The sequence below is a fragment of the Eucyclogobius newberryi genome, unplaced genomic scaffold (genome assembly GCF_026437365.1).
Source record: "Eucyclogobius newberryi isolate DKJ021-1_F unplaced genomic scaffold, fEucNew1.0.hap1 SCAF_14, whole genome shotgun sequence".
Classification (NCBI taxonomy): Eukaryota; Metazoa; Chordata; class Actinopteri; order Gobiiformes; family Gobiidae; genus Eucyclogobius; species Eucyclogobius newberryi.
The window spans coordinates 25,930,176-26,074,354 of NW_027315768.1; the positions used below are offsets into that span (position 1 = coordinate 25,930,176).

A 144,179-nucleotide genomic window follows, 5' to 3' on the forward strand; every position below is an offset into this window, starting at 1 on the left:
TACCTCATTACGATAGCTTTCACTGTCTCATTACTGGTATTACTTTTGACATTTGTAATACTTGTACTTTTTGCAGTATTTACAAAAGTATAAGTATTTTGACACTTTTCCACCTTCGGTAAGTTTCAACTCCTTGACGCTTTCACCGATTTCAACAAGTGATACCTCATTACGATTGCTTTCACAGTCTTACGTTTGCTATTACTTTTGACATTTGTACTACCTGTACTTTTTACAGTATTTACAAAAGTACTCATTGTAATAAATGTGGCATTGAACACAAGTCATGTTTTCAACAAATATTAACACTTCCACACTTCCAAACACTTTCAACACATCCAGAATTCAACACATTAGTATTTAAACACATGTAGTACTTTTACACACATGTAGTACTTTTACACACATGCAGTACTTTTACAAAAAAAGTAATTTTACATAAAAAAAATACTTTTACACCAAAAATACTTTTAACACAAAAAATACTTTTAACACAATTAAACAACTTCAAACAACTTCACACTTCAACAAATTTGTACTTACACACATGTACACTTTCAGCAAGAATGCAGACACTCAAGCAATGGCTTCAGCCATTGCAAAATCTAGTTATTATTATTATTATTATTATTATATTTTCCAGTTTTTTCCTGACCTTCGGCGCCTTTCAACTCCCTAACGCTTTCACCGATTTCAACAAGTGATACCTCATTATGATCGTGTTCACTGTCTCATTATTGCTATTACTTTTGACATTTGTACTACTTGCACTTTTTGCAGTATTTGTAAAAGTATAATATTTAACCCTTTCACGTCCAAAACCTTTGGTGCGTTTCAACTCCTTAACGCTTTCACCGATTTCAACAAGTGATACCTCATTACGATCGCTTTCACTGTCTCATTACTGCTATTACTTTTGACATTTGTAATACTTGTACTTTTTGCAGTATTTACAAAAGTATAAGTATTTTGACACTTTTCCACCTTCGGTAAGTTTCAACTCCTTGACGCTTTCACCGATTTCAACAAGTGATACCTCATTACGATCGCTTTCACAGTCTTACGTGTGCTATTACTTTTGACATTTGTACTACCTGTACTTTTTACAGTATTTACAAAAGTACTTTAACCCATTGTAATAAATGTGGCATTGAACACAATTCATGTTTTCAACAAATATTAACCCTTCCACACTTCCAAACACTTTCAACACATTCAGAATTCAACACATTAGTATTTAAACACATGTAGTACTTGTACACACATGTAGTACTTGTACACACATGCAGTACTTGTACACACATGCAGTACTTTTACAAAAAAAGTACTTTTACATAAAAAAAATACTTTTACACCAAAAATACTTTTAACACAAAAAATACTTTTAACACAAAAAATACTTTTTCACAAAAAGTACTTTTACACAAAAAAGTACTTTTACACAAAAAAGTACTTTTACAAAAAAAGCACTTTTAACACAAAAAATACTTTTAACACAAAAAATACTTTTAACACAAAAAGTACTTTTAACACAAAAAAATACTTTTAACACAAAAAATACTTTTAACACAAAAAGTACTTTTAACACAAAAAGTACTTTTAACACAAAAAGTACTTTTAACACAAAAAGTACTTTTAACACAAAAAGTACTTTTAACACAAAAAATACTTTTAACACAAAAAAAACTTTTAACACAAAAAACACTTTTAACACAAAAAACACTTTTAAAACAAAAAATACTTTTAACAGAAAAAGTACTTTTAACACAAAAAGTACTTTTAACACAAAAAAAACTTTTAACACAAAAAATACCTTTAACACAATTAAACAACTTCAAACAACTTCACACTTCAACAAATTTGTACTTACACACATGTACACTTTCAGCAAGAATGCAGACACTCAAGCAATGGCTTCAGCCATTGCAAAATCTAGTTATATTTTCCTTTAGGCGCGTTTCAACTCCTTAACGCTTTAACCGATTTCAACAAGTTATACCTTATTACGATCGCTTTCGCAGTATTACGTGTGCTATTACTTTTGACATTGGTACTACTTGTACTTTTTGCAGTATTTGCAAAAGTATAATATTTAACCCTTTCCAGTCAAAACCTTTGGCGCGTTTCAACTCCTTAACGCTTTCACCGATTTCAACAAGTGATACCTCATTACGATCGCTTTCACTGTCTCATTACTGGTATTACTTTTGACATTTGTAATACTTGTACTTTTTGCAGTATTTACAAAAGTATAAGTATTTTGACACTTTTCCACCTTCGGTAAGTTTCAACTCCTTGACGCTTTCACCGATTTCAACAAGTGATACCTCATTACGATCGCTTTCACAGTCTTACGTTTGCTATTACTTTTGACATTTGTACTACCTGTACTTTTTTACAGTATTTACAAAAGTATTCATTGTAATAAATGTGGCATTGAACACAAGTCATGTTTTCAACAAATATTAACACTTCCACACTTCCAAACACTTTCAACACATCCAGAATTCACCACATTAGTATTTAAACACATGTGGTACTTTTACACACATGTAGTACTTTTACACACATGCAGTACTTTTACAAAAAAAGTACTTTTACATAAAAAAATACTTTTACACCAAAAATACTTTTAACACAAAAAATACTTTTAACACAAAAAATACTTTTTCACAAAAAGTACTTTTACACAAAAAAGTACTTTTACACAAAAAAAGTACTTATACAAAAAAAGCACTTTTAACACAAAAAATACTTTGAACACAAAAAATACTTTTAACACAAAAAATACTTTTAACACAAAAAATACTTTTAACACAAAAAGTACTTTTAACACAAAAAATACTTTTTCACAAAAAGTACTTTTACAAAAAAAGCACTTTGAACACAAAAAATACTTTGAACACAAAAAATACTTTTAACACAAAAAGTACTTTTAACACAAAAAATACTTTTAACACAAAAAATACTTTTAACACAAAAAATACTTTTAACACAAAAAGTACTTTTAACACAAAAAATACTTTTAACACAAAAAGTACTTTTAACACAAAAAGTACTTTTAACACAAAAAATACTTTTAACACAAAAAATACTTTTAACACAAAAAAAAACTTTTAACACAAAAAATACTTTTAACACAAAAAATACTTTTAACACAAAAAATACTTTTAACACAAAAAACACTTTTAACACAAAAAATACTTTTAACAGAAAAAGTACTTTTAACACAAAAAGTACTTTTAACACAAAAAATACTTTTAACACAAAAAATACTTTTAACACAAAAAGTACTTTTACATAAAAAAAATACTTTTACACCAAAAATACTTTTAACACAAAAAATACTTTTAACACAAAAAATACTTTTTCACAAAAAGTACTTTTACACAAAAAAGTACTTTTACACAAAAAAGTACTTTTACACAAAAAAGTACTTTTACAAAAAAAGCACTTTTAACACAAAAAATACTTTTAACACAAAAAGTACTTTTAACACAAAAAATACTTTTAACACAAAAAACACTTTTAACACAAAAAACACTTTTAACACAAAAAGTACTTTTAACACAAAAAGTACTTTTAACACAAAAAGTACTTTTAACACAAAAAGTACTTTTACACAAAAAAGTACTTTTACACAAAAAAGTACTTTTACAAAAAAAGCACTTTTAACACAAAAAGTACTTTTACATAAAAAAATACTTTTACACCAAAAATACTTTTAACACAAAAAATACCTTTAACACAAAAAATACTTTTTCACAAAAAGTACTTTTACAAAAAAAGCACTTTTAACACAAAAAATACTTTGAACACAAAACATACTTTTAACACAAAAAATACTTTTAACACAAAAAATACTTTTAACACAAAAAGTACTTTTAACACAAAAAATACTTTTAACACAAAAAGTACTTTTAACACAAAAAATACTTTTAACACAAAAAATACTTTTAACACAAAAAATACTTTTAACACAAAAAGTACTTTTAACACAAAAAATACTTTTAACACAAAAAGTACTTTTAACACAAAAAGTACTTTTAACACAAAAAGTACTTTTAACACAAAAAAAACTTTTAACACAAGAAATACCTTTAACACAATTAAACAACTTCAAACAACTTCACACTTCAACGAATTTGTACTTACACACATGTACACTTTCAGCAAGAATGCAGACACTCAAGCAATGGCTTCAGCCATTGCAAAATCTAGTTATATTTTCCATTCGGCGCGTTTCAACTCCTTAACGCTTTAACCGATTTCAACAAGTTATACCTTATTACGATCGCTTTTGCAGTATTACGTGTGCTATTACTTTTGACATTGGTACTACTTGTACTTTTTGCAGTATTTGCAAAAGTATAATATTTAACCCTTTCCAGTCAAAACCTTTGGCGCGTTTCAACTCCTTAACGCTTTCACCGATTTCAACAAGTGATACCTCATTACGATAGCTTTCACTGTCTCATTACTGGTATTACTTTTGACATTTGTAATACTTGTACTTTTTGCAGTATTTACAAAAGTATAAGTATTTTGACACTTTTCCACCTTCGGTAAGTTTCAACTCCTTGACGCTTTCACCGATTTCAACAAGTGATACCTCATTACGATCGCTTTCACAGTCTTACGTTTGCTATTACTTTTGACATTTGTACTACCTGTACTTTTTACAGTATTTACAAAAGTACTCATTGTAATAAATGTGGCATTGAACACAAGTCATGTTTTCAACAAATATTAACACTTCCACACTTCCAAACACTCTCAACACATCCAGAATTCAACACATTAGTATTTAAACACATGTGGTACTTTTACACACATGTAGTACTTTTACACACATGCAGTACTTTTACAAAAAAAGTACTTTTACATAAAAAATACTTTTACACCAAAAATACTTTTAACACAAAAAATACTTTTAACACAAAAAATACTTTTTCACAAAAAGTACTTTTACACAAAAAAAGTACTTTTACACAAAAAAAGTACTTTTACAAAAAAAGCACTTTTAACACAAAAAATACTTTGAACACAAAAAATACTTTTTCACAAAAAGTACTTTTACACAAAAAAAGTACTTTTACAAAAAAAGCACTTTTAACACAAAAAATACTTTGAACACAAAAAATACTTTTAACACAAAAAATACTTTTAACACAAAAAATACTTTTAACACAAAAAGTACTTTTAACACAAAAAAAACCTTTAACACAATTAAACAACTTCAAACAACTTCACACTTCAACAAATTTGTACTTACACACATGTACACTTTCAGCAAGAATGCAGACACTCAAGCAATGGCTTCAGCCATTGCAAAATCTAGTTATTATTATTTTTATTATTATTATATTTTCCAGTTTTTTCCTGACCTTCGGCGCCTTTCAACTCCCTAACGCTTTCACCGATTTCAACAAGTGATACCTCATTATGATCGTGTTCACTGTCTCATTATTGCTATTACTTTTGACATTTGTACTACTTGCACTTTTTGCAGTATTTGTAAAAGTATAATATTTAACCCTTTCACGTCCAAAACCTTTGGTGCGTTTCAACTCCTTAATGCTTTCACCGATTTCAACAAGTGATACCTCATTACGATCGCTTTCACTGTCTCATTACTGCTATTACTTTTGACATTTGTAATACTTGTACTTTTTGCAGTATTTACAAAAGTATAAGTATTTTGACACTTTTCCACCTTCGGTAAGTTTCAACTCCTTGACGCTTTCACCGATTTCAACAAGTGATACCTCATTACGATCGCTTTCACAGTCTTACGTTTGCTATTACTTTTGACATTTGTACTACCTGTACTTTTTACAGTATTTACAAAAGTACTCATTGTAATAAATGTGGCATTGAACACAAGTCATGTTTTCAACAAATATTAACACTTCCACACTTCCAAACACTTTCAACACATTCAGAATTCAACACATTAGTATTTAAACACATGTAGTACTTGTACACACATGTAGTACTTGTACACACATGCAGTACTTGTACACACATGCAGTACTTTTACAAAAAAAGTACTTTTACATAAAAAAATACTTTTACACCAAAAATACTTTTAACACAAAAAATACTTTTAACACAAAAAATACTTTTTCACAAAAAGTACTTTTACACAAAAAAGTACTTTTACACAAAAAAGTACTTTTACAAAAAAAGCACTTTTAACACAAAAAATGCACTTTTAACACAAAAAATACTTTTAACACAAAAAATACTTTTAACACAAAAAGTACTTTTAACACAAAAAATACTTTTAACACAAAAAACACTTTTAACACAAAAAGTACTTTTAACACAAAAAGTACTTTTAACACAAAAAGTACTTTTACACAAAAAAGTACTTTTACACAAAAAAGTACTTTTACAAAAAAAGCACTTTTAACACAAAAAGTACTTTTACATAAAAAAATACTTTTACACCAAAAATACTTTTAACACAAAAAATACCTTTAACACAAAAAATACTTTTTCACAAAAAGTACTTTTACAAAAAAAGCACTTTGAACACAAAAAATACTTTGAACACAAAAAATACTTTTAACACAAAAAGTACTTTTAACACAAAAAATACTTTTAACACAAAAAATACTTTTAACACAAAAAATACTTTTAACACAAAAAGTACTTTTAACACAAAAAATACTTTTAACACAAAAAGTACTTTTAACACAAAAAGTACTTTTAACACAAAAAATACTTTTAACACAAAAAATACTTTTAACACAAAAAAAAACTTTTAACACAAAAAATACTTTTAACACAAAAAATACTTTTAACACAAAAAATACTTTTAACACAAAAAACACTTTTAACACAAAAAATACTTTTAACAGAAAAAGTACTTTTAACACAAAAAGTACTTTTAACACAAAAAATACTTTTAACACAAAAAATACTTTTAACACAAAAAGTACTTTTAACACAAAAAAAACTTTTAACACAAGAAATACCTTTAACACAATTAAACAACTTCAAACAACTTCACACTTCAACGAATTTGTACTTACACACATGTACACTTTCAGCAAGAATGCAGACACTCAAGCAATGGCTTCAGCCATTGCAAAATCTAGTTATATTTTCCATTCGGCGCGTTTCAACTCCTTAACGCTTTAACCGATTTCAACAAGTTATACCTTATTACGATCGCTTTCGCAGTATTACGTGTGCTATTACTTTTGACATTGGTACTACTTGTACTTTTTGCAGTATTTGCAAAAGTATAATATTTAACCCTTTCCAGTCAAAACCTTTGGCGCGTTTCAACTCCTTAACGCTTTCACCGATTTCAACAAGTGATACCTCATTACGATAGCTTTCACTGTCTCATTACTGGTATTACTTTTGACATTTGTAATACTTGTACTTTTTGCAGTATTTACAAAAGTATAAGTATTTTGACACTTTTCCACCTTCGGTAAGTTTCAACTCCTTGACGCTTTCACCGATTTCAACAAGTGATACCTCATTACGATCGCTTTCACAGTCTTACGTTTGCTATTACTTTTGACATTTGTACTACCTGTACTTTTTACAGTATTTACAAAAGTACTCATTGTAATAAATGTGGCATTGAACACAAGTCATGTTTTCAACAAATATTAACACTTCCACACTTCCAAACACTCTCAACACATCCAGAATTCAACACATTAGTATTTAAACACATGTGGTACTTTTACACACATGTAGTACTTTTACACACATGCAGTACTTTTACAAAAAAAGTACTTTTACATAAAAAAAATACTTTTACACCAAAAATACTTTTAACACAAAAAATACTTTTAACACAAAAAATACTTTTTCACAAAAAGTACTTTTACACAAAAAAAGTACTTTTACACAAAAAAAGTACTTTTACAAAAAAAGCACTTTTAACACAAAAAATACTTTGAACACAAAAAATACTTTTAACACAAAAAATACTTTTAACACAAAAAGTACTTTTAACACAAAAAAAACCTTTAACACAATTAAACAACTTCAAACAACTTCACACTTCAACAAATTTGTACTTACACACATGTACACTTTCAGCAAGAATGCAGACACTCAAGCAATGGCTTCAGCCATTGCAAAATCTAGTTATTATTATTATTATTATTATTATTATATTTTCCAGTTTTTTCCTGACCTTCGGCGCCTTTCAACTCCCTAACGCTTTCACCGATTTCAACAAGTGATACCTCATTATGATCGTGTTCACTGTCTCATTATTGCTATTACTTTTGACATTTGTACTACTTGCACTTTTTGCAGTATTTGTAAAAGTATAATATTTAACCCTTTCACGTCCAAAACCTTTGGTGCGTTTCAACTCCTTAACGCTTTCACCGATTTCAACAAGTGATACCTCATTACGATCGCTTTCACTGTCTCATTACTGCTATTACTTTTGACATTTGTAATACTTGTACTTTTTGCAGTATTTACAAAAGTATAAGTATTTTGACACTTTTCCACCTTCGGTAAGTTTCAACTCCTTGACGCTTTCACCGATTTCAACAAGTGATACCTCATTACGATCGCTTTCACAGTCTTACGTTTGCTATTACTTTTGACATTTGTACTACCTGTACTTTTTACAGTATTTACAAAAGTACTCATTGTAATAAATGTGGCATTGAACACAAGTCATGTTTTCAACAAATATTAACACTTCCACACTTCCAAACACTTTCAACACATTCAGAATTCAACACATTAGTATTTAAACACATGTAGTACTTGTACACACATGTAGTACTTGTACACACATGCAGTACTTGTACACACATGCAGTACTTTTACAAAAAAAGTACTTTTACATAAAAAATACTTTTACACCAAAAATACTTTTAACACAAAAAATACTTTTAACACAAAAAATACTTTTAACACAAAAAGTACTTTTAACACAAAAAGTACTTTTAACACAAAAAGTACTTTTAACACAAAAAGTACTTTTAACACAAAAAATACTTTTAACACAAAAAATACTTTTAACACAAAAAAAACTTTTAACACAAAAAATACTTTTAACACAAAAAATACTTTTAACACAAAAAACACTTTTAACACAAAAAATACTTTTAACAGAAAAAGTACTTTTAACACAAAAAGTACTTTTAACACAAAAAATACTTTTAACACAAAAAATACTTTTAACACAAAAAAAACTTTTAACACAAAAAATACCTTTAACACAATTAAACAACTTCAAACAACTTCACACTTCAACAAATTTGTACTTACACACATGTACACTTTCAGCAAGAATGCAGACACTCAAGCAATGGCTTCAGCCATTGCAAAATCTAGTTATATTTTCCATTCGGCGCGTTTCAACTCCTTAACGCTTTAACCGATTTCAACAAGTTATACCTTATTACGATCGCTTTCGCAGTATTACGTGTGCTATTACTTTTGACATTGGTACTACTTGTACTTTTTGCAGTATTTGCAAAAGTATAATATTTAACCCTTTCCAGTCAAAACCTTTGGCGCGTTTCAACTCCTTAACGCTTTCACCGATTTCAACAAGTGATACCTCATTACGATCGCTTTCACTGTCTCATTACTGGTATTACTTTTGACATTTGTAATACTTGTACTTTTTGCAGTATTTACAAAAGTATAAGTATTTTGACACTTTTCCACCTTCGGTAAGTTTCAACTCCTTGACGCTTTCACCGATTTCAACAAGTGATACCTCATTACGATCGCTTTCACAGTCTTACGTTTGCTATTACTTTTGACATTTGTACTACCTGTACTTTTTACAGTATTTACAAAAGTACTCATTGTAATAAATGTGGCATTGAACACAAGTCATGTTTTCAACAAATATTAACACTTCCACACTTCCAAACACTTTCAACACATCCAGAATTCAACACATTAGTATTTAAACACATGTGGTACTTTTACAGACATGTAGTACTTTTACACACATGCAGTACTTTTACAAAAAAAGTACTTTTACATAAAAAAATACTTTTACACCAAAAATACTTTTAACACAAAAAATACTTTTTCACAAAAAGTACTTTTACACAAAAAAGTACTTTTACAAAAAAAGCACTTTTAACACAAAAAATACTTTGAACACAAAAAATACTTTTAACACAAAAAAAACTTTTAACACAAAAAATACTTTTAACACAAAAAGTACTTTTAACACAAAAAGTACTTTTAACACAAAAAATACTTTTAACACAAAAAGTACTTTTAACACAAAAAATACTTTTAACACAAAAAGTACTTTTAACACAAAAAATACTTTCAACACAAAAAGTACTTTTAACACAAAAAGTACTTTTAACACAAAAAATACTTTTAACACAAAAAATACTTTTAACACAAAAAAAAACTTTTAACACAAAAAATACTTTTTAACACAAAAAGTACTTTTAACACAAAAAGTACTTTTAACACAAAAAATACTTTTAACACAAAAAATACTTTTAACACAAAAAATACCTTTAACACAATTAAACAACTTCAAACAACTTCACACTTCAACGAATTTGTACTTACACACATGTACACTTTCAGCAAGAATGCAGACACTCAAGCAATGGCTTCAGCCATTGCAAAATCTAGTTATATTTTCCATTCGGCGCGTTTCAACTCCTTAACGCTTTAACCGATTTCAACAAGTTATACCTTATTACGATCGCTTTCGCAGTATTACGTGTGCTATTACTTTTGACATTGGTACTACTTGTACTTTTTGCAGTATTTGCAAAAGTATAATATTTAACCCTTTCCAGTCAAAACCTTTGGCGCGTTTCAACTCCTTAACGCTTTCACCGATTTCAACAAGTGATACCTCATTACGATCGCTTTCACTGTCTCATTACTGGTATTACTTTTGACATTTGTAATACTTGTACTTTTTGCAGTATTTACAAAAGTATAAGTATTTTGACACTTTTCCACCTTCGGTAAGTTTCAACTCCTTGACGCTTTCACCGATTTCAACAAGTGATACCTCATTACGATCGCTTTCACAGTCTTACGTTTGCTATTACTTTTGACATTTGTACTACCTGTACTTTTTACAGTATTTACAAAAGTACTCATTGTAATAAATGTGGCATTGAACACAAGTCATGTTTTCAACAAATATTAACACTTCCACACTTCCAAACACTCTCAACACATCCAGAATTCAACACATTAGTATTTAAACACATGTGGTACTTTTACACACATGTAGTACTTTTACACACATGCAGTACTTTTACAAAAAAAGTACTTTTACATAAAAAAATACTTTTACACCAAAAATACTTTTAACACAAAAAATACTTTTAACACAAAAAATACTTTTTCACAAAAAGTACTTTTACACAAAAAAGTACTTTTACACAAAAAAGTACTTTTACAAAAAAAGCACTTTGAACACAAAAAATACTTTGAACACAAAAAATACTTTTAACACAAAAAATACTTTTAACACAAAAAATACTTTTAACACAAAAAGTACTTTTAACACAAAAAATACTTTTAACACAAAAAGTACTTTTACAAAAAAAGCACTTTTAACACAAAAAATACTTTGAACACAAAAAGTACTTTTAACACAAAAAATACTTTTAACACAAAAAATACTTTTAACACAAAAAGTACTTTTAACACAAAAAATACTTTTAACACAAAAAATACTTTTTCACAAAAAGTACTTTTACACAAAAAAGTACTTTTACACAAAAAAAGTACTTTTACAAAAAAAGCACTTTTAACACAAAAAATACTTTGAACACAAAAAATACTTTTAACACAAAAAATACTTTTAACACAAAAAGTACTTTTAACACAAAAAGTACTTTTAACACAAAAAATACTTTTAACACAAAAAGTACTTTTAACACAAAAAATACTTTTAACACAAAAAATACTTTTAACACAAAAAATACTTAACACAAAAAGTACTTTTAACACAAAAAATACTTTTAACACAAAAAGTACTTTTAACACAAAAAGTACTTTTAACACAAAAAGTACTTTTAACACAAAAAATACTTTTAACACAAAAAATACTTTTAACACAAAAAAAAACTTTTAACACAAAAAAATACTTTTAACACAAAAAATACTTTTAACACAAAAAATACTTTTAACACAAAAAACACTTTTAACACAAAAAATACTTTTAACACAAAAAATACTTTTAACACAAAAAATACTTTTAACACAAAAAGTACTTTTAACACAAAAAAAACTTTTAACACAAAAAATACCTTTAACACAATTAAACAACTTCAAACAACTTCACACTTCAACGAATTTGTACTTACACACATGTACACTTTCAGCAAGAATGCAGACACTCAAGCAATGGCTTCAGCCATTGCAAAATCTAGTTATATTTTCCATTCGGCGCGTTTCAACTCCTTAACGCTTTAACCGATTTCAACAAGTTATACCTTATTACGATCGCTTTCGCAGTATTACGTGTGCTATTCCTTTTGACATTGGTACTACTTGTACTTTTTGCAGTATTTGCAAAAGTATAATATTTAACCCTTTCCAGTCAAAACCTTTGGCGCGTTTCAACTCCTTAACGCTTTCACCGATTTCAACAAGTGATACCTCATTACGATCGCTTTCACAGTCTCATTACTGGTATTACTTTTGACATTTGTAATACTTGTACTTTTTGCAGTATTTACAAAAGTATAAGTATTTTGACACTTTTCCACCTTCGGTAAGTTTCAACTCCTTGACGCTTTCACCGATTTCAACAAGTGATACCTCATTACGATCGCTTTCACAGTCTTACGTTTGCTATTACTTTTGACATTTGTACTACCTGTACTTTTTACAGTATTTACAAAAGTATTCATTGTAATAAATTTGGCATTGAACACAAGTCATGTTTTCAACAAATATTAACACTTCCACACTTCCAAACACTTTCAACACATCCAGAATTCAACACATTAGTATTTAAACACATGTGGTACTTTTACACACATGTAGTACTTTTACACACATGCAGTACTTTTACAAAAAAGTACTTTTACATAAAAAAATACTTTTACACCAAAAATACTTTTAACACAAAAAATACCTTTAACACAAAAAATACTTTTTCACAAAAAGTACTTTTACACAAAAAAGTACTTTTACACAAAAAAAGTACTTTTACAAAAAAAGCACTTTTAACACAAAAAATACTTTGAACACAAAAAATACTTTTAACACAAAAAATACTTTTAACACAAAAAATACTTTTAACACAAAAAGTACTTTTAACACAAAAAGTACTTTTAACACAAAAAATACTTTTAACACAAAAAGTACTTTTAACACAAAAAATACTTTTAACACAAAAAATACTTTTAACACAAAAAGTACTTTTAACACAAAAAATACTTTTAACACAAAAAGTACTTTTAACACAAAAAGTACTTTTAACACAAAAAATACTTTTAACACAAAAAATACTTTTAACACAAAAAATACTTTTAACACAAAAAATACTTTTAACACAAAAAACACTTAACACAAAAAATACTTTTAACAGAAAAAGTACTTTTAACACAAAAAGTACTTTTAACACAAAAAATACTTTTAACACAAAAAATACTTTTAACACAAAAAGTACTTTTAACACAAAAAAAACTTTTAACACAAAAAATACCTTTAACACAATTAAACAACTTCAAACAACTTCACACTTCAACGAATTTGTACTTACACACATGTACACTTTCAGCAAGAATGCAGACACTCAAGCAATGGCTTCAGCCGTTGCAAAATCTAGTTATATTTTCCATTCGGCGCGTTTCAACTCCTTAACGCTTTAACCGATTTCAACAAGTTATACCTTATTACGATCGCTTTCGCAGTATTACGTGTGCTATTACTTTTGACATTGGTACTACTTGTACTTTTTGCAGTATTTGCAAAAGTATAATATTTAACCCTTTCCAGTCAAAACCTTTGGCGCGTTTCAACTCCTTAACGCTTTCACCGATTTCAACAAGTGATACCTCATTACGATCGCTTTCACTGTCTCATTACTGCTATTACTTTTGACATTTGTAATACTTGTACTTTTTGCAGTATTTACAAAAGTATAAGTATTTTGACACTTTTCCACCTTCGGTAAGTTTCAACTCCTTGACGCTTTCACCGATTTCAACAAGTGATACCTCATTACGATCGCTTTCACAGTCTTACGTTTGCTATTACTTTTGACATTTGTACTACCTGTACTTTTTACAGTATTTACAAAAGTACTCATTGTAATAAATGTGGCATTGAACACAAGTCATGTTTTCAACAAATATTAACACTTCCACACTTCCAAACACTCTCAACACATCCAGAATTCAACACATTAGTATTTAAACACATGTGGTACTTTTACACACATGTAGTACTTTTACACACATGCAGTACTTTTACAAAAAAAGTACTTTTACATAAAAAAAATACTTTTACACCAAAAATACTTTTAACACAAAAAATACTTTTAACACAAAAAATACTTTTTCACAAAAAGTACTTTTACACAAAAAAAGTACTTTTACACAAAAAAAGTACTTTTACAAAAAAAGCACTTTTAACACAAAAAATACTTTGAACACAAAAAATACTTTTAACACAAAAAATACTTTTAACACAAAAAGTACTTTTAACACAAAAAAAACCTTTAACACAATTAAACAACTTCAAACAACTTCACACTTCAACAAATTTGTACTTACACACATGTACACTTTCAGCAAGAATGCAGACACTCAAGCAATGGCTTCAGCCATTGCAAAATCTAGTTATTATTATTATTATTATTATTATTATATTTTCCAGTTTTTTCCTGACCTTCGGCGCCTTTCAACTCCCTAACGCTTTCACCGATTTCAACAAGTGATACCTCATTATGATCGTGTTCACTGTCTCATTATTGCTATTACTTTTGACATTTGTACTACTTGCACTTTTTGCAGTATTTGTAAAAGTATAATATTTAACCCTTTCACGTCCAAAACCTTTGGTGCGTTTCAACTCCTTAACGCTTTCACCGATTTCAACAAGTGATACCTCATTACGATCGCTTTCACTGTCTCATTACTGCTATTACTTTTGACATTTGTAATACTTGTACTTTTTGCAGTATTTACAAAAGTATAAGTATTTTGACACTTTTCCACCTTCGGTAAGTTTCAACTCCTTGACGCTTTCACCGATTTCAACAAGTGATACCTCATTACGATCGCTTTCACAGTCTTACGTTTGCTATTACTTTTGACATTTGTACTACCTGTACTTTTTACAGTATTTACAAAAGTACTCATTGTAATAAATGTGGCATTGAACACAAGTCATGTTTTCAACAAATATTAACACTTCCACACTTCCAAACACTTTCAACACATTCAGAATTCAACACATTAGTATTTAAACACATGTAGTACTTGTACACACATGTAGTACTTGTACACACATGCAGTACTTGTACACACATGCAGTACTTTTACAAAAAAAGTACTTTTACATAAAAAATACTTTTACACCAAAAATACTTTTAACACAAAAAATACTTTTAACACAAAAAATACTTTTAACACAAAAAGTACTTTTAACACAAAAAGTACTTTTAACACAAAAAGTACTTTTAACACAAAAAGTACTTTTAACACAAAAAATACTTTTAACACAAAAAATACTTTTAACACAAAAAAAACTTTTAACACAAAAAATACTTTTAACACAAAAAATACTTTTAACACAAAAAACACTTTTAACACAAAAAATACTTTTAACAGAAAAAGTACTTTTAACACAAAAAGTACTTTTAACACAAAAAATACTTTTAACACAAAAAATACTTTTAACACAAAAAAAACTTTTAACACAAAAAATACCTTTAACACAATTAAACAACTTCAAACAACTTCACACTTCAACAAATTTGTACTTACACACATGTACACTTTCAGCAAGAATGCAGACACTCAAGCAATGGCTTCAGCCATTGCAAAATCTAGTTATATTTTCCATTCGGCGCGTTTCAACTCCTTAACGCTTTAACCGATTTCAACAAGTTATACCTTATTACGATCGCTTTCGCAGTATTACGTGTGCTATTACTTTTGACATTGGTACTACTTGTACTTTTTGCAGTATTTGCAAAAGTATAATATTTAACCCTTTCCAGTCAAAACCTTTGGCGCGTTTCAACTCCTTAACGCTTTCACCGATTTCAACAAGTGATACCTCATTACGATCGCTTTCACTGTCTCATTACTGGTATTACTTTTGACATTTGTAATACTTGTACTTTTTGCAGTATTTACAAAAGTATAAGTATTTTGACACTTTTCCACCTTCGGTAAGTTTCAACTCCTTGACGCTTTCACCGATTTCAACAAGTGATACCTCATTACGATCGCTTTCACAGTCTTACGTTTGCTATTACTTTTGACATTTGTACTACCTGTACTTTTTACAGTATTTACAAAAGTACTCATTGTAATAAATGTGGCATTGAACACAAGTCATGTTTTCAACAAATATTAACACTTCCACACTTCCAAACACTTTCAACACATCCAGAATTCAACACATTAGTATTTAAACACATGTGGTACTTTTACAGACATGTAGTACTTTTACACACATGCAGTACTTTTACAAAAAAAGTACTTTTACATAAAAAAATACTTTTACACCAAAAATACTTTTAACACAAAAAATACTTTTTCACAAAAAGTACTTTTACACAAAAAAGTACTTTTACAAAAAAAGCACTTTTAACACAAAAAATACTTTGAACACAAAAAATACTTTTAACACAAAAAAAACTTTTAACACAAAAAATACTTTTAACACAAAAAGTACTTTTAACACAAAAAGTACTTTTAACACAAAAAATACTTTTAACACAAAAAGTACTTTTAACACAAAAAATACTTTTAACACAAAAAGTACTTTTAACACAAAAAATACTTTCAACACAAAAAGTACTTTTAACACAAAAAGTACTTTTAACACAAAAAATACTTTTAACACAAAAAATACTTTTAACACAAAAAAAAACTTTTAACACAAAAAATACTTTTTAACACAAAAAGTACTTTTAACACAAAAAGTACTTTTAACACAAAAAATACTTTTAACACAAAAAATACTTTTAACACAAAAAATACCTTTAACACAATTAAACAACTTCAAACAACTTCACACTTCAACGAATTTGTACTTACACACATGTACACTTTCAGCAAGAATGCAGACACTCAAGCAATGGCTTCAGCCATTGCAAAATCTAGTTATATTTTCCATTCGGCGCGTTTCAACTCCTTAACGCTTTAACCGATTTCAACAAGTTATACCTTATTACGATCGCTTTCGCAGTATTACGTGTGCTATTACTTTTGACATTGGTACTACTTGTACTTTTTGCAGTATTTGCAAAAGTATAATATTTAACCCTTTCCAGTCAAAACCTTTGGCGCGTTTCAACTCCTTAACGCTTTCACCGATTTCAACAAGTGATACCTCATTACGATCGCTTTCACTGTCTCATTACTGGTATTACTTTTGACATTTGTAATACTTGTACTTTTTGCAGTATTTACAAAAGTATAAGTATTTTGACACTTTTCCACCTTCGGTAAGTTTCAACTCCTTGACGCTTTCACCGATTTCAACAAGTGATACCTCATTACGATCGCTTTCACAGTCTTACGTTTGCTATTACTTTTGACATTTGTACTACCTGTACTTTTTACAGTATTTACAAAAGTACTCATTGTAATAAATGTGGCATTGAACACAAGTCATGTTTTCAACAAATATTAACACTTCCACACTTCCAAACACTCTCAACACATCCAGAATTCAACACATTAGTATTTAAACACATGTGGTACTTTTACACACATGTAGTACTTTTACACACATGCAGTACTTTTACAAAAAAAGTACTTTTACATAAAAAAATACTTTTACACCAAAAATACTTTTAACACAAAAAATACTTTTAACACAAAAAATACTTTTTCACAAAAAGTACTTTTACACAAAAAAGTACTTTTACACAAAAAAGTACTTTTACAAAAAAAGCACTTTGAACACAAAAAATACTTTGAACACAAAAAATACTTTTAACACAAAAAATACTTTTAACACAAAAAATACTTTTAACACAAAAAGTACTTTTACAAAAAAAGCACTTTTAACACAAAAAATACTTTGAACACAAAAAGTACTTTTAACACAAAAAATACTTTTAACACAAAAAATACTTTTAACACAAAAAGTACTTTTAACACAAAAAATACTTTTAACACAAAAAATACTTTTTCACAAAAAGTACTTTTACACAAAAAAGTACTTTTACACAAAAAAAGTACTTTTACAAAAAAAGCACTTTTAACACAAAAAATACTTTGAACACAAAAAATACTTTTAACACAAAAAATACTTTTAACACAAAAAGTACTTTTAACACAAAAAGTACTTTTAACACAAAAAATACTTTTAACACAAAAAGTACTTTTAACACAAAAAATACTTTTAACACAAAAAATACTTTTAACACAAAAAATACTTTTAACACAAAAAGTACTTTTAACACAAAAAATACTTTTAACACAAAAAGTACTTTTAACACAAAAAGTACTTTTAACACAAAAAGTACTTTTAACACAAAAAATACTTTTAACACAAAAAATACTTTTAACACAAAAAAAAACTTTTAACACAAAAAAATACTTTTAACACAAAAAATACTTTTAACACAAAAAATACTTTTAACACAAAAAACACTTTTAACACAAAAAATACTTTTAACACAAAAAATACTTTTAACACAAAAAATACTTTTAACACAAAAAGTACTTTTAACACAAAAAAAACTTTTAACACAAAAAATACCTTTAACACAATTAAACAACTTCAAACAACTTCACACTTCAACGAATTTGTACTTACACACATGTACACTTTCAGCAAGAATGCAGACACTCAAGCAATGGCTTCAGCCATTGCAAAATCTAGTTATATTTTCCATTCGGCGCGTTTCAACTCCTTAACGCTTTAACCGATTTCAACAAGTTATACCTTATTACGATCGCTTTCGCAGTATTACGTGTGCTATTACTTTTGACATTGGTACTACTTGTACTTTTTGCAGTATTTGCAAAAGTATAATATTTAACCCTTTCCAGTCAAAACCTTTGGCGCGTTTCAACTCCTTAACGCTTTCACCGATTTCAACAAGTGATACCTCATTACGATCGCTTTCACAGTCTCATTACTGGTATTACTTTTGACATTTGTAATACTTGTACTTTTTGCAGTATTTACAAAAGTATAAGTATTTTGACACTTTTCCACCTTCGGTAAGTTTCAACTCCTTGACGCTTTCACCGATTTCAACAAGTGATACCTCATTACGATCGCTTTCACAGTCTTACGTTTGCTATTACTTTTGACATTTGTACTACCTGTACTTTTTACAGTATTTACAAAAGTATTCATTGTAATAAATTTGGCATTGAACACAAGTCATGTTTTCAACAAATATTAACACTTCCACACTTCCAAACACTTTCAACACATCCAGAATTCAACACATTAGTATTTAAACACATGTGGTACTTTTACACACATGTAGTACTTTTACACACATGCAGTACTTTTACAAAAAAAGTACTTTTACATAAAAAAATACTTTTACACCAAAAATACTTTTAACACAAAAAATACCTTTAACACAAAAAATACTTTTTCACAAAAAGTACTTTTACACAAAAAAGTACTTTTACACAAAAAAAGTACTTTTACAAAAAAAGCACTTTTAACACAAAAAATACTTTGAACACAAAAAATACTTTTAACACAAAAAATACTTTTAACACAAAAAATACTTTTAACACAAAAAGTACTTTTAACACAAAAAGTACTTTTAACACAAAAAATACTTTTAACACAAAAAGTACTTTTAACACAAAAAATACTTTTAACACAAAAAATACTTTTAACACAAAAAGTACTTTTAACACAAAAAATACTTTTAACACAAAAAGTACTTTTAACACAAAAAGTACTTTTAACACAAAAAATACTTTTAACACAAAAAATACTTTTAACACAAAAAATACTTTTAACACAAAAAATACTTTTAACACAAAAAACACTTAACACAAAAAATACTTTTAACAGAAAAAGTACTTTTAACACAAAAAGTACTTTTAACACAAAAAATACTTTTAACACAAAAAATACTTTTAACACAAAAAGTACTTTTAACACAAAAAAAACTTTTAACACAAAAAATACCTTTAACACAATTAAACAACTTCAAACAACTTCACACTTCAACGAATTTGTACTTACACACATGTACACTTTCAGCAAGAATGCAGACACTCAAGCAATGGCTTCAGCCGTTGCAAAATCTAGTTATATTTTCCATTCGGCGCGTTTCAACTCCTTAACGCTTTAACCGATTTCAACAAGTTATACCTTATTACGATCGCTTTCGCAGTATTACGTGTGCTATTACTTTTGACATTGGTACTACTTGTACTTTTTGCAGTATTTGCAAAAGTATAATATTTAACCCTTTCCAGTCAAAACCTTTGGCGCGTTTCAACTCCTTAACGCTTTCACCGATTTCAACAAGTGATACCTCATTACGATCGCTTTCACTGTCTCATTACTGCTATTACTTTTGACATTTGTAATACTTGTACTTTTTGCAGTATTTACAAAAGTATAAGTATTTTGACACTTTTCCACCTTCGGTAAGTTTCAACTCCTTGACGCTTTCACCGATTTCAACAAGTGATACCTCATTACGATCGCTTTCACAGTCTTACGTTTGCTATTACTTTTGACATTTGTACTACCTGTACTTTTTACAGTATTTACAAAAGTACTCATTGTAATAAATGTGGCATTGAACACAAGTCATGTTTTCAACAAATATTAACACTTCCACACTTCCAAACACTCTCAACACATCCAGAATTCAACACATTAGTATTTAAACACATGTGGTACTTTTACACACATGTAGTACTTTTACACACATGCAGTACTTTTACAAAAAAAGTACTTTTACATAAAAAAATACTTTTACACCAAAAATACTTTTAACACAAAAAATACTTTTAACACAAAAAATACTTTTTCACAAAAAGTACTTTTACACAAAAAAGTACTTTTACACAAAAAAGTACTTTTACAAAAAAAGCACTTTGAACACAAAAAATACTTTGAACACAAAAAATACTTTTAACACAAAAAATACTTTTAACACAAAAAGTACTTTTAACACAAAAAATACTTTTAACACAAAAAATACTTTTAACACAAAAAAGTACTTTTACAAAAAAAGCACTTTTAACACAAAAAATACTTTGAACACAAAAAATACTTTTAACACAAAAAATACTTTTAACACAAAAAATACTTTTAACACAAAATGTACTTTTAACACAAAAAATACTTTTAACACAAAAAGTACTTTTAACACAAAAAGTACTTTTAACACAAAAATACTTTTAACACAAAAAATACTTTTAACACAAAAAGTACTTTTAACACAAAAAATACTTTTAACACAAAAAATACTTTTTCACAAAAAGTACTTTTACACAAAAAAGTACTTTTACACAAAAAAAGTACTTTTACAAAAAAAGCACTTTTAACACAAAAAATACTTTGAACACAAAAAATACTTTTAACACAAAAAAAACTTTTAACACAAAAAATACTTTTAACACAAAAAGTACTTTTAACACAAAAAGTACTTTTAACACAAAAAGTACTTTTAACACAAAAAAATACTTTTAACACAAAGTACTTTTAACACAAAAAATACTTTTAACACAAAAAATACTTTTAACACAAAAAATACTTTTAACACAAAAAGTACTTTTAACACAAAAAATACTTTTAACACAAAAAGTACTTTTAACACAAAAAGTACTTTTAACACAAAAAATACTTTTAACACAAAAAATACTTTTAACACAAAAAAAAACTTTTAACACAAAAAATACTTTTAACACAAAAAATACTTTTAACACAAAAAATACTTTTTCACAAAAAGTACTTTTACACAAAAAAGTACTTTTACACAAAAAAAGTACTTTTACAAAAAAAGCACTTTGAACACAAAAAATACTTTGAACACAAAAAATACCTTTAACACAATTAAACAACTTCAAACAACTTCACACTTCAACAAATTTGTACTTACACACATGTATACTTTCAGCAAGAATGCAGACACTCAAGCAATGGCTTCAGCCATTGCAAAATCTAGTTGTTGGATGTAATGTTTTCTGAAATGTTTTCTGAATTTAGTGATGAGGCAATACTTTTATCCTTTGATGATATGAACAAAATCAATGTAGGCATTAATGCAGTGTCACGATATCATCAGATCAACAGATTCTTCTTGGTTTCTGACACTCCTAAAAGTCTAGATCATGATTTTTCATCTGGTTACATGGTGCTGGAGCGGGGAAGGCCTAGTAGGATAGATAAACAAGTGCTGCGGTCATCTAGACTAAGTACTCCATTATGTGGTGAAGTTCCAAAAAGTACATGTAACAAACATTCGAGATCTTTGTCACCTATGCCAGCAAATCAAATGAGGGAGAGTTTGGCCTCTTTTGTAAGGGACAGTGGAGGTAGACTTCATTTTAGATGCCCAAAGACAGGGACACGTTATATCTATGTCCGGGCTGTCAGGTACCACCAGTCGACTGCTTGTTATTTATCTTCATATCTATTTATCTATCTTAGTACCAAATACAAGAATAAAAAGGCATTGGGCATCATTGCTGATGGGGGCCTTGATTGGTCTGTCAGGTCACTCCATAACATCTACATCTATGGCAGACTGTGGAGATTTAAAGTTAGACTATCTAGGGATTTCCCAGCATGCACCAGGAAACTCGAAGGAGAACCCCGTTGAGCATGCTTGGGCCCCTAGATCCAAGGATTTGACATCTGTTATTTTGCCTAGACGCCTAGATATAGATGTAGTAAGCCATATTGAGGCCTTGTACATGTTTGCACCACCAGCCACTGTGTGGCGCTGAAGCTTGTTGGGTCTCTGGGTGTGGGCAGGTGTGCCTGTTTAAGGCACACCTTAAACAGGTGTGGAGGCAGACAGTTTTTGACCGTGGTTAATGTGCAGGTGTATGAAAATGGCAACAGGTGCTAATAAAAGGATTCTTCACCGGACACAGGAGTATTGGGCTCTTTATCCTCGCGTCCAAACACCTCTCAATCTGTTAGCCTATTAGCTGGTGGCACAGGGCCGCTGGCCATTACAGATGTAGAGGATGTGGAGGAACTTGACAGACTTTCCTTTGATAATTCTGTTGAGTGAACCTGTAATTATTGGACTGATAGAAAATTTGATGGGTTCCCTGTGAAACCAGTGCCAGTTCTTGCTGAGGAAATACCCCAGCCATACAACGATTTCTCTGATGTGAAGTCATTCTTTGCAAAAGTGAAGGTGACAGACCATCCTCTGAAAGAAGAGATGAAGTTCTTGCTGAAACACTGTGTTAGGCAATGTCATGGGATTGAATTGATCAAATGTGTCTCAAAGAATTGTGATCATTTTAAAAAATAATCCAATACAAACTGAGAGGTTCAAGGATAATTTAAACCAACCTCTTAGGCTAAACCAAAGACTTGGTTCACATGCTCCTTATCCAGTTTGGGACAGATCTAATCCAGGACATTATTCTACTTACATTTCCATGGGACTTCACTCTAAAATCGGCAATGTCAAACATGATGACAGTAACTGTCCTTCAATAGCAGAACATTTTGAGAAATGTGGCTTTGGTTGTCAGTATGTGTATCTGTACCATGCAGATAGAGAAACATGTCAAAATTTGTCATTATCAGGAAAACAGATATAATATACGAAATGAACAGCAGAGAAAGAGGAGAAAAACTCCAATGAAAAAGTCTATAACATAGACTTCATACTTGAGAGTTTATTTGAGAGCGAGTTTCAAGTGATGACTGTTAAGTTGTTATGTTTTGTTTCTTTTTCAAATAAATTTCATGTGATCCCAGAAATTTTAGTTTTTTAGTCTTTTGAGGGAGCGGCCACAGGCTCGCTCCGAGCCACAAACTTCGCCAACGGCCACGCACGCTCCAAGCACGAACTTTGCCAATGGCCATGCACGCTCCGAGCACGAACTTCACCAACGGCCACGCACGCTCCAAGCTAGAACTTCGCCAATGGCCATGCTCGCTCCGAGCACGAACTTCGCCAACGGCCATGCTCGCTCCGAGCACGAAGTTCGCCAAAGGCCACACACGCTCCGAGCACGAACTTTGCCAAAGGCCACAAACACTCCGAGCACAAACTTCGCCAATGGCCACACATGCGCAAAGCACGAACTTCGCCAACGGCCACGCACGCTCCAAGATCGAACTTGGCCAACGGCCATGCTCGCTCCGAGCACGAACTTCGCCAATGGCCACACACGCGCAAAGCACGAACTTCGCCAACGGCCACAAACGCTCCGAGCACGAACTTCGTCAACGGCCATGTTCCCTCCGAGGTTCGTCTGTGTGCCTCCATCAAGTGAGGGTTTGGAGACCCGAGTTCAGGGACGGAGCTTTGCTTATCGGCCAAGAGCGGGCTCCTCGCTGCAACTGTGTCTACCTCATCACCATAACCAGAAGTCATAAATTAGATTTCTTTCATAAAAAAAATATACGTTATGCTTAGTTGACGTCAATTGCTCGCATTTTAGACCCCTGCTCAAGAGACAATGTTGGCCAGCTCTTTGCATGGATCGCCAATGCATGCCCTTGCTAACCCCTACCACAGAGATCAGCAGATGGCATTATCTTTGGCACAAAACAGCCATCCAGGACTGGACAGGCGATAAGGAGCACCACTTTCGCTGTGTCCTGATATCACACTTCAACAGCCCACTGTAAATCAGCTTTCTCTTTCTGCTCTAGTTCATTGCAGGTCCACCGACATGGCCCAGCCCGTTGTCACCCGGGGCAGCCCATGTCAGCCAACAGAATAATGGTGCCAGCCTCCGAGCCACGCGCCAGCCCCCGTACGGTGCCACAGCCTCTTTTTGTGCAGAGCTATTAGCGATTGCCATTGCTGCGGCGTGCGTTGTGCTGACATGATCCCAGCAAAGGAGCAAAAACTTATCCTCAAAACTTACACAAAACATGAGTTTAGATGTCTTGATGCAAGTTTGTGAGGCCTGAAGTGTTGTTGAGGGTGCACTTTAAACCACTAATGTTTATTGCAGTGCTCTACGTCCATGGGTGTTTCTAACAAACAACCTCTGTGGGCACGAACAGGGGGATCGAAATTTTTGGTCAAATTTGCTACAATAAGGCCTTTAAAATGCACTAAAACCGAAAGCATTGTTTTTTTTTTTGTTAGTAAATTGCCCTGCCTCTATCACATGATGGACAATGTTCTGCAAACACTGAGAGTATAAAAGCACAATCACAGGTGAAGAGACCAGACTTGTGTGATGATCTCAAGTGATGGATAATGGATAATGCCTTAACCATGACTGTCTTTACTCTGTCAGGGTTAAATGGTACAGAGAAGTTCAGGATTCCTCCGTTTGTTGCAACTCTTTTGTGTTACTGTTTCATCTGGGTGGCAAATCTGATTATTATAGTGACTATTATTATGGATAATAATCTCCATGAGCCTATGTATATTTTTTTATGTAACCTGTGCATTAATGGACTGTTTGGCACTGCAGGTTTTTTCCCTTCCCAAGTTCCTCAGTGACCTCCTTTCCACCGCTCATGTTATTTCATATGCTGGTTGTATGTTGCAGGGATTTGTGCTCCATGCCTCTATCGGTGCCGATTTGTCTCTTCTTTTGCTTATGACTTTTGATCGATATGTGGGAATATGTCAACCTCTGGTGTATCACGCTCTAATGACGAGACAAAGAATTTCAGTTTTGGTCTTTTTTGCTTGGCTCCTTCCACTAAAGTTAGTTGCTATAGGTTCAATTACAACATCTACAATAAGACTATGTGGCTCACATGTTCCCAAGATCTACTGTATTAGTTATTTAGTTAACAGACTTGCTTGTACTCCATCTCTAGCAGCAGTAGTAATCCCAGCTTTTAATTACTCATTTTACGCCTGCCATTTTGTTGCTATTATTTGGTCCTATGTTCACATCATAAAGACATGTGTAAGATCAAAAGAGAACCAAGTTAAATTTATGAAGACATGTTTACCACACATTTTATGCCTCATGATTTTTGCTACTTCTGTGCTGTTCGACATGATGTACATTAGATTTGGCTCTAATTCAGTGTCAGAGAGTCTGAAGAATTTTATGGCAATTGAATTTATGGTTGTCCCCCCAATCCTTAATCCTGTAATATATGGTCTAAAGTTGACAAAAATTAGAAACAGATTACTACAAACGTTTAGCCTTAAACCTGACTGAATTAATCATTTTTTTCCGGCTGTACTAAACGTTTGTAAAGAATGTGTGTGTGATTTTGTTTCTGTTTGCATGTCACTAAGTTTAACACTCTTATACTCTTGAGAAGTAGGTCGATCTATGCAAAATGTTCATGTGCACCAACAAGTGAACAACACACCCGTTCTCTCGAGGTGGCTTGAAAACGGCTTTCTTGTCTGTATATATCTTATTTGCTGTTGTCAGGTCTATGCAAACACAACTATAAAAAGGACCTAAAGTGGCACCAGTGGCAAGAGATGAAAATGAACAACCACTGGCTAAAGAGCCCATAAAAGATCCCTGAAAAAATAAATAAACTGCACTACATATGTATATCTGTACAATTATAAATTTGAGTACATATCAAGCCTATTTTTTACTTTATTTTAACTTATTTTTTATATCTGGTAGCTTATTGTTGTGACTTATTCATTGTTAATTGTTTTTTTTTGTTTTGTGTTGCATTGAATCACCAAGACAAGTTACTATGTTTGTGAATTTTGTTCATGGCAAAAAATTCTGATTCTGATTTCTGATTCTTCATATAGACCTTCCTAAAGTGCCTATGACAGGTCGGACCAATCATTAAACTAAAATGGAGTTAAGATAAATATATTTTGAATTTTGCTTAAAATCTTATCACAGAATAGCACATTTTGTAGGTGTATGATTTCACAAGGAAATGACACAGGCCAAAACACACATATATGTATATATATATATATATATATATACATATATGTATATATATGTATATATATATATATATATATATATATATATATATATATATATATATATATATATGTATATATATATATATATATATATATATATATATATATATATATATATATATATATGTTATATACCTATTGAATTATTACATATTATTTAAATTTGCTGTGCATAAACTGGCATCTAAACAGTGAATTTTTATTAAGTATGATATCAATGTCAATGGAAAGAAAACCCCTTAAGGAAAAATATATTTTTGAAAAATATAATAAATATCATACTGATTATAGTCCCAGGCAACTAATAATATCAATATATCATTAAAGAAACACTTCATTGAGAAAAAATAACTGAGAATTTGTCGGCAGTTCAAAAACCCAAATTTGAATGAAACACTCCCAAGGGACAAATACTGAAATTATTCATGCCTTGAGACAAATAATGTAGAAGGTGGATTGAACAGATTTTCTGTCTGTATAAAACCTTACCAAAAACTATGTATTGTTTTGATTATAGTTACCAACACCCAGATTTTCACATTAATCAAAGTATATCATTATTATGATATTATGTGCAATGTATAATGTGTTCCGTAGCAATAAATACATTAATAAAATAAAATTGTTTAAATCAAGAAAGACATACAAGTATTGTGTAATTAAGAGTGCATCACATTATTATTGAGGTCTTATGGGATTCATTTGTTATTCCCACATTCCCCCAACATATTGAATTTGGTGTGAAGGAATTAATAAGCATTTAATATTGTAATGCATTAATATACCTTTCATTGTTATTGCAGACTGGACACACACACACGCTGCACATTCTTTGCTCTGCTTGGTCTGTCTCTGCTCCCCCAGCTTCTCTGTCTGGGTCAAGGGTCGCATCTCACAACCATATTAGGATGTCCTGGAAGGTACAGCCTGGTACCAAGAGGTGCCAGAAAAGATCCATCTTCTTATGAATATTCATATTCTTTGTCCTGTGTGTGAGAAGCCCCCAGATGAGGAGCACAGATGTCTGATGGGAACTTGACGGACATGACATGCGTTTTAATCTGTTAGTTTTGTAATCGTAGGGAATAAATACTTTTATTATAACGACCAGAATCTTGTCTTGTTATTCTCAGTAATTAGAACCAACAGGTGCGAGAATGTTCCACATTATCGCGTTAAAATTATTTCCATGGAGACAAATGTGGTGCCACCTGATCGGTGGAAAGGTGTGCCTGCATTTTTGACAGTGGCGTGCAGTCAGAGCAATCAAAGTAATCAGTGATTGGCCAATAATATCTCAAATTACCACGTGCCATAACTGTATATAAATTGTTCCAAAATATATCCAAATAAGCCAGTTTTCCCCTCACTTCTGCTGCTGAAGCTTGGATGAAGTCACGGTGTCTTTTAGCGACCTCTACAGGCCCCTGGGCATTACTATTGTTCTGCTTTTACCATGGCGCAATCTGTGGCCGTGTTCAGACGCTCGTTCAGGCTCCGCTCTTTAACATCAGCTTTTAGAACCAGAGAGGACAGCAGCTTGTTTTAGACGTCTGCACGTGCGCTCTGAGGACCACACAGCCTCAAATACATGGCTCTAAGCTCAAACCACGCTGAATAAACCTGTGTTTGAATCTTGGATGTTTGCAGGTTCTGCTCTTAGAAACAAAGCAACAACATCGCCAAGTTTCAACAAACAGACTTAAAAATCTTTGAGAGACAAATCTTTGTTTGTAGCTAAGGCTCTATTCATATTTATAATGATTAGACATTAGTTAGAAATACAGGCAGTCATAGAGCACATAGAGTGTAATAAATTAAAGGTACAATGGACGATTTTCCGGCGATTTGAGAACACAGGCGGAAGTGCGCATGCGCACTCCCCGTGCGGACTGATACAACACACACGTGCGTTTGTTTATTAGCGCGACGGATCGCATCTCTCGTCTCCCATCGATTTCCGTCTTCTAATCAGTGGCGGCTGTTTTATTTAAATGTCCAAAATATAATTTTCTAACATTGACTGTATGGATACATATTTTAAATACACATTTACAACTGAATTAATTAAGTAAACACACTTTATTTCCACTTTTGTTAATGATAAGTTAGAAGTTAAGCGATACTTAGTGCTTAGCGTTAGCCTTATGCAAATAATAAACTAAAAAAAACTGCGTGTTTGTTGTCATGGTAACGTAGCACCGCGTAGCACGGGGTTTGACAGATCACATATCTCGGCTTGGATTGATACGAAATCAGCCGCTTTCAACACGAATAAAGCCAGCAAACAGTTGAGCAGCTCATTTTGAGTCGTTTTGGACGTACCTTTTGTAACAGACGTCTGTAGATGCAGTTTTAAGACGTAAACACGGAAAACACGGCGTGTGTGGCACTTCCGCGTAGGCGCGTGCACATCCCTCAGTCTCAAGAGAAAAAAGCGTAGGTCCGTGGCGTTGATTGCGATTTGATTGGCTAAAAATCCCCATTGATTTTCTATGGGACTCTGGGGCGCTATTCAAACCGCCCCACGGGAACGTAGAAAAGTGACGCAGGCTGCGCCAGGCCGCAGACCACGCGCCGCGCAAACAAAGTATACATCTATATCTATTTATAGATATATATATGGATATATATTATTATTTTACACATTTACACTAATAAGAATATAAGATATTTTTGAATAAATTATATTGTTTTTAGACACAAAAGAAATTGATGTAGTTGGCAGATTGAGAGGGGGGGCAGCGCCCCAGCACCCTTAATGGACCAGCCGCTGCTGCTTCTAATGAGTCAGCTCGAACAGTCTTTCGCCGTCTTCATTTTGTCCCGTACACTGAGGGAACTATATTATGATAGATCAATGCGCTTAGACACGCGGAAACGTGGGGACGAACCGCACGCGGCTGCAGGTGAGCGGTAGGTGCGTTTTATGATTGATACGTGGCAGGACTAATCGGCAATCCACGCCACGAGGAAATAAAAATAACTATTTAAACCAGTCAAAATTTTCAATCCAATCCAACTTTATTTGTATAGCACATTTTACCAACACAAAGTCTCCAAAGTGCTGCACAGAGTACAAAACAAGGACAAGTAAAATATGTTAAAAAATAAACAAATAAAAGCATTAAAAAATAAATAAATACATACAAACAAATAAAAACTAATTAAAAACAACATAAAATATATAAAATAATAAAAGGCAGCCAGAGGACCACACAATTTTCATGTCGGGTTAAATGCCAGTGAATAAAAAGTGCGTTTTTAAACGAGACTTAAAAGCATCAACTGAAGGTGCAGTCTTTAAGTTTGGGGCCAGCTACAGAAAAGGCCCGGTTTCCCCGGCTTTTGAGTCACGAAGTTGGAACTGGCCCTCAGACCTCGCAAGCGCGCAGCAGGAGGTTACCCCCCACGAGTCCGAAGGTTCGCTAGTCCGAAGGTTCACAAGTCCGAAGGTTTTAAAGGTTCACTAGTCCGAAGGTTTGCTAGTCCGAAGGTTCACTGGTCCGAAGGTTCACTGGTCCGAAGGTTCACTAGTCCGAAAGTTCCTCTTAGGCTAAAGTGAAGGTGCAGACGGCATCGGGATGTAGTCGGTCTGTAAAATGCGCACGAAGCACGAAGACACGCACTGGGGCTCGTCACGTTTAATGTACCAGCTGCTCACAGGTGGCACCGCAAGTTGTACTGTGTATATAAAAATAACAAGTGAAAATCTCGAATCCTCCGCTTTATACCCTCATTTGATCATAAGAAAAATGCGTGAACAGAATCCTCTGTTCTATGTCTTCATTTGATCATAAGAAATATGCATGATCAGAATCCTCCACTCTATGCCTTGATTTGATTATAAGTATAGAAATACGCGTGATCCGATCACCGTAGGATTGGTAGTCAAAAAGGAAATTCAGCTCGCCAAGACGGGAGTGTCTACAGAGCCGCGGCGCGCTCATTCATTAATAATACGATAAGGAGCTCAGGCTATGCACAGAAACAAGTCAGTTATGGAAAATACGTGAGTTTAATCATAAAAAGTGCATCAACACTAGAAAAGTCTTAAAAGCCAGTGTGTAGGGCAAAGGGAGGCGAGGAGAGCCCGCTGTGCGCACACACCTTTGGTGAGGAGAGCCGCGAGTAGAGCCCGCTGCGCGGACTCACACCTTCGGACTAGCGAACCTTCGGACCAGTAAACCTTCGGACTTGTGAACCTTAAAATTTCGGGGATATTTCGGACCCGTGAACCTTCGGACTAGTGAACCTTCGGACTAGTGAACCTTAAAATTTCTGAATTTTCGAACTAGTGAACCTTCGGACCAGTGAACCTTCGGACTCGTGGGCAGCTACCCAGCAGGAATGTAGGGAACAATGAGGGCCGAAATAACATTGATGCCCGCGCGCGCATCGCTCCGTACCGCCGGTCCGTGCAATGCAGTCTCCGTTGCAATGCAGTCCAGGGAATCATAAGCTCTGGAGAAAGTCTGGAGAAATGAATAATGTCTCCAAAAAGAACACGTAGCTGCTGCTGAATAAGCGGAGCACGAAAACTACCCATTTTTAACAGCTTAATGTGTACTTTTAAGGTAACGAATACTGTTCTCTGAAGCACGGAACTTCAACTTTCACATAATGCAAAAAAACGAAAATCACAAATTTGGGGGAAAAAAGCTAAAACCCTGTTTTTCTCTGTTTGGTCCGGGCCAACTTGTGGCGGTTTTTCGGGTGGCGAGTCACATATATACGCGGGGGGCCAGTCCGTGAAAGGCTAAAAACAAAAAATAACATTTTAAAATCAACTCTAAAATGAATGGGAAGCCAGTGTAGATGGGTAAAATGGTTGTAATATGTTGTCTACGACGTGTGCCGGCTAAAAGACGTGCTGCGGAATTTTGAACTAACTGTAGGCGTGACAAGTTAGCTTAGCCGATACCAGTGTACAGTGCATTACAGAAGTCAAGACGTGTAGATATAAAAGCACGGATCACCTGCTCCAGGTCACTAAAAGATAAAACCGATTTGAGTCTAGATAAAAGATTTAACTAGACTAAATTTAACCACGGCATTTATCTCAGGTATGGAGGTTTAGGATAGACCTTTGCCCTTCATGTGGGAGGCTGGGGTTCTAATTCTCACTTTGCATATTAGATTTTTAAGGTCACTGCACACTACTGATTTTTGAGCAAGACAAACACATGCTGTGGAACATCTCAAGTAAGCATCTCCATGGAGACAAGCAGAACAGTCATGCAGAGCCCTTTTACCTCTTAAAGCTTTTAAATAGCTGCTTTAAAAATCCAAATTCTCCTTTATTCCATATTGCCAAACATACAGGCAAATGGATAATTAGCCATTAGTGATTTTCTGGGAATTTTAAGTTTTTTCTAGTTAAAAAAGGCTGTATTAAAGAATAAATCAACATTTTACATTTGTGGTAGTAGGGCATGACTTATTCATTTTAGGCATCTTCTATTTTTTTATATTTCCAATTGCATAAGCCCCAGGTGTTTTGACTTGACCCTGATTAGTATAAGTATGAGGGAGACAGAGGAGCTCTAGTAAAGATGGAAGCACAGAACAGAGGCAAGAATGGATAATGTTTCAACTGTGACACTTTTCACTCTGTCTGGACTGAATGAGACAATGACTAACAGATTGACTATTTTTTCTCTCACTTTGGTGTATTATTGCCTTATTCTCTTTTTCAATATTTCTCTCATTGTTATAATTGTTTTAGATTCAAATCTTCATGAGCCTATGTATATTTTACTGTGTAGTTTCTGTATTAATGCATTGTACGGGACAGCTGGTTTCTACCCTAAATTTCTTTTCGATTTGCAAACTGAAACTCCAGAGATATCATACGATGCATGTCTTATGCAAGCTTTTGTCATGTACTCTTTTGCCTGCAGTGACTTGTCTATTTTAGCAGTTATGGCGTATGACAGGTATCTGGCCATATGTCGGCCTTTGCACTACCATTCAATCATGACTAAGAAGAAACTCTCACATTTGGTCTGTTTCTCTTGGCTAACACCATGCTGTATTTTAGCAATCAATATTGGTTTTACATCTCAACTGACATTATGTAGCTCAAATATTCAAAGGCTGTTATGTGCAAATTGGATCATTGTTAAACTGAGTTGTAAGACCAATACTGATGTGCACAATGTTTTTGCATATGCAACAATAATAATTTACCTTTGTCATGGTTTTTTCATAGTTTGGACTTACATGCACATGGTAAAAACATGTGTGCGGTCAAAGGACGATAGAGTGAAGTTTTGGCAGACCTGTGTGCCACATTTAGCTTCCCTACTCACGTTTGTCTTTACAATATTCTTTGATGTGATGCATATGAGATTTGGGTCAGATAATCTCTCACAACACTTTCAAAACTTTATTGCAATAGAGTTTCTGCTTTTCCCTCCATTCTTTAATCCTTTAATATATGGGTTCAAACTGACTAAAATCAGACACAGAATAGAGGGGTTGGTCTATGTTAAAACAAGTAAAATAAATATAAAATAGGGTCTCTGTAAATTACAAATTTTGAAGTGAGAACACTCTTAATGCAAGTGATGGATATGTTACAATACAAAAAACAGTACAATCAAACAATAGTAATGTGCCCAGAGAATTGATGATTAGCACACTATTAATGTTTACCTTTGTTTATCCTTGTGGATTTATCCTCTTTCTGTAATAATTTCAAATGGTTTTAACAGATCAATGTGTTTCCTGTCATGTCAATCTTAATGATGTTGAGCGAGCAAGTTGCAGAGCGGTTAGAGCTCTAACCTCCCAATAATTCTTGCCACTGTCCAAAGACATGCATGTGTCAGGTAAATTGGCAACTGTATATTGGCCCTAGTGAATTAATGTGAGAGTGAATGGTTCATCTGTGTTTCTGTCTCTGTGTAAACCCTGCGACGAGCTAGCCCCTGTCCAGAGTAGGGTTGCCAACCGTCCCGGATTGCCCGGGACGTCCCTGTGACGGAGCCAGTCCGTCTTTAACTGGTGTCGGCGCTTATTTGCTGAGCAACCGCGCGGCCCGTCATGCCCGCGCGCACTTTCCAACACACACTCATTTATTCCCCGCTCCCCGCGTTTCCCTCTCTTTCATTCATTCGCATCAGAACACGCATCTTTTCCCCGCACTCCTCCGTCACTAATCCGCCAAGGGTGCCGCTTGCGCACGTTAGGTTCATTCTAAGCATACACACGCCAGTTTTTACCTGTTTTGTCACGAAGCCGCGCTCCGCTGATGCGTCGCGTTGGGTCGAAACCGAGCCAGGACTTCCTGGAAGTTTAAATGGGCGCTGTTCGCGCCGTGGTGCTGACCATGTGACACCGGGTATTTTATGTGTTTATATTGCTTTATTTTGAACATGTGTATATAATTAATGATGTCTTACGTTGTAGGAAGAGGCCACAACAGTTTATTGTCAGTTTATTTGGGATTTGAATTATCCAGTTATTTTGCTCAGTGGGAGGGGCCAGTGGGGAATAAAGGCGAGCCGCTCTTGGCTGGGTTGGCACTAGGTCATATAGGGAATTGGAAAGGAGGAAGTGACGACAATTCCCGTGACGACATGGCGAGGACGACATGGCAGGAGCCGGGCGGAAGTAAACAGGTGGTCGACCGTAGTAAACATGGCGAACGGTCCCGCTAATTCTGCTGATCCATCAATAATTTTCACTCTTGGGTCCAAACCTGAAGTTTACGATGCATTTGATGTGTACAAGGACCAAACAATGAGTTCCTGGTGGTGTTGTCTTACTGAGAAACAATTTAAATGGGCGTGCATTGAATGTAAAACAAAGAATTGTGAAAATGTAAATCACATGGGTCTGGGTTTAACCCTAACCCTAACCTTAACCTTAACCCCTAACCCCTAACCCCTAACCCTTAACCCTAACCTTAACCCTTAACCCTTAACCTAACCCTAAGTTTTAGGTTTACTTCGTTTGGTTAAAACTAGTTTATACCATGACTTTGTATTAGCAAAAGTGTAGCTAACTCATCCCAAAACAAACTAGACAGCAAAAGTTTTTTTAAACTTGAGATAATAAAGCTCCGTACAGAAATCGAACCCTCGAACGCTTTGCGCAAAGCCGTATCTCTAACCATTGGGCCCGCAAATCAGCTAAACCAGAGTTGTGAGACAGTAAATTTATTTCTTTCACCACCAGGTGTACCAAAACCGTGTAGCAAAATGGTGAACCGCAAGTGATTTGGGCCGCGCGAGGGCCGCCATCTTGGATTTCGTCACTTCCTTTCCAATTCCCTATATGACCTAGTTCCAACCCTCTTTGGCTGGGGGCGAGTCTGTCTCCGACAACAGAGAAGGTAACAGTGTGAGAGAGAGAGAGAGTCAAAGAAAGAGAGCGAGTTAAAGTTGAACTCAAAGTTGAAACTCTGTAAATATATGGATTTTGGATTTTTGGACCTATTTTGCTCACTGTATATATTTTTGCACTGTCACTATTTTTGCACTTTTGCACGGTTTTGGCACAATAAATCCACCTGAGCACTTGACAGCTCCAGTCCCATATTCCAATCACAGCCTCGCCGGCCAATAATTGGCTACTGCAAACGCGCTACGCATATTTACCACGCGCCTCTCGAATCTCCACTTCCTGGAATTACCGTGACAGACGCGCGTCTTAGCCAATCAGCGCGCAGCAGTCAAACAGTGGCTGTTGCACGCTGATCAGAGGTTCGATTGAACTGAAATACCTGGCCTGTCCTCGTTCTCTGACTGCCACCGCCAGATCAAGATCAAGTATTATTCATATCCAGAGAGGGAAACTGAAGGTAAAGCGCGTTTAAACCGAGGCGCACGGATATTGGAGTTTGGCGTGAGGAGAAAAACCCAGCTGCTGCTGCTCATGAACAGGTGCACGGACAGGTGCGCGGACAGGTGAGGAGAACTTGAGCTGATGTTGAACAAGCATCATTCTTGTGAATGATGCTGATGTGTTCTGAGAAGAGGGTTGAGTAGGAGAAGCAAGAAATATCCATGGAAGAAGTAACTTAGATGGTGAGTCTTCTTTTGACTTTCTTTGTTAATTTAAAATTCTTATTTATGCCCCACTCATAACCTCATAGATTAGGGGCAGTATTTCTCAAACTGAGAATGATTTGTTTGTCATTTACAGCAGGGTAAGAGGAGGTCCATGAAACAGACAGATACACAGACAACTGAGGATAACAACAAAAACACAGTCAAGAGACAATACAGTGTAAGAAACAACAGAAACAGGTCAGGAGAGCAACACTAATACAATTTATGTAGGAGAGAAAAACTGAAGACCGATGGATAATAACAAAAAGTTCTACACCCATTAAATGACATGTTTTAAAAGCTTAAATGTCTGAGTTATAATAAAATGTTAATATATAACTTGCATAAATGTATTTTTCCCCCCTTCAATATGATATGGCCTCCCATGTACTGCTCAGAACTGGGATTAGTTTGACAATGGTTGGTTTAGGCCTAAAGCTTTTCAGTGTCTGCAGCATATGGTTATAGTCTAATGCTAACATGACATTTGAGAGAATCTTGTAATAATTGTCTTCACTATTCCCATGAACAATACATCCAAGCAAGTACAGTAGTGGTTTGCCAAAATTACACTGAAATTAGTAGGTTTATGGTATGACTAATAAAACCTTGCAATTTCCATTATTGTTGGTCAGCTGTTGGCGCGCGCGCGCACGTGCGCACCTGGAAGAAAGTGTTCCTCTTTTGGGGTTGAGATAGTTGGCAACCCTGAGTGTACCTAAGGCCCAAAGTCACTGGGATAGGCTCCAGTCACACACGACCAAGCACTAGAAAATTAATGAATTAATGTTGTACATCACTGTTGTTTTGTTATGTTCTAGTTTTAATTTGAAAGGAATAAATCCAAATTAAACGTCATAAATATTTAAATGAGGCTACCCCAAATAATTTTTTTGCTGTAACCCGAGCCAACATTTTTCAAGTGGGTCGGACGGTAGGCAAATTCTTATTTTTTTTACTTTGAAGGTAAAAAAGAAATCAAAATTTTGCAATTTTTTGACTCGGAGTGACCACCAGGGGTCAGGCTTCAACAGTCAATGACGGAAAACATCTCAATCAACCCGATCAGGAGACTTAATCTCACGATTTTAAGATATTCCAATCGACCTTTTGTACGCCGCTATCCTTTATTGTGGTAGCGAAGGCGAGCGGGGGAACATGCGGGGAACACGGAAGCCGCCATGTTTGTTGTAATGACGCTGCTGGGCGTGTTTCAATCCCAGAATGCATTGCGTAAGACACCCTGGCACGTACTATGGCCACTTCAGTGGCGCCGACAGAGGCCAACCAAATTGTTAAAGGCAATCTAATGTACGTAATGCGCGTTCTGTTTTGTTACAGACGCATGTGGAAGACTGAATATGAAGTCGCTCATGAGTTGCACAGTGCGCTATCAGTACTTTGGGATGAAAGATAGGTTTACCAGCGTGATAATAATATATATTAAATATCGCTGAGTCGGCGAAATAATTGAAAAATAAAAGATTTTTACGTTTTTTTTCAACAAATGCTGATAATTTGTTTTCAGTCGGGGGGCGGTCGGGTTACGGCAAACAGACATATTATTTTGCTCAGCCTGATATACATATTTATAAAAGTTTGAAGTTATTGTCTTTGTCTTACAGAAACAAAGACAAGTCAGGAGTCACCTCCAGTCTCTGTCACTCTAAACCCTACAAACAAGGCCTGAAATAAGAGTAATTGGAGGTTTTCAAGATTGCAGCTTAGCCTAGACAGCTCCATCAGGCTGGAGTTGAATCTAAGTGAATTTATCCGTCTAAATAGCCCGTTAACTTGGGGAGACTTGTATCGGTGTGGGAGCAGACAAAAGTGTGCTTTGAAAACTCATACTCTGAAAATGAAAGGTGGAACATGCAGGATGTCAGGTAATGTTACAGCTAAGCTACTAGACCCTGCTGTGACCCCGCGTGCTCGATTGCCCGCAGACGGAGGTCAGGCTCCCTGAACATCTAAAACTTAAAAAAAAGTTTGGAGAACCCAAGATCTATTATACTGAAGTTCCATAACTTCAGTATAATTAAGTATTAATTAACTACTCTGCTAAGAAGTAGTCAAGAAACGCAAAAGAGAGAAGTAAGAACTATGCTCTTTATCCCACAACACTGAGGCTCAACATGGATGGTAAAATAAAATTTAAAAAACACCATTTGAAGACAAGATGTCAGACCCCTGAACAGTCTGCTTTCCTTCCCCTCATTTCCTTTTTTCAACTCAAGGGACCTGGACTTTATTAGACCCATGTGAGTATTTGCCCAATATTGTAGGCTAATGTGTTTCTTCTGTTTGTAAATACCCAGGTGATAATGGAGGTAATTTGTTTTTTTTAAATGGTTTTCGATGCATGTTCCCTTTTTTTCTGGCAAGAGCTCTCATATAAATGTTACTGTTATTTTGTTTTTGTGTGTTGGGCTCGACCAGAGAACTTTATAACAAGAGCTGATTAGCGAGAATATTTTTATATGGTAAATAAAATGGCATTTGATAGTTATATTGAACCAGTTATAATCAGTGGTGGGCCTTCTCTGCTGTCATAAACATAATTGGAATATAATTTTAAAAAATATATATTTTCCCACAAATATTTAGTAAATTATTCCCCAGAGTAAGAGTTATACTCTTAATTTCATGGCTTTCCTCTTGGTTGCACTGCTTCCAGCCCCAGGTTGAGATTTGGAGGGCTGGTCTTTATGTTAGATCTCACATTCCATCAATCATATTCAGCCTTACCGCATCGGTAAGGTCTGTTCCAGGGTACTGGAGAGGAGAATCTGACCAATAGTCGAACATCGGATTCAGGAGGAGCAGAGTGGTTTTCGTCCTGGTTGTGGAACACTGGACCAGCTCTATACTCTCTATCGGGTGCTCGAGGGTTCATGGGAGTTTGCCAAACCAGTCCACATGTGCTTTTTGGATCTGGAGAAGGCTTTCGACCGTGTCCCTCAGGGTGTCCTTTGAGGGGTGTTCCGGGAGTACGGTCCGGGGCCCTTTGCTCATTGCTGTCTAGTCCCGACAACAGTCGCCCTCAGAGGTGACTGTTGTTGTGATTTTGGGCCTTACAAAAATGAATTGAATTGAAGTATGACCGGAGCAGGAGCTGTGTTCGCATTGCCGGCAGTAAGTCAGACCTGTTCCCAGTGCATGTTGGACGCCGCCAGGGCTGCCCTTTGTCACTGGTTCTGTTCATAGCTTTTATGGACAGAATTTCTAGGCGCAGTCAGGGGTCGTAAAGTGTCCGGTTTGGGGACCACAGGATCTCATCTCTGCTGTTTGCAGACAATGTTGTCCTGATGGCTCCATCAAACCCGGACCTTGCACTGGGACGGTTTGCAGCTGAGTGTGAAGCAGCTGGGATGAGAATCAGCACCTCCAAATCCGAGGCCATGGTTCTCGACCGGAAAAAGGTGGCTTGCCCTCTTCAGGTGGGTGGGGTGTCCTTGCCCCAAGTGGAGGAGTTCAAGTATCTCGGGGTCTTGTTCACGTGTGAGGGAAGGATGGCGCGTGAGATCGACAGGCGGATTGGTGCAGCGGCTGCAGTGATGCAGTCGCTGCATCGGACCGTTGTGGTAAAGAGGGAGCTGAGCCGAAAGGCAAAGCTCTCAATTTACCGCTCAATCTACGTTCCTACCCTCACCTATGGTCAAGAGCTTTGGGTAATGACCGAAAGGACAAGATCGCAGATACAAGCGGTCGAAATGAGTTTCCTCCGCCGTGTGGCTGGGCACTCCCTTAGAGATAGGGTGAGGAGCTCGGCCACACGGGGGGAGCTCGGAGTAGAGCCACTGCTCTTCCACGTCGAGAGGAGCCAGCTGAGGTGGCTCGGGCATCTGTTCCGAATGCCTCCAGGGCGCCTCCTTGGGGAGGTGTTCCGGGCATGTCCCACCGGAAAGAGGCCCCAGCGAAGACCCAGGACACGCTGGAGGGACTATGTCTCTCGGCTGGCCTGGGAACGCCTCAGGATCCCCCCGGAGGAGTTGGAGGAAGTGTCTGGGGAGGAGGAAGTCTGGGAGTCCGTGCTTAGACTGCTGCCCCCGCGACCCGGCCCCGGATAAAGCGGAAGAAGATGGATGGATGGATGGATATTAACCCCCTTTGTGATGAACAAATCCAGAGTGTGCCCTTTGCTGTGAGTGGGGACACTCACGTGCTGCGTAAGACCAAAGGTTTCAAGAACCGTACCAAGCTCTTTAGTGTTTCTGTTACAGATATTGTCCATGTGTACATTTAGATCACCTGTTATAATTATGATAATCTCACACGAAATAATGTCACATTCATGTGGATATAACTGATGTAAATAGTGTTTATTTTACCATTATTATTAGTATTATTTTGTCTTACGCTAGCTGTTTTTATTATCTTTATTTTCCCCCTCCATTCCTTATTAAGAAATGTGAGGTTCTGTCTATAGGAGTTTTTGTTTATAGTTTTGTTTATAAGAGATTTTCTATTAAGAGTGTTTTTTAAACTTCCTATAAGTTATCTGTCCTTTTCCTCTGTATCTACCTGCGTTGCAACAATGAAATTTCCCCATGTGTGGATAATAAAGGAATATCATCAAAGTCTGTGCATGCAACAGAAAAAATCTCAGTAAAATCATCAATAATAAGTTGGCAGTGCTGGGGAGGCTTGTATAAAACAATGAAGAGACTGGATGGAGACTGTTTTCGCTCCATTTTAAACTACATTTACATATTACATACTGAAATGATGAAAATACCCCAAAATACAACCTGTGGGTGATTATTTAATCTCAAAAAATTGTTTTTACGTATTTCAGATTCAAACTTGAAGTGGAGGTGGTGGAGCACATCCTATAAGAACTAGATTACCTGTGTTTTCGTCAAGCCATGTTTCTGTTAAAAACATAAAATCAAGATTATGAGAAGAAATACAATTATTGATTAGAAATGATTTGTTACATAAAGACCTGACATTTAGCACACTTCTGAAGAACAACACATCGTCTTCCCACGTGGAACATTAATTAAATGTCTCTGATTTACGGTTTCACTGATGGAATGTTTATATTTGTGATTTGTCACTGTTATAATTGGCATAATAGGGAAAACCATGTCCAGTGTTTCCGACTGCCAGAGGGCGCTAGAGCCGCTCCGAACGTTTTCTTGCGTTTGTCCATTTTGAGATATTGTTTGCTGTGACCTAGAGGGGGCATTAGTGTGTTGACAGTTGTGTGTTGAATGGTCTGAAGAAGGCGGGGTTGTGAGGGGCGTGAAGGAAGTAAACAGTCACTCACGTGTGGGAACGCCCACCAGTTAGTGGACAGCGTAGATGTCCACTACAACTGCATGTTGTTTGAGAGTAGACAGGTTCCAAGTCTATTCGGGTGCAGGCCATCCACACAATAGTGAGAGGGACGATCCCAAAACAAGATAAAATTGTCCATAAAATTTATGAAGTGGAACCTAGTATGTTCTTCTGACCCAACAGGCAAATTGAGGGGGTCCAGAAAGGAATTTATATCAACATCTTTGTCATCTGGAATTTTTGAAAAAAGTTTTTGATTAAAGGATTCAAATGCTGATTGAATTTGTCTTGTTTGGTTAAGATTACAACACTTTGCCCGTCCCATATTTAAAAATGTTTTCTTTCAGCTTGTCGTTTTTTAAGTTTCCAAGATAGTCATTTTGACAATTTTGATCCACTCTCATAATGGCTTTGTTTGGTAAAGAGCATTTTCTTAACTAACTATTAAGATTATCAATTTCTCCTCTTATCTTTTTAATTTCTTGTTGCAATTTAGGACACCCCTTTTGGCACAGCATTCTTCCAACAATTTATGTTTTTCTTACATATCATTTTTCTCCCTTTGTTTATTTTTTCCAAGGCTATGGTTATAATTTGTCCTCTCTAGACTGCTTTGGAAGCATCCCAAAGGATGAAAGGAGAAATTTCCCCTGTGTAACTTTCCAGCAAATAAGTCTTAATGTTGTTGGACATTTCCCGGAGCCCATCGCCTCTGTTTTTGGACTTTGTAAAGTTAGTAAACCAAAGCCATGGTCCGCCATTAAACTCCATAACACCATGAGAAAAGCAACACCGAACAACTCTTCCACTGCGCACGTGCGCTGGACGCCTCGGACGCGCGTCTGCTGGTGAGTGTATTTTTTCACTAGCAGGGACCACGTCACAATGGAGTATGAAAGAATATTAATTGATAATAACGACGATGGAGCTCGACGATGGAGCTCGGCGATGGAGCTCGGCGATGGAGCTCGGCGATGGAGCTCGGCGATGGAGCTCGGCGATGGAGATTGACGAAGTAGCGACGATCGAGCCACGATCAAGCTACGATGTAGAGATGATGCAGCGACGATCGAGCATGAGAGTTGGCTGGGTAGAGACTCAGGATGGGGGCTCTGTCTCGGGTAATCAGCCCAGCCGATTCAGAACCCCCCCCTTCTGTAGATGGTGATGTGTTAAGGTGAAGATGATAGAGACATGGGATGGGAGGGTGGGATCGAGTGAGCTGAGACGACAAGATATGCTGTGAATAGGCCTTATAAATAGGGCTTTTGGGTAATTAGAGGTGTGGTTAGAGAGTGGGGCATGTTTACTAGTGGAGTGGAGGTTGAGGCGTGGTCCCGCTCCTGAACCTCAGTTAGCGATTAACATCTCCAACTCCATTTCATTAGCAGGGACCACGCCACAATGGAATATGAAAGAATATTTATTGATAATAACGACGATGGAGCTCGACGATGGAGCTCGACGATGGAGCTCGACGGTGGAGCTCGACGGTGGAGCTCGACGATGAAGCTCGACGATGGAGCTCGGCGATGGAGCTCGGCGATGGAGATCGACGATGGAGCGACGATCGAGCTACAATGTAGCGACAATGCAGCGACGATCGAGCACGAGAGTTGGCTAGGTAGAGGATGGGGGCTCTATCTCGGGTGATCAGCCCAGCCAATTCAGAACCCCCAAAAAATTATGTAAAAATGAAGGAGATGATCTGGATCTCGACGGGAGGCCTGGCTGAAAATTATGTTAACCGAGTGGCGCGAGAGAAGAGGAGCTGGATAGTCGAGGGCTCTCTGGAGTGTAGCCTGATCTAAAAGCGGTCTGTCCATTACTGAAGACAAGAATAAGTTGTGACGGAGCTGCCTAAATCAGCCCCGGCAATGACGGTATGCACAACCGCGCGCGCGCGTGGTGTTCCACCACTGTAGTTCTTCCAGGACTGGCACGGAACAGCGAGGACACTTCTTTGAAGGTCTGGAGTAGCTGTGTGGCTTGCTCAGGAGGAAGATGAACCAGCACAGGGGTAGCAGTGTTGGTCAGTCCCTCCAGTCCCATGTCCGGCTCTTCCCCGTCCTCGTCATCATCCACTTTCCTGACCAACAGGACTTTTGTTGGAGCTTGGACGTCTGCCTGGACTTCTTTTTCTCTGGATGCAGGACCTCGTAGGTGACTGGCCCCATCTTCCGGGTGACAGTGTACGGGCCCTGCCATTTTGCTAAAAGTTTATGGGTGGAGGATGGCAGAAGAAGCAGCACCTTCTGACCAGGCTGGAACTCACGACTGCGGGCTTGGCGGTCGTGCCAGGTCTTCTGGGCTTTTTGAGCACCTTGCAAGTTCTTCTCTGCCTCCTTTAAGTACTTTGACAGTCTCTCTCGCATTTCAAGTACAAACTTGACAATGCTCCGGTCACTTTGTCGTGCTGGTGGGCCCTCCCATTGTTTTCGTAGAAGGTCCAATGGCCCCTGAACATCCCTGCCATATAACAGTTCAAATGGAGAAAATCCAGTTGACGCCTGTGGGACCTCTCGATAGGCAAACAAAACAAAGGGTAGCCAACAGTCCCAGTCTTTGCCGGTATCATCCACGAACTTCTGGAGCATCCGCTTCAGTGTCTGGTTAAACCTCTCAACCAGTCCATCCGTCTGTGGGTGGTACGGGGTGGTTTTGATTGATGAAATGCCCAGTTGCTGCTGGAAAAGGTGCATTAAACGAGATGTGAAGTTGGTGCCTTGGTCCTTGAGATTTTCATCAGGTAATCCAACTCTGGAGAACAGTTGAACAAGCGCTCGAAGGACAGCAGGCGCAGTGATGGTTCTCAGCAGAAAAGCCTCTGGAAATCTGGTGGCATAATCCGAGATGACCAGGATGTACTGATGTCCACTGCTGCTCTTCACCAGGGGCCCCACAATGTCCATCACAATCCTTCGGAAGGGAGTGGAGATAACTGGAAGAGGCTGCAAAAAGGCACGGTCAGACTTGACATGCCAGACATGTTTTCTGACAGGTCGGACACGTAGCGCAATATTTGTGAATGTCAGCATACATGGACGGCCAATAAAATCTAGAACTGACGCGCAAGAATGTTTTGTGGCGACCGAGGTGACCTGACCATGGCACTGTGCGTGCTAAATGCATGACAAGGGTCCTACAGCTAAAGGGAACAACAAGACGTTTACATTCATCACTAACAATAAACAACACCCCATTGTCAATAATAAACTTCTCTTGACCCAGACAACCTTTGGTTTCTTTTCCCACCTTACCAAAAAGACTTTTCAAAGTAATATCATTGCTTTGCAACAAAGAAACATTTTCAGGTACATCCCACACAAAAGAATCACAATTTTCAGGATTTAAAGACCACATTTGTTTTTCAAAGCGTCGCTGACGCCGGGATTTCCTTGGCCCTTTGGTGCCTCCCTCACACAGACTACTGTCCAAGTCTGGCAGAGGTCGGACACCGGCTTTCACTTGTGCCCGCGCAAGAACAGGACACGACACATTTCCACAGTCATTATTCCCCCCAGAGTCAACATTCCCAGACAACAGGTCCATCAGAAAAGGTAGGTCCCAACCGAGAATAGCATCCACGGGTAGGTTTTCTACTACTCCCACAGTCACCAGATAGGGCTGGTCTGCAACCGTTATGGTAACCTCCACAGTAGGATAAAGGTGGCCATCCCCGTGCAACCACAAAATGTCCACTGTCTTGCCATAGTTTATGCTGCTAACTGGCACTGAGCTACGTTTGATAAGGGATGTGAAACTACCAGTGTCCAGTAAAGCAGAAACCTCTTGGCCATTAATTAGCACATTTTTACAGCGTTTAATAGTACTTTCTGTCTCATGAGTGCCCTCTGCCTCTGGTCTTGGAGGATAGCACGCTCCGCTAACTTTACCTTTACGGACTGGGCAAACTGAGGCTTTGTGCCCAGGTTGTTGGCAGGAAAAACAAATAAACTCCTTACCAGGTCCTCGTTGGTTTGGGGCAGAATTCATGGTACCTGACAGGTCTTGGTTGGTCTCACGTCTGGCAGGCCTTGGTAGAAAAGGTTGAGCTGGTGCGCGCTGGGATGCTGTGTTTAACCGGGCAGAAGATACTCCTTTCCGAGCGTTGAGATACTGCACGGCCAACTTAGCAGCGGTAAATCCATCGGCTGGCTCATGTTCCTTCACCCAGGTCCTCACTTCAAAGGGAAACACCCGCAGAAGCTGCTCCATGATGATCGTTTCACCAATTTCCTCCTTGGAGCGTTCATCCGGTCTTATCCAGCGGCGATAGAGTCCTCGGAGGCGATGATAGGTCTCCGTAGGGCTTTCATCATGCGGCAGAGTGCTGGAGCGAAACTGCTGTCGTAAGTTTCGGGGTGAAATGTTAAATTTTGCAAGCAGAGCTGCCTTCAGGTCCATGTAACAGTGGGCTCTGTCTTCATCCATAGCAGAGTAGGCCTCCAGTCCCTTTCCAGTCAATAAGGGTACAAGACGACACGCCCACTCGTCCTCTGGCCACCTCCAGGTTCTAGCTGTCCGCTCAAAACGTAGCAGATAATTTTCCATGTCCTCACCACTCTGAAACTGTGGTATTTTCGGCTCATTGTAATGTCTCCATTCTGGTCTCGGCCTGTCCTCAGCTTCCGGTACATGGCGCTGCGGCTCAGCATCATCATCGATCTCCATGCGGCTTCCATAGAACACCGATCTCTGGCCACCAGGGGTTGGCGACTCATGATGTGCAGGCAGGTTTGGCGCTGGATGAGGTCTTCGAAGAAGGGCCTGCGAAGGGGATGCAGGTTGAGCCCCGCGCTCCACAACAGTAGGAAAAGAGGCTCTCAGTCCCCAGAGTTCGGCCAGCAAAACCTCTTCGCGGCGTTGCTGTCCCGCTAGAAAATCTCTCATCAGCGTCACCATGTCCTGACCTGGTTCAGATGATGGCCCGGGCTTCTGCTCCCACTCTTCATCCTCATCTGTCTCTCATGCTGGGTCTGGAGCTCCTGCCCCCTCTGGCTGTCGATCACGGCCTTGTGATCACAAACTTGTGCGCTTTGGTTGGCGAGAAACTTTCTTCAGACTTGCCATATCCCACTTCTGACACCAAATGTAGCGGGGCTCTCTCTCAAAACAATGGCAAAGTCAGATTTCAAGTGCTCAGGTGGATTTATTGTGCCAAAACCAAAGTGAAAAAATAGCGACACAGTTCAAAAATATATACAGTGAGCAAAAAAGGTCCAAAAATCATATATTTACAGAGTTCCAACTATGAGTTCAACTTTAACTCGCTCTCTTTAACTCGCTCTTTCTCTCTCTCTCTCTTTGACTCTCTCTGCGCACACTGTTACCTGCTCTGTTGTCGGAGACAGACTCACCCCTAGCCAAGAGCGGCTCGCCTTTATTCCCCACTTGCCCCTCCCACTGAGCAAAATAACTAGATAATTCAAATCCCAAATAAACTGACAGTAAACTGTTGTGGCCTCTTCCTACAACTTAAGACATCATTAATTATATACACATGTCCAAAATAAAGCAATATAAACACATGAAATACCCGGTGTCAGCACCACGGCGCGAACAGCGCCCATTTAAACTTCCAGGAAGTCCTGGCTCGTTTCGACCCAACGCGACGCATTGGCGGAGCGCGGCAAAACAGGTAACAATTGGCGTGTGTATGCTTAGACTTAACCTAACGCGCGCAAGTGTGCACCCTTGGCGGATTAGTGACGGAGGAGTGCGGGGAAAGATGCGTGTGTAGCGTCTGATGCAAATGAATGAAACGGAGGGAAACGCGGGGAGAGGGGAATGATGAGTGTGTGTTGGAAAGTGCGCGCGGGCATGACGGGCCGCGCGGTTGCTCAGCAAATAAGCGCCGACACCAGTTAAAGACGGACTGGCTCCGTCACAGACCGCCCATTCGGCGAAGGAATGGTGGGGTAATATTTGGTGTTATTTGGGGTGTATTTTCATGTATTCAGTTGGGGGAAATTGTGTGTAATTTATGAATGTATTGTGATTGGCTCATGTATGTCCATGGGAGGGGCAGAGGGGTATTTGAGCGGGGCGGTTTTGGACTGCCGGGGAGTTGGAGTGTGGCTGCAGAGCTGGCAGCACCTGAGCACCTGAAGCAGTTTGAGTTTTTGAAGTCTGGACAAGCATATATATGCTTGGTCCTATTTTTTTGTTTGGTTGGGACATTGTAAACAGCACAGGGGATTTTTTGTTTTGTTGATTATGCTTCTTGATTAGTTTGTGCACTGGAATAAATGGCAAAAACTGAACTTTGACTCTGTCATAGTTTTTTTTTTTTTAAACGAGCCCACCACATAAGTACTGGTGCATTTGAATGGTGTTTTAGCATTTGTGGGTCATCGATGAAGTACGTGGGTGCGAAAAGGTGCGAGTGCGATAGATTGAAGTTTGGATGAGCAATCGTTAAAACTGGATTAAATGGTGTAGTCACCTTGCTACGGAGCGGAGAAAGGTGGGGAGAACAATTGCATGTATGTAGGAGTTGACGAGCTGGGGATAGTAGTAAGGTCAATGTGAGTGATGAATGAAGGAACTTAAACCGAGCTGAATGAGATTTTTTAGAATGAGTGAAATAAGAGATAGATGAAAGGGTAGTGTGATTATAAAGTGTTTCCTGAAAATCAAAGGGGAATTGGCGATCATCAAAGTTTGGTGTGGAGCGTCGAATTTTTTAGATGGTTAATCGTGTGTAGGTGTTTGTCGATTATGGTGATTTGAGTATAAGCAATGCAGGTGACGGATTGATAGAGGGGAGTAGACAGTTTAGAGACAGTTTATGAGCTGTGGCGTAATAGAATATCCCTTACTGATCTACTAAAACTAGTTGTCGAATGAGTGCCTTCTGACTGGTCGAACCCCCCCCAAAAAAATGTCCTGAACGATAGTGGGGTATAAACCGAACAGGCGTGGAGGAAATGAGCTGCCTTCCCTTGGGGCTTGAGGAGAAGAGTCATCCTAGTGCGGAGTCCGATGGTCGCCTGAAAGGGACTGGAAGCGGATCCTTGATCTGGAATTAAGGGCTCGTCCTGTAGGATGATGGAGTGCACTGAGTGGTCTTCGATGCATCGAGATGCATGATGGGTTGAGGTGCGTGCCAAGATATCCCTCTTCTGAGAAAGAGGGAATGTGAGATGACTGAGCATCCCGGTGCCCGGTGACTGCTCCGGGGAGAGACGGCGTCCCGGTGTCCGCTGAGACCCTGGTGAGGACGTGGAAGAGGCGTCGAATGGATGAATGGGTGATTGAGGGAGGGATGCGCGGTTGAGGAGGGATGGGAGGGAGGGGTGGGAGAGAGGGGTGGGATGAGTGGGGGCCTGAGGCTGCTTGGAGCTAGCGTGGCTGGCGCCGTGGTTTGGAGTTTGTGTGGTTGCCGTGAGCGTAGCTGCCGACGGGGCTCAGCGAAGATGGCTGTAGTTGTAGTTGTAGTTGTAGCTGTCAGCTGTGAGCTGTGGGTTGGTTGAGAGCTGTAGCTGTGAGTAGTAGCTGAGAGCTGTAGCTGTGAGTAGTAGCTGAGAGCTGTAGCTGTGAGCTCTGAGTTGAGCTGTGAGCTGTAGCTGTGAGTTGAGCTGTGAGTTGAGCTGTAACTGAGTAACTGAGTAGTAGTTGTGAGTTGAGCTGTGAGCTGTAACTGAGTAACTGAGTAGTAGTTGTGAGTTGAGTTGTGAGCTGTAACTGAGTAACTGTTAGTGCTTGCTGTGAGCTGGAGTTGTGAGTTGAGTTGTGAGCTGTAACTGAGTAACTGTTAATACTTGCTGTGAGCTGAGTTGTGAGCTGGAGCTGTGAGTTGAGCTGTGAGCTGTAGCTGTGAGTTGAGCTGTGAGTTGAATTGTAACTGAGTAACTGAGTAGTAGTTGTGAGTTGAGCTGTGAGTTGTAACTGAATAACTGGGAGTTGAGCTGTGAGTTGAGCTGTAACTGAGTAACTGAATAAAAGGTGTGAGTTGTAGATGTAGCAATTGAATGGCAGTTGAATGTGGCAGTAGTACAGTGGAGGGAAGGAGAAATACGTGTGGAGGGAGTTGAGTGCAGCTGGCTCCCACCACCAGGAGGAGCTGAGAGGACGAGCTGCGGCCGTGGGGTGATGGTGACGTTGTCAGCTGCGTGCTGGAACCAGGAAGTGCGGACGCTGCCGAAAAGTTTAGTTTTTATCGTAGGTCTAGAACATGGTCTGGAACGTACGGGAGCGCATCTGATGTGACCTGAGGCCAAGAAGCAAGAGGCGGGTCCGTTGGGTCCCGTTGCTGGAGTAGGTCGTTGTGCGTGTGGACGTCTCAGAGGTAGGGTCCGCGGGAGAGCGCGTGCAGAGGAAGTGGTGTTGGAGGTATGGATCACGCCTGCCGTGAGTGTGCGCGGCGGAGAACGGACCTGCGTTGGCAGTTTCTCTGGTTAACGTGCTACTGGAGACGTAACTGACTGAAGTTCGACTGGGAACAGGTCAGAATCTGATAGAAAGCGGCTGATGATTTGATCAAGGGAACGCACTGGCTGACGTTCTCTCTGTCGAGAGAGCTGAGACGACAAGATATGCTGTGAATAGGCCTTATAAATTGGGCTTGGCCTTATAAATAGGGTGTGGTTAGAGAGTGGGCCGTGTTTACTAGTGGAGTGGAGATTGAGGCGTGGTCCCGCTCCTGAACCTCAGTTAGCGATTAACATCTCCAAATCCATTTGAATGCGCGTCCGGGGCGTCTGCCCCAAAATATACAGGCGTCCAACTTCTGGTGTGAACTAGGCATTAGCGTGTCTCTGGAATGTCTTTGTTCCGTAGCTTAGCTAAGCATCGCTAGGCCAGAGATGAGCCCTCATCTACCGAGATCTGATCTCATGGACCTCCTCTGATGGAACTTCCGATGGAACTAAGTTTGTCTTCTTTCTCCCTCTGACTTGCGCCTGCTGGGGTTGGGTTTTGGCACCATTGTTAAACCAATCAGCACACATGTCAGAGCATGATCACAGAAGAGGATTTAGAGTAATGCAGCCATTGTTCAGAATTAACATTAGGCCACATCGTTAGGACGGTAAAATTATTCACAAGGCAAGTTATCAAACCGTTAAATGAACATGCAGAACACAATAACATCATGCACAGTAAAGTCATCTTGTGAACAAAGTCTGTAACTAGATGATTGTTAAATAAAACCGCATTGTCTTTTTAGCGTTTTAGCTTTTGTCTTTGTCTTTTTGAGTTAATTTTAAACCAAAAGCAGTCCAAAAGTAGTAATTTAATCCAAAAACAGTCAGGAGCAGAGTTCAAGAGTGTTGTTCTGTGCTCCTGCATTGACCATAAATCTCCACATGGGGGTTGTACGTGGTACCACTTTAGCCCGCACAAGGCAACATTCAGAGGTCATCTGAAGGTACCACAGCCTTAAAGCATTTGGGTTTGAATAACAATTTCTACATTTCTACAGGCATCAACAGGCATCTAAAATTCAGTAAAACCAAAAAAGCTCCTCCCGCTACTTTGGTCCAGTTTTGAACAAATCCTTGCAGTCACATTTGAATTAATATCCACAAATATTAAGTTAGTAAGCTTATCCTATCCATTGTTAAAAAAAAGTTTAAAAAACGTTATGGTCATAGGGGGCGGTCCAGACCAAAAATTCCTGGGCAGATTCTTTCTCCCAGTCCAGCCCTGCCTTTATCATAGCATAAAAGCACAATCACAGGTGCAGAGACCAGACTTGTGTGATAATCTCGATTGTCATATGATGGATAATGCCTCAACCATGACTGTCTTTACTCTGTCAGGGTTAAATGGGTTAGAAAAGTATAGGATTCCTCTGTTTGTTGCAACTCTTTTGTGTTACTGTTTCATCTGGGTGGCAAATGTGATTATTATAGTGACTATTATTATGGATAAGAACCTCCACGAGCCTATGTATATTTTTGTATGTAACCTGTGCATTAATGGACTGTTTGGCACTGCAGGTTTTTTCCCAAAGTTCCTCAGTGACCTCCTTTCCACCGCTCATGTTATTTCATATGCTGGTTGTATGTTGCAGGGATTTGTGCTCCATGCCTATATCGGTGCTGATTTGTCAATTCTTTTGCTTATGGCTTTTGATCGATATGTGGCAATATGTCGACCTCTGGTGTATCACGCTCTAATGACGAGACAAAGAATTTCAGTATTGATCTTTTTTGCTTGGCTCCTTCCACTAAAGTTAATTGCCATAAGTTCAATTACAACATCTACAATAAGACTATGTGGCTCACATATTCCCAAGATCTACTGTATTAGTTATTTAGTTAACAGACTTGCTTGTACTCCATCTCTAGCAGCAGGAGTAATCCCAGCTTTTAATTACACATTTTACGCCTGCCATTTTGTTGCTATTATTTGGTCCTATGTTCACATCATAAAGACATGTGTAAGATCAAAAGAGAACCAAGTTAAATTTATGAAGACAAGGCATAAAATGTGTGGTAAACCACACATTTTATGCCTCATGATTTTTGCTACTTCTGTGCTGTTTGACTTGATGTACATTAGATTTGGCTCTAATTCAGTGTCAGAGAGTCTGAAGAATTTTATGGCTATTGAATTTATGGTTGTCCCCCCAATCCTTAATCCTGTAATATATGGTCTAAAGTTGACAAAAATTAGAAACAGATTACTACAAACGTTTAGCCTTAAACCTGACTGAATATTTTTGTGTGTGATTTTGTTTCTGTTTGCATGTCACAAAGTTTAACACTCTTATACTTTACACTGAGAAGTAGGTCAATCTATGCAAAATGTTCATGTGCACCAACAAGTGAACAACACACCCGTTCTCTCTAGGTGGCTCGAAAATGGCTTTCTTTTCTGTATATATCTTATTTGCTGTCGGCAGGTCCATGCAACAGAACTATAAAAACAAACACTTCTTGCAGCATATTGATATATTTTGTTAACTTCTGGGAAACAAATATGATACATGAGCTCACTGCAGAGAGGGACCTATGACAACCACTGGCTAAAGATTCCATGTAGGGCTCTTTTATAGTGTTTTACAATACAACGAGGACCTTGACAGTCTTATTATTATTTTGTTTATTTGTTATTGATAATAAAGATATTCAACTTCCCAACGGCTCACGTTTGGGCATTTATTAATATTTAAAGCAATCAGATCACTGATTATAAATTACTACAACTGAGGAACTATTTAAGATCGCTTTATATAAGCAATGGATCCTGTAGTTGTTTGGTCATTAATATTAATTTGTTACCACATTTCATCTAATTAATTGTTTCCAAAAAAAAAAAAAATGTTAATTTTATTATAGTCCCTGTGATGGTTTAATATGTATTTTTGTGGTATTAAAACAACATAAAACAAAACGGGCAGGACCTGAGAGAAACAAAATAAGTAAAAAATAAAATCAGAAAATAAGGAAGGATGAACTTGAGTGGGCCTTGTACTATGTACATATTATAAATGTTTTCTGTAATAACAACATTTAAGTTGCATTTATTTTGTTGCATATTAAGGAAAAATTTGGATGATAAATTAAAAAGGTCCAATACAGTCAAAATCTTTAAAATTATACATCCATTATATTTGAAAACTTAAAGCTTTGAAATGATCCATATTCTTACAAAGTACTGAAGATTCTTGACTTTTGGTTGCTCTAATTGTAGATGAAATATAACATCAAACCCAAATATGTATCAAAGGTTCATATCACAACAAGGTCAAACGGAGTGCTTTGTGTGTTTCTTGTATGTAATGAACAAATAAATATTTTTTTTTTAACTTTTCAAACTGTTCAAATAAATAAAGTATCTCATTACATTAGTCTTTATGTTTCTTGAACATGGCCAGCAAGTCAGGGTGACATTAAAAAGTCCAAAACAAAGACTGCATCTAGCCTGGCGACAGTTGAGCTGCTTTGCAGATTAGAAAAAGGGATTCCAAGAAGGCCGTGTACTGTGCAGCGAGGGGATATTCCATGACTGGAGATCCGGATCTATGAGCACTGGCCCCTGTGTCCAGAGGACAGCCCCATGTCGCTCTTTCGGGCTGTGTCCGGCCACCAGACACTTGCTATCAAGTACCCTACCTCGGGTCTAGAGAGGGAGCCCCGGTAAAGCCAATCCTGGCTCGTCATAAAGGGCTTCTGAACTACTTCTGGTCTGCCCTGTCACCTCGCACCTGCTTGCCTCGGGTGAATATACCCTGCTGACAGCATGATGATTCAGGCGCTCAAACTCATCCAACACATTAAGGTGGCGGTTCTTAATCCAGCCCTAATTACCAAACTAGTTAGTTACTTCTTTGTCCCCTGCAGGATTTTTTTCTTCACAGTTATATTTTTCACAAGGGAACGTCATTTCACAGAAAATACAAACATCACTGACATTTTTACATATTAACATTTACAGTTTGTTCAGAGTGTTAATGGCGTTAGGAAATCTTGCTCTGTTGCATCTAAGAGTCCTGTATCAGCGTCCCGAGGGCAGCAGAGTGAAAAAACGGCGCAGTGGAATGGGGTCCTGTGTTATTGTCTGTGCGATGCGTGTTATGGCTTATAGTTGTGAGCGATTGGGAGACGGTGGGCTGTACCTACTTTGTACAATCTTTGTTGCTGCAAAGGTGCAACATCCAGTACGACTGAACATTTCTCTACTCAAAGTAGTGTAAAATTGCACAAGTGACAATCCCATTTTACCATTCCTTGGTATCCAGAAACGACCTCCATAGTTTAAAAGGGAATTTTCTATTTGAATTTTTGGGGGGTATGTTTGACTCTAATTACTCTTTTCAAAACATACAAACAACTCTTTTGAAACGGTACTGATTTAACATATCCTTAAAATCCTTGACATTCATTCATTTTCTACCGCTTGTTCCGTTTCGGGGTCGCAGGTGACTGGAGCCTATCCCAGTGACTTTGGGCCTTAGGCGGGGTACACCCTGGACAATGGCCAACTCATCGCAGGGCCAACACATTACAGACAAACATTCACTCTCACATTCATTCACTAACCAATTTTTGAGTTGCCAATTTTGCCTAACACATGCATGTCTTTCATACCTTAAACCCCCTTGCTTATATCAAGAAGGCCCAGCAGAGGATGTACTTCATGCGGCAGCTGAAGAAAGCCAAGCTGCCAGCGGAGATGATGGTGCAGTTCTACACGGCCATCACTGAGTCCATCCTCACCTCTTCCATCACAGAGTGGTACGCTGGAGCCACAGCCAGGGACAAACGGAGACTACAGTGCATTGTGTGTTCTGCTGGGAATGTGATCTCGGCTGCAGACTTCCATCTCTGCAGGACCTGTATGTCTGCAGGGCTCTGGGACGAGCAGGTCTGATCACAGCCGACCCTTCTCACCCTGGACACGGACTATTTGAGCCACTCCCCTCAGGCAGGAGGCTACTGTCCATCCGGACCAGAACCTCCCGCCACAAGAACAGCTTCTTTCCCTCTGCCGTTGGACTCATGAACACTTCTAACTTCACGTCAACGTAAATTTAATTACAATTTAATCAACTACTCACTGCACTGTTCATATATAAATTGAAGGTCTACTACACCAATTTACATTCATATTTAATTCATGTAATTCTGTCTCATAAACTCTGGCTCCATTCCAGCGGTCTCCAAGTACTAACCAGGTCCTGACCTGCTTAGCTTCTGAAAGCTGATGAGATCGGACATTGGTATGGCCAATTGTGAAAATATGAACCATTGATATGATTCATTTTCAACTTGATTATTGGTACAGTATGTCATTACTCTGAAATGACAGAAGGCTTGTTTTTCCAAATACTCATCTTTCACCTTAGGGCTTTTGCACTTGAATTCCCAGATGTTTTGCTGCTTTTGTATAAAAGAGCATTGGACGGAGCAATGCAGAGGGATATAGGGAGCATAGAATGTAGATCTGTGTGTAACCTCAAGCTCCATTTGCTGCAAAGGAGAGAAGACCTCTGATTTTTAGAAACCTTAAAAGGGCTCAAATGATGGATAACATATCAACTGTAAAGGTTTTTACTCTGTCTGCAGTGAACGAGACCGCAACATACAAACTTGCAATCTTTTCTCTCACTTTGGTGTATTATTGCCTTATTCTCTTTTTCAATATTTCTCTCATTGTTATAATTGTTGTAGATTCAAATCTTCATGAGCCTATGTATATTTTACTTTGTAGTTTCTGTATAAGTGCATTGTACGGGACAACTGGTTTCTACCCTAAATTTCTTATCGATTTACAAACTGACACTCCAGAGATATCATACGATGCATGTCTTATGCAAGCGTTTGTCATGTACTCTTTTGCCTGCAGTGACTTGTCTATTTTAGCAGTTATGGCGTATGACAGGTATCTGGCCATATGTCGGCCTTTGCACTACAATGCAATCATGACTAAGAAGAAACTCTCACAGTTGGTGTTTTTCTCTTGGATTATGCCATTGTCTATTTTTTCTATTAGCATTATACGGACGTCTAAACTTCGACTGTGTGACTCCAAGATTCAAAAGATATTTTGTGTTAACTGGATTGTTGTCAAACTTGCCTGTCCGGAAAATGAAACAATTTCGAATAATATAATTTCATATGCTACAATTATCATATATGTGTCCCATGGCTTCTTCATCATATGGACTTACATGCACATGGTGAGGACCTGTGTGAGGTCTAAGGACGATCGAAGGAAGTTCATGCAGACGTGTATGCCACATGTTATTTCTTTAACAACATTCCTCTTTGCCATTGTTTATGATCTGATGTACATGAGATTTGGTTCTTCTAAGGTTCCCCAAAGTCTTCAAAACTTCATTGCAATTGAATTTCTTGTCATTCCTCCATTCATTAATCCTTTAATTTATGGACTTAATTTGAATAAAATACGCAAACGAATAATCAATTTACTGACATGTACTGTGAAATAACGTGCAGGCTTTAAACTTCATAATGTCTTTTTTCTTTATAAAAAATACATTATTGTATGAATGCATGTTTCAGAAAGGTCACAATTAAGCAACAGTCAAATCAAGAATTTTAAAAAAGAAAGACAAATAAAGGTTTTTATACTAAAAGTGTGCTTTTCTGTGCTGACAATATGTGAATTTAGTTTGAGCTGTTGTTAGTCTTTGAAACCAAACAGCATCATTCTATTTGAACTGGATATTGTAACTTTGTATCGTTTTTATCAAAAATGTCTTAGTATTTAAGCACACTACAACCTTTTCTATATAGACAGTGTAAATGTTTTGGTCTTGGTATTTTGCGATCAAATTTGAAATACGACTTAACATTTGATCTTCAAAACTGAATTGAGATTTAAAACATGGTTTGAATTCCTACACGATTAGTCCTTACAATTATCTGGGTATTTGGATAGACACAATACTCTCTTTTAAAGTGGAATACATTACCAAGAAACTAACGGGCAAAATTGGCTAATTGTATACACACATCTTGTTTTCCCTTTCATAGCAGGATGTGTATTGTACAATCTTTGATTATGTATTTGATTATTCCACTACTTTGAAGCCTCTTTGATTTTGTTTACCACAGGGCCTTGATAACTGGTGGCAGGTTCTCACTAATCATTGTATTTTATCCTGGTATTTAAAAAATTGGTTGGCCCTTTCTTTCGGCTCCATGCTTCTGTTGCAGGGATTCGTGCTCCATGCTTCCATTGCAGGGATTCGTGCTCCATGCTTCTGTTGCAGGGATTCGTGCTCCATGCTTCTGCTGCAGGGATTCGTGCTCCATGCTTCTGCTGCAGGGATTCGTGCTCCATGCTTCTGCTGCAGGGATTCGTGCTCCATGCTTCTGCTGCAGGGATTCGTGCTCCATGCTTCTGTTGCAGGGATTCGTGCTCCATGCTTCTGTTGCAGGGATTTGTGCTCCATGCTTCTGCTGCAGGGATTCGTGCTCCATGCTTCTGCTGCAGGGATTCGTGCTCCATGCTTCTGCTGCAGGGATTCGTGCTCCATGCTTCTGCTGCAGGGATTCGTGCTCCATGCTTCTGTTGCAGGGATTCGTGCTCCATGCTTCTGCTGCAGGGATTCGTGCTCCATGCTTCTGTTGCAGGGATTCGTGCTCCATGCTTCTGCTGCAGGGATTCGTGCTCCATGCTTCTGTTGCAGGGATTCGTGCTCCATACTTCCATTGCAGGGATTCGTGCTCCATGCTTCTGCTGCAGGGATTCGTGCTCCATGCTTCTGCTGCAGGGATTCGTGCTCCATGCTTCTGCTGCAGGGATTCGTGCTCCATGCTTCTGCTGCAGGGATTCGTGCTCCATGCTTCCATTGCAGGGATTCGTGCTCCATGCTTCTGCTGCAGGGATTCGTGCTCCATGCTTCTGTTGCAGGGATTCGTGCTCCATGCTTCTGCTGCAGGGATTCGTGCTCCATGCTTCTGCTGCAGGGATTCGTGCTCCATGCTTCTGCTGCAGGGATTCGTGCTCCATGCTTCTGCTGCAGGGATTCGTGCTCCATGCTTCTGCTGCAGGGATTCGTGCTCCATGCTTCTGCTGCAGGGATTCGTGCTCCATGCTTCTGCTGCAGGGATTCGTGCTCCATGCTTCTGCTGCAGGGATTCGTGCTCCATGCTTCTGCTGCAGGGATTCGTGCTCCATGCTTCTGCTGCAGGGATTCGTGCTCCATGCTTCTGTTGCAGGGATTCGTGCTCCATGCTTCTGTTGCTGCTGACTTCTCTTTTCTTGTACTAATGTCCTTTGACAGCTATGTTGCTATTTGCCGCCCTCTAGTGTACAGTTTTGTAACGACAAGACAAAGAGTCGGTCTGTTGCTCTGTGCTTGGCTTATTCCACTGATCATAATGATAACACAAACTCTACTGCATGAATTATTTAGTAAACCAACTTACTCGTACTGCATCTCCAGCCAATTTTACTATACCATCTTTTACATGTACTTTTGCGATGCGACGTGCGATGATGTAAACAATGTACACCTATGATATTGTATTCTGTTTCTTCAATGTGATTTTAATTGCATATGATATTTATTTAGAGGCATGCTCACTTTAGGTTCATCTTATCCTTATTCTCACTCACTGCCATCAAAGAAGCCCTGAAAACTCACCTTTTCAGAACAACCTTCAAATTCACATTTAAATCTAACTCTTCCCTAGCACTCACAAACCCTTTGTATTCACATGTATTCATTTCCAGGCGGCTGCACGGCTTAAGAACAGACTTTTCAAACATCAAAGTGAAGTCGGGATGGACCACCCAAACGCATTCAATCAGAGCACTGCTTTTGGTTCTTACTTCCTGGTTGACAACCAATAAAATACTTTATTATTAACTGTAGACAGCGTGCAGTGGTCTCATTTTGTCACAAAGTGCTGCTTTTCCAACAAATTCCCCCCACAAAAAGGTCAGGTCTTTATTGACCATTATAGGCCACAATAACAGAATCAGAATCAGAATCAGAATAGGGTTTATTACTACCATTTGTCGATAAACAAAATTTACAGACATAGGAACTTGTCCTGGTGATTCGGTGCAACACAAACAACAAAACATTGAACAATGAATACTGAACGGCATGATCTGTACATAATAAAATATAGAGTATAAAGTTATGTAGTAGTGCAATAGGAAGTGGTGGTATGTACATAATAAAAACTAAAGTTAAGTAGTGCAACAGGAAGTGACAGTGCAGTGAGTGCAAGGGGCTTAGGTAGTGTTCATGATTTCAACGGCAGAGGGAAAGAAACTGTTCTTGTAACGGGAGGTTCTGGTCTGAATAGACCGTAGCCTCCTGCCTGAGGGGAGTGGCCTCCTGCCTGAGGGGCGTGGCTCAAGTAGTCCGTGTCCAGGGTGAGAAGGGTCGCTGTGATCCGACCTGTTCGTCCCAAAGTCCTGAAGACGTACAGGTCCTGCAGAGATGGAAGTTTGCAGCCGATCACCTTCTCAGCAGAGGCACAATGCGCTGTAGTCTCTGTTTGTCCCTGGCTGTGGCTCCAGCGTACCACACGGTGATGGAGGAGGTGAGGATGGACTCAATGATGGCCGTGTAGAACTGTGGGTTGGCAGAGGTGGCTGCAGTGGGGGAGGGGGTGTCAAATCTGCAGTAGAAAGAGTTGAGTTGTTGGGCCAGTTTTCCATCGTCAACAGGGGGGGGGACAGAATGAAATATTGAAAAAAATCCACAACAGGCAAAGTTTGTCAAAGTCTAAAAAGGATCTATAGCAATGCTTTCTGGTGGTACGTGAATTCCTCTGCATATTATGTCTGCTCAATTTTATCCACATTTCTTACCTTTTTTGGTTTAGTCCAGGGCTTTTCAACATAAGGCCCAGGGGCCAAATCAGGCCCTCCAAGGGACCCATCGTCCCATCGTCCAGGTATAAAGAAATAATAATGAAATCTTTATTGGTTTAATTCTTGGTTAGCACTTGTTTATCCCTGGCTTGGTCTTGATTTAGCCTGTGTTTAATTATGCTTTAGACTTTTTTTGATTCTGGGCTAGTCCTGGCTCAGCCCTGGCTGGTACTAGTCTAGTCCTAGTTTAACTCAGTCCTGGATGGGCAATTTTGCAAAGTGATGTTGGTGTTATTTCTCACAAAATTCAAATCAATCAATTATTGATACAACGTTGGGGATATTTTGTGCGACCAAAAATGTTGTTACAGTCGAGGCCTGTTGCACACCTCCGGCCCAGAGGCCTTGGCCCACCCAAAAATATGGCCCTTAGGTTGAATTTCCCTGGTTTAGTCCTTTGTTTAGAACTACAATAAAACTAGTCTATTCTAGACCTTGAACCTTTTTTTTCTCAGCAGACAATATGTTTTTCTACATCTTATTTTTGTTTTTTATTTTTATTTGTTTGCTTCACATGAAAAATTGGCTAGTGACACAGACATTTTATTTAATCTAAAAATAAAGATCACTACAGTCGCCAAACAAATCTGACTCACATTACGAAAATTATTTTGGCTCGTGTGGATATGATCACGGAAGGAGATGGACGACCAATCAAATAGATACACAAATAAAATATAAAACACTGATCGGCTAAAGAGGCAAACAACAGCTGTCAATGTTCATGTCAAGCTGCTGTCAGATGCCTTATGCTCCTACATTAGTAATAACACTCCATTGTATCACTCTTTGCCTGCCTTCCTCGCTCTGTCTCTGTCTCCATGCGGGATCCGGCAGACTCCCAGCAGAGTCCCGGCCGCAGCCCCAGCAGCAGAGCTCAGATTCAGCCTGAGTCCTCCCACTGTCCTGGAGCCTCCAAGCGCAGCACCCAGAGCGGCTCCCAGTGCAGCTCCTCCAGCCAGCAGCCACACAGAGGAGGAAGTGAGGCGAGAGAGAGGCTCACGCTGGGAAATACAGAACAGCAAACACATTGAAGCTTCTGTTGTGCTGTTCATTTTTACATTTACTTGTGGGTAAATTAATCTCTGTATGAAGGACTCCATATGAAACTAGTCATGTCATCCCTGGTCCTTCAAAATCAAGACGTTACAGCTTCCATCCAGAAGTTATTCACGGATGAATGAAGGATTACACTGATTAGAATTGAGGGAATAAACCTGTGGAGTTGTACAAGAACTGGAGAAAAGTGACAGAAAGGGCAGTATACTTGGTTCCTCAGACCAGTACATTCCTTATTTTTCTACCACACTGAAAAAAGATTATTCCTGAGCGTGTAGAAAGCATCAGGCCAATTAATGACCTGGGAAAGTTCACTTCTTGTTGAGTATGGAATTAATGCATCAAATGGAATGACACAAAGTGCAAATCTAAAATCCAAATACAACATGAAAAGATGGTGATGAAAATAGATCAAATGAACAATATCTTACCCTTTTTTGGATGCTTTGTTCCGCTGTAATGGGATTAATTGAAAACGTAAGAAAAACAAAAGATACACAACCAATAAATGTGTCTTCGCCTTCAGAAAACCATTCGACTCACAATGTTTGCTCTTCTGCTCCTCTTCCTCATTTTCCAGCCTGAAAAGCATATCCAAAGTGCTCGCGTCCGCTGACATTTTCCTCTGAAGGTCCAACTTCTTCTTAAAATGCTTTTGGACCTCTGTCACCACTGACTGCAGCATCATCTTGGAGCATTCATGTTCTGTCTTCAGTTGTTTCTTCTCCTCTTGGAGCTTCGTCACCTTCATCTCCATCTTATCACGCACTTTAATCGTCTCATTCAGCTTTTCGTGAAACCTTTCTGCCTCTATGTTGTGATGAACCGCCATCTTCTCGTCTTTTTCCACGAGACACTTTTGAAGTTGGTTGTTGTCCTTCTCTGCATTTTCTAACCTCCAAACTGTCATGTTCAGGTCATGATTCATTTCATCAACCAGATTCTTATGAGTGCAAATAATATCATCTTTCTGCGCAAGTGTTTCCAGCAAGTTTTTAGCCAAACAATCTTTCTCTTCCATCATTTTCCTCAGTTCCTGAATCTCTGCCATTGTCTTGTTCAGCTGAATTTCAGTTTTCTTCTCATCTCCATCTAACCTTCGGCATCTCTCCTGAGCTTGCACATAGCACTGTAGCAAAAAGTGACTGTCATTAAATACGTCTAGTTCCTCGATCTTCTCAAGAAGGTCTCGCACTTGACTGCGATCGTTCGTGTCCACATTATTTAGCGCGTGATACCTGTTTCTGCATTTGTCCACTATACATTGCAGAGCAGGCCACCTCTGTATGTGCTCCTCAACCGCGGTGCCTCCTAGTTTATCTTTGTAAGTGAACAGCACTATAACCTTTGACCACACGGAGGCGCCCAACAAGCTCATGTGCTCCTCCACTTTGAGACCATCGGTTTCGGTGAAGGTCTCATCACAGCGTAAGACCAAAAGTACTGCGTTAGGCACTGCGGTATTTGAGCTTTGTATAATCTGTTGTATTGTTTCAAATGGAGTATCGTGACTGTAGTATCTGCCGTGCCAGCCCGGAGTGTCCATCACCGTGACCACCTTCTTCTTCTTCTCTTTGGCTCTGAGGGGGTTTGAGGGACGTTTTATGCAAGTCTTCGGAACGGAGGATTGTGCGGACCGTTGAGCTCTTCCCAGAATGCTTTGGTCCAACAATCAGAATATGAGGCTCTGAAGCGGGTCCATGCGGTGCTAAAGTCAAACATAAAAAGGCAAATTAAATACTGACATGAATCAAAAAGTTGGGAACGTTCTGGTAGTACTACTATAATACAATATAACGTGAAAATGCTAAAATTGTGTTTCTCTTATGTAAGTTGGTAAATAAGGATGGATCAGAATAAAAAACTTCAGTCTTTTGTCCCTGAGGGGACTCATCTCAAACTGCCCTGACACACGAGCTGCCGACTCTATCTGACAAATCCTCCTGCTAAGCTGCACTGAGATCTTAGACTGAGACACTGAGGCGACTGGGGAAATATTTCTGCAAATGAACTTACATTCCTATCTGTATCAGGAATAAACTGGGATCAAACCAGGACCAAACCAGGACTAAACCAGGACCAAACCAGAAGCAAACCAGTACCAGACCAGGACCAAACCAGGACAAGCATGAATTAACCTTTGCTCCTGGTTCAAAGCAAACCAAAACAACAATGAAGTCGTCTGAATGATGTCAATAAATTGCTGGTCTGAATTAAGAAAAGCTGAAGTATTAGAAACTATTTACCATCTAAAAATATTACCAAAATCAAAATTATAGTGTCTAAACCAGATTTAGAGAGACTTATCCATGCATTTGTCTCAAGTAGATTAGACTACTGTAACGGCCGCTCACTGGTCTCTCCAAACGAGTTGTAAAACAGCTGCAGTACATCCAGAACGCTGCTGCTCGGGTCCTGACCAGAACCAGGAAGTATGATCACATTAGTCCTGTTCTCAGGTCTCTGCACTGGCTCCTGTGGCTCAGAGAATAGACTTTAAAGCAGCTCTGCTTGTGTACAAGTCTCTCCATGGCCTAGCACCAAAGTACATCTCGGACATGTTAATGCCATATGAACCATCTCGGACTCTGAGGACCTCAGGGACCGGCCTCCTGCTGGTGCCAGAGTCAGGACTAAACATGGACCGGCCTCCTGCTGGTGCCAGAGTCAGGACTAAACATGGATCGGCCTCCTGCTGGTGCCAGAGTCAGGACTAAACATGGACCAGCCTCCTGCTGGTGCCAGAGTCAGGACTAAACATGGACCGGCCTCCTGCTGGTGCCAGAGTCAGGACTAAACATGGACCGGCCTCCTGCTGGTGCCAGAGTCAGGACTAAACATGGACCGGCCTCCTGCTGGTGCCAGAGTCAGGACTAAACATGGACCGGCCTCCTGCTGGTGCCAGAGTCAGGACTAAACATGGACCGGCCTCCTGCTGGTGCCAGAGTCAGGACTAAACATGGACCGGCCTCCTGCTGGTGCCAGAGTCAGGACTAAACATGGACCGGCCTCCTGCTGGTGCCAGAGTCAGGACTAAACATGGACCGGCCTCCTGCTGGTGCCAGAGTCAGGACTAAACATGGACCGGCCTCCTGCTGGTGCCAGAGTCAGGACTAAACATGGACCGGCCTCCTGCTGGTGCCAGAGTCAGGACTAAACATGGACCGGCCTCCTGCTGGTGCCCAGAGTCAGGACTAAACATGGACCGGCCTCCTGCTGGTGCCAGAGTCAGGACTAAACATGGATCGGCCTCCTGCTGGTGCCAGAGTCAGGACTAAACATGGACCAGCCTCCTGCTGGTGCCAGAGTCAGGACTAAACATGGACCGGCCTCCTGCTGGTGCCAGAGTCAGGACTAAACATGGACCGGCCTCCTGCTGGTGCCAGAGTCAGGACTAAACATGGACCGGCCTCCTGCTGGTGCCAGAGTCAGGACTAAACATGGACCGGCCTCCTGCTGGTGCCAGAGTCAGGACTAAACATGGACCGGCCTCCTGCTGGTGCCAGAGTCAGGACTAAACATGGACCGGCCTCCTGCTGGTGCCAGAGTCAGGACTAAACATGGACCGGCCTCCTGCTGGTGCCAGAGTCAGGACTAAACATGGACCGGCCTCCTGCTGGTGCCAGAGTCAGGACTAAACATGGACCGGCCTCCTGCTGGTGCCCAGAGTCAGGACTAAACATGGACCGGCCTCCTGCTGGTGCCAGAGTCAGGACTAAACATGGGGAATCTGTGTTTCAGTTTTATGCAGTCAAAATCTGGAACAGTCTTCCTGAAGATGTGAGACAGGCTTCTACTCTAACTTTGTTCAAATCTAAGCTAAAAACTGTTTTGTTTAGCTGCGCATATGACTGAAAGGATTTTTTCTTTGCACTCTTCTCTTTTATTTCTTAAACTGTTTTATGATTTCTGTCATGTCTTTGTGATTTGAATGCATTTTTTTCTCCTGTTGTGTGAAGCACTTTGAATTGCCTTGTGTATGAAATGTGCTCTACAAATAAACTTGCCTATTTCTTCAACTACTACTGCTGATGCAACAATATTCTACATTTCCATCAAAGAGTAGAAGTTCTATCACTAGTAATACTGACCGGTGAGGGATCTCAGCACACGTCTTGATGCCTGCACCTCGCTCGGCCTTCGCTTGACTTTCCTCTCCATCTCGTCTCTGTTCTCCTCTATAAAAAATCCGTTTGAAACCCAAACATCCGTCAGTGTTTTGTTCTCTTCCACCATCGCATCAATCTTCTCCAGAAGTCCTTCCACTTGACTCTCGTGTCCATAAACACTCGTGTCTAAAAGATGGTGTCTACGTCCACATCTGTCCATCAGTGGTCCGAGAAACTTCCTTTGTGCCACGTAATCTTCAATGGGAATCCCTTTTAATCGTTCGGGTTTGGTGAATACGACAATGGTGTTTTTCCATATGCGATCGCTCAGCAGTGCCAGAGGTCCTTCCACCGTCCACTCTTTGCCTTTGCTTGGACCAAGAGGCACCACCATGAGAAAAGCATGGGGCCCGGGCTGGCACATAGACAAGCATTCGGCTATATTGTCATTGATCGAACCCGGGTCTCGCACGTTGTATTGGATCCATCGGTCGGGAGTGTTGACCGCGATGACCCTTCGTCCGGTCGGGCCGAGGGTCTGTCTCCTGACGCACATCTTCACGTCTCGTCCGGTGTCGAACGTGCGCTGTTGTAGCAGGGCGTTTCCAGTCAAGCTCTTCTCCAGCCAGCCACGGCCAAAGAGGACAAGACGCAACTCCTGCACAGAATGGAGATTAATCTGGGTCAAAATGGAAGCGATTTACTGAGCACAACAACAGAACTGAGTTAAAGAGAAGTTTGGTTAATCATTTTTTTACTGGACACATCTCTGGCAGAAATTGTGTTGTATTGCAGTGGAAATTATGTTGCGTCATCTTATTTTATAGATACAATAAAACTCTGCCTTGATGGAATCTTTCACCTAGTTGGAAAACAAACCCATGTCGTGACTCATAATCTTATTTACTTAAAATACTGTCAAATTAATGAGTTTTGAATTGTATTTTTTCATTAAATTAAATTCTTGTAAAGAAAAACACACAATAAATAAAGGTGAATCAGAAAAACAGAATGAATAACTAAGATAGTGCTGACATGACAAAACAAACATGGAGCTCTAAAAATAACACAACCAATCGACTAAAATATCTTTTTACAAACCTTTCTGTTGTTGTGATCTACGAGTGTCCATAATGTCCTCCATGTTTTACTGTTTAGTTCCACAGCACATGGATTAATAAACCAGCTCCACACTTGACTTCGCCATGGTTGGTTTGTGTTCAAGTTGTTCTTCAGCCTTTGACACAAGTTCAAAGTTCATTACGAACAGCCAGTCATGCTGCTTTGCTGAACGCATCAGTTTTATCTATTACACTGAACAATGACATTAGATTACACACATAATTCACTCAGTATCTTGTAAGAGTGCTACTTCAAAGTTCACTTTCAACTAAAAGGACTCTAGTGGTCACATGTAATACCATTACCAGCCACAGAGTCTTGAGTTTCATCACTAATGTGTGAAATCAATGACAGGGCCAAGCAAGCACAAAGCACCATCATGCTTATGGTGTGTAGTGTTCAATCTATTCAACTGGTACAATAACATCTTTATGGATTCATTGTTCATTGTTTTGTTGTCTGTGTTGCATCGAATCACCAGAACAAGTTCCTATGTTTGTGAATTTTGTTCATTGACAATTGCAATAAACCTTATTCTGATGAAACTATGTCTATAATGTTGGGTTTGATTGTTTTTTAATAATCCCTGGATATGTGTCTGAAAAGCATATTCAGTGGAAACTAAGGTTTATTTTTGTGCAAACATTTTAAAACAGCAAAACCCCAGAGCAGGTTCAAAAGTCAAATGTGTCTGAGTCACGTGAGGTTAGCCAGTGCAAATGAAAAACTCAACTCAGTTTCTTTTTGCTCAGAAAGTCTTTATTGAGATCCAAATTGGTGGAATGCCACAGGTTGTTGCATTTGTCCATCCAGAGGAGCGTCCCTGAGTCAGAACGAGCTCGATTCAGTGACTGTGCCTGACACACACCATGCAAAAGGGTTCCGTCTACAGCAGTGGTTCTTAACCTTTTTGGAGGTACGGAACCCCACCAGTTTCATAAGCGTATTCAACAAACCCTTAATTGAAAAACTTCAAATTGAAAACATTTGAATATATATATATATATATATATATATATATATATATATATATATATTTTACTGGTGCACAAAATGAACCGTGCATCATCACGAAAGTCGACTCCAAATTCCCTGCAGCACAGAAAGGCCAAGCAGGGCATGTCATCACGAAGCATGAGTCGGATGTGTGTCTTGACCTCCACCGAACCCCTGGGGTTCGATCGAACCCAGGTTAAGAACCACTGGTCTACAGTAACTACTCAATAATAATACAAACTCATTTAGAAAGGCCTGGAAAGCTTAAGGTTTAGATGCAGAAATAATGACCTCGCTGATATTTACAGCAAAACACCTGAAATATCCCAAAACCACTGTTCTACTGTAGCATTGACATGGAAAAAGGTGCATATCAATAAACACAGTGGAAACGTTATTAAGTTTAATCCTTGTATTAACTTATTTCTTCTTCTTATTCCATTAGGGCTCAAACGACTAGATTCTTTTTTTGTTTTTGTATTGTAATATCTTTTCAATGATCATAAAAACATGTGGGACTCATTCTTAGTGCAGTGACACACATTTTAAACGATGCATTCATTGACCTTTCCACGCGTTTGCTGATGTGCTCCTGGTTCACGGCGCCGCATTTGGTTGCAGCCTGAATTGAAAAAAGTGACCATCATATTATTTACATTATGTGCATTTGTATAGAATCTCCGTAAATACACACGTACTGTGCAGCAAATGATTCACAAAAAGGCCCGGGTGACCGAAATAAAAGGTATGGGCCGCATGTCAATCAATATGTTCATTTTGAAGGAATCAGAACACCAATCAATATGTATTTACTGTAAACCAAAGCAAAGCATCAACTTTATTTGTACCAATTTGAATTTTCAGTGTTTATAAAATGTGCAAAAAAATTAAAAGGTGATAATGAACAGTTTAAATATCTGTAAACATTCACAATTTATGCTCTTGTATTGGAAGTTCTGATTTTTTGTATTTGATTTCCACAATTAACTTTACATTCGGCGGCGTGCTTAAATATTTAAAATCAAAACTACCTCTAAATGAGATGAAGATGGTGTATGAAAATGGTCACGGCTGCTACGTTCACTACGATGTTCTCACGGAGCAAATAAACCAACAAAAGGAGTGTCTTTGTCATTAAATCTTTAATATCAAGTGTCAACTGCAGAAAACAATCAAAATAGCCTTGGAAAAGAAAAGCTGACACATAAGAACAACATAGTGCTAATTTAATCCATTGTTTTTAATCAATACTTGGGAGACAACAAGTTTTCCATCCACAATTTGCACTTTAACTCAATGATCAGTATTCAAATATATTAGTTTTTAATTTCACAGCCTTTGTTCTGCCTCAGAGGACTATGGGTCATGATAAAACGGTGAGCTTTTTTTAAATTATCATTTTAGAACAGAACATCGCAATTCATTCATTCGGTTATTTCAACACAAGAGCTGAACGGGGGGAATTTATCCAAAAAGAAGACAAATTGGCTACAAAATAATGAACCTTTCCTTGACCAAAGCAGGGCTCAGATCGCATCTAAAACGTCACATGAAATCAAAGCAGCGCTGACTATTAAGGCTTGTAATAAATCCAACTCTACAGTAAATGATTCTAATCCCTGGAAATCCCAATTCTAGTGACCATAAAAAGGAGTTTACGCAAGATTTTGGCGCACTAGGCTCGCTTCTGTTTGGTGATTTTGTGTTTAATCATTAGTTAGTGTAAGTTAACCACTGTCTTGTCAGTTTGAGGCTCCACGCAACAACCGTGCTACTTGAAACTAATGGATTTCCAGCTTTCCACAAAAGTAGTTGAACATGTGTGTAGATTAAAACAATCTGAGGAGAAGAGACAATTGTATGCTGTAAAAATGAAGCCATTTGAACTATAATAAAAAATATACATGAATGTGATTAAAGGGATGAAATATTCCCCATCTGAGCAAGCTTGAGTTAAGGCAAAGTTTAACAAAGACTACGGCAGCCTAAAGTGTACTTTGAATGACGTGCATTACACACATGCTTTGTTCCCACCAGACAGACTTGATACGGGAACAAAATACAATGTAAGTGGTCATGGGTGATCGTGTTGTAAAACATAGTTGAGTTTGCATGCGGCGTCAGATGAATAAAAACGGGAGAATTGCTGGTAATGAGACCTGTAACACAGCAGGCAGCCCTTATTGTGACAGAACAGACTCCAGTCTCTCTACAGCCGTTTCCATGGGGATTACTTCACTCAAATCACCAGGCATCACTTTTAGTACTCTGACTCCCTCTAGTGGCGTCAAACTGTTTTTAGAAAAAACAAGACTTTTCAACTCAAAGAAGAGCAATCTCAAATTAAACTGTAAACACCCATTATTAGGAGTGAATATAATAAACAGTCAAAACATCTCTTTTTTCTATAAACAGAGTCAAGATGACTCAATTGAATCTTTTTCCACACTGGAACACTTCATTAGTTCATTGTTGACAAATGAACTAAAGTGTTTGTGAATTGTCATTTTATTAGAGTTGTCGTTAATTTCAATGTATTAATAATTACAGCTTTCCAAAGCTACAAATTCCAAATATTGTTAACATATTAAATTTAGTGCCTGTTGTTGTCAATAGTATAATCAATCACAATCAATCTCTCAGGAATAAAGACAGTTTGTCATATTTTGCTTTTGTTGCTTCAGAATCTGCCTTTAAAGAATGTTTTGACAAAATACTTCAGCCCTTTTTGTGTGAATTGAACCCTCACATTAGTGAAGAGAGACTGGGGCCTCGAGGCACCGGTTCCAATTACAAGTCCCACTTGTAAGAAGAAAAGAGGGACGTACCGTGCGTTTAAGATTACAACATGGATAACCTCTGGACGGGAAGTTAGAAATCTCGAAATATGTGTTGTGTGTCTACAGAATGAGCCACTTTTGCATTTGTTAATGGAAGTGGAGGTGGTTAAGAGGGCGAAGCGGGCCATGGCTTTCCGAGTGTCTGACGGGATGAGGTGGCGGTGGAACGGTGGGTTTCTAGCTGGATTTTGGACGCACATATCTGCATCTCTCGCTACGTCTAAGGCCTGTGTTTTTCAACCCAGGCCTTCTCAATCCAGTGTTGGTCTTAGTTAAGTTAGCTGGCTCTCCTCCCGGCGTAGACTGACTGGCGTTACAGTATCCGAGGAGATCCGAGTCGTGTCGATCGCGTCGCTCCGCGGACGCAACCGCGGACGCAACCGCGGACGCAACCGGCGCTTCAGTTTTGTTTCTTGGCCTCCTGATCGCCGTAACTCGAGCCGGTTTTATTCACCTCCGTGACCCCGATGAGACGGCGGATGGCGATAGAAGCTGCAAACACACACACAGACGAGGTTCAGTGACATCATAATGAGCGTTGCGAGTGTAAAAGGTCTCGAGTTGCACTGGTGGAGTTCACGTACCGATGACGAGGAAGATGATGAAGCCAATTATGAGCAGTGGGGACCCGCTCACGACCACTCCATACGCAAAGTTGATGAGCGGGGAAAGCAGCAGTGTCGCCCAAAACAGGAAATTTAATAACGTCCACGGTCTGCGAGGCGGGATTACTGTGGGGCCGGGGAACTTGCCTTCTTTGTTGTAGTTTTCTTGTAAGGCATCCTGCAGGGGACAAAACATAATGAATTTTCCGAACTTTTAGCTCCGCAAGCAACTAAAAGTCCTTATAAGGGGCTTTTTAATCTTAACTTGACGCGTTTGTTACGGCTACAATAGTTTGTGCTGATGGTTTGAGTTTGAACGTCGCCGGGTGCTTTACCTTTTCCTGGTAGAGCTTGTGAAGCCAGCTGGCGCACTCCTGCTCATCCTCGGGGATCTCCTCCACCGGAAAACGCCTGGCAGGAGCAAAATCACAATAGCAATGAAAATAACAAAAGGCAGCGCTTAACTCAAAGCACTCAAGGCTTCCATCAAAGCATTGTCACCATTTGCAAACGGTAACGACAAAGAGTTTCAAAACCAAGTGTGAACTAAATGAATAACAATAATATTTGGCTATTGAGTCAGTATAATAAAGCTTTAACTTTTGATGCTCCATGAATATTAATAACTAATATTCATGGAGCCATGTCTCCACTATAAAGACATTAATATGGGCATTTTTTGTGAGGATGTATTATAATGGTAAATGTTGACTTAATAACAGTTTGTAATAGTCTTTATTGATGGTCATGTCGTTTTATGCTACTATGTTAAAAGACAAATTTTATGCATTATTTCTATAGTTATCAGCCATTAAACTTTCTCATATTTCAGAACTAAAAAACTAATTGTTTATAACAAACAACATGAACATCAGTATCTCTGCCGTTTCCCACAGCACTAACAGTGTTGGCGTCATCTACTGGGTGCAGAGGGAATTACACTGGTTGATAAAAAACAGCTGGAAAGTTCTCTCTAAGGAGCCATGCATTTGTACTGATCGTGATTAGACAGGAGACATGCACAGCACGAGACTGGAAATGATTTATGGACTTAAAAAACAGCAGAGAAGATTCTCAGAGCCATGTCACAGATCAGGGAAATTCAGAACAGTGTTTTTGACGCTCTTTTGACGGGGAAAGGACTTTCTCTAATCATTGAACAAAGTTTGCAATTGAACAAAGTTTGCAACCTTAAGGTGCAACATAAAACCGTGTGGTACGCTGTGTTGGAGGAGGTGAGGATGGACTTGATGATCATCTCCACTGGCAGCTTGGCTTTCTTCAGCTGCTGCAGGAAGTACATCCTCTGCTGATCCTTCTTGATGATGGAGCTGATGGTGAGCTCTCACTTGAGGTCCTGGGTGATAGTGGTGCAGAGAAAGCGGCGCACGCACTGCGTCTGATCCGTCAGGAAGTCAGTGATCCACCTGCAGGTGGAGTCAGGCACATTGAGCTGGGAGAGCTTGTCCTGGAGCAGAGCGGGGAGGAAGGTGTTGATGCAGAGCTGAAGTCCACAAACATGATCCTGGCATAGGTTCCCGGGGAGTCCAGGTGCTGCAGGGTGAAGTGGAGAGCCAGGTTGATGGTGTCGTCCACAGACCTGTTGGCTTTGTAGGCGAACTACATGGGGTCCAGCAGGGGGGAGGAGACTTGAGGTGGGGGAGGACCAGGCGCTCAAATGACTTCATGACTACAGACGTCAGTGCCAGAGGCCTGTGGTCATTAAGTCCAGTGATCCAGGACTTCTTGGAGACAGGCACGATAATATTACATCAAATACTACCATACCGGGGCTATAAATGCATAATAAAAAGTTTGTCTTCTTTCCACACCTTTTAGAGAAATGTGCTTTTCTGTCGTTCATGGCTGCACAGAAATGATCCTGTAACATTTTCCTTGCCACAAATTCTAAATACAGCGACCTTTCAAAGACATGCCAAGTAAACAAATAAAACAAACTGCTTTTCCACAACCACAAACAGGCAAAACAATTATAACGCCAGCTTAAACACAACCTCACAGACAGGAGCAAATGTGGAGGGATTTTGACAAAGAAAAGACGTAAATTAGCTGCTGAATTGGCTTACCGTGCTTTTCTGTGCAGCTAAAAGTATCATTGTCAAAAGTATCGACACCAGATACTAATTTGAACAAGTATCGATACTGAAAAACCACTAGTTATAAAACCACTTGGTAGCCTAATATCTAAGAAACAATGTTAATTGTGTGGTATTGGCTCCTTGGTAAAAAAAAAAAGGAAAAAAAGAAAATCAGCTAAAAGTGAGTTGATCTTAACGGTGTAGCTTTATATTGCAGACCTGCCTCTCCACTAGATGGCAGTCTATAACCAATGTACTACATCTCCAAAGCCTCCAAACAAACACTAAACTAAACCATTTCCCATCAACATTATACTGCAAGTGATTGGGCTGAAATATGGTCTGAATTAAGAAGAATGACTTGGTGCGCGTTAAAACAGACAAAAGGCAGCTCTTATCTGCGAGCCGCCTCCTTCTGCTAAATGGTTAAACCAAGGACCAATCCAAAAGACTGGGACAGAGGCCAAAGCACTCAGAGCTGTCAGGTGCTGCCTTCATCGTTCTGGGACAGAGCTCCAGCTGGTCGGGGGCCATAAGGCGAGTGCTACATCCATCATTTTGCCCTCGACGAGGCTCAAGAGCAGCTGGATCACAGGGAAAACGCTTTATCATCAGAAACGGGCGTGTCCCCCTCACTCACCTCACGCTCAGGTCGGCTTTGTACTTCTTGCCGTGGACGATGCCCAGTAGAGTCGGGGTTTGCTTGTCTTTAAAGTTGAGGGTTACGTCATAAACGGCGGCAACTGCGGAAAAGAAAAGAAAACGAATTGTGGCAGGGGCAGAAGAGACTAAAACCACTCAAATCTCTATGTAACCAGGCAGTAAATGTGTAAAGAAACCATTGAAAAGACACAACCAAGGTCAAATTGTCCTTACAACCTTACAAAATAAACAGAATGTTATTGTGTATTTGGATTAAGCCTTGTAACCACAGGGTCCAATCAATTAAAAACTATTCACCGTTTTGCGATACAAGTGACGACAGCGTTCCAATTTTGACTTAATTTGATGTATTTGTACCCGTTTACAACAATCAAGTAGCAGTTTGTGGAGAGAAAGTTGAAAAATCCAGTTATTCTTGGATAAAATGTTTATAATTTGTAGCCAACTTTCAAATATATTTATCTTTATCTGATTTCAGTTCAGTTCAAACCATCAGAGGCTCTTTAAACCACAGCCTGCACCAACATAATATGAAATGGTGAATGTGTCAAATGTTTCCTTTCTCTGCAGTGTGTATAAAAATAAGCAGCCTACAATATCGATATTGTGTCACAACATTTAGTAGAAAATTATATTGATATTTTGGCACAGACCAAATTTTGTATGCGCGATTCTTGATGTATAAAATTCTAAACAGTTTCCTCATCCAAAGACATTTAAGAATGACACAAGCTTTACTGGCTGGAACTCTCCGCTGACCTGAGGGATTTCTCTTGTAAAACTAGAAAACTCTGTAGAGAGTCAGCAGCACCGTCAGCACTGATGTGGGCCAGAACTGGTCTTTTACTACTGTAATGTAAAATACTGAGTGTGACACGTGATATTTTCAAACAAAAGACTGGAGGCTGCGTGGTTTTATTGTAAATGGATGTATATTTGGACGTTTGTTCAGTGCGAGTGGAAACAGGCGTTAGCCAAATCTAATGCCGGGTGTCAAAGTCATTATGGGCTCAGGCTCGAGCCAAATAGAACATAAAACTATAGTAAAAAAACTGAAGGTAAACTTATTAAAAATGAGTTTTAAAATGTCCAGGCGGAATACATATAAAAGTCCTATTCATTTTTCATTATATTTTTGGGGTAATTATGACTTGTGGGTTTGGAGCACAAACTGACACTGATGCTTCCCAGAATGTTTGATTAGACTGGAAGTAAGAGGGTTGTAGCTTTATTTTTATGTACAGCATATTAAGCAGCTTGAGAGTTCCCCTTTATTTATTATATTTTGTCCACTAATTTATAAAGAAACAGTCCAACTTAACTTAACGTGTTGGGCGGGTCAGAGTAAAAGGTCTGGGGGTCTCATGCTCTAATGCATCTCTTCTTTAATGAGTTTACACACAAAAAACAACTAAAGTCAGTGAAAATACATGTCTCTACGTCGATTTGAACAGAGTTTTAATGCCGTTTTATGCAAATCAAGGTTGAATTGACTATTTCTATGAATTATGAATGTAATCATTTAACATTTTACAAGCTTTTGCTGCAGTTGTTTAGGAACGGTGTGTCTAATCTCATTTGGAATTTGATTACGTATTTGATCATAGAGAGCGTCACATCGAGGGCTGTCACAGATTATTATCTAGTGGTCGATTTGTCAGCGATTAGTGTTTTGATTAGTCGACTAGTTAAATGGTTATTTCTATTGTACCTTGGTTGATAATATATTTAAAAGGTACGTTTAAATATGCTGACTAAAGCCTTCTAGATAGAGAATGAATATGATATGAATGAATAATGCGTATTATTTATGAAAATCAGAAGCAGTTCATTCTTTTCTGACATTTTGATTTAATAATGCCACGGACTTTGTAATTAACTATATTTTAGATTGTGTTTTAGAGTCTGTATTGTCCAGATAACGATGACGACAATGATCAAACTATGATCATTGTCAATATTCGACTAGCCACGAGTTCTTTATTCATTGCTGCAGCCCTAAGATTGTATATCAATATGAGAATGTGAAAGAAACAATGCATGAATAAGTCAGACATTACATATGGGTGGTGCGCAGGCTCTTACCCGTCCCCTTGAGACACTGCAGCGTGGTGGTGAAGCCTTTGGTGCGGGGCAGGAGGTGATATTTGAGCTTGGGGAGGCCTTTGCTCTCCGCCACCTGCATGCTGATCTGGTGCTTCTTCTCCGTGAAGCGGGTCCCTTCACAATACAAGAGGAACTGCAAAGACGAGAGCGCCGAGTCAACAGAGGCAAACAAACAAACAAGCAAACAAACAAACACGGACGAGCGAGTTTGAGTCTTCGGTTACAGAGCGAGCACAAAAAGGCCCTTTATGTAGGACGTTATTACAGACTATTACAGTGTTATAACAAGTGCTGCATTGTAATGGAGCATTTACTGGGGAGCATTTGACCCGCTTTCAGGATGAGGATAAAATAGATGCCGAGACACAAATAATACTGTAAATATCTTTATTGTCTCTCATTTGTTGGATTTTCTTTAATATTCCAAAACGGAATGCCCTGGTTAAAACTCAAAATAAAGCAGAATTCATCGACTGGTTTTATTACTTCTTAAAGTGGGCGACGTTACGAAATCAAATGTTGGTGAAAAAACACCACAATTAAACGTTAATTCACAATTACAGAAAAACAACAGTAATAACTCGATGTTCTTCTTGTTACATGTTACTATTCCTCAGGTTTGTGACCAGCTTTATGAAATCGAATGACAAATGTAATAATGTTAAGATACAAAAACAGCCACATTAAGAAGTACTTTACATGTATCTTTGGACAACAGATTGAATAAAAAACTACATTTTGCTTCTAAAATTGTCATCAATCTTTTTTTTTTTCGACATCCCCAATTATAACTAGGGTTAAACAGAGCTGTAATTATGATCTTTTTTAGCCGATATGTTGGGATTTTGATCATTTTCAGCCAATTATATCATTTGAATTTCCTGCAAAACCATCCACGAAGCAGTTTTCAAATCAAGTTTTCTGCACATTCTTTAGGCAGCAGCCGGTCGATTCAGACAAAATAAAACCCTGTGGTGAAAATTTAAGGAGTCGATAAAATAATGTAAACGTAAAAAAACCCGATATATTAATCTGTCTCTTATCAAGAATGACGTGCCTTTCAGAACGAGCTGGTTTAAAGACAGGGTCGTCAGGTTTTACAGTTTGTTGTGGATATGGCGTTACTCGATTCCCCTTTGACAGCGAGTAACCCGGTCCAGGTTGATGTTTGACTTTCAGAGTAATTAGATCAAACCCTAATCTCGCTAATCTCCTGGGAACTATTGTTGCACCTTCCGCAAAAAAAAACAAGTTTGTGAAGACCACGACGGCACCGTAAAGATAAAAACAACAAAACATGGAACAAAGAAATAAATAAACGGAAGAACAACAAACAGGTTTCTTTGTGGGACGTGTGCTGCACAGCTGTGACCTTTGAACCTGAAGTGTGTAAAGCCGACAAAAAAATAGCTTTAGAAAAACCGGTCAAAGGACAAACAGTTCAAAGAAACCAGGGAAGCGTCCAGTAACGTTGAAACTCCTTTTAGCTTAACTTTGGACAACGCTTTTGAACTTTGATCCAGTAATTGTAGCAACTTTATCTCTTTTAGCTGTGTCAAAATGTTTCTTTGGTACTTTGAATTGCCTCGTGTATGAAATGTGCTCTACAAACACACTTACCTTGCCTTACTTTTAGTGTTTTATAGCTTTGTTTAGTATTTTACAGAGCACTGTTATCACAAATGGCAAACAAACTAAAAAGACTAAGAGTAATGGTCAGAAAAATAAAGAAATGTGTGGAATAGTGCTTTTAATTAACACAGAATGAATGCAGATTTCTGGGCAAATTGTGTAAAGGCAAAACATTTATTTCTATGTGAATCAACAATTGTATTTGAGTGACATTTTAAGATGCAAAAACATAATGAACATGATATTAGGAGATTCCCTGCTGTGGTTTGGTATGTGTTAAACTTGACTTCAAAAGGATTTAAAATGCACAGAGCTGTACATTCACAGTTCAAAGTGCATTGGTAAAACAAGCGGGACACTTACCCACATGGGTTCTGGGTAGTCCTGCAGTCTGTTCAGTCCACTAAAGACCGTCTTTTTGTCTTCCTCCCACCTTCTTTTGCAAAACACTATTTCTAAGAAGTACCACGTCCAGCCAATCAGAGGGACCTTCAGTAGCTCGTGTTTAGCTAGCACTTTTGAACTCTGAAAAACAAACAAATGCATTAAATAAATATGATCAAATGCATTTAAAAAAAAAAGGGATATACCGCTGCTTTACTGACCCCTAAGACTCCGTATCTTTCACACATGGTCCAGCCACACAGAAAGTCAATCTCGTAGTTGTGGTTGAGGATGACAATGACGTGCTCTTTGCCAAATTTGTCCACCGTAGCCTGGTCCATGTAGAGGGTGCATTCTGTGCCTGACCACCACTCAAGCAGCATCACCAGCTCTGCAGACAAACGCCACGCACATGAACTCAACCTGTCACCACTCGAACCCTTTCATCAGCAGCAAATGCAAAGAGGACATTTCCTTACAGAGACAAGGATTCCTTATGGTGTTAGAAATGAGCCCACTTTAAATGTATATGATCAGCAATACGTTAGGTTTGGACAGTCCTAAATGTCAGACTATGTGAGGGTAAAGCCTGTGGTCTGCACGTCAAGGCTGTGCAATTATGATAACAATTAACACCAGGCCAAGTTACAGGTCAGATCTGTGGAGGGGCGAGTGCGCTCACATTGAGAATGTCATGTATTATAATTTAATAAATGTAAGATGAATGCCATAGAGTCGAACAGTCCAAGGGTAAGCAATAACTCTAACAAGTAACCCTAAAGCAAGGCGGGTGTGGCATGTTTTTTGTGCAAGTTACAGGTTTTTTACATTTGGATTTAATAATATCTTTGTGATAAAAGGTTATGATATTTTTGTTCATCTATAGAGTCTGTAAAGTCCAAATAATGATTACAAATACCAATAGATGATCAAGATTTCTATAGTTAATCCCGATACATTAGCGGCTTGACCGTTGCAGCGCTACGATTACCACTGCGGTTATGACACTGCTGGTGGCGACCATGACGGAGCTTTGCTGTACTCACGGCTCCACAGCGAGTAGGCGAGCCGGCAGTTGATCCGGCGGTACAGCTGTCGGTTGATGGGCCACAGGACACAGGTGCAGAGCTGGATGAAGTTTATGATGAGGCCGCTCACCACGAACACGAAGCCCATGAGCAGCTGCAGGATGAACAGGCTCTTGAGGTAGGCAAGCAGAGCCATGGCTGCGGAGCCCAGAGCGACGCAGGGCCCTCTACAGGCGACCTCCAACCTGCGACGGGCAGACAGACAGACAGACAGACAGAGAGGTCAAGGAGAGGACGGGATGGAAAAGTTGGGATTTTAATGCATTTTTTCACTTTCTGTAAAGCAAAAAAATATAAACTTGCCACTTTTTACCTTGTATGTCGGGTTTAAAACAATATTGCAGTTAGATTTGCAATATTTGTTTCAAATTAGAGGTATCAAGATTATGTAGTTAATTAATTATTGTCATATAGTTTAAGATGTAATCGAAGGAACTGGGCAAAAGTTAAATTTAAATTATTTAAACTCAACTCGCATTAACTTTATCATTCAGAAAGTTTGATTTTATAAAGCTGGTGGTCACGTTCTTGATCAGGATTGAATGTCGTGGTATCAATAATCATCAATAATCATGAATAAATGAAAAATGTTGATGTTTTTTCTCACATTAAATCGCAAAACTAAAATGTGACGCAGTGACGTCATTAATAACACACATATATACACATACACATTCATTTGCACATTAATGATCATCTGAGAGTAGACTTAAATGTAAATATGAACTTCATAACATGTTTTTAGATGTCAACAGAATTACAGAGAAAGAATATACAAGGACAGCTTGCAGAGGAAATTGTGAATCGCATTTTTTGCCAATTGTGACCATTCAACTTCCCATTTTGATTTGATTGTTATTCATTATTATTATTGTCCTTGTGCATTACACTTCAAAGCACCAAACTGCGATGCCTCAACTCTACAAAAACACTTCCCTTCACGCAATCAGAAAATTATTTAAATGTTACAAATGAAAAAGGTTTTAAAGTACTTTATTGCATTGTAAAACGAGGAAAATATACCCATCTGAAGACCAGACAGACACCAATACTTGCACATTTCTTTCACAACAGCAAGTAGAGAACATGAACAGACAGATTTAAAAGAATTGCATGGCATAAAAAGAGAAACATTACGTACCACGGTGGGAATCTTTTACAATCCGCGTTTACACGGTCCGTCGGACAGTACTACGGTCCTGAAACAGAGACGAGGCAAAGAGGGGACGTTAGCCGAGTCTTCTCCCGACACTACATACATAAAACACAACATAAAAGGCAGTGACAGAACAATCAAAATTGAATCAAGCGCGGTCTGCAAAGTGTGCGTTTTTCTAGTGGAGTTCGCTTCTGTTGGCGCTTGTGAAGGTCTAAGCCAGAATACATGCAACAAACCGGTACAACCTGAATAAAAAAGGATCAAATATGAAGCAACTGTGTAACAAACGATGTACTGTACACAGAATAGAACAGATACTACACATGCTTTGAGAACACTACTTTCTTTCACTGTTGTCTATAAAGAGTGGCACGATGTTTCTATTGTTACTTTTGCATTGTTTAACCCCGCACTAAAAAAAGAAGCGTCAAAGGTGACTCCGATTGGGTCAGGTCTCTCAATCTGTTCTGTTCCATTAAATAGTAATTATGGTCGGTGGTCAGTGTTAAAATCTCTAAAAACCACACCGGATTTAAAATGTTTTAGGAGAATTGTTGCCAACTAATAAACTGAAAAATATATATACATTTATACGTTTCTTGATAATACAAATGTATCACTCCACAAAAAAGGTTACAACATATTTAACAAAACCTCTCCAACCAACACCAATTATTATTCTTTTTTTCTTTTTCATGTCTGTTTCCAATCAAGGAAATTTGTGTTGACATTCAAGTCTAGCACAGAACTGGACCATCAAATTAATCACAAATGAGCGGAAATATCACTTTAGAAGATTATTTGTTTCACCCAGTAGCCCATTTTTTGGTCATTTCCAACAGTTGAAATCATAGACAATATAAGCTTTCTTATTTTGCATCTTCAAAGCAATAATTGCACTTGTATACAGTATATCTTTATATACATTTCCCACATCTGTATCCACATTTAGCAGCAAACACAAAGACGGCTGGTAGAAAGACTCTTAAACACCAACAGATGCACATAATATCTTTGCAAAATCCACGGCAAATATTTCCTATTGTATGAAATATTCCAAACCGTTCTCAATCTCACGCTAACGGCCGCTGTTGCATTTGTAGTGCACCAACCAACTATATTTAAAGCCTTTCAAATCCAACCTTAAGGAATTAGCCACACTCTTCAATCGAGCCAATAAACAGCAATAAAAATAGAAAGTAATGAAATAAATCTCGTAAAATAAACAAAATCTTACACAAGGCTCCAGCTGCCCAGAGTCTTGTTAAAAATGGCAGTGTTGTAAAGTTCCACGTGTTCGAGTCCAAACATCCAGCCAGCTTTGCTGTGGGTGAAACATGTGAACTTTGCTCAGAGCTGGAAAGGCGCCACGCTAAAGATAAAACTGTAGCGGGCCACAGCGTGAAGGGCGGGACTCGACCCTTATCAACCGACAAGTGGGTGCATCTGTGGAGCCCTTTCTGAATATATGGACTAGAGATGGACTAGAGATGATCACATTAAAATAGTTCCATGGTTGATTATTTACACACCATAAAACCTTGAAGATTAAACAAATCGGTTTTATCAAATAGTAATTCTCCTTAACTTCATCCACAGACGTCGCCGTAGGGACACCTACGATAACTCCTCTGACCGTGTTTCTTTCAGCATCAGACACAAGAATGTCCTTTCCACCCAGACGTTTAGTTCCAATCGCCTCCCGTTGCTGAGCCGCGTCCTTGCACACGACCAGCAGCGAGCCATCTCTAAGGACACTCGCACTCTTGATCACTCCCACAGCTACAGTTAGGCTCTTTGACAATGCCACTGAATTCCACTCCTTAAAGGATGCACTATCCTGTGCAAGCTTTATGATCACCTTACAGTCTCTGCTCTCACCCCGGATATCAATAGCTTCAGCCTCATCCTGCTGCTCATTCCCAGAACCCTCGGACGAGCTAAGGGACTTTTTACGTTTCCGGGCACGTGCAGGCAGAAAAGGCTGCTCCTCCACGCCGTCCAGAACGTCTTCCATCCCCGATCCACTCTCCTCCGCCATCTCCCGTCTCTCCAGACCGGGTGTTGAGCAAGGTCTCCTCACAGTTTTAGTCCAGGGCTTGTTCTTCCTCAGACTGGTGTCAGGCTGTGGTTGCTTACTTCTACCGCCAGACTTTATTCTTGAGCAAGGTCTCTATTCATGAAGGCTTTATTCTTCAGGCTTTATTCTTTAGGCTCATACCACTGTAGTCACGAACAACAACAACAACAACATCGTCTTCAAAGCCCATGGGATCAAAGTGGAAAGAATCAAATGTACACGCATTCTATTCCCCACATGCTTTATATCTTCAAATGAGCGGTCAGTAGCAGTAAAGCAGTTTAAAGAATGTAGTCTTTAGATTTCACTCTTTAGACTTTGGTGTTTTATGGCGGTTGGTATCCAAGACTAAAGAAGAGCAAAACTCATAACCTCATTACTGCGCTCTTTCTATCCTTTTTTAGGGTGTAGCCCCTACTACAGTAGGTTGTGGTAAATGCACCTTTTCAGTTGGCTAGCAACCTCCATTAAAAGTAACAACAAAAACAATAATTGCAGAGCAAGTTCAAAAGTTAGATTGAAAAAGGGGAAAGAGACAAGTGCAAAGGGAACCAGAACAGAAACATGTGCAACAGGACAGAGGAGAGACGGAGGAGGAGAGACGATGGCGGAGAGCTGTGCGAAGGGCACAGAGGCAGACGTGTGAGAGGGGCACAGAGGCAGACGTGTGAGAGGGGCACAGAGGCAGACGTGTGAGAGGGGCACAGAGGCAGACGTGTGAGAGGGGCACAGAGGCAGACGTGTGAGAGGGGCACAGAGGCAGACGTGTGAGAGGGGCACAGAGGCAGACGTGTGAGAGGGGCACAGAGGCAGACGTGTGAGAGGGGCACAGAGGCAGACGTGTGAGAGGGGCACAGAGGCAGACGTGTGAGAGGGGCACAGAGGCAGACGTGTGAGAGGGGCACAGAGGCAGACGTGTGAGAGGGGCACAGAGGCAGACGTGTGAGAGGGGCACAGAGGCAGACGTGTGAGAGGGGCACAGAGGCAGACGTGTGAGAGGGGCACAGAGGCAGACGTGTGAGAGGGGCACAGAGGCAGACGTGTGAGAGGGGCACAGAGGCAGACACAGAGGCAGACACAGAGGCAGACACAGAGGCAGACGTGTGAGAGGGGCACAGAGGCAGACGTGTGAGAGGGGCACAGAGGCAGACGTGTGAGAGGGGCACAGAGGCAGACGTGTGAGAGGGGCACAGAGGCAGACGTGTGAGAGGGGCACAGAGGCAGACGTGTGAGAGGGGCACAGAGGCAGACACAGAGGCAGACACAGAGGCAGACACAGAGGCAGACACAGAGGCAGACGTGTGAGAGGGGCACAGAGGCAGACGTGTGAGAGGGGCACAGAGGCAGACGTGTGAGAGGGGCACAGAGGCAGACGTGTGAGAGGGGCACAGAGGCAGACGTGTGAGAGGGGCACAGAGGCAGACGTGTGAGAGGGGCACAGAGGCAGACGTGTGAGAGGGGCACAGAGGCAGACGTGTGAGAGGGGCACAGAGGCAGACGTGTGAGAGGGGCACAGAGGCAGACGTGTGAGAGGGGCACAGAGGCAGACGTGTGAGAGGGGCACAGAGGCAGACGTGTGAGAGGGGCACAGAGGCAGACGTGTGAGAGGGGCACAGAGGCAGACGTGTGAGAGGGGCACAGAGGCAGACGTGTGAGAGGGGCACAGAGGCAGACGTGTGAGAGGGGCACAGAGGCAGACGTGTGAGAGGGGCACAGATGAACCCCGTGTTGGCACTGGGGGGTTTTCTGTTGCTCAAAACACGTTTGTCACGTATAATGTGCGCACATTTCTCCAACTGTCTCACATTTCTTTGAGAAGCTCTGGTATAGATGTGATGTGTGAGCAATTGATTCGTAAAACCTACATTCATCATATTTTAAATTTACAACTGGATAAGTAAATGCCACAGTGAAAACTACACCTTTTAGGACGAGAGATCAATCCAGGTCTGAACAATATAAGAATGAAGTATTAATTAAATCTGAACTTACATAATCCATTGAGCACAACATTTTGAAAACCAGTGTATAATAATGTAAAAAATGCATAAAAGTTACAAGATAATTACAACAGGATACAATCAATCGATTTGAGTAAATACAGTTTTTCATATTGACTTGAAGATACGGAACAATCACTTTTGTTGTACCAAAGCAAACAGCTGATTTCTGCTGCGGGGCTGAACTTTGTGCCCATTTTCCCATGGTTCCTGCCCTCTCCCCTGCAGTCAGACTCAAAATAACCATGAATTCACACTCACTGTTGGTCCAAATGATCGGTTTGACAACAGCTTTCTCGGGGAGAATACATTTTTATTCATGAAGATAAGCACAACACACTGCAAGACACCATCAGCAGTTCATTTCTAGATGTAGTTTAAAATACAATTTCCTTGACCAAAAGTAAAAGCTGTTAAAACCCAATGTTTATATAAATTAGTGGCTTTATCTTTTGCATAGAAGAAATTAGATTAATAAAGCATTAAGATAATATTTCCCACACTCTGCAGGAACAGGCTTTTTAAAAACAAACGTATTGCTTGTATTCAATCTTTAAATGTATTTTGTTTAACAGTGTGGTTACTTATAAGTTTATGATAGTACAAACGTTGCTCAGCATTAATAGTTTCCTCTATTAATGGGAAACACTGATAAAGAATTGGGTTAGTTTCTTTAGAGTAGCCCAATAAATACAAACAGAGCTGGTGTTTTATGACACTATGCACCGGGGTCAAGATAGATATCCATGTCCCTGTTGAACCAAGGCCCGACCCGTGACCGGCCTGGGAGAAAATTAGGAACAGCGGGTTAAAGCTGCTTAGAGTGGGACAGCTGCTTCTGCCGCGTCACCTGCAAAACTCCTTTTCTTACTTAGAAACCATCTTACGAGCCTCAACAGTTGTCCAGCAAGAACTTTAGGCAAAAACACACAAAGGGTTTTTATTTCATTTTTTTTACGGGAGTGTCTACAGAGCGTGCGGCCCAAACTGCTAGGCTATTTTGTGCCGCGGCTTCTGAAACTGCTGGGCTATTTGACTGCGCCGGGTTAGGGTAAGGGTAAGGGTTAGGGTTAGGGTCAGGGTCAGGGTCAGGGTTAAGGTTAGCCATGAGGCTATATGGCCGTGCCGCGGCTCCTGAAACTGCTGGGCTATTTGGCCGTGGCTCTGTAGCCACGGCCTTTTTCTACATTTAACCATAGTGTTTGTAGGACAGCGCAGGACGGTGTAGGACAGCGCAGGATGATGTAGGACGGTGTAGGACAGCGCAGGATGATGTAGGACGGTGTAGGACAGCGCAGGATGACGTAGGACGGTGTAGAACGAGGTGAAGCATGCAAGGGCCTTCATCGTCGCTTGCTTTGTGGGCAATAAAAAAAACGGGATTATTGCGATCCAATTGTGCTTGGCGGCCGATTTGTAGACGGAGGATGTAGACGGAGATCGCGGCTAATTGCTACTGCTAACACCTAGCGCAGCTTCAACACTGGAGACTCTACAGCGGCTTAAAAGACTAATAAAGACAGAGAGGACTAGAACTAAAGACATCTGGAAAATATCTGTACAAACATTTTAAAAAGCCATCATTCAATATTTTGTCAAGCTTGTTAGTGATTATATTGTCAATTGTATCTTCACTGAACCTTGGATGATGAGAGGAAATGGGACATAAAAACAGCTAAACTTTAACAGGCTTTCCCCTTCTCGTACCAAACTTACCAGTAGACGTAGTACGACATCGCCATCACCACCAGCGCTCCACAAATGCCAGTGAAGATCATAACCGCGCTCTGGTTCAACATCTTGGCTTTCGTCCCGTTCCCGAATCGCGACGAGAATATTTTTGAAAACGGATGATAAATAACCAAATAAATAAATAAAAAGTCCAGAGACGGCGCGGTTGGTCACTGAGCGTCCTGCCTCATAGCGACGCTAATCCCAGGAAAGCGATGGGGCGGATTACCATGACAGCTACTTCTCAGCTCCTTCTCAGGATCCTGCCGACTCGGCGCAAACGGACCTCCATTATGCTTTTGCCGTGTAATTGTAATGCACAGATACAAACAATGAACCCCTAACAACGGCCAAAAGTGCGTCTGTGACTGAGGAAGTTTGCAGAAACGGGCGAATTAGCTCAAAAGCGCAGGAGACACATGGGAGTATGGTCTTAGATGCATCCCTTCTCTCCCTGTAATCCAGTAGATCAGATTAGGTCTTATTAGCCGGCTATGGGCACCCTGGATATGTCACATTGCATTACCGTTTACAAAAGGAGACGCCGGGGCTTGTATCGACCGCGACCAGGTTAACGCGATTGCGTTTGTTGCACCGGACAAATCAGATCGAAAGCGATAAAACGAGCGTGTGTTTAATCAGCAAATGGAATAAACTACAACAATTCAGAGTCTGTCAAGAACCTTAACGTGTTACGCAACTATATTTTTTGGTTATATCACATTCCACAATCGTGTTACAGCAACTCTCACCTACACAACGGTCGAGCAAACTTATTCATTACGAAGGTCTAATCCCCGAGAGTATTTCTTACTTTATTAATACAATTACAACGTTTACTTTGTTCACTGTTGTCAAAAGTAATTAGTGCCGAGCTTTGAAATCAATAAACAATCTCATGGATGAAGTTACACTGTTTTCACCTCCTAGTTTGCTAATACAATCATTGCAGCGCATTAGAATGATTTACTATTATCAGGGAAAGTAGATGTGATCGAAATACAAATACTATCGTCAATAATAATGATGTTTCCTTCGTGGGCCACTTCCTGTTTGGTCCAACACCTTTTTCCAAATCGTCATGAACCCCTTTCAAGCTGTAAATTATGGAAAGCCTAAAATAACCTCATCATGTTGCTTTAAAGTCACTTTAAATATGGCCATCCAGACAATATCTTCTAGAATAAACAGTGAGAGGAAAGAAGCTACAGTTATTATAATTTTACAATGGAAAATGTGGTTTGTGCAGAGGTTGACAACACAAGGTATTGCTCGCCCTTTTCTTTTCAACACTAGACTTAAGCATGCTTCTTGCTTTGATATTCTTTGAACTGATGGGTTATTCGGTCAAAAGTAACTGAAGACCATCAATAGACTTTGTAAAACCGTTATTTTTGCTTTAGGACCATCTCACAAAACCTAACAAATGCAATTTCTCCAAAACTGCACTTGTTCATATCATTGTCTGTAGTTCCACAATCAGTCGTAGCACAGAGTGACAATAAGGTTTTGCCTCCAAATGAATAGTGCAATGTTTAACCAGTTGACCGCAGGTATGGCCTTATGGTGCCAGAGTGGTTTTACAACGCTGATAAGATAGCACATTGCACACATTAGAATGACACAACAATGGTACGAACATTATTTAACTACAACGGTAGAAAGTAAGAAAACACTATATTGCAATAATGATACGTTTACTTTATTCATGTGCACACAATGATGCCTCCCATACGTTTCTGGCCTTCATGATGCCACCAAGAACTCTAATTTAATTCCTTTTTGGAGTAAAATGTAGTGTAATCATATTTTGTTTTGAAATTTTCCATTTATATGACAGTGGTACAAGTTAATACAAGAAGCAAGAGGTTTCAGAATAATGGTCACATTATCTATGACCTGGTGGGAAGAAGTTTTTTTTTTTTTTTTTAAAAGTACAATAATATAGGGTAAAGGGTAACTTTTACTTTGACAAATATATAGATAGATAGTAACCGAAAGTGTTTTGATCTCTATTAGTACTTTTAAAAATTCAACTTCAGGTCAACATTTGTCATATACAGTAATAGAAGCCAAATCGCCCCCAAGTCCAATGCCCGATAGTAACCTTTGATCGTACGACTTCCCTACGCAGTTGTCGCCCCCCCCCCTCACACATGACACACGCGCCGCTGTCTTTAACCAGCACGTTTTCAATAATAATCCCATTACAAACGCCATGGACAAAAGACACTGCACAGACAAGACAACGTAACACCAGAAAACACCTGCACGGAAAAAGCCCCACAAAGAGCCACAATCTCTGCACAAAACGACAACACAATGGCTCAAACACTTTCATCTGCAGGGGAGATTATGCTCAATTTATTGCACAACTACGACAGACGCACCTCTTTGACACATGTCCTTGCAAGTATGGCTACTAAATACCTAATTTAATCCGGCCAATGTTTAAACGAATTCTCCCAAAAACAAAGAGTGCGCAGATGTTTGCAAAAATCTCAATAAGTTAGTAGCCGACTGGTGCGCGTCACAAGGGCAGATACCGCTAGCTACAAACATTAGCAACCCACTAAAACTAGTGCCATAACTCTAAATATCAGTCATATTCTGGTACGTTATTAAAACGGATGGGTAGCGGGCTAATATACATTCATGAAATAAAGTTTGTCTTGTGACGCAGCTTAATATGAATGAATTAATTGACCTGAGCTAACGCTATGATATGCTAATGATGAGCTAAGTAGCAGCCGGGTTAGCATTAGCTCCACGTAGCAGGAGTCCTTACCTGATGTTACTTTACCAGAAGCACTAAACTCTCCGTGGGGTTTAGACGTTGCTCCTTGGTGTCTGGTCTCGGTGTTGCACGGATGAAATGGATGATCACTTCTCCGGTCTCCCCGCGAAGTGACTTGAGAGATGATGCGATTTGCTATTGTTTGTGGTTAAAGCCCCATATTTCCCCCCAAGCACGAGAAGGTGGCATTCCTACATCCGGTCCGCACCCCCTCAGGAGGATGACCATATACAACACAATATTATGTCATTTTAACTGGCTCCAGCACTGCCAGATAGTTTCTTATTAATCTAAGGATTATTATTATTATTATTTAAATTAAGGCTCCAGTGAAGTTATGCTAATAAAATGCTTACAACTGCATGCAAGAGATCAACATTTTTCAAAATATCACATTCTTAGTACAATGTAATTTTTATTTTTTTTATATGTTTTTCCTATTTATTTTCCACCTTTTCAGGAACTATGGTGTTGTTGTAAAAGTAGTCCAGCTATTGAAAAAAATATATATATATAAAGTTTGCTGCAGTTATAGGTTATTGCTTATAGTTTTTTTTTTTTTTTTTTGTATTGTTCTTTTATCTTATTCTCACCAAAGCTTAATCGAATATTTAATTCTCATTACGGGTGAGTAGTACTCATTTTTTTTAAACAACTTTTCAAGAAATTGAAAGACACCATACTTCTACTTCTTCTTGAGTAATATTATGTTTGCCGTAACAATACACATGTTGTCAGTATTAAATGATTTCTTTCTTCAATATATATATATATATATATATATATATATATATATATATATATATATATATATATATATATATATATTGTGTGTGTTTTTTTGGGGGGGAAATTCCATAATTTTATGTCCAAACTCTGTGTTCAGTAATTTCTCGAAATACTTTACTTTCCGAGTCATTATTTGGGTCACCCCTTTTTAGTTTTGTTTGAATATTATATTGTGGTCTCACCTAAATTCAGTTGACCTTTCCCCTAGAAATCCACTCCTCAGGTTCAGAGCTTGTTAGCCCCCTGGTGGTGGATTTGCATACATACACAGTCTAACTGGATGTGCTCAGTGTATAAAAAGGAAATCATGCATATTTAGAAGCTATTACCCCCTTTGTAACCTTGACTTCATAGTTTGTCGTCTGCTATGACCACAGCTAATATTCCACATGCTTGGATTACAGTGTTGTTGGTCAGTCCGTGTAGTTATTTGGTCCGTGTAGTTATTTGGGTTAATGCTGGCTGTAGCTACATACTGTGGATTAGTGTTGGCAAAACAATCTGTTACCTGCTCAATCAATACACTACATGCAAGTCCTCTAACACTGTCAATAGGTTGTCTTTTTCTTCAGACAAAATGTTTTCTTTTTATTGCTGTGGTGATTCCAGAAATTTGTCGTGCATATTTAATTAGTCTGTTTGGTTTGTGCTTTACTGCTATGTTCAGCAGTAGAAAAATGCAATAATAAAGATGATAACAAAAATATAAATAAAAACTAATATTTTGGAGTTTCTCTGTTTTTAGTAGTAACTCATTTGTGACAATTTCCAGTCGAGTTATTTTTTAAAAGTAAATCATATTGTACTTCTATGGACATCATTTTTGAACAATTCTGATATAACAGAAGCAGAGCAGTTATTTCACTTCTGGCACCCATGAAGAAAGAAAAAAAGAGCAATCACTATGACACATATTGACTAAAAGACGTTTTATTCATTAGGGTGCTCTAGATTAGAGCAGGAGGTCAACGGTTGGCACTTCACTTTCTAACATGACATTACTATTGATTCACAAACGTCCAGTTTTTAACCCAGTTAAGACTTCGACATGTCCTCTCAGACCAACTCTTTCAATGAGATATGAAAAAATAATAGTAAATACTATTTTAAATGTCATTGTGCAAGTACCTCAATTTGAGATGTTAAGACATAGATCTATCCTGGTATACAGTATCTCACTAGGTCATTCAATACTGTATACATACAACAATTAATACACTAGTAAAAGTGAACAATTATTAATAAATTAGGCTTTTATTAATAATATGTTATAAGAATAAATGTAATAAAAACATATGAAACTATCTGGTCTACAATTATTTGATTTTTATATTTTTTGCATAATTTATTTCGAAGAAGTTAAACGGTAACCATTTTAGCTCTAAATAATGTTTAAGCACATTTTGTGATTAGATGATCAAGAAAAAGAGGGACACAATTACGTTGTACCCATCCTTAATAAACAACGCTGCAGACGGAGGCAATCTAACCTGGTCTGTTTGTCATTTGAATAATTTTTGTTACAATGTGCTTATAATCCTTCAAATATTTCATGATGTGAAATGCAACAGTTGTTTTGTGTGGGACCCGGTTAAAAATTACAAAATACAACAAGTCTAAAATCTGGTCTCTCTATTGTCACAATATGGATAAATCCATACAATGACAGTGACTCATATTTATGGACCATGTGTATACAACAATACTATCCACTATATCATAGTGGCACTTGTTTTAAAGTTGATAAGGCAAATTCACTGGACTGTCTTTGATGAGAAAATCATACGTGTCAGATTAACATCTAACCTTCACTGATTTTTCATTTGTATAATTCTGGCTTCTACAACAACATCAGGTTTTTCAATGTCGGCTTTGCTTTGGACCATCCTCAGCTCGAGCTGTGCAGCATTTGGCCTTTTCCCTGGTCCAGCCATCTCTACAAAAGGAGCCAGAGAGAAATAAAGCATTAACGAACCTGATAAATGATAAAGTGAACTGATACAGGAGCCCGAGAACATAAAATATATGGCTAAAAGGTCTCAAATATATAAAAAATAAAAATAAATTAAAAAAAGACAATAGCAGATTAAAGTGAAAACGTACCTGTGGCGTATTTAATTGTTCTCTTGATGACGTGATGCATGACAGAGGCAGTTTTCTCACAGGCAGACTGTCAAAATCACAAATCTAAGTTACAGTAGTTGGTAGTGACATAGTTTGCATTTCTCTCATTTGAATTCTACAGACCTTCAGGTCATTTGGATGGTGGTGAGTCCATGCGAGCAACATGGCAGCAAACAAGTCCCCAGTGCCCACAAACACAGCATCCACTTTGGGGATGTCAATGCATATTTTCTGAGTGGTATTGGTCCCATCTGGTTTAACTGAGAAGAGAAAACTGTTAATAACGTCTGTGTGGATTCAATTAAACCTCATGGTTTTCAGTCCCATTTGCACAGCTTCAAACTGAGCACACTCTGCTGGCAACCACGGGGTCGTGTGGGAGGATCACAAGATATAATTGAAAAAATATTATGACACTGTAATACATCAGTTTTTAACTCGGAAACGGTATAATCTTGTTAAATTAAGTGAAATTACTACAGGCACCAATTTACTTTTGCTGTAGGGGTCCCAGGTTTATTTTTGCTGTCGGGGTCCCAGGTTTACTTTTGTTGTAGGGGTCCCAGGTTTACTTTTGTTGTAGGGGTCCCAGGTTTACTTTTGTTGTAGGGGTCCCAGGTTTACTTTTGCTATAGAGAGCACTCACGTGACGTCACACGGCCGCCCCCCACGCTCCCCCACGCTCCTCCAGGCTCTTGGCCGTCATCAGTGCGTGTCCCTCTATACAAGCCAATTCTAGACCGCTGTCTGTCTGCTTCGATTTACGATAAAACACGGCTCAAAGGGGCCCAAAACTTCATTAATGATATCGCACTCTTTACTATTATCACAATGGTGTAGGTTGATGTGGCAGTTGATGCAGCAACCGGGAAGATAAGAAGATAAAGTTCTATCCGATACGAGAAACCCGGAAATAAGAGCGCGATGGACATATATATATATATATATATATATATATATATATATATATATATATATATATATATATATATATATATATATATATATATATATATATATATATATATATATATATATATATATATATATATATATATATATATATATATATATATATATATATATATATATATATATATATATATATATATATATATATATATATATATATAAATATATATATATATATATATATATATAAATATATATATATAAATATATATATATATAATATATATATATATAAATATATATATATATATATATATATATATATATATATAATCTATAGATATATCTGTTCTGCGCATGCTGTAGAATTAACTTCAGTTTGATTTAGGCTTTAAGTAGATCTGAAGTTAATCTGAAGTTTTATCGGTTGTCACTCACTCGTGCGCGGACGGAGCGGCTCGCGGCGGAGCTGACAGCTGATCAGCCCGGTGCAGGTGACCGAACCCCGGGCAGGCAGCCTCACGCACCGCCTGCCTGCGCTGGAGCTCCGGAGCATAAACGCTGTAGAATAACTTTAGTTTTATTCAGCCGTAGAGCGTTTGATCAAAATTGTGACTTGTGAACCATGGGACCAGTGGGCTTGGAGTCGTGATTTAGGCATAACATATGGATCTGAGTTGATTGATCGCAGCTTTTCTAAATATAGACCTCTGTGTAGCTCATCCAAGGAGTTTGTGGCCTCTGAAAGCTCTGGGGGCTCCATAATGTACGTTTGAGATCACTTTCCGCGCTCTATCAGTGCAAAGGAACGCAACAAGTGACGGCCAAGGGGCGGCAACGTATGACAAGGGGGCGGCAACGTATGCGTATCACGTGGTTTTGTGACGTTGGTGAGTGCTCTCTATAGGGGTCCCAGGTTAACTTTTGCTGTAGGGGTCCCAGATTAACTTTTGTTGTAGGAGTCCCAGGTTTACTTTTGTTGTAGGGGTCCCAGGTTTACTTTTGTTGTAGGGGTCCCAGGTTTACTTTTGTTGTAGGGGTCCCAGGTTTACTTTTGTTGTAGGGGTCCCAGGTCGGTTGCATAGGTGTTTTGAGGCTCTCAGTCTCAAACGTTTGTGAATCCCTGGTCTAGACTAAAGAGCCACTGCTGCCCCACAATGCCACCTGGTTTTTCATCCAAGTACGTAAGTGCCCAGTGCTTAGCTTCGGAGGAGATACTGTTCAAAAATTCTCACCTGTTTTTTGACTTCCCATAGTCACTAAGAACTGGTCCCCTCGTGTGGACGGTAGGTCTGTACTGGTCAGGACCACAGTCTCTGGGCCCATTTTATGAAGTAAGTCCATCACCTGAACACAGACACAGAGAGTTGTATAAATAAACTAAAGTTTAGATGCTAAACAATGAAAGGTGTGTATTAAATCACCTCTATGGCATCTTCTACTGAGTTAATTTTCCTTCCAGTTAAAAGCCTGTAAAACAATGTGACATATACGAGTGTGATGCATCAAGTCAATTAGATATGGTTGAAATATTACTTCTGCAAACATAAACAAAAGTTACAGTAATTGGAGGATTTTTTTTTAAGGTTTAGGATTTAGTTTGAAAGTCCTGACAACACGATCACCATAGGTTATATTTTTAGCCTGGTAAAAATAATTAAGAAGTGAAGTTAATCCAAAACATGCAGGTGTATTAATAATCCTCCTTTAAAAGTAAGTTTAGTTTGCGTGATATTGACCATTAATATCTCAATATTTTTGAAAAGATATTCAGGCATTATTTTGTCAATTCAAAAGAAATGTGTCAGTATCAGTCGAGGTTTAATTACCACCAACAAATGTCTGTCCAATTAATCACAAAAGTGCAAAAGTATGACCTTATATTTGAAAGTTTACAACTTTACTGTAAACGATAAATTCAATATTCAACTTTTGCCTATCTTCAGAACAACATTCATTTCAATACACTTACTCTGCCTCAAACTGATTGGGCGTGAGAATATCGGCCAAAGGCACAACTTTGTCTCTGTACACTGGCAGTAGATTCTCTGGAACATACTGAAAATAAACATCATTAATATAAACGGTAAATGTCACTTGGTCCAAATATGGAAGAGGAACGTTTGCGTACCATAGCACCTTGATCTCCCATAACAGGATCACACACTGGGAAAAACACACACAAAGCATTGGATTTGAACATCAAGGAATAAGAAGAAGAATTATACTTAAATAGTGGAGAGATTGTGGTATGGCAATTTAATAAAACTCTTGACGACTTAAATACACCTTAACACATAGTGACAAGACTACATACACCTTAAGCCTTTGGCCACGTTTTTATTTAAATATGGCAATAATGATCAGAGTAAATAATTGTCAGGGTATTTTCAGTCCAATTTCAACACAACCATGAGCCTTTCTATGATATTACACTAAATATCTTACCATGAAGTTAGTTACATGTCAGTACCACATATGAACAGTGTTATTTAGTAGGATAAGCCCTCACCATACACCAGTTTGGGATTGGTCCCCTTGAGCTCCTTTATAATATCCACCACTGTCTCCAGGAAGGACGTGTCTCGGCTGTACCCTGAGGCCAACAGGAAAACCAATGGAAATTAGTGACATCTGGTACTTACTTCACCCAGTAATCCAATTATCAGACAATAGAACTTTAATATATTGCCAGTAAATTGCATCATTGCTGTGGTGTTTGTGTCATGACGCAAAAGGGCTGCTGCAAAGATGACGCTTTTGAGAGGGGAGTCGGGCAGATTTCAGTAACCTCTTCATGGCTCATGCGTCACAATAAGAGGGGGACAAAACCGCTACTTTACAAAGTTTGAGCATTTACAAGTATGCCAGTTACTTGTTGTTGTTGTTACATGTTGAAGATAGATTTGAGAGTACAGGAAGTAAATCAAATAAGTCTCCAAATCTCAAATTGAAAGTTGACAGAATGAGGTTTAGATTGTGCACAGGATTAGTTTGAACACTTGGGATGTCAGGTTCCACAGTGGGGCGTGTCCAGGACGCTGTGGTGCATGACAGAAGCTCTGGACTCACCTGTGAGGATGTAGTCGTAGTGGTTCACATTGTTGAGCTTGATTCCTTCATAAAGAACATTCAACTCCTCTGCAGTTAGGACCTGCCCCTTCCAGTGCCCGTAGCCTACAATACAAAAGAGAACGTTTCATTTATATCAAAAGTTGGTCATTGTGATTGTTAACCTGTTAGTGTAGATTTGTATATCAGATAAATTATTGGGTAAATGTATGAATAATTTAGTTCTAAACTAATTTTGTTACTAAAGTGACCATCAAACTGAACGATCCAAGTACGGCTGTGCAAATTAAGCACAGTTTTTGCTCTACCTGCACATCGTGTTAGGTTTGATTGTATGTTTAAGTTGTTTAGCTTGTTTTTATTGCATTACTCTCTTCTCCTGCTGTTCTTAAACTGCATTGCAACACTGGAATTTTCACCATTGTGGGAGAAATAAAGGTTCTCTTATCTTAGTTCTAAATTAGTCAATTCTGATCGTCAATAAAGCTTAGGTCTGAGGTCCACAGCCAATCTTCTGTCAGCAAAAATGTACTACTTTTTGTGAAAATGGCCCTGGTTAAAAGCTCAATTGTTGATACTGAAAGCCATTTTCATTTGGTTTTAATAAGACAAAATACAATTGCATTTAGACGAAAGAAAGGGGAAAAGAAATCTTGACACAGCCTTAAATCAAAATGTGTTTCCCATTAAATGTTTGAAAATGCTAATTAAAAAAATCTCAATAAAGGTTAAGAAGATCGTTAGCACAATCAGCAAAGCAATTTACTCCTGTATTTCATATTTTTAAAAACCCCACACCAAACAGTTCACTATTGGCTACAAGTGTGGGCCAATCGTAGAGGTAGAAATGGTGTTTGCCCTCCTGATATATTCCCCATAGACTCCACACTGGTCTTCCACATCGAGCAGAGCCAAATGGGGCCTCCTTGCTCTCTGAATTGGATGCCTGTATCCCGGTTGCCAGCTTCCCCCGCCTTTGTCCCTCTTTCAGCACTAATAAACTAGAATAACCCCGAATGCTCCTCACTGCGAGCAAACAGAGAATAGCCATATTAAACCGCCGTCCCCGGTGATGAGGCTCTGCATTCACCTCGAGTCTAAAGCTGATTTTGAGCCGTGCACTCCTGCAGCGGAGCAAGTAACAAAGTCCACATTACACATTACACTGTATGAAGCAAGTTCTTATATACAATGCAAATATTTTTAAACGCCATGACACGCGTGAGTACATTAGTAGTAATACATTTTAGCTTTAGTAAAAGCCAACCGGTCAACATTCAGCAGAAATGGTAGAAGTCCGTGTTTGTATTGGTGGAGTGGGGCTCGCCTGTGGCCCCATGTCGAGAGAGCACATTCTTTACATACTGTGACCCATGAAGCTGATGATAATCCTATCATCTCTGCAGGTGTCTCCGGCAAATGACTCAACTCAAGACGTTGAGGCTTTTTCTATGTTTTAATGGGGGTTATGGTTAAAGGTAAGGGGGAAGCATTTAAGGACATTTATATTGTAATGGTTGAAATGGTTTGTTTTGTGTTCAAGTCTGTAAAATACACTTTTCACATACACCCTTCGATCATATTTATCTGGTTATTACCTTGTTATCGAGATGACAGCTTACTTTATACCCACCTGAGTGGTATTTGTCTGCAAAAAAGTTATTTTTGTAACTTATAGGGCTTGCTGGGTACTGTTACTGAAAAGATTACCTGAGACTAGCGTGTCAAAAGTATAGATAAACAGATAATAAACAATACTGAAGCTAGTATCAACACTAAAGATCAAGTACTGATAATGCAATATAAATAAATACATAAATAGGACAAAACGAGAGCCTTCCTGAATAGTTTAGAAAGTTTTCTTAACTATCTGACCACATAAAGTACTATTATTTTTGTGTGAAAATTACATTCTATTGTCCAAAAGAAGTGTTTTTAAATGATGATTATTGTATCAAAAAGAGCATCGAGTATCATGCCTTTTCCATAGAGTCGAAATAGATTTTGAAATGTTTGCTTTGTGACACAGCACTATAGAAAGAGATGAAGATTACAGTCAATCTCACGCGAATAAATAATAACTACTGTTTTTATCACTGTGAAAAACAACACACTTTGAGGTATTATAATGTACTCTTTAATGTCACGAGAATATGTCGTGCAGGCATCCGTTTGTCTGATCGTGATCCTTTCAAATGAAACGACTTCTAGTGAAGCCTTGTGACTGCGTTTTATGTACTAATGAATCGCATGAATCGTACATCACTCATGTGATGGTAATATTTAATGGTAACTGTAAATTGATTCATAAGCATTCTATACACATGTTTTTATACTGTGTGTCTGAACATATTGTAGGCACTGTCTAGACAAATCAAGATTACTAGATTAAATGATAATCCTCTTTAAATACGTCACAATTTAGCCATGAAACCGTTGAGGATAATAACTAATCAAATATGTGACTTTAAATGTGAGCTTTAGTCCATAGACTGTACTAAAACATACTATGGAAACTCTTGTTGGATCTGGTAAATGTCTTTGTTGATTAAATAAATGTGTGTAGACCTCTTCCTTTTCACTCAGACTATTGCGTACATCATCTCTGCCCTACACTACAGTAACTAACCAGTTACAAATAACGCCTGTAGTTTGGCGTAATACATCTGCGAATAATATATTATTATAATAATATATTATTAAGCATATTATGCTTTGACTCATGTGCTTGTGTTACACAGAATATTACTGTTGCATAATTAGGTCAGCCTTTCAAACACTACAGCAGCAGATTGGATTAACATTTATTTGGAACAGGTTTATAACAAATGTCTGATGGAATTATTTAGAACAGCAAAGCATTTCAGTGCAGGGAATTGGCTCACCATGACCTCTGATTGGATAGTTGTAACCTTTTAAATCAGGAAAATGTCATATTAGTCATTAATAATGTTTGCATTTGGATTACATCTAACCAGCTCCACAGGCCCTCATATACTGACAAATGTAACCTGTCACCTGTCTGAAATCCCACCAGTGGACATGCCCCATTGTGTGACTGTTTGCTTATCGAGAGAGAATGGTCCTGCGTCTGTGGCCAAGAACAACGAGGAGCTCTGCTCCCTCGACTCATGTTGCAAATCAAATACATCAATGTTCCTTCAATAATCTCCGACTGTTACAACTTACACCCCATTGAATCATGAAGGCAAAGACACTGATGCAGAACTGTGCAAGTCCAGCGTAGTAAAGCGGACACAAGCTGCTCACGAGTTAGATAATTCGATTAAGTGAAACGTTATGTGTCGAGATGTGTCAGCAGGACTAAGCTTTGCAGAGCAATTGCAGTGTCATTGTCTGACTTTTATCTAAATAGGCTACAAACACAGCAAACTATCATGAAGTCCAAAAGTGCGATCTGTAATGAACTGAAAGGCAAAACTGGCACTCACTAAAAACAGTTATAAAGAAGCCGGTATGTGACAGTTTAAGAAGCACTAAGATGGTGTTGTTCAACTTATTGTGAAATGTCCTCGTGAAACGCTGCAATAATCATCTCCAGACTGACCTGTGTGGTTGGAAAACTGCACAGAGTTTATTGAGTCCACTTCAAAGCCCAAAACCTGCAGAAAGAAGGACCGTGTTAAAGACTTCACTGTAACAGCGACTCTAATAGTCTGCTGGATGTGACACATTATGATGAAAAGGGCAAACAATTCGGAGATTTTAGTTCATTCAGTGACTTGATTGGGAATAATTTGCGTCTACACTTGACTAATTTTGTAGTGCGATATATTGCTGCAGAAAATTAACAGTTAACAATAAATAGCACAATGAAAATAAATGATCTAGTATTTATGTAACAACCCTGTGCGTAAAAGGTATTGTTCTATCTGTCAGTTATTTTTAGCGTTATATATATTTTTAGGGCTGCAACAAGATTAATTGCAACCAATCGATGATTTAAATATCGATTCGTTAACTTGGGTTCTAAAACCTGAATAATCAAGAATAATCGCAAGATTAATCGATCAGCAAAATGATCGTTCATTGCAGCCCTGGTCTTTTTACTATAAAAAAGTTAAGTACATTCGACTTCTCCTCTGTAAAATGGCAACAAACATAAATAAATAAATAAATAATCAACTTAATGGTTAAAAAGTTTCAATGTTAGTTCAGCCTACAACTTTTAAAACCAGGATTTTATTGGCCCGTACAAATAAAATAGCTTATCACCAACAGCAGAAACACCATGTTCTTTTATTGGTTTATAACACATACTGTATTCATGTCTGAATGAATGAGTTATTAAGTATATGCAGGGGGCGTAAATAACGCGTGATGTAACATAACGTGTAACAAAGCTGATTTACGACATGTCTTGACCAAAACGGAAAAATGCAGTGTAGCCTTAATCTCACGTAAAATATAACGTGAATTATACATTATAATTATTGTTATTATTATTAATGAATGTTATTATTGTTATTACCTGCAGCGGAAACGTGGCCGACTTGTTCCCCACGTATCCCCTGACAACGTGACTCTGGATGGACAGCACTCGACACTCCATCTGCGCGGCTTTTTCGTGGATAAAATGGTCAAAACAAAACACAAAACGGCCTAATAAAGCTGCATGGAGATGTCGTGCTCGCAGTCTGGTCGGGACAGGCTGAGGCGAGGCATGTGTGAGCGAAGAGGAAGTACTGGAGCGGGGTGAAGGGCAGGAGGAGACGCGCCGCTGCAGCGGACATTTGCGTCTTTTACACACAGGCACATCCGAGGGCGACTCAAAGTGTGGTGTGTTCAGAGGCAGAAGCGCGGTGGGAGAAAAGAGCACTGCGCGAGAGAAATAAGAACATGGAAATTGCATTCAAGCAATGATCAAAATGCTCAAAAAAGTAACCAAGAATTGACCTCAATTAACTACTTATTGCAAAAATAAAAAGTAATAGAAACTTTGTATGCGTGAAATGCATTCAATATAAATTGATGTATAAAAACATAATAAAATAAAACCACAAAATCACACATTTTGAAATAATTATGTTACTTGTGTTATGTGTTACGTTTCTTCATAACATCATGTCAAAGTGCACATTGTTCACAGGGAAATTCTAACTACTGAAGAAAATGTGGTTGCCAGAAATCAACAAAGAGCTTCAGACTTTTAACATTGCCATTCCATTTGATTTCAGAACTTTGTATTGGGCCTTAAACCTCCTGCCATGGATACAATAAATAGATACCTTTGAAGCATACCTTTGGTAGCAGGGGTAAAGGCCATCGCACAAAAAATGCATGACAAAAGCTGCACCGACAATCAAGAACGCGACAGACATTATAATGGACATACGGAATATGAAAAAAAGGTGCTGCTCGGCGGTCGAGTGGTTAAAACAGCGCACATATGCCATGCTCCAAGTGCAGCCGGCCGCAGTGTCGTGAGCTTGAATTCCAACTTCGATAATTTACTGCATGTCCTTCCTTCTCTCTCATCCCCCATTTTTCACTAATAAAGCCTTTGGGCCAAAACATTATTTATAAAAAGCAAAAACAAAAAAGGGACTTTGAAAAATATTAATCACATTTGAACTCAATTTGGTAATGAACAAATTTAACGGACTTTGGACTGGGTGGGACCACTATTTTGGATTTTATTGGGATTTTGTCTCTGTGCTTCTTCTGTTCTTTTTGTTTTGTCTGTTGCACTCTGGTCTTGTTTTTTGTTGTATATATTTTTTTTATTGAAAAAAGAGAAAGCACCATCAGAGGAGCTGTTTGCACCAGGAGCAGAGAGTTGTCCGCAGCCACAAACACAGGGCCCAGAGCGCTGAGAGAAGTCGGCCTCAGGAGCCACAGCCAACCACCACTCTTGGTGCAGAGGGCTCTTCAAATATAAAATAGCAAGCCTAAAATATTTTGCAGCCCTGAGGTCCTACCACAGGTTTTTCCATAAATAGGGGCCTACCTTTTTTTCTTATATTGATCACCACCTGTAGGAGGATCCGGAAGGGGCCGGTGCAGAGAGATCTGGGCGGTTGACTGCCGCAGGGGCCTCAACGACCAGATCTCCGGACACAGAAACTGTTCCTGAGGACATGGAACATTACCTCGCTGGGGGGAATGCCTGGGCTTGTGCGGGAGGTTGAGCGGTCATGACCTCCACGCACCGTTCGGCCTTCTGAACCCATCTCCGTGAGAGGGGCTGGACCACTTCTGATCCACTTCTCTGGTGTTGCCCGCGGGGAGACGCTGCCTGCTGGTGTGGGCTTGCTTCTAGCCCCACAGCTCACCCGCTACATGTTGGTGTTCACTCCAGTGAACGAGAGGGTCGCGTCCCTTCGGGTTCGGGATGAGGACAGGTCCCTCACTGTTGTGTCAGCCATGTGAAGTACCCAACCTTCTTGGAGTTCTTGGGAGGGGTACTGGACAGTGCACCGACCAGGGACTCTGTTGTTCTACTGGGAGACTTCAACGCCCACGTGGCAACGACAGTGACACCTGGAGAGGGGTGATCGGGAAGAACGGCTTCCCCGATCTGAACCCGAGCGGTGTTCAGTTATTGGACTTCTGTGCTAGCCACGGATTGTCCATAACAAACACCATGTTCAAGCACAAGGGTGTCCATCAGTGCACATGGCACCAGGACACCGTAGGCCGGAGGTCAATGATCGACTTTGTTGTCGTGTCATCAGACCTCCGACCGCGTGTCTTGGACACTCGGGTGAAGAGAGGGGCAGAGTTGTCAACCGATCACCACCTGGTGGTGAGTTGGATCCGCTGGCGGAGGAGGAAGCCGGACAGACTTGGCAGACCCAAGCGCATTGTGAGGGTCTGTTGGGAACGTCTGGCAGATCCCAGGGGAGGTTGGGGACATTGAGTCCAAGTGGACCGTGTTCTCCGCCTCCATTGTTGATGCGGCTGCTCGGAGTTGTGGTCGCAAGGTCTCCGGTGCCTGTCGCGGCGGCAACCCCCAAACCCGGTGGGGGACACCGAAAGTAAGGGATGTCGTCGGGCTGAAGAAGGAGGGCAATTAGGGCTTTTTGGCTTGTGTGACTCCTGAGGCAGTTGACAGGTATCGGCGGGCCAGGGGTAAAAAAGGAGAAAGAGAGAGAACAAATCAAAAGAAAGCGAGAGAGAAAATTCTGTCGAAAGAGCGCGAGTAAAAGACCTGCTAGTCCGCTGTACATTAATAACACAAAAAACAATAACAAACAAAGATGCTCTTTCTTTCTCTCTCTCTCTTTTTTAAAAACAGTATAGCGTAGAACACATGCTTTGAAGACGCACAACTACAGTAGGTGGTGGTAAATTCATCTTTTCGGTTGGCTGCCGCCATTAAAAGTAACACAACAACACAACAAAAAACAAACTAAAAAATAGAAAAAGGGCTAAATTTGAATAATTATTAAACCTAAATTAAATATTTACATGGGGCCCAAAGTCACTGGGATAGGCTCCAGTCACCCACGACCCCGAAAGGGAACAAGCGGTAGAAAATGAATGAATGAATGAATGAATGGAGGTAAACTAGCGTTAGAAGTAGCCAATTACAATTAGTCTATTTATTTTCTTAAAGTAAAAATAGACTTATTCAAAGTTAAAATTAGCTGGATTGGTTCGAAGATCTACTTAAAAATGAGCAATTACATAATAATAATCATTCAAATGAAATGTAATTCTCGAATCAAGTTGGAAGAGACAAGACAGAATATTTAACCAGCCACATTTAGATGATTCGCAGATGTTTCATAGGACACATTTGCCAGTAGGTTTGTGATAATATGTGTGACTGAGAATAGACAAAGCAATCACATTCACAACTCTTTATAATATGAGATGTGGACAAATAGTGAATGTGGGTGTTAACTTACCACAAGAGGGCACAGATTAGCTTTGTTTGTTTATTCCGGAAACAGAGAATGAGCAACATATTGATCAGTTGCACCTAAAGAGTTTCCCAAAAGCATCTAAAAAAGAAAGAAAGAAAGTAAGAAACTATTTGTCCTTCATTTTATTATATTGAACACACTTTGACCTCTTTCTCTGCATTGACTTGCGTTGCACAACTTTCAAACCAGATGTTGCCAACTGGTTTCCAGGCTGCACAGAGATCAGGACAACTGGGGTTTGAGTGTCAGCCATTGTGACTGAATGGAAATATTCTCATTGGAGTAAATGTATGACCACACTAAATGGTTCTACAGTTACACATGTGATAATTCTACAAACGAGAAAGAAAAAGGGGAAATCCTGATACAGTCCAACAGCTGGTTACAAGGTTGTGATACGGAGAGCATCTGACCTGATGCCTTTCCTTAATGAGCATTAGGAGGCAGATGTTTTGCTCGGATGCCCTCCCTATTCCCAAAAAGTTAACCTTGCACTGACGTAAGTTGCTAGTTTAACATTTTTGGAAAGGTCAAAGTAAGCAAAAATTAGTAAAGGGCCAAAGAATCTAAAATATTTCCTTTGGAAAGACGTGATAAAGAAGGAAATAGCTATCTTAATCTACTATGGTCACGGGGTTTGAAGGTCTAATGACATTATCCATAAAGTATGTATGTCTGATTGATTTCAGTGCACCTTATGTGAATATCTTCTGCACAGAGGCTGTATGACATAGTTTACGAGATAATCTTCAGAAGAAAAGCAGCAGGATCAGAGAATACACCAGTGCTGTCACCTTCATTCATTTGTTGAGTCTATAAAATGAACATACTGTACATAAACGCATGCAGGAGTCATGCCTGTGTCGTAGTCTTCTTGGACACTTTGTGTGGGAGATAAGGTGGATGAGAATAATAGGGAAGAACAGATATAAACTAAAGCTAATATTTTTAAGATAAGATAAATTGTCCACACATGGGGAAATTTCATTGTTGCAACACAGGTAGATACAGAGGAAAAGGACAGGTAACGTGTAGGAAGTTTAAAAGAAAAGAAAAAAAAGGCTCTATCGAATTAAAAACTCTTTCTTAGCATTAAAAATAATAATTTAAATACAGGTAATTTTAAATAGCTCACAGTTCTTGATTAGGGTATGGTGATATGGGCCAAAAATGTTTAGCATGATATAAAAGAGAACATTTGTGCTAGCGATATAATTCACAATATAAGACCCACTGCTCCACACAGAGAGGAGCATCCGTCCCATGTGTGAGTCTGCAGCTGCATGAAGAGGGAAGCCTGGGTCTCAGAGTAGAGCCACTGCTCCACATAGAGAGGAGCATCCGTCCCATGTGTGTGTCTGCAGCTGCATGGAGAGGGAATCCTGGGCTGCTTTGAGCCCTGACTCCGGCAGAAGAAGTGCTGATAATTAGCTATAACACAATAGGAATTCTACTTTAAGATAAGATAAGATAAGATATTCCTTTATTGTCCCACATGGGGAAATTTCATTGGTGCAACGCAGGTAGATACAGAGGTAGATCCAGAAGAACAGATCACTTATAGGAAGTCTGAAAAACACTTTCAATACCATTGCATGTGATCCCGACAGTAATTGCACATGAATATGTGTCACGACAGCACATAGGTTGCACATGAATTCCAACAGCAATTGCACATATGACAGAATTGCACATCAGTATTAGGTTAGGTCAGTATTGCGAGTGTTCAGTACTAACAGTTTTTGTTATAAAGTCTGACAGCAGCAGGAAGGAAAGACCTACGGAACCTTTCCTTCACACATCGAGGGTGGATCAGTCTCTCACTGAAGCTGCTCTCCAGAGCGGAGAGAGTGTCCTGCAGGGGGTGACACTCATGGTCCAGCATAGATGTGAATCTAGCCAGGACCCTCCTGTCCCCCACCTCCTGCACCGAGTCCAGAGCACAGCCCAGGACGGAGCTGGACTTCTTGATGACTCTGTCCAGCCTCTTCCTCTCCCTCTCTGTGATGCTGCTGCTCCAGCAGGCCACACCGTACAGGAGCTGATGCCACCACAGAGTCGTAGAAGGTCTTCAGGAGTGGCCCTGTCACTCCAAAAGACCTGAGTCTCCTCAGGAGGTAGAGCCGACTCTGGCTCTTCCTGTACAGTGCGTCTGTGTTATGAGTCCAGTCCAGTTTGTGGTTCAGATGAACACCCAGGTACTTGTATGAGTCCACTCTCTCAATGTCCCGTCCCTGGATGTCTTAATATAAATTTAAGACATCTTAATTAATCTTTAAGGGATTGGTGACCTCAATACATTTACACAATTTATAATAAGTGGTTAGAAGTTGTTATATTATTGATTTAAACCAAACTGCGGGCCGTGCCATGGCTCATTTCCAGTGCACACAGCCTCGGCTTGTCCCAGTAGCTGCAGTAGCATCTGTGGATTTAGTTTAGTCCAGATTCCTCGAGACAGCAGCGCGTGTGATTAAACAAAGCCCCGCCCCCTGAGCGCTCAGACGCGCGCTGATTGGCCGCAGAGCTGAGCCGCACTGACGCACGCCCGCCCCCCTCTCTCCGTGGACCGGGAGGAGGAGGAGCCAGGTACAAGCTCCACTGACACGTAACAAACTGCGTAAATTATAAGGAAGGACCCGACAACTTTCCTCAACTCCAGTGTGGAAATGATTGCTTCATTTCAGACTTGATGTAGAGTCGCGCGGCGGCGGGACTGTTGCCTCTTTCGGGACGCCGTGGACCGACGCGCCGGGACCGACCGATTGGCACAGACGGCAAAAAAAGAGCCCCGGGGCGCAACATGAGATTCTCCGCGCTTGTTACTGTCCTGCGGTCGCTCGGCCCGGTGGTGGTCGGCATCTCTCTGGGCTTCACGTTGAGCTTGTTGAGCGTGAGCTGGACGGAGGAGACGTGCTACCTGGGCAGTGCCGACCGGGAGGATGGCGGCGGCGGCGGCGGCGGCGGCGTCGGGCAGCCGCGCGGGCAGCTCAGCGGGGCACGCAAGCCCAACTCTGTAGCGGGCGGCAGCAGCAACGATGCGGAGTCAGAGCAGGACTTTGAACCGAAGATCATCCCGTACAAGCAAGTCCAGCCGCAGAGTCCACCAAAGAAGCTTGTCAGGTGTGTATCAAGAGATCAACGGCACTTTTATTCATCACGATGGGAATTATGGGCACAGTTAGATATACAAAAGTAGTCTCGTATAAGTTGCTTTAATGGATAATTACATATAACTTATTTAGACTTCAGAATGCTGCTCTGGGACAGAATTCCTCCAGGTCTCCGTGCACAGTATCAATAGAAGTTGTGTCTTGTGGACTATTTCTGGAGCAGATTACAGTAACCTACAGAGCACCAGGCCTGCCTCTTCTGTCCCTTACACTTAGGGGGCACTGATAATAAATCAGTGCTCTGTTAGTCCCTTTCCAGGTGTTGACCTGCAGGTATCAGCTGGTGACCAAGTGGGAAGGAAACTTCAAACAATGCAAAACCTACTATTAGCTCTACTTAAAGTAATCTTGCAAAAGAACTGGACAAATATCCCTACGGGGGCAATAAACCTTAACATTCTCGTATATCATTTTTTTGTCTAACACAATACAGATGTCTGACTAAATGCTGGGAGGAGAGGTGAATCAAAGTTTAAATGATAAAAAAAATCCCAAAAATAGACTAAATGGGAAAGAAAGTGACCAAAACTGTAATTTATCCCTTTATTGTGAGTTATATTTATGTTGACAGTGTTCTATCCTTGCCTATGCCTTGTCGAAAAGTATTTTAACAAAGAAGTACCATTTACTTTTTAATAATAATACTTTTCCTTTTTAAAAACTCTTGGATGACACAATCCTTTGCACTGCACAGTGTATTTGAGTCACTTGAACAGGCTGTATTTTCCATGCAAAGTCCAGTCATTCTCAAAGTGGTGTCATTGTACGTGGCTCCCGGGAAAATGATGGTTACCTTGAGACACACGGACTATGTAAGGCCTTCAGAGGAGACATGTCTGCCATTGAGACCAACCACACACTTCTACACGTTTGACTGGCGAAGAATGAGGATTTTGACTCTTGTAATATGATCTAATATGGCTTGAGTTAAAAAATAGAAATCTGTGCTGTGGATATTGTTTTAGTGAAGTGAAATAAATGACCGCTTTATTTTTAGATTAATGCAGGTGACTCATGTTCAGCAATTAAAAAGAAAGTATACATTTGTGTGAGATGTAGTAGTTTTTGTTCAATGTGAAAAAAAAAATATATATATAAATTATCCCTGAAACTTGCCTTCAAGTTCAGGTCTGGGCATTGTACTGTATTTTCTGGACTATAAGTCGCACCGGAGTATAAGTCGCACCAGCCACAAAATGCATAATAGAGAAGAAAAAAAACATATATACGTTGCACTGGAGTATGAAATGCGGTTGCAAGTGTGAAAATAACAAATAATATCACATATAAGTCGCTCCGGGGTATAAGTATAAGTATGTAAGTATCAATATAAAACTATGGCCAAAACTATGAAAAGAGGTGTGACTTATAGACCGGAAAATACGGTATATTTTTTATCTTTTTGTCACCTACAATGCATCAGTTGCATCTTTTTTGCAGTTTTAAATATAAACGCTTTTAGTTTATTTTATGTATTTTAAAGGTGTACTATCCAACTTTCCTGCCTGGAATGTTTCACGGTATGGTCTTAAACTTATCCACCAGTCAAGTTACGAGTCAGGTCTGTATTCATGTGTTTCAGGCAAATGATTCCTTCCTGATTTATCAAAAGATATAATATTTTTATATTATTTAAATTGTTGTTAAATTGCTATGACAACGATCCTCGGTTGTCATGCCAAATCCTGATAATCAGTAGCTTGCTTTTCTTTTGCCACTGTAAAAACACACCTTTTTTTTAGAGGTATTTGTTTCGCAATAAAACGCTTGTGGTCAAACAAATGCACGGTATCTGCGTTTAATGCCGTAGTCTGAAACATTTAGTCAGTGTATTGCTTTTCGTGTCTTTCAGGGCCAAATACGTGAGCACCGAGCTGGGCATCCGCGAGCGCTTATTCGTCGGCGTCCTCACATCCAAAAGCAGCCTCAACACCTTGGCCGTGGCCGTCAACCGCACCATCAGCCACCACCTGGACATCGTCGTCTTCTTCACCGGGACACGGAACCGCAAAGTGCCCCACGGGATGTTCGTCGTATCCCACGGCGACGAGCGGCACATCTGGAACATGTACCAGACGGTGAAGTACATCCTGGAACATTACGTGTCAGAGTACGACTGGTTTTATCTGGTGCAAGACGACGCGTACGTGGAGGCGGACCGCGTGAAGGAGCTGGTGGAGCATCTCAGCATGCACCGGCAGCTGTACATGGGACATCCGGCGGAGTTCATCGGTGGGGAGAGGGAGGGGAAGTACTGCTGCGGCGGCTATGGGTTCTTCCTGTCCCGGACGTTGCTGCTAAAGCTGCAGCCGTTTCTGGAGAACTGCCGCAATGACATTCTGAGCGCCCGGCCCGATGAGTGGCTGGGGAGGTGCATCATCGATTACACCGGCAACAACTGCGTCAGCCAGCATGAGGTAAGGTCACGTCAAGCCCCGGATAAGGACCCGTATCGAGGCATACAGTCGTTTTGGTCTGGTTTGGAGCTAGTCGAGAGCTTCGGGTGTGTTCATACTTGTTCTTGTTTGAGCCCAGTTTAGTCTGTTTTACAGTCTTAAAGTCCGGTCAAGTCCAGGTTTAGTCCTGGGTTTAGAGTGCGTTTGCTCTTGTTTAGTCCTTGTTTGAGGCCAGTTTTATCCAGATGAAGACTTTGATTCATCCTGTTTTAGACTTGGTTTAGTTCTGATCTAGTCCAGGATTAGTTACATTAATTCAGGCTGTGTTCACACTTGTTCTTGTTTGGTTCTGGTTTGAGCCTAAATTGAGTCCTAATGTAGACTTTGTTTTACCCTCTTTTAGTTCTTATTTAGTCCTCATTTAGTCCTGGTTTTAGCTTGTTCAGACAAGAGTGTACATTCATCACATAAAAATTGGGACTATACCCAACCCCAACCCCTACCCGTACTGAACAAACCAGAACTTAAGCAGAACTTAACCAGAACTAAACCCAACCCTTACTGAACAAACCAGAACTATACCAGAACTGAACCAGAACCCAACCCGTACTGAACAAACCAGAACTAAACCAGAACCCAACCCGTACTGAACAAACCAGAACTAAACCAGAACTAAACCAGAACTATACCAGAACTATACCAGAACTATACCAGAACTATACCAGAACTATACCAGAACTATACCAGAACCATACCAGAACTAAACCAGAACTAATGGGCTCATTTTTAGTACCAAATAATGACAAGTTTGAACTTCACCTCTTCTTATTTAGCTCTGGTTTAGTAGTCAAAGATTCAAGCCTGATTCAGTTTTTTTAATATTGTCTCTTCTGTTTACAACATATTGAGCAATAGTGGGAGTGCACTGATGATAATGCCTTGTTATTTCGAGACTTGCTAAATCTTCTCAGCGGTCGTTGAGCCAAAAAGTGTTCAGCTCTCGAGGATCGCATCGCTCAGTCAATCGTTATGAACCAGGCAGCTGTGGAAAATCGCAGCGTGGGAGTCCCAGTTTCCCCCTAAAACAGCTGACGTCTAACTGAGCCCATGGGACCAGACAAAGCACAAAAATGACTTCATAAACTTCTTCTTGTTACATTTAGTTATATTTGTGTTATATATATATATATCCATTTGAAAGTAGCGGTTGGTGCTGTGAACGTGATGGTATTTCCAACTAATGTAATACCATCAATTTCTATAGTATTTTGGTCTTTTGTCAAATACAAGCCTTAAACTTAGCAGTTACAGTAGCAGCACTAGAGGTAAAAGTATTCAAGGAAATACTTTTTATAATAACGTTATGTAATTTACGTTACTTCTTCTGGAATGTCAAAAATGGTAACGCAAGGATTATTTCGTTGAACGTGACCAGTACACGCAGCGGTATTGTTCTTTTTATGAATGAATTAAAAGCGGTACACATCCGAACATTATTACCACTTAATTCACCACAGTCTACAGCGTAATACAATTCCTCTTTTAGCCACAACAGCTGACTTCTTTCCCCGGGGATCACACGAAGCCCCCGAGATAATAAAACGGGTAATTACAACACTAGGGCGTGGATGGTATTTATATTATAGGCTAGTTTCCTAATACCCTTTGGCCTTTTGCGTAACCTCGCGGCGTAAACGGGCCAGCGGAACACGCAGACCAACCCGGGTTCAGTGATGTGAACATCCCCTGTGGGTCAACAACATGCGCTCGTCTCGTATGTCATTTGCATCTAAACGTGTTCAGACCTGATCGTCCTCAGTGCTCCATCATGCAATGCCCCAATGTCGTTTCCTGTTTGCCTCATGCTAAAGTTCAAGGAGTTGGAATGGAGGGGGGCGTCCACAAACACGACGAATACTTGTGCCCATGCATGTTTGGATTCCGTGTGCATGAAGGTCTGTTTTGTTTTCTCGCAGGGTTTACACAGCTTTAGTCCTGGTTTAGTCCTGGTTTAATCCTTATATAGAGCTGGCTTAGTTGTGTTGTTGCAGTGGTTTAGTTCCGGATTGTTCTGCCGTTGACCTTATTTGGGTGGTCCTGGTTTCGTTCCACTTAAGTCTAGCTTTTAGTCCTCGCGGGTAAAGTTAGTCCAGGTCAAGATAAATAGTTTTTTCTGCCTGGTCCTGGTTTACGTCAAAGGTCTGTGGACATAAACCTGTGTTGATAGAGTAACTAATGTAACTTCTATTTGATAACACACTGTCACGCCATCAAATGAAAAATGGAAAACATGTTGACATAGCTCAGATATGTTGATTGCGCGCATAGATATTAAATAAATCAAATTTTTGAATAAATTTAACCTAGGTTTAGTCTCTAGGCCAAAATTGCACATATTTGGGATGTTTAAATCTGACAAATGGACAGAGCAAGGTTTGAATATCTTTTGTTGACATATTAGTTACAGAAATTATGGACTCTTATTTAGTTTATTGATCTCTTTTTTTCTTTATACTTCAATAAATCAGGCTTGGCACTAGGTATCAACAAATACTTCTGTACGTTCCGTCAAACTTGTTAAGTACAAGTTTGTAAAGTTTTGTGTGCGTGACGCTTCTTGTGGATTCAGTGAAATAATTAAACATCTTTAGGAGCAGATTGGACAACATGAAAGCCTACATATATGTTGAGGGATAAACTGACCAAAAAACAAACAAAATCAACATTAGTCTTGTCTTAATCAGTGTTTTAGACCTGGTTTAAACATGCTTATTAGCCCTATAGCCCATTTAGCCCTATCTTTGTTTAGTTCCGGTTCAGATCTGGTCCTGCTTTTTCCCTAATATAGTCCAGACACGATCACGGTTTATCTCTTCCCCGCTGCCGTACATTAATTTAAAATGACACGTGTTGGAGCAGTCTTTTTTGGCCCCCATTTTGGCCTGAATCCAAAGGCAGGGGAAACCATCTTGTTATACACGAGTGAGCGAGTTGCATGGTTAAACTAATGTGCCCCCGAGAAGTTTGAAGAGCTCCAGCTGAGGACAGATAAGGAGGCGGAGGGGGGGAAGTTAACAGGCCAGGCCCTTAAGAGCAAAGCAAAACACTGGGCCTCGCATCAATTTTCCCCCTGGAGACAACAGTGATGACAATTAGGCACACACAAAGCGTCGCTAAGTGTCCCGACCACTGGAAATGTAACTTTCTGAAAGACAAAATAAAGTTGAATGTAACAAAAGCAGCCAGATAAAAATAGTTATTTACATTTAGGTCTATATTTTTGGACTGTAGATTGAACTAAAAAGGCTTCATTTTGCTTCTAAAATTGTCACTAAATAATATTGACATCCCTAGTCATGATAAAAGACTGATTTTGACGCCACATTTTTTGAGTGTCATTTTCACACAAAATAATAGTAGTAATGTGGTTTCATACTGGTTCTGATTCAGGTCTTTCTAAAATCCAGGAAAGGTCCAATTATTATCTTTTTTAAATAAATGTTTTTGACTAATCGAATCAGAACAAGTAAAGTCGTCAAGACATTGGTGGAAAATGCTATTTCTTTTTTAATAATGTAAATAAACCATTATCTCAACTATTAAACAATTTTTTTTCCGATTGTTCATAAGCCCAATAGTTTACTTTAGTTTAATACTAATTTACACCCGTCTTCCCTGAGCAGGCTGATGTTAAAGCTCATAAAAAACCTTCCAGAATATAGTACGAGGACAGTCAAGGAAATGGTACTACCTGTTCTCATTTACATTTCCAAAACAAATCTTAAAACTATAGTGTTGCCTTCTTGTTCAATGCTCCGCTTTACGTCTCAAACCCAAACGTTGGCACTGCTCTGTGTGCGGAAGTCCAGTATCAACTGTCACCTTAATCGGATCAGCTCTTATTTTGGTACTTGCTTTAATTGGAGTCACAAAACATACAAACATTCCTAAAACACGAACGACTTCAGGAAATATCCAAAACACGGACAATAAAACACCATTGTCCGTCCAAAATACACCCATGTCTGCACTTTACCCTGCAATTATGGTACAGACCTCCGTGTTTGGAGTGGATACGAGCCCAGAAGTGTAACATTCAACTGTAAGAAAGTCACCATAACAAAGTTAGCTTGTAATAACATCGGGTATGTTTCTGTCATGCCCCGAGTGCCCGAGAATGAATGGAAGTCTTTGTGCGTTTGCATTCCCAGGGACTTCACTACTACCATTTTGAGATAGGGAAGAATTCGGACCCCAGCAAAGAGGCGAGTGAGGAGTTCAAGAGGGCGCTGGCGGTCCATCCAGTGTCGGAGCCGGAGGAGATGTACCGGCTGCACCGCTTCTTCACCCAGCTCGAGCTGCAGAGGACTTACGAGGAGATCGCTAAGCTGCAGGTAAGCTGATTTCACCCGTGTGTCACCCGTCACAGAGTTCACAACATCGCACACCACACGACGGGTGGGGGGGAATTGGTTTGCAGAGTAGATGGGGAAAAAAAATCAAGTATTAAAGGAAGTTGTCACTTGTCACAGGAGGTAACCTAAAAAAAAAAAAAAAAAAAATTGTGAGGGTGAAAAAATAATCAAAAAACACTATGATGACCACTGGACTGGATGACACAATGAGATAGATTTAGACATTTGTGTTTAAAAATGACTGTAAACAGCAAATTCATTCACTTTTTAAAGATTTTGAAGATTACTGGTATTTGTGTATTAAAAAACCCTCTAATTTATGTACAATACAAAAAATGACCCTATAGACCAGGGGTGTCCAAACTTTTCACCGAGGGCCGCATTTTGAAACTTATACGGAGCAGAGGGCCACAGACAACCCGACAATGAAGTGAAACATGCCAAATTTTGCATTTTACATAGTTTCAATGAGCCTCCTCACCTTTAATAAGACTTGAAACATTAATATTAGATTGGTATAACATAAACCTGTTTTTCCAATTTTACAGTAAAAAGTAGCAGGAAGCCTGAGGGCCAACAGAAATTGGGCTGAGGGCCACAGTTTGGACACCCTTGCTATAGAGCGTCATCTTCAGGATTAAAATTAAAAAACTTTATTTGAAATTCATTGCAGCAAAAAACACACACATAACTGGTAAGTACCATATACAGTAGGCCAGGGGTATCTTTTTTCACCAAGGGCCGCATTTTGGAACTTATACGGAGCAGAGGGCCACAAACAATCCAAAAATGTTGAATTTGTAAATCATTTGAAATGTTACATTTGACATTCTTTCGATGCGCCTCCACACATTTAATAAGACTCGCCCTCAGAGGCAACTGTTGTTGTGATTTTGGGCGTTACAAAAATAAATTGAATTGAACTTGGGACATTAATATTAGGTTGATATGACATTCCAATTTTACAGTAAAAAGTACTACTTGTTGTTGTTTGGACAAACTTGGCAGGAAGCCGGAGGGCCAACAAACCATGACGGTTCACATGGATTCAAGGTAAATGAAAATAAAAAGGGAAATCCCTAAGAAGGTTCAAGTATCTATTTACAGAAGGAGTAAAAGACAGTGATTAGTTCTGATCGAGGGCGTCTGATAGCGCCGACCTGAGGAGTGAAACATGGATATAAAACTGTCTTTGTCTTCATCCAAACCCCTTTTTGTTTGGTCCACAGGCGGAGATAAAGAATGTGAGTGTGGAGGCGTTCGAGGGGAACCGTAGCGCCCACTGGCCTGTAGGGGTCACCGCGCCGTTCGAGCCCAGAACGCGCTTTGAGGTCCTGAGCTGGGACTACTTCACCGAGGAGGAGATCTACTCGTGTGTGGACGGCTCTCCCAAATGTGAGCTGAAAGGCATCGACCATTTGGATGTTTCGGACGTTATCGAGGTCACTTTAGCCAAGCTCAATAAGAAATACATGCCTCTTCTACACGTGAAGAAACAAGCTTTGATTAACGGGTACAGACGATTCGACCCGGTCCGCGGTATGGAGTACATGCTCGACTTGCAGCTAGAAGTGACCAGCCAAAAGGGTCACAGCCGGTCGATCGCCAAGCGCGTTCACCTGGTGCGGCCGCTGAGCAAAATCGAAATCATCCCCATGCCGTACGTAACCGAGGCGACGAGGGTGCACATCATCATACCTCTGACGGCGCAGCTGAAAACCTACATCACACGCTTTCTCGAAGTGTTCGCCACCAGCGCCTTCGAGACGAGCGAGAACGCCGTTTTGACCTTCCTGTTCATCTACGACCCGGTGGAGGCGCAGCAGGTCAGCCAGAACGACATCTTCGCGAGCGTGAAGGCGCAAATAACGTCGCTCGAGCGCAAGTACCCCACGGTGAAGATCCCGTGGATAAGCGTCAAGACGGAAACGCCATCGCAGATCAAGTTCATGGACATCATTTCGAAGAAGCACCCGGTCGACACGCTCTTCTTTTTGGCCGGCGTCAATTCAAATATCAATTCGGAATTCCTCAATCGGTGTCGCATGAATTCCATCAACAGCTGGCAGGTGTTTTTCCCCGTACACTTCCAGGATTATAACTCCGAGGTGGCTTATCACAACCAGCCTTACCCTGCCACCATCGACCTGGTCAGGGACGCGGGACACTTCGACCGCATGTCCTTCGACGAGGCCTGCTTTTACAACTCCGATTACATGTCGACGCGGACGCAGATGGCGGCGGACGTCCAGGAGAACGAGGAACTCCTGGAAACGCTGGACATTTACGAGATGTTCGTCAAGTACTCTGGTTTGCACGTCTTCAGAGCCACCGAGCCGGCGCTGCATCAGCAGTACCGCTACGAAAACTGCAACCCGCGACTCAGCGAGGAGATCTATCACAGATGTGTGCAGAGCAACTTGGAGGGTTTGGGCTCGCGCTCACAGCTCGCCATGCTGCTGTTCGAGCAAGAGCAAGGCAACAGCACATGAGGACGGCTTGTAAAACGCTCTCTGTAAAATGCCGTGTCAAGGACTTTTATGGCCTCCTGTTGCAATCCAAGAACTGGGTGCGAGCGTGCGAGACCGCTGGAAAAGCAAGCCGCCTCGTCCCAGCATGAACTTTGAACTAGAAGTGGTCCGCGCCGCAATCTTCTTTGCAGGAACGAATGATGGGAGATTTTGATGAGACAGAACAAAAATGCAGTATCTAGACTTCGATGTTTACAGCGATAACAAACAGTGCGATCTCGAAAGATGTGCGAGCGAGCCCGGTGACCACTCAAGGCCAGAGCAGTATAAAGTGCTTGGGTCTATTCAAGAGGCGGTGGGAACAAAAGTGGGAGACAAAGGGCGCTCGTTTCACAGGTCGGTTTCATTCAACTTCGCACTATAGCATTAGCACATAGAGGGCTCGTCAAGCTCTCGGCTGTTGTTAACCAAATGAACAAAACGTAAGGTTATTTTTGTAGTGAAAGCTCCTGCAGTAAAACTCCTGCTTTAATCATGAGGAGGAACTCTGCATCAGCAAACGAATGGCAGAGATTTCCTGATAAATTGCACACGTTTGCCTGTAGGTCGTCGTGTGAGCGTAGCTTTTTACAAGTGCCTTTATGTAAACGCCGAGATCAGTTTACCTTGGAAACCAGTCCAACTTTCTGGTGACATGCCGCTTTAGATGTTTATTTATTAAATACAAAACAGCCAAGAACAAAATGAAAGAAAATGGTAACGCTCATGCTTTGTGGTTAAGCACTGTTACATGTTGTGGGAGAACAAAGTAGGATTGTGAAAACCTTATATTTTTATTAAGGTGACTACACATGATCCTTATTTTTAATATGCAATGAACTTAAGTGCCTCTATAGTGGACAGAGGCGAGTGTTGCATGGTGTGTACGTGTTTTTCACATTTCAAAATGTGACTGTGTGCAGCGCTCAGATGAGGCTCAGACCCAGTATTGTATCATTATTTAGTATTTAAATACTAGGAAAGAGAGACTTGATCATTATATTAGTGACAGGGTTCATTATCCTGCTTTATTTATAAAACAAATCCATGATCTGTTCAGCTGCCCTGGTCTGAGACACTACAGGCCTGTACAATGTGCTGTGCTTCTGAGCAGCTCCTCTGTTCAGAGCCTTTACCTGCTCCAGGTGTGTCAAATATTCAGGAGTGAACTCATGAAGCAAAGGTACTGTAAAAGAGTCACTCATGAAATCAGATTTGAATGTACAAACTGTCTCTACATGAGCAGGTGTGCTTCTTTTGTACCTTTTGTGCGTTCAAAGGTTTATTTGTATTGAAGACTTTGTAAGTCAATGGTGTTATTGTCCTGGGACGGCCGCTTCAGGAGCGGAGGCGCTTTAGTTGCAGTGAAATTGGAGCCTTTTTATTGAGTTTTACTGAGTGTCATTGAAGGCTTTTCAACCATAATGTGCAATATTACCACGACTGGACGTCCCGACCAGGACACGACCCAAATCTTTGTGACGTTTGCTGCAGAGAACAGCGCACGTACGAGACGCACTGTTCATGTTAATTTAAGATTTCAGTTTGAGTGAATACACTGTAATGTTGTGGCGGGACCTATTTAATGTATTTTTCTGACACGACGACACTTTTCACCAATGTTATTTACTCTTTATTTAAGTTGAATTGGATCAAAGTGTTGGAGATGTGACATTAACTGTGGTGGTCGTAGCGTGGGCTGTACTTTGCTGTGCAGAGGTCAAAACATAGAGTGTCTGACTTTTTAAATGGGACTTTCTGGTAACACTTTATTTTATAGTCCACACATTAACGAGCTGTTATCACTGTAGTTTGTGGTTAATTAGTTTTTATTGCATTTACAGTAGTCGCTGCAACCATAGTCTACCTTATTTTGCACATTCCCTGTTCCCCTTAGACAGGCCCATTAAACACGTCTTCTACTTTGACTTAACGTTTATTCTGGGGTCGAGCTGCAGTGCATGTGCAGGGCAAGTCAGTCCGTCTTTCTCTCTCGTTTATGTTTTTCACATTTAAAAACTGCATTAACGAACAGGCACATTTCGCATTGTTACTCCGTGGACTTTAAAATGAGTTGTTACCAGCTTTTTAACGCATCTCTTCTTGGAGATCAGATGAGTGAATGCTCTGTGTGTCGTTGTAGTACGAATGTTTTAATGCATTTTACTTGTTACACAAATCTCCGAAACCACTGTGAACAAGATGGCGTTGATTTTAAATGAAGTTATTTTGGTGATTTTCCTCGCGTGAAATTGCCTGATGCTGTTACGACGCCATCACTGAACCATCTTTACCAAACTTCTGTCACTTCTTAATGAATTGTGCAGATCTTGAGTCACTCTGCACTAATTTTATATTTTATAGACATTTAAAATTTTAGATTTGCAGTCGTTCGAACAAAAGTGTTTTATGTTTTTGTGCGTTTGTCCTTTTGACCTTGAAAAATCCAAATGTATTTAATTTTCTTTCAAATAGTCGACAGTTGAAACACAGGTAAATACATAGATCTTTACATGTATTATTTTACATGTGATATTATTTTAACGTTATCCGGTTTACATTGTTGGTTGGGTACTTGTATAACCAAAGCAATATTTGAAATTACTGTTTGTCACGTTGAATACATGCTGTACTTCCCAATGAACTGTGAATTATAATTTTCTTAAATAAATTGTTTTTATAAAGAGATTTTCTTGACATTTTATGCAGCGGTTTTATCATTGGATTTCTTATAAACATTTTTACATATAGACTGTCCTTAAACCAGAGAGCGCTAAACCAGGTCTAAAGCAGATTTAATCCAGGACTAGAACTGGACTAATTAACGGACTAATAAATGGACTAAATAGACCGTAGTAAACCATGTCCAAACTAAGACTTGTCGAGGTCTGAACTTCTTTAGTCCTGGTTTAACTCTAAATTATTTCTGATGTAGTCTTGATTTGGTCCTGTTTTTAGTCCTGGTTTAACCCTGTTTTTTTCCATGTTTAGCTCTGGGTTTTGTTCTAGATTAGTGGAAATTTGACTATGGCATTCGTGCTAGTGCAAACACACCCTATAATGCACCTAAACCAGGACTAAAATGAGTCATAACCAATTAAATCAGTTATGTGAAATCATTCGAACAAGTCAATTTGATTTATATGCTAATTCAGGACTTGAACAGCAGGATTTATCAACCCAAAGTGAGGGTCTTTCAAGTCCTGGTTTGACCTATAGGGGTCAGTAGAAGCACACGCTTGGCCCTGACCACTGCAGCCCATTCACCTCTGTGTGCTCTGAGGTGACTTACTAATAATTCAACTGCGCCTCCAAAACCCAGAAGGATTTGACTTTTTTCCCTCCTAAAACCCTGAAAAGTCCTTTGCATTTAGCATTCCTGCCCATGAGGTATTTATTTCTGTTGTCTGGGCTGGGTAAAAACAGGCAAAAGCGCTGCAAACCTAAATTATAGCTTTAGTTATTTCAGGGGTCTTTATGCAGCGGCCCGAGGCATGCTGTAAAACCACAAAGTACAGAGCAGCCGGGAGCTAATTGCAAGTCATCATTTTGTACTTGGTTTTTACATATGATCCCAGGACTTTCTCCTCCCACACGGCTGCAGAGTCGTTTCAAGTCTCTGGGTAACGACAGCTGCCAGTTTGGGTTCACCTGAGAGGTTACATGTCTCCTGGCCTCCTGTAGGTCACTGCCTCACTTTAGGGTTTGTGCTGTCAAACTTTACACTCGTCTTTTACTGTTGCCATTAGGGCTAATTACGATCACTCTTTTCTGTTTCAAGATATCGCACTTCTTTTCTTCTTTTATGGAAGTAACTGCTGCTGTTCCTCGTTCCACTGCGGGTAAATCTACAGTACGAGTGAAATAAAAGCTTTGTGTTGACAATATGAAATGATTTGAACATTTGTGTTTCTCACATCGCTCCATCATTATTCATTATTTTTATTTATTTGTCATTTTGTGTGGATCCTTTAAAAATACCAGATTTTGTGCATCATTTCATGTTTTGCCCTTCACACTGCATAAACTTGTGTCAGTCGTCCAGTCAGTTTCTCTTGAGTCAGTTCTTGGATTACTACTTTGTACTTCTACTTGAGTAAAATGATTTTGAAGTAACTTTACTCTTTCTACCTCTGATTAGGCATAATAATTGTGACTAGTCGACTATCATCGTTATTGACTCTAAAACACACACTATAATACCTTTTATAAAAATGACAGCAGCAATCAAAATCTAAATAATAATAATAATTATTATTATTATATCAATAATACACTGTTTCATATAGTCAAAAAATGTAAAAGAAATGTCCATTAAGTGAATTTACCATATATAAATAATACACCTAACTAAATGAAGTAGTTTATTAAGAAGGATTCAGTCTCACAGAGGTTTGGATTTACAGTCATAAGCCTTAATCATGCTTTATTAATGCTACTGCAAACCTAATATTGCATGTTGCTTATGGATTATATTTTTGTTGCACTAAATGAAGTGAAGAAGTTCCTGAATGCAAAAGAAAAAAAAGGTGTTTCTTCTTCTAGAGATCTTAAAATGCACCGAAGGAAATGCATTGGATTTAAGTCTGTTTAATTAAACTAATCTTGATTCTAGTGTGAAATCTTGATAAGGCTTTTGTAATTGTTCTGCCCAAGTTTTATTAATATGTTGTGTGGGCTACAATCAAATCATCTATTATATCTATCTAATCATCTCGATTGTAGGCCTTTGTGTCTAAAGAGTGTCAGTTCCACATCATTTAGCACACTTATAACACATTTAACACTGAATATTTCACTGAATAACAATGAAGTAGTAAATAATTAGCAGCATCATTCACATATTTTTCCCTCCAGTTTGATCAGGGAACAATACAACCACACTTGCATCTTTTTCCTGTGTCTGTTTAGGGTTCCAATAAAGAGGTCTGAGATTAATAATACTGAGCATGTGCCGCATTAAAAGTGGGACTAAACCTGGACTAGACTATACCGGGATTCGACCAAACCAGACCGGAAAAAGAAACCCCAAATGACCAAAAGAAAGTTCTGAATGGGAAACACTGGGTTTATCAATCTAAACTTTAATAGTCATTGTATTTGCCATTTTTCACATTTATAAAAATCTGTTGTAACAGGAGAAATAATCACAATTTCACATTTCTGTACAAAATGTCAACGCAATCTTCCAAACAGCAGCCGCCGTCCATTTGATTCCACATTTCCTCACACGAACCGTGGTTTGCATCAGCCGCCATTCTTCTCTTCCCACATCACAATATGTCAGATGTAAAACCAGACAAAACACTACAAAGACGTGAAAAGTAACATTGGAAATAAAAGCACGATCACATGGCAAGAAAATATAGTCAAAGTCGCGTTCGGTTGTATCATTTTCTTTTTATCGCTCCAACATGTCCCTGTTTTATGTTTCAGCAGATGATAAAACATCACAATCACATCAGAACTAAAACGTGACTAGACCAGTCCTAGGCTGCTCCACGATCCAAACAAACGTGAAGTGGATTGATCGTGCTTGAAGTAACTGCCACACAGAGCTATAAAAGGAAGAGTGCAGAGAGACATGAGACAAACCAGAGGAATCCCGGGAATGTCAGCTACATGTTTGTCACACTGGGACGTCCCATCAGCGACAGGAGCGAGGACAGGAGCGAGGACAGGAGCGAGGACAGGAGCGAGGACAGGAGCGAGGACAGGCCTGCCCCCCTCTGACGCCCCGCACAGCCCCCCATCCACGGCCGCTGCAGCATCATGTGGACCACATCAGAGGAGAGTCTCAATTTGGGCTTCTTTGTTTTGAGAGTGACGGCTTGAGTTTGCTCCTGAGCGGCACTTTTACACGAGGTGTTGCCTTCATCACGTCTGTGTCACTAAAATAGACTGAATTACAACTTGTTAACTGTTAAATAACATTTTAAAGCAGTCAATAATGTTAAATATCTGCACCCTTCTTTTAAAAGTGCATTTTATAATGTTTTTATCTGTTTGTACTGTAATTTGAATGCATGTTTTCCCAGTGATGTAAACCATTTATTAATTGTGCTACAAATAAAAAATATGATATAATGATAATAATAAAACATTTGCAAATCTCATTAGCACTCATTCAGGTGTGACACACAACATATGATGCAGGTTGCATCATAGAAAAAACAGGGTCCAGATGACGACAGTTGAAACTTTTTCTACAACTATAAACCAAGTCAATAAATCTCAATCTGACAGTTAAACAGCACATTTAAGACAGAATTAGGACTTGTCCTTCAGCTCAGTATGAAACTATAGGGAATCTAATGCTGTGATATCACAAATAGGAAAGGAATTTACGAAAAGAGAGATAAACTGGGTGCCAAGTTGGTATTTTACTGTTATAACAAGAAAACAGCAAAAGTGACATTTGGGATGACATATTTTAAAGCAAATCCAACATAATACTCTTGGATTACTATTTTGGACCATCCCATAACGCATAATAATTAATGAGGACTTAAAACTGCAAATGTTTTGTGTTTCGCTCATTAATTCCGCCGACGTCCACCATGTTTTTTTCAGTCTTCCGAGTTATATTTAGTTTTGTCTCCACTACAAACAGATGTCTTCTTTCCTTCTGAACTCACTGAGCTGTGACCGGGCCTAGACAACGCGATTGAGGACATTTGTGGGGGAAATGACGGCAACAGACCACACCCCAAAAAAATGCCACCCCTTTTTTACCTGGACCATCCCCTTTAACGCCTACGAGATCCCACTGCACACGGTGTCATCTCCCCCCCCGCCCCGCCCCGCCCCGCCGTGTGTCTCAGGACGGGGCCCACAATTACAGAGGAGCAGATTGTTATGCACGGCCAGTACGGCGTGTCATCAGAGCCCGTGATTGGGAACCTTTTGAAAATGTCAAAGCGGCACATGATTACGAATATTAAACCGCCACGTAAAGCCCATGACTACTGGATGAAAAGAGACGAGATGACGAGCAGGAGGCGCCGTGAGACTGTCCCACGTGAAGACGAAGAAGAGTCGACGGTGGCAAATGGACACGGAAATGACAGCAATGATCAAGCAAACAAGCAAAACAATATCTTTTAATGTTTTTTGACATTGCACACACCTCAAGCTTAGAATGTCAACGAAACACTACATCCAGAGACAGAGAAAGTCGAGTTTAATTCACTTTTATTTGAGATATTTGTCCTTTTAAAATTGTGTCACGACAGGAAGTGAGTTACTGAGTGTTTAGATTTAAAGCTGGACTGCCCAGAATTTACCACCAAGCTCTTTTTGTTTGTTTAATTTAAGGTATTATGGGTGTTTTATCTTACAATGGGATGCTAAGTTTCCCCCTATTGATTTAGAGAATAAAACTCAAAATGTAAAATCCTACTTTTGGCAGCTGCAAAAAAGGCAGTAACAAAGAAATGGATGACGGGGACTGAGTCGATTGTGAAGACTGGACTGAGATAACGTTGGACATTTATAAAATGGAAAAACTTGACCTTTACTTTGAACTTAAACATGGGCAAATTTAATATTCACTGGAACAGACGGGATACATTTGGGGACATGTGCCAAAGTGACATTTTATTTAATACTTCCATTTGATTTATTTGTATGCTCTCTGGTTTTTTCTGTTTATGCTTGGACTAAATGGGACTTATATGTAAGACAAGTTGAGCTATAATTTTATGTTTATCGTTGTTTTTGTTGTGAAATGATCATTATTTTTATGATTTCTAGTATTACTGTAATGCTATTCATATCCTCCTACTTATGAGAGAGTGTGACATTCAAAGTTGATATTGATTAAAGATTTCAAACATGACATACTGCATAAGTGTGGGAATGTAAGTCATTTGGGGCACCAGCCATTGATTAGACATTTAACACTTTACCAAATGCGGTTTATGAAGATTTGCTGACCGAATAATTGAACTGGTAAATGTGAATTTAGAATATGCAAATTAGTCAATAACAGATGAAGACGCTAGAAATGATTGATCTAGCTCTATCTACCGGTAGTTGTGTGTTAGTTAATCTAAAGTGATCTCATCAGACAGATTGTGAAATGCATTCATATGACCAGAAGATCCTGAGGAGATGGGCCTGTGTCGCCTCCAGGGGTCACTCAGGGGTCACTCAGGGGTCACTCAGGGGTCACTCAGGGGTCACTCAGGGGTCACTCAGGGGTCACTCAGGGGTCTCATTGGGAGAGACTGCTTCAGCTCGGTCCACACGCTGGACCGGACCCGGGACAGGACAGTGTCAGGCTGAAGATGCACTGGATCAGGTTCAGTGATCCGTGTTCTCCTTCACTCTGAGGCGCTCCTCACATAAAAAGGGCCGTTGCACTGATTCACAGATGAGGCTGGTCTGAAGAGACTGTCCTGGATCCAAGTTTTGTTGTAGTCTTGAAAAGTTGCAAAAAGAATTCTTATGGGAGAGAAAAGTTAGCTTCCACGGGCGTGTCTCTGTGGAATGTTCTTTGTTCCGTGGGTTATCTTAGCGTCACTAGGCCAGAGATGAGCCCTTTTTCTCATCTCTCAGGTTGAGGTCATTCTTTTCTTGAAGACCTGATGGGACTGAGTTGGTCTTCTCTCCTCTCTCTCTCTGACTGACCCCTGGGGGTTGGGGATTGGGGAGCCATTGTTCAACCAATCAGCACGCATTCTGAGTTAGAGCTGATCTTAGAGAAATATCCAGTATTAATTATCCAGAGTAATTCAGTCATTGTTTAGCATTAGCATTAGGCCACATAGTTACAAAGGTAAAATTAGAAGTTATGAAACAGTTAAATGAATATGTAGAACACATTAACATTATGAACAGTAAATTTGTCTTGAGGTCAAGGGTTGCGATCAGATGATTGTTTTCTAAAACCGCATTCTCTTTTCTTTAGCGGTTTAGCGTGTGTCCTGGGAGAGAAAATGGCTTTGAGTTTTGAGTCATTTGATGGAAAAGGTTTTTTCCAACGTTTTAAGCGTTAAATTTCTGCTCCTGCAGTGATGTCATGAATCTCCAGTACTTTGGTACAACCTCACTCCTGCACTCCTGTCACCATGGCAACATTCAGAGGTCTCATGGAGGTCACTACATTATTATTAGGCCCGAGCCGAAGGACGAGTATCGTCCCGGCGAGGGACTTATTAATATTGGATCCGGGGGCTAGAAAAACGCAAAAATCGAGTACTAAACAAAGATGGATATGCTCGTGAGTGGTATCGAAAATTAGAACTCCGTGAGCTCTAATTCTGAGTGAAGGTTTCGTGAAAAAATATTGAAAGACGGCTCAGTAGCGCCACCTCAAATATCGATTAACATGGGCCCAATGGGAGCCCGAAGCCAAAAAAAGTGTCAGTAAAAATATGACGCTCACTCCAAAAAATAGTTCATGGGAGGACATGTAAAAAATAATATTGTGACCCCACCCTAAGTCATACAGGAAGTTGGCCATATTGGATCAAACATGGCACTGCCAAAAATGCATCTTTCGTACTTTTGGCCTTTTCTCCTACAGTTTTTTTAGAAAACACTTCAAACTTGGCCACAAGACACAAACCTCAATGTAGTGTTTGAAATCTGAAGCTGATACGTTTTATGGTATGGTCATCTTGAATTTTAAACAAAATCGCAATTTATGGAAAATTAAAAAAAATTCTACATTTCTTAAACATTTTTTGGGGAGAAAATTTTGCTGTAGCGTTTGTGGAGATTTTTTTAACTTGAACGCAATGATGTACGTTTCCTCTCGTGCCGTGGTCTTAGCATTAGCGTAAGCATCAGCATTAGCGGCGGGTCTCTGTTGCTAGGTGACGGCGGTACAGGGAGGAAGGGGCACGGTGTGAAGTCTAAAGAATAAAGTATAAAAAATAAAGTCTAAGAGAATAAAGTCTAAAGAATAAAGTCTAAGAGAATGCAGTGTCCGGATTGCAATCAAAACACAAGTCTGGCGGTAATGCAACACTCGGATGCCAACCGCCATAAAACAACAACAACAACAACAACAAAACACGGTCGCGCGGGAAGGCGGTCGCGCGGGTGGGGAGAGCCATCATCGCCACTACCGCGGCTTTAATTATTATTATTATGTTTTGTCTTGTTTGTTTGTGTTTGTGTACATTTAAAAATTAATGATAATTTAAATCTAGATAAAAACCCCAAAAAACAAAACAATGTATCAAATCCTTTACTAACCTGCTGTATTGCAACCATCTCCACCAGTCTTCATAATATAGGCCTGTCCATGGATTTCACAGTCTTCAAAAACTAGCAACGCTGTCATTGCAATTCACAATTCAAACCAAAATATTCTATTTTTTGGATGTGGTATTCACGCCTGTTTGGAACTATTTTACATCACGCAAAAACAAAGGCAGTGAAATAAAGTATTTGGATTTACCGGCACAAACAGAGGCAAAGGTCAAATGTGGTCGATGCAGGAAAGTAAACAAGACGGCAGAAATAGTGAGTAGTTGTTGTGTCTCCAGGAACTCGTCCAAATGCAGAGGAAATCATGCTGTCCCAAACACTACAGTGCCCCAAAATAAAAGCTGTAGGTGTAGTTCTTGTAAGACGTGTGTGTGTTTGGTCCAGCTGCCGCCTCTCTGCCGGCCAAAGCCCCAGTTTGTTGTAAAGGAAGGACTTCACAGGAGCTCTTAAACATCTGCGCTGAGGGTCAGGACTTGTAAAGAGAGTTATGACTGTACAACACGAATGACCTGTGCCGCTAATATGAGGCAGATGACAGTGATTTCATTATCGTACCTTTCATTTCCGTTTGCTCTTAAAACTGGGGTCTGCCGCTCCTTCTCTTTGAGGTTTATGCAAAGCAGTAACAACATTACAACCTCCGGAGCAACGTTCAAAAGCATTTCTGTATTTGTGAATGACATTTACAGTTTGTGCCATTTTCTTTATTTTCATTTTTTAAATGGGGCTCAAATGGTGGTTGTAAAATCAAAATAATGTATAATTTATTGTAGCACATTTTTCTATCAAAATTGAACCGCTAGCATTTTAACGAAAAGGCTTACTACTATTTCATTATTGTTCTGTAATGATTTAATTAGCCATTAAACTAATACTTTTTCTTTCTTTTTTTGTAGTTTGTCAGGAAGGAGAATAAGTCGTTAAATCTACTGGTAAAATACGGGGTAATTGAACAAAAAGTATTCCAACCCTAAAAAGGGCACAAATTATTACTAGTAAACTTAAAGGTGCACTATGTAGCTACAAGTGGGTGGCGCTGGCGATAGATGGATACATTTATCTTTATAACTGTATTATGCATTATTCATAATGCAATAATGTGGCAATCCCTCACCTGTGAGGTTACATAAAGCACCTTTAAGATGGATCACTGGCTTAAACCATGAAAGGAGGTATTTTAATCTAAATCATCCCGTCACAAACCCTTTGTACTCACATAATTTAATTTTCCGGCGAGTGCTCGGCTTTAGAACTGCTTTTTCAGACGGCGGAGTGAAGCTGGGGTGGACCACCCAAGCGCAGCCAATCAGAGCACTGCTTTCAGCTTTTACTTCCTGGTTGACAAAGTAGGAAGTTAAAAAAGTACTTTGTTATTAGCCACAAACAGCAAGCAGTGGTCTCATTTAGTCACAAAGTGGTGCTTTTACACTATACTCGGGAGGAAAACACAAAACTTTACTAAAAAGTTTGGTAACCCAGCCGTAAGTCCATAAAGTGTTGAATCAGGAAGGGCAAAGAAACAAAGTCAATACACACATGTAACAATGTGGAAAACAATGCAATGTAAAAAGAATGGAAGATTGCAATGCTCTAAACTGAACTCACACAATCATACCGTGAGTGTAACTTGTGGTCCGGCCCCAGCCTGAAAACCAGTGTTAAAACCAACTCTGATTCAAAATGCAAATAACTGCACACAGAACTACTATGGCACATGTTTTATAAATGTAATCTTCAACATATAAATGAACACGAACATTCAAAGTATATCAAATCTGCTTATGAGCCACTCGTGGGTCTTGACACACCCGCTGAAAACATACTTCTGTGTCAATTATGTAAAATAAATATATTTTTTTGCCAATTTCAGAGACAAAATTTAACTCGAACAGGTCTGAGCACGAGCCGCTCTCTTCCCCTTGGGGACTGCTGCAATCCATCCACAGAAGGAACTCAAAATAGGATGAGCGTACAAGACTCTACTGCGGGCTCTAAGCTGGAGAGATGAGCTAGCGAAAAAATAAATCAAAGTTTGTTATTGCTTGTGTCAGCATTAAGTATGACCCAACAGCATTTTTAAACAACTAGAGAGTACGGAGCCCCACTGATGTAACGTTGCTTAAATGAACATGTAAATTGTATGAATAACAGAGCAAACAGCGCACGCACAAGTCTATCCGTGTCTATGGTGCAGATATCATGATGATTGGCAGTCTGTAGATTGTGTATATAGGAATTGCTACAATCGTGATTGCTATTGTCATATAAAAATCCTCTTCTAAAACGTATTAAAAGTAATATTACATAAGTTAGGCATTATTATATGAACAGAATATAAACAACAAACATTTTAACAGAGGTTTCTCAACTTTATGTACAATTACAATGCTACTCTCTAACACCTGAATCACGGACCAGACAAAGTGTAATAGATGAACTTCCAAAATCAGGTTAAATTTGTGATTCTCAACTGGTCTGAGGATGAGGCTTAATTTTATGACATTTGTATTTGACAAGCGTTATAATCCTCTGCCAAGAAAGTACTCTTTTTGGTTATTTTATTTGATCATTGTTTTGTTTGTCTCTAACACAGTACAATAACTACACTTTTAATAGCCTTAATCAATCTTAAATTCAGACATAATTGATCATAGCAAATGAATTGTTAAGAATGATTCAGGCTTAGTAACTTGAATTTAATGACTTAATATCCTAACCCTATAATTAAGTAGTAACTAAGCCAAGTATTTGTTCATGTAAATAAGGAGTAGTTGTTATAAAGTGTTTGTTTGTGGGGAAGATAAGGTTTTTGGTCACAGAACAAACACAAAGCCTAGTGTGCGTAGTGACCATTTGTGACTTTTCACCCACATTTGCACGATACTGTTTAATAAAAACCAATGGCCCCAAAATAAAATAATCGGACAAGGAAAGGTTGATGTGTTATGAGAGATCCAAAACACAAGATCATCTATTGTGTTGTAAATGTTCACTTATACGCAATGTTTCCATCAAATAAAACAATAAACTATGGGATTCTGTGCAGGATAGAGCCAAATATGGCTGAAAATGATGATTTGTACAGTTTTACCATCGCAAAATGTGGATTAAGCAATAACTAATTCCATAATTTGACCATTTTAGTGTTTCTATTTTCTTGTATTTATTGTTAATTCTATTTCCATTGAAACTTTTTTGACACACAAATTCAACAATGACTTTATAATTTTGATAACATCCACTATTCAGCCCACCACTTGAGAATCACTGCTAGAAATAACCCTTGTCTGGATGAATGCGACACGAGCTGAAGTATCTGTAGCTTGTTTACAATAGAAAGTGAATATATTATATCGTTAAATAATTACATAACTTGGATGCGTTATGGCTGGGTCATGGTACAGTGTATCGAAGAAAGAGGTAAGTCAGATACAGACAAAAATATATAGTCACCGTTGAAATTCTGAATAAATAATAAACCATACTTGTCCTTGTCGGGAGCAAGGCGACATGCAGTCCTCCTCATGTCCCCGCCTCGTGACCGTGTACCCAAACAAAAAAAACTGGCCCAGAAAATCACAATATTGTCCCACTTGTCCAGAGTTCCCATCCAGATCGGAGAGAAAGAGAGTTGTGCCTACATTTATTTTATTTAAGTGATTCGTTAGCAGCACAAGTTTGGTGTTTGACTTTGGCTGTAGCTTTACACTGGAGGCAGCAAAAGACACGTGTTTAGCTGTCCTTTTTCGGGTATCTTTTGGCGTCGCCAGGCCCGGGACGGCGTTTTTCTAGCAGGCGAAGTCCTCAAACACGCCGCGCCGTCCCGTGGAGTGGTGAGGGTGTGAAACGGGGTGAGGCTGTTGGTGGGGCAAAGGCTGTTGATGGGGCAAAGCTTGTGAATGGGACAGAGGCGCTGGATGGGGCATGACCTGTGGGAGGGGCACTGGCTTTTGGTGGGGCGTTACTTGTGGGAGGGGCACAAGCTTTTGGTGGGGCGTTACTTGCGGCAGAGGCACTGGCTTTTGGTGGGGCATTACTTGTGGGAGGGGCACTGCTTGTGGGAGCGGCACTGGCTTTTGGTGGGGCATGGCTTGTGGGTGGGGCAGTTGTTTGGGTTGGGGGTGCGGGTGAGGCATTGGGTGGTGGTTCAGGGGCAGGATCTGGTTGGCGTATGCTCCGTCCGGATGGCTCCGCGTGTCATTGGGTTCCTGTTGAGAGATAAGTGAGAGTGAGGGCATAATGAGTCGCTGCAGCAGAAGTCGGTTGTTTAGTCTTTAGAACCAGGGTGTGGTAATCTCACATAAAACAGGGGACTTCCAACATTTTTAACATTTTTTTTCTCTACTTTACGGGGCGACAGGCAGTAGTTTGAACACCAAACACCACTTTAACACCAACAAACAAAGTTACATTTAGACATTTTCGCTTACACAAAACATTTTAGCCTCAACATGCAACATTTTATACCAAAAAAATGCAAAAACATGTTATTTGGGACATTTATTTAAAATGTATTTGATTTTTGCCAACTATCCTGAGGGGGGCTGACTGATTTTGGCCACTGTCCCACTCAATGATAAAAAAAAGAATAACAAATAAATAAAAACACATACATTTTGTGTTTTCCCCAAAAGAGTATAGTGGAAAAGCAGCACTTTGTATCGATATAAGACAGCTGCATGCTGTATGTTATCTCTCGTAAACCCGGAAGAGCTGAAAGCAGCGCTCTGATAAGCTGTGCTTGGCGGTTCGCTCTAGTTCTACTTTGTCGTCTGAAAAAAAAATCAGTTCTAAAGCTGTTTAAGCGCAAAAGGTTTTGTGAGAGCGAAGACAAGTGAGACAGATTTGCATGTGTGAAAATCAGGTACCTCAGCTTTAATGTGTTTGTTATTTTGACATTCTCAAAAGTGCATCTGTCCAGGGCCTAAAGTTTACCTCAATAAATGTCATAATTTAATTTGTGTTGTCCCCGAGTTTCTGAACGCTACAAGAACATAATAAGGATGAATAACATCTCTTCATCACTATATTTACTGGAATTTCAATGGCATTTAAAGGTGCAATATGTCATGTGCTTGTCTCAATATGCTTTGCCTGGAATGTTCCACAGTACGGCATAAAACCTAATTATCTCCAGGGAGACCAGCACCCACCTGACCACGTTACAGCTCAGCTCTGTGGAGTGGCAAAGAATTTAAGGTCAATATATTAATTTAGCAATAGAAACTTGAATAAATTAGTTTAATGTCATACTGGGGAACACTCCAGGCGAAGGAATAACATCTCCATGGAGACGAGCAGGTTTCGGAGCTCCAGGAAAGTTACAACGTGCACCTTTAACATGTTTTTACGCTGTCTAAATCCAGCTGCGTGTTCTCTTTGTGAAAGTCCCGAGAGTAGACACACGGAAAAGACAAGTACTTTATCTGTAATCCATTAGTTTGGCACCAAAAGCATTCAGTCAATATTTACATAAGCGTATAAAGTGAGCTGTTATTCCATGCTTACATATACTGTAGATAACATGTATTAATCATCAAAGACAGAGACATGCGCTGCATTAACGTCATTTAGTGTGACCAATAGCATAACATAGACAGTCTGACCCTTTTCGCTTCATTTTCCCAAAGCGCAGTGTCTGAAAAGTAGTTCTGCCATTTAGTGCATTAGCAGTGACCCAATGTGAAAGTAGCAGTGCATTCGCTGCTGCTAAGCTAATGGTTATCACATAATAGCATGAACTGTGGCTAACTCTGTCTCTGCTTTCACATCGACACGTATCACACATAAAAGACAAAGTAACAGGCGTGTCAGGGAAAGTCATGATTGCAAATATTTGATCTCTAATGACGTCATCATTTCATATTTGTGGTTTCAAGAAAGGCTCCATTGATGTTGTTTATTCTGTGATTTTCCACTTGTTAAATGTGCTCATTAGCAACGTATTGTTGCGTCTCAAGCAACTCTGTGGTTAAAGAAAGCCAGAGTTTGATTTACAGTTTAGTTTATGTATGCATTTTATTAACACTTAACAATATTAAAAGTGTCTACAGACTCATTGATGTTGGCCCAAGTACAACATTGTGTGGTTTTTCAATGACGTAACGGTTTGTGTGTCAGCAAACAAAGCAAGCTATCAGTTTATCTTTAAGAAAATGGCACGTTTAATTAAACAAACCAGATAATTAGTTGGTTTGTTTTTTGTGGAAGTTTTCTGTGAAACTTTCCAATGGATTACACTCCCTCAGAAGTGATGTAATGCCCATAATTTCCACCCCCGTCTTTCCCATTCAGTATCAAACTAAACATGTTGCCACATGTGCCTTTATCAGTATTATCACATGTAATAATATGTTGGTTTCCGTGTTTGCAAAAGTAGAACAGTACTAGCCTTGTGTATGCAAATCTGTATCAATATGTCAGTAAACCACAGGTATTTGGACGTTATTTAGCAACGGTTCAGACGGACTGCAATGTCAAAATAATTTAACACTGAATTTTAATAAATGACTACATTTTATCAATACATTAAATAACTTCTACAAAATGTATTATTCCATGAAGGGACACATCCATTAAAATGATCAGTATAATATTTTCCCGTATACATTTCAATAAAATAAACAACAACATTTAATAATCTCAAATACCATTATTATAAAGTGTCACATTTTGTAATCTGACTCTTTGCAGTATTTTTGCAGCCCACCAGAGGGCCCCAGACCACACTTTGGGACGCAGTGTCTTGACTTTATTTCATGTAGTTGGAGGCTTTTTGTAGGAAACATTGCAATCATTATGTTTAATTTAAATTAGTTATGGCTTTTACACATTCCACGCAGTAGACACGCATTATCCGTATGGAAGCAGCTAAGAGTGTGAATAAAAATAGCCCCCCCCCTTTAAATCATTTAGTGAGGGTCACTTGACTTCACAGAAAATCATATTGTATTGACTTTGCATTGCATTGTTGAGTAAACCACTAAAACATATATGTGTATTTGTGTGTGTCTTTGCATAGTCGTGATCCAGGGGTGACTTGTACCTTTGTTTTCATTTCCTCGAGCTTCACCGTGGCGACCGTCGCTCTCTGTGGACTCTTCTTGTCCTCTTTCTGCGGTCTGAGCAGCCTTTGTATCCTCTGCTTGAGCACCTAATGCACCCGGAGGCGACAGATCACAAACAAGACAAACATACAGCAGATAAGGAGCTGTGCATCCGCGCTGATAATGTTTAATACATGTTTGTCCGCTCAAAGTTGGACTCAAAGTTTGAAAAGAGATGAGGCAGAGGTGTAGATATTTCGGCAGCGTTAGTATGTCCACAGCAGAGTCCGGAGCGGATATTAGTTTCTCCAGCGGGAAATCAAATAAATCTGTTCACATGAATAATAAGAGATAACAGCTGCACAGTCAGGCACGGGCAGAGCCTGAGAAATGCCCACAGTAGAATAATATCAAACCGAATCCAATATGCGTAAAATACATATTAATTAATAAAATATGCACTATTTAAAGGTGGACTATGTAGCTTTTCTGGTAGAAGGTCAGTCACCTTTTTGTCCTTACTGCTTTTCCTAGCATTTTTCCAAGCGAGCCAGCTCACAGTAAAAATGCATGACAGTTAAGGTTTAAGGTAGTCATCTGGACAATGTTTTTTAAATTGAAAAGTTTCGACTGCCATTCAGAAGTCAGTCTGAAAGTGCTTGTATCAGTCCGGCCCTAAAGGAATAATTATGTTTTTTAAAGACATTTGTCCTGCCCCTGTTTACTTTTAGGTTACGTTTTGGGTCGTTATATCCTATTGTTCTCTGGCAGCGTTTCCCTCCAAACTGTCTAATATCTGATTACAGCCATGGTAAGATGAGGTTGTTGTAAACAGAAGGTAGATTGTATCGCAGCTCACCTTTCTGTTCTAAGAAGGATTTCATTTTAAATTCCTCCTTCACCTCTTTCAAAGCACCCCATCTCCCTGATATAACTGTACACCTCACTGTCTTGATGGAACACTCCTGATATCTCTGAGCAATTAAAGACCTGTAATTGAGTAAATGCAAGTTGGATAATACCGAGGAACATTTGAGTTACATATCAAACCTCTAATGTGTCAATATTAAGTGTTTTCAATCTACAGTTGTTTAGTTGTAAATAGCAAATGCGATGATATTATTCTTTCCAATCGGAGAAGATCCTTGGTACATGTTCCTTGATAAACAGTGATTTAATTGGCTCTACACTTCTTTGCCTGTAACAAATTTACAGTTAATTGAAAAGATGTAGTACATTATGATTACACTGGTTTTATTTTGAAAGCAGCGTTAGCTCGAGTGTTGGTTGCTAACACATCTACAGTATATAGCACAAGAGCTTTTATTTTTAGTCAGTTTCTTCTTCATTTATTAGACGAGATTAGTTTTGGTTGCAGTGGCTCCATAGAAATGCTCCAACAAGCGTCCAATACAGACTGAACTCCAGAGAGAACACAACAACTATTTATTGACTGCACATTGGTGAATCATATCTGATCTTGAATTGTGACGGCGTTCACAGTACCTCATAGATATAATCCAGTATTTCTAACACGGTTAAGATGCTGGCTCCAATGAATAGGCCCATCTGTCCACCAATGTCGCCTGAAAGAGAAGAGAGTACAATAAGGACATACAATAAACGCAGTGATTATGGATGAAACATAGTGGATCCGTATTGACCAGCATACAACGATAAGCCATAACATACAAAAAACATATATGTACTTTTCGCCTGTTTAAAGAAGTTTAAAGTTGTATTGTCCACAGAGTAAACACATTTTGTAAGTGTTAAAGTGGGAAAATCTATGAGGATTTGATTTGGACAAACAGCGACGACTGCGTTGCCAAAACTTCAGTGGCACAAACCAAATAACCCAAATCCTAGTAGTTTCATTTAGGCTAATAGCACTGTTACTAATCACTTTGGGCGGGTTTGGATTTGCTTGGGATGTTGTTTCCAGCTGCCAAGTCGAGAATCACAAATGATTTTCAGCGAAGAAATATGCAAATACATGTTGTTGTTGTGTTCCTTTTAATGGCGGTTGGCAGCCACCTAATGTACCTACTGTAGTTGTACGTCTTCAAAGTATGTGTTTATGCTGTACCGGGGGGAAAAAGTGTGAGTGTGAGTGTGAGTGTGAGAGAGAGTGTGAGTGAGTGTGAGAGTGAGAGTGTGAGTGAGTGTGAGAGAGTGTGAGTGTGAGAGTGAGAGTGTGAGTGAGTGTGAGAGAGTGTGAGTGTGAGTGAGTGTGAGTGAGTGTGAGAGTGTGAGTGAGTGTGAGTGAGAGTGTGAGTGAGTGTGAGAGAGAGTGTGAGTGAGTGTGAGAGTGAGAGTGTGAGTGAGTGTGAGAGAGTGTGAGTGTGAGAGTGTGAGTGAGTGTGAGAGAGTGTGAGTGTGAGTGAGTGTGAGTGAGTGTGAGAGAGTGTGAGTGTGAGTGAGTGTGAGAGAGTGTGAGTGTGAAAGTGAGAGTGTGAGTGAGTGTGAGAGAGAGTGTGAGTGTGAGAGAGAGTGTGAGTGAGTGTGAGAGTGAGAGAGAGTGTGAGAGAGTGAGAGAGAGTGTGAGAGAGTGTGAGAGTGTGAGTGTGAGTGTGAGTGTGAGAGAGAGTGTGAGTGAGTGTGAGAGTGAGAGTGTGAGTGAGTGTGAGAGAGTGTGAGTGTGAGAGTGAGAGTGTGAGTGAGTGTGAGAGAGTGTGAGTGTGAGTGAGTGTGAGTGAGTGTGAGAGAGTGAGTGTGAGAGTGTGAGTGAGTGTGAGTGTGAGTGAGTGTGAGAGAGAGTGTGAGTGAGTGTGAGAGTGAGAGTGTGAGTGAGTGTGAGAGAGTGTGAGAGTGTGAGTGAGTGTGAGAGAGTGTGAGTGTGAGTGAGTGTGAGTGAGTGTGAGAGAGTGTGAGTGTGAGTGAGTGTGAGTGAGTGTGAGAGAGTGTGAGTGTGAAAGTGAGAGTGTGAGTGAGTGTGAGAGAGAGTGTGAGTGTGAGAGAGAGTGTGAGTGAGTGTGAGAGAGAGTGTGAGAGAGTGTGAGAGAGTGTGAGAGTGTGAGTGTGAGAGAGTGTGAGAGTGAGAGAGAGTGTGAGAGTGAGAGAGAGTGTGAGAGTGTGAGTGTGAGAGAGAGTGTGAGAGTGTGAGAGAGAGTGTGAGAGAGAGTGTGAGAGAGAGAGTGTGAGAGAGAGTGTGAGAGAGAGAGTGTGAGAGTGTGAGTGTGAGAGAGAGAGTGTGAGAGAGAGTGTGAGAGTGTGAGTGTGAGAGAGAGAGCTTACCTTACCACACCAAATGCAAAAATATATTACCGTATTTTCCGGACTATAAAGTCGCACCGGACAAAAAATGCATAATAGAGAAGACAAATACATATATAAGTCGCACTGGAGTATGAAATGCGGTTGCAAGTGTGAAAATAACAAATAATATCACATATAAGTTGCTCCGGAGTATACTTACTTACTTACTTAAGTATATAAGTATAAATATAAGTATAAGTCGCACCCCGGACAAAACTATGAAAAAAGGTGCGGAATATAAAGTCCGGAAAATATGGTAATTAATTCTGGTCTGATGGTAAGAGTATAAATCCACAAGAAAAATATTTGCAGTATTATCCAACTCATAAACTGTTACTGTGCCTGGGTAATTAAAATGAACTAGAGTAAAAATAAACATTCAACCCTTGTAACGAATGGCTTTAATTTAAATAAGAACTTGTTGCAATGGCCAGAAAAAACAACAACAACAACAACTTCCGTACTTACAAAGAAGGAAAGGTTTCAGAATACATCGTTAGATAGAGTTTTTTGCATGGGGCTGTCTTGGCATATTAAGAATTGTTTTATAATATAATGACAACCAGCGTTAGGTGCGTTCATGCTTTTTAATTCCTCGACCAGACGCTCCCATGACCCAGAAACGTGCAGCTAGATTAAGTTTATAGCGGCAGCAGCAGCTCAGGGCTCACTCTCCATCGGAGTGACGCACTTTTGTTACGCTCCATGTTTGCTGCACTTGGTTAAACCGAGCGGTCAAGCATACAAACCGTACCTAACAATCCCGCCACGTCGTACGCCTTCTTTTGCTCGATCGTCTCGTAGTTCAGCGCTTCAAAAAATATGTCCAGGACCAGAAAGTTATCCCTGTAAACAGAAAAAGCACTCAGAAGTCATAACGCCGGTGAGTTACAGCGTTACTGATTATAATTGGTGCTAAATTTGACGAGGGCAAAAATCAGGCGAGCTGTGCAGGTTGTGAATCGTTCTGATAGACTTGACATGCCCATAATGAGCCGCATCAGGGTTTAAAACAGAACAGCGCACGTTTCAGCCGCGGTTAGAGCTCGTTTTGATCAGGGCCCGAGCGGTTGATTCGCACCGAGAGGTATTGAGTTCAGAATATTGTTTGCAACATGTGAATGCACGGGAATCAACTGATCAGAAATGCAGGTGCGTCTGTGAAAAGGCAACATCATTAGCAGCTTTCCACGGACGGAATAAGAAACGGCTCTAAAGGGGTTTGAGCCACCTGCGAAAATAGGCGCGGTGATAATTGGTCAGACGCAACAGTACAAGGAAGCAATTTTATAATTCTGTGGGGTAAATGAAGGCTTATCTTTGGTACTAAATGAGCAGAAATGTGGGCGAAGTTGTCATCCTGCCTATTACTCTGATTGGAGTCACAGTTAATTATAGTAACTTTAAATAGGACACACCTTTGGCACTGTTAAAGGTGTGACATATTTATGAGATATTTATCCGCTGTGGGCAGTTCAGAGTCAGCACTTTGAACCATGAGAGGAAGATGAAGAGGAGCAGTAACAATAGCAAAGGATTAGTTGTACATGGTAATGTTGGAAATACTTTTACTAATACCATACTGTGGAACATTCCAGGCAAAGCAATAACTTCTCGACAATTATACTGTTATCGGCTCTCAGGTGTAGTAGTAGTTGTAGTAGTAGAAGTAGTAGAATTATTATTATTATTAGTAGTAGTAGTAGTAGTAGTAGTAGTGGTAGTAGTAGTAGAAATGTGTTAAAACATTTGCATTGGTCCAGTAAAATACCCTTACACTGCAAATTTACACCACCTTAAAACTAGAAAAATACACTTGTTTTAGGGGAAAATCTACTTGAATTAAGTGAAATTATCTGCCAGTGGGGTAAGTGAATTTTACTTATCAAGAATTCTTGAAATAAGACTTTTTTTCTAAGTGGGTATAACTCTTAGAATAAGTGTTTTTAGCTTATTTTAAGTAACAATCCAAATTAAATTATCTAAAATTAAGCATAAAACACTAATTGTAAGCAGCAAATTAAGGTAGAAAATCTTAAAACTAGAATATAAAGCTTTTTATTAGTTTTATTTATACTTAATTTTAGCAAATAAATCTTAAATTCTTAATTTGCTTATTTTAAGAAAAAGTAAAAGAAACTCAAAATGAGTGTCAATCTTTATTTTCTAAAATATTGTACACGTTGACAAAATCTTGAACAATCCAGTGCCATTGCTAAGTATAAAATTACATCTGTAATGGACACACAGATTTACTGTTGCAAAAACATTTTGTGGCACAAACATTCACAAAGCAAAGACCTTAAACTTGCTCACCTAAATCTTGCATGTGAACGCTTTTAGAACAAAGCTGCAATTTCAACAAATACAAAAAAACAATGAAGAGAAAAACAGACACTCTAAAATCCCCTTCCTCCATCTCCAAAATACAGCACTACTATCCAATGAAATCACGCCACTCTGCCAGGGCTTTTTTGTATGAGGAGGTGGTGTCGCTCTCATGAATGGCATCCTGAAGTACTTCTGTCTGAATGACAGACAGTAAGGTTGCCACACATTTGGGGTACGTCAGATGGAAAGTGTAATAATAAGACATAAGATAAATTACCCCCTCACCAAGCTGTTCTTTATCTAATGTTGCAACTGGTGTATTGCCCACCGCAATGATGCACTTGCAACCATCGAAAAGTAGTACAGGACAGGAGAGAGTTCTCTTTTGTAGAAAAACATGGGTCTTCTGAAGGCTATTAAACAGAAAAACAATACATTTTATCTGGGTGTTGTAAATGTCAACTGTTAGTGTGTTCTTAATGCAACTCTATAAAAAGCATTTTACCTTAAGGCTGTGCAATAAAGCCTCACTGGCACACCCCATTTTTTGGGGCAGAAGCGCTGAAGAGGGAAAGAGTGCTGGTAGCGCCTTCAACGCAATGTGGGCATCAGCTGTAACAAAAACTAAAAATAAAATTACATACAGTAAATTTGAGGTATAAATAAAGCCACTAATAAAACTTACTTTGTTCCATCATCATAGGTGGCTTCATTGCTTTTTTAGACACCCCATAAAAGTGGATTCTGGAGCAGAACTCCCCCCATCTCTGTCGAACTTGATCCAGGAATTTATCATTGGATGAGTCCAAAATCCTGCGTAGCTCACCCAAAACCTGAAATGAGAAAAGAAGATTTGGTGCAACAGTAAAATCAAATCTGACTTATTATAACTTACATTATGAAGCTCCTTGAAACATGGATATGCTTCCAAGATTTGGGCAGCTCTGTTCTCCTCTCTGGTGGCATTTGAGTCAATGTATGCCCTTCTGGCCTGAAACTCAAGATCCAATAACTGGGACACCGCATCTTGGTTTGGCTTTGGCTTCCTATACATTTCCTGGAGTGTTTTGTAGTGCCTGACTTGTATCAGCAGACTATCCTCTTCCACTAAAATGGAAAAATCAAAGAACATTTCAGTCAACTATTATTTTAATTTACTATTGAAAGCTGATAGGACTTGTTAAAAATGTAATAAAATGATAAAATATCCTCCACTGCAAGAATTTAGGGCGGAAGTTTGCGCAGTAAATTAGCAAAAGAACTGACTTCAGGTTTTACCTTACTGATATGGCTTGACAAGAATGCATTTTGAGTTATCCAAATATGGTCAAATAATGCTTATCAAGAAAATATTGTTTAACAGATTTTGTGTATGGAGTATGTTACATACTGTAGGGTACTTACATGAATTTGAATTAAAATCATCATCAGAATTGCTGGCTGGTGAAAGCAGAATGGTTGATGCCCCACTGGTCGATGTCCCACTGGAATCAGCATCAGCATCATAATCTGCCTTTTCCTCATTTAATTCTTTGTCACTCAAGAAGTCAATCCGCCTTTTCTTTGGCCGGCCTCTCTCAGGTGTCGGATCCTGCTTTTTAACTGGGGATTTTATATTTTGCAATCTTTTTAGCAGGTAGGCATTAATGCTCCCCTGGAAACAAATTGTAAATTATTTTCATGGTTGCACCAAAAAGAACAACATTTAGTCTAAAAGCAAAAACAAAAAGAATCATACATACATATTTTGTGCAGTCATCCTTGTCCTGCAGCATTGAGTAGTATTCCACGATTCTTTTAGCCATTGCAGTGACATCGGTTTTGGAGGGATATTGGACCATTTGACCGGGGCTTGCTCTAAGTAGAGACACCATACTTGTAATGGTCTTCCTCACCAGCCTGCATCTTAACTCTTTATACATGATACACTCTTCCGTGCCAGTGCTGGCCATGTCACAGTAGTTCTTTCGGCACTGCTCCAATTCAGTATCGGTGTAGACCACATATTCCGGTGGACAGGGGAGCTGCAGGGTCTTCAATGGGGTTGTATTGGGAGAAGCAGTGGTCTGAGGGATAATCGAAGCCTGCTTTGCAGAAACAGTATGGTCTTGCTGTGTTACAGAAATAAACAAACAATGAACTGCAAGTACTAAACATAATGCACATTTGTAGAACCAAATGTTTTAACAAAATAATAAATACCTCTGGATTGAATAATGACCACAATTGTTTCCTTCTTCTGAAATGCTCTGGCCCAAGCAAAAGGTCCCTCAGATCATCACGACTCAGTGTTGAAAGCAAGCTCTCATCAATGTTGGCAGCTAATTACGACAAAAAGACAACATACATTGTTCATACAATGTAGAGCATGTAGACACCAAGACAATATACTTTACGTTACCTTTTAAGATAGATACTGTGACATCATCCAGTTTCTCCATGGCTTTATCACCTGTCAAACAAATTAAATGATTCATGATTATTACTATAGAAAACATTAATGCTTAATTAATTAAATTAAGTTAGTTCAATTACCAAAGTAAACTAACAACTTAAAATAAACCTAAAGATTGGCCACCAAGTAATACAATTTCTGACAAAGTCCAAATATCTAAAATGCTTTTTATTTGAGTCATTAGTTTCAGCTACATGATATAAGCAACGTTTTGAAGACTTGATTAGCATGCCAAGAAATAACCCCACCAACGTTTCAAATAAAATGAAAGAGTAAATTTTATTTTCTTTAAACACATTGAAAATTTCACTCCTGTATTATACCTAATTTATACAAATGTGCTGTGTGGACACTCTGTAGTCCAATGTGGCGCCAACGCAGCTAGCTAAGTGCAATAGTTGCTAAGCTAACTAGCATCTGTAAGCCTTCTACATTAGCCACAATTTATGCTTAAAAATTCTTGTATTGCAGCTCTACCCATGATTTGACCAAAATTGTATCACTTTTCAATTCTTGCAAAGCATTAGTTATTTGACTAATATAAAAGAGAAATTACAAAAACCTTACCTCGTGTTCCCAAATCGACCATTTTTTTCTCGACTGACTGATGACGCAAGATGCGCAAGATCGATGCGCAGATCGCTCTGGGTCACAACCATTTGGAAATGGCCATGGGGGTGTAACATTGATTTTGTACAAATTCATACCACCTTGCAATTTACGATCTCCAAAAATATACATGCAATTTTTATAATATTATATGGGACGTACAATATATAAAACATGGTAACAATACTGCATTACTAAATAAACTTTATTGAGTGGCCTTGACCAAGTCAAAGTCATCGCTTCCGCTTGATACCGCCGGAATGTTCCACTGACAAAATGCATTAAATAAACTAAATTAATCTATGTCGTTGTTTCATTTTTTTAATAAAACATGCTTGATATACATATTTATGTTTTTTCTGTCGTTTATTTTGTATGCGCTTTCGGGTCACTGTTGTTCATTATTTCCCCTTCTTATTTTAATAATCCCACGGTGTTTGTTGGTATTGTCCAAACCCAGCGCGGCAGATTATTCTCCATTCAAACAAATTTGAGAAGAAGACACGACAGATTTATCTACAAAAGTGATTTTCTGCTTTTGGGATATCATGGCCTGTTGGAGGTGTGTGTCCCTTTTAAGTCATATTAATACTGCACATGGTCGGAGCCCAGACTTCCGCGTCATTTGTGGAGTGGATGGATGCGCCGAGGAATATCGTGTTTTCAACTCCTTTTATTACCATCTCCGACGCACGCATTCGCATTATTTAGCTACTGGGAACCCTCCAAGAGGATGGCTGACCACCACATCCAACGCAGCTGCCATAGGACGAGAAAACTTTGGTACAGTTGTTTTTTCAGACTGCACCGAAACAAGGTCCGGGGCGGAGCAGGTGCGCGCTGTACCCGGAGCGGACACGCCATCTACCGCGTCTGCTTCATCTGCAACGCTGGAGCAACAGGAGCCACCGGGAAGTTTTGTGGAGGTGGAAGATCAATGTCAGAATCAGGTAATGTAACGATTTATGATTTTATGATTACTTTATTCGTGATGCGCAATACGGAGTACAGTTGTTCCGTTATTTCGAGTCGAGACGCTTTAGTAAATAAATGTCTTTGCGTAACAATTCTCCTGGAGACCCCCAAAACGGGCTATTTGTATGAAATCTAGCCTACATGTTTGCATTGGTACGTATGCTGTGTTTGTCACTGCGCACAGAGTGCTCTGGCCTGCGATGAGCCTCAGATCTGTGAGCGCTCCTGAGGTGAGAGAGCGAGTCCTTTGCCTTTAGTGGCCTTATTATAGTGGCCTTATTAATGGTCTAGAGAGGTGCACCATCAACACGGTGTTGGTTGGGCGTGCAGTGCATGGTTACCATGGTTACCCAGTGCTCATAGAACTTTTTTCCATCTCCTCTTAACGTTGCGTGCGTCAGGTACAGGTTCTTGCATGAACAAATTGACAAAATTAAAATATTGGCTTTGGTTGATTGAGGTTTTACAGAATAGTAATGCTGGACTAACTATAATACTTTTTCCCCGTTCTGTAGAGTGGAAGAGCAACTATGGATCTTGCCAGATGTGCTGCTGCATTTGCTATTGGTGTGCGGGAGCAATGCCACCTATCTCAGGTAAGATTTGTTTTTATTTTTTTACCAGGCATATTTGGAGTCATGTCAATGTGATGTAAAAACATAAAAACATGGCCATTCTTATATTTTGATACTAGCATGGCAGGTATAAAAAAAATGTGGTTATGCATAGTTCCACAGAAATTAAAGTAGAGTCAAGTTCAGAACAAAAGTAGGACAATGTGCAATAGTCAGAATAAATTACCTAGGTAAATATTTTGCGATCTTACGATCAGATTTTTACACACGCAGGTAAAAAATCTGGTTTTAATAATTCAAATTGTATATCTTGCCAATACATCTATAGCTGCTGCTAGTTAATTTTTTTAGTTCATTTGTTTGGCCTATATTGGTGAAAAGATGAAGAACACGCTTTATCATTTTTATACTAAACAAAGAGAGTATAATATTAAAATGTATTAATTCATTTGATGAAGGATATTTTGTTGTCTACCTTGTTATGTTTTTTTTTTTTTTATTGAGATGTTATGTTTGTTTTTTAAGATTATTTTTTTCAATGATTGTATGTTTTTCAGAGAAGCGTTAACAACATTGTCTCAGGCATCCAGCAGTATCAAGTGGCACTTCTGAGTTCCCTAAGAGAGAACATCAGGACTGCCTTTGAAAGACATTCCAACATTGAACATTTACAAGAAGAGGTTCTATCAACACTGGATCACTTTCAAGATCCTTTTGCCGTATTTTCCACAGCGAACATGCAGGACAGAGCAATGCAGGAGCTTTGTAACCCTGTCACACCTGAGGAGATTATCATTTCCAAGTATGCCTGCAGAGTTAAAAAGGGAGAATCAAGGGTTCTTGCAATCAAAAACAAGTGTTTCTACTATGTCCCGCTTATTGAAAGTCTTAAACAGCTGTTGTCTAACTCAAAAATATTTGAAATGCTCAACACCAGTCCACAAAGTTGCCCCAAAGACAGTTTTGTATATGACATTAATGATGGAAGCATTTTCAAAACCCATCCATTGTTTTCTAAAAAGAAATCTGCTTTA

At 39.4% G+C, this 144,179-nt stretch overlaps 10 protein-coding genes, 1 long non-coding RNA gene and 1 pseudogene across 13 annotated transcripts in view; 5 read left to right on the forward strand and 7 right to left on the reverse strand.

Moving 5' to 3' along the window:
• Positions 1-25,564: 25,564 nt before the first annotated feature.
• LOC140359082 (olfactory receptor 52E4-like) lies at positions 25,565-26,492 on the forward strand (annotated as a pseudogene).
• A 5,178-nt stretch (positions 26,493-31,670) lies between these two features.
• On the forward strand, positions 31,671-33,769 carry LOC140359083 (olfactory receptor 5M5-like). Its single transcript, XM_072443957.1, has 2 exons — positions 31,671-31,681; positions 32,827-33,769. The coding sequence occupies exons 1-2, from the start codon at positions 31,671-31,673 to the stop codon at positions 33,767-33,769; spliced, it is 954 nt and encodes a 317-aa protein (XP_072300058.1).
• A 17,533-nt stretch (positions 33,770-51,302) lies between these two features.
• LOC140359084 (olfactory receptor 4P4-like) lies at positions 51,303-52,261 on the forward strand. The gene has a single exon (XM_072443958.1). It carries the CDS (start codon positions 51,320-51,322, stop codon positions 52,259-52,261), a length of 942 nt encoding a protein of 313 aa, XP_072300059.1. The 5' UTR covers positions 51,303-51,319.
• Positions 52,262-55,504: 3,243 nt separating this feature from the next.
• Positions 55,505-56,503, forward strand: LOC140359203 (olfactory receptor 6C1-like). Its single transcript, XM_072444068.1, has one exon. It carries the CDS (start codon positions 55,571-55,573, stop codon positions 56,501-56,503), a length of 933 nt encoding a protein of 310 aa, XP_072300169.1. The 5' UTR covers positions 55,505-55,570.
• A 4,195-nt stretch (positions 56,504-60,698) lies between these two features.
• Positions 60,699-62,536, reverse strand: LOC140359085 (uncharacterized). The gene is made up of 3 exons (XM_072443959.1): positions 61,519-62,536; positions 61,407-61,429; positions 60,699-60,920 (listed from the first exon to the last, which is right to left on the reverse strand). Exons 1-3 carry the CDS (start codon positions 62,519-62,521, stop codon positions 60,699-60,701), a joined length of 1,248 nt encoding a protein of 415 aa, XP_072300060.1. The 5' UTR covers positions 62,522-62,536.
• Positions 62,537-65,052: 2,516 nt separating this feature from the next.
• LOC140359086 (GTPase IMAP family member 1-like) lies at positions 65,053-66,535 on the reverse strand. Its single transcript, XM_072443960.1, has 2 exons — positions 66,512-66,535; positions 65,053-65,742 (listed from the first exon to the last, which is right to left on the reverse strand). Exons 1-2 carry the CDS (start codon positions 66,533-66,535, stop codon positions 65,053-65,055), a joined length of 714 nt encoding a protein of 237 aa, XP_072300061.1.
• A 408-nt stretch (positions 66,536-66,943) lies between these two features.
• LOC140359901 (uncharacterized) lies at positions 66,944-68,067 on the reverse strand. Its single transcript, XR_011926890.1, has 2 exons — positions 67,418-68,067; positions 66,944-67,092 (listed from the first exon to the last, which is right to left on the reverse strand). It is a non-coding gene; the product is annotated as an uncharacterized lncRNA (long non-coding RNA).
• Positions 68,068-68,325: 258 nt separating this feature from the next.
• agpat3 (1-acylglycerol-3-phosphate O-acyltransferase 3) lies at positions 68,326-88,601 on the reverse strand. Of its 3 annotated transcripts, none has more exons than XM_072445148.1 (10): positions 88,378-88,601; positions 79,761-79,818; positions 78,578-78,804; positions 77,753-77,922; positions 77,511-77,672; positions 75,495-75,648; positions 73,387-73,489; positions 70,983-71,058; positions 70,627-70,825; positions 68,326-70,534 (listed from the first exon to the last, which is right to left on the reverse strand). In XM_072445148.1, exons 3-10 carry the CDS (start codon positions 78,753-78,755, stop codon positions 70,443-70,445), a joined length of 1,134 nt encoding a protein of 377 aa, XP_072301249.1. In that variant the 5' UTR covers positions 78,756-78,804; positions 79,761-79,818; positions 88,378-88,601; the 3' UTR covers positions 68,326-70,442. The 3 variants fall into 3 exon arrangements, with proteins under 3 accessions (XP_072301249.1, XP_072301248.1, XP_072301250.1); XM_072445147.1 differs by lacking the exon at positions 88,378-88,601 and adding an exon at positions 85,575-85,823; XM_072445149.1 differs by lacking the exon at positions 88,378-88,601 and adding an exon at positions 81,016-81,071.
• A 1,488-nt stretch (positions 88,602-90,089) lies between these two features.
• Positions 90,090-100,036, reverse strand: LOC140359902 (pyridoxal kinase-like). The gene is made up of 11 exons (XM_072445151.1): positions 99,776-100,036; positions 98,852-98,906; positions 95,284-95,388; positions 94,724-94,807; positions 94,343-94,377; positions 94,184-94,269; positions 93,636-93,681; positions 93,447-93,558; positions 91,423-91,559; positions 91,279-91,345; positions 90,090-91,111 (listed from the first exon to the last, which is right to left on the reverse strand). Exons 1-11 carry the CDS (start codon positions 99,854-99,856, stop codon positions 90,984-90,986), a joined length of 936 nt encoding a protein of 311 aa, XP_072301252.1. The 5' UTR covers positions 99,857-100,036; the 3' UTR covers positions 90,090-90,983.
• Positions 100,037-105,759: 5,723 nt separating this feature from the next.
• Positions 105,760-118,360, forward strand: chpfa (chondroitin polymerizing factor a). The gene is made up of 4 exons (XM_072445152.1): positions 105,760-106,301; positions 108,204-108,768; positions 112,959-113,141; positions 114,392-118,360. The coding sequence occupies exons 1-4, from the start codon at positions 105,982-105,984 to the stop codon at positions 115,652-115,654; spliced, it is 2,331 nt and encodes a 776-aa protein (XP_072301253.1). The 5' UTR covers positions 105,760-105,981; the 3' UTR covers positions 115,655-118,360.
• Positions 118,361-129,151: 10,791 nt separating this feature from the next.
• Positions 129,152-144,179, reverse strand: part of asic4a (acid-sensing (proton-gated) ion channel family member 4a) — a 192,411-nt gene continuing 177,383 nt past the window's right edge. Inside the window, exons 7-10 of the mRNA XM_072445153.1 lie at positions 136,955-137,046; positions 134,449-134,528; positions 132,942-133,049; positions 129,152-130,104 (exon numbers count right to left, since the gene is read on the reverse strand). Coding sequence (XP_072301254.1) covers positions 129,685-130,104; positions 132,942-133,049; positions 134,449-134,528; positions 136,955-137,046 — 700 coding nt within the window. The 3' untranslated portion in view covers positions 129,152-129,684. The remainder of the gene's footprint in view (positions 130,105-132,941; positions 133,050-134,448; positions 134,529-136,954; positions 137,047-144,179) is intronic.
• Positions 139,059-140,994, reverse strand: LOC140359270 (uncharacterized). Its single transcript, XM_072444128.1, has 7 exons — positions 140,933-140,994; positions 140,734-140,852; positions 140,274-140,642; positions 139,936-140,185; positions 139,427-139,638; positions 139,217-139,364; positions 139,059-139,120 (listed from the first exon to the last, which is right to left on the reverse strand). The coding sequence occupies exons 1-7, from the start codon at positions 140,970-140,972 to the stop codon at positions 139,059-139,061; spliced, it is 1,200 nt and encodes a 399-aa protein (XP_072300229.1). The 5' UTR covers positions 140,973-140,994.

What these genes read in the sequence shown, in the direction of transcription:
- LOC140359084 (XM_072443958.1), top strand. Translation starts at nt 51,320, where the DNA reads ATGATGGATAATGCCTCAACCATGACTGTCTTTACTCTGTCAGGGTTA.
- agpat3 (XM_072445148.1), bottom strand. Translation starts at nt 78,755, where the DNA reads ATGGCTCTGCTTGCCTACCTCAAGAGCCTGTTCATCCTGCAGCTGCTC. An exon ending in CGCCTACTCGCTGTGGAGCC is followed by an intron (nt 77,923 to 78,577) that starts GTGAGTACAGCA and finishes GTTTGTCTGCAG; the next exon opens with AGCTGGTGATGCTGCTTGAG. An exon ending in CATCATCTTCCTCGTCATCG is followed by an intron (nt 70,535 to 70,626) that starts GTACGTGAACTC and finishes GTGTGTTTGCAG; the next exon opens with CTTCTATCGCCATCCGCCGT.
- chpfa (XM_072445152.1), top strand. Translation starts at nt 105,982, where the DNA reads ATGAGATTCTCCGCGCTTGTTACTGTCCTGCGGTCGCTCGGCCCGGTG. An exon ending in ACTGCGTCAGCCAGCATGAG is followed by an intron (nt 108,769 to 112,958) that starts GTAAGGTCACGT and finishes TTGCATTCCCAG; the next exon opens with GGACTTCACTACTACCATTT. An exon ending in AGGAGATCGCTAAGCTGCAG is followed by an intron (nt 113,142 to 114,391) that starts GTAAGCTGATTT and finishes TTTGGTCCACAG; the next exon opens with GCGGAGATAAAGAATGTGAG.
- LOC140359085 (XM_072443959.1), bottom strand. Translation starts at nt 62,521, where the DNA reads ATGGACACTCCGGGCTGGCACGGCAGATACTACAGTCACGATACTCCA. An exon ending in GGAGCAGAAGAGCAAACATT is followed by an intron (nt 61,430 to 61,518) that starts GTGAGTCGAATG and finishes ATCCCATTACAG; the next exon opens with CGGAACAAAGCATCCAAAAA. An exon ending in AACAAAGCATCCAAAAAAGG is followed by an intron (nt 60,921 to 61,406) that starts GTAAGATATTGT and finishes TGTATTTCCCAG; the next exon opens with CGTGAGCCTCTCTCTCGCCT.
- LOC140359902 (XM_072445151.1), bottom strand. Translation starts at nt 99,856, where the DNA reads ATGGAGTGTCGAGTGCTGTCCATCCAGAGTCACGTTGTCAGGGGATAC. An exon ending in CAGTAGAAGATGCCATAGAG is followed by an intron (nt 93,559 to 93,635) that starts GTGATTTAATAC and finishes GTCTGTGTTCAG; the next exon opens with GTGATGGACTTACTTCATAA. An exon ending in TATGGGAAGTCAAAAAACAG is followed by an intron (nt 91,560 to 93,446) that starts GTGAGAATTTTT and finishes TTCTCTTCTCAG; the next exon opens with TTAAACCAGATGGGACCAAT.
- LOC140359270 (XM_072444128.1), bottom strand. Translation starts at nt 140,972, where the DNA reads ATGGAGAAACTGGATGATGTCACAGTATCTATCTTAAAAG. An exon ending in GGTCATTATTCAATCCAGAG is followed by an intron (nt 140,643 to 140,733) that starts GTATTTATTATT and finishes TCTGTAACACAG; the next exon opens with CAAGACCATACTGTTTCTGC. An exon ending in TGATTTTAATTCAAATTCAT is followed by an intron (nt 139,639 to 139,935) that starts GTAAGTACCCTA and finishes TTTCCATTTTAG; the next exon opens with TGGAAGAGGATAGTCTGCTG.
- LOC140359086 (XM_072443960.1), bottom strand. Translation starts at nt 66,535, where the DNA reads ATGAAACTCAAGACTCTGTGGCTG. An exon ending in AACTCAAGACTCTGTGGCTG is followed by an intron (nt 65,743 to 66,511) that starts GTAATGGTATTA and finishes CATTCTGTGCAG; the next exon opens with GAGTTGCGTCTTGTCCTCTT.
- LOC140359203 (XM_072444068.1), top strand. Translation starts at nt 55,571, where the DNA reads ATGATGGATAACATATCAACTGTAAAGGTTTTTACTCTGTCTGCAGTG.